Source organism: Lissotriton vulgaris, chromosome 4_1 (genome assembly GCF_964263255.1).
Source record: "Lissotriton vulgaris chromosome 4_1, aLisVul1.2, whole genome shotgun sequence".
Classification (NCBI taxonomy): domain Eukaryota; kingdom Metazoa; phylum Chordata; class Amphibia; order Caudata; family Salamandridae; genus Lissotriton; species Lissotriton vulgaris.
The window spans coordinates 500,374,819-500,518,997 of record NC_141691.1 but is presented as its reverse complement, the minus strand read 5'-3'; the positions used below and the strand labels follow the sequence as shown (position 1 = coordinate 500,518,997).

The following is a 144,179-nucleotide window of genomic DNA, read 5'->3' as shown; positions in this document are numbered from 1 at the left end:
GCAGCCCGGGGTGATGATGCAGCATCCCAAAAAACACTATATGCTGTCCCAAGGCAGGACCTGTTCACAAGGGGCTAAGCAGAGCACCCCCATTGAAAATGCAGGATGTGGAACATTCTATATCTCAGGATACACTTCGATGGCATCTCCAAGAAAGATGACTTTACAGTTTGAGGGGTCCTTCAGCATCAGTGGCCTCACAAGTTGATGGCAAAAAGTAAAAAGAAAGGGGAATTCATGTCAACATGCGTGTCAGCAAAGTCTACTTTACTATTTAACTGCAATGAATTTTTAACACTGCAGAACCAGCCAAGACTGAGGAATGTTTATTGGAATATAGAATTACACACAAAGTGATGGAAAAAACACTTGCAAATAGTCTATACCACTGGCAACCGTTCTATGTAATATTACAGCCCATTGTTTTTCTCCTACTGTCCTAATGTAGAGAGAGGCCTTTCTTGTGCAAGTCAGTACTGACCTGCTTCACGTATGTACAGTCCATCCCGAGCTGCCAGTCAGAGTACCCTCCAGACAGGCTCTTAAACAACAACAGTGTGATTTGTGCCTTGTTAAGCCTTATCAGTAAGGTATAGATTGAATCCTGTGGCACAGACAGTAAGGGGCCCATATTAGGTCATACCCCTGGCCACTTAGTGAGTTACATCAAGCATACCAAATGTGATGGAAGAAATGTTTGAAAATAATCTAAACCACTGGTAATCTCTCTTGCTAGCATTTCAGCCCATTGTTTTTGCCCTCTGAGATGTTCTAGACAAAGACCCACATAATGCTAATTAATACTGATGCTGCTTCTCATGGGAACAGCCAATCCCAAAGTGTCAGTAGAGGCCTCCCTCAAAAAGGGACTACATGCACCAGATGATCTGGTAGATTGCCTTGTTTATAGGCCAGTGCAAGTGGTGATGGTATTTGGCACACTGATATGAGACACAAGGAATCTCCTCCAATTTTTTCTCACTGATGTGCTCACTTGATCTTGCCAATTAGGACTCAAAGGTCAAACAAATTATGGTACCAGTGACAAAGGTAGTTTAGGAGGGCAGGGCGACCCTGGAAAAGTGGACTCTCTTTACAGCCCCCGGTAAAACAATTTCAGCCTTAGTAAGAACATTCTGGACACTCCTACATAGAATTGATTGCAGATGATTTTATTTGTATGCAGGTTAGAAGGAAAATTAACTCGTACATGAAAAGATCAGACTAAGAAGTAGTAGCATGATTACGAATGGAGTGAGTGTGGAAATACAATAAACAAAATGTTGCAGGAAACTTTAAATAAGTGAGAAGCAAATGTCTAAATAGAAAGAGGTGGTTGAATATCTGAGCTCAGCATGAAGACATAGCGCTTTACAGAACTCCCACATAAATAATTAAATACATATTTAGTGTGGGTGAGGCAGAGAGGAAGAAGCGGGGTGCAGGGATTTGAAGACAGCTCTTATTTCACAATGATTCTATACTTCCTCTGCATGTTCGTGCTTACATGCTGTTTGATCAAACATAGTTTGATGGAATAAAAGAGCTAATACCATCCAGGTTGCCCATTTTATCCTTGTTCTTTACTCAGAGAACAAATGTAGACTCTCGCCTAACCTTGCTATGCCCAGTACTATTCTTCTCTTGCGCTGTTCTAGGGCTGTTTAGTTTAGCAGATAAACTTATATAGTTCAACAGGGTGATGGGTGAACTCTTTTTCCTCTGGTTGTTTCCAGGTTAAACGGAAGGTTCAGGCAGGGCTGGCTTTAGCGCTGGTGGCGTGCAGTGCAACAATATTTTTGATGCCGCCACACCCCATGGCCACCTCCTCGGATTCTCTTACTACCACAGAGACAAAAGTGCCCCTCATCTCTCCAATCAGGGGTTATTGTTAAAAATAGCGCCCCTCCTGAAGTCAGCGCCCCCTCCACAGGTCAGCTCCCAGTGCAGCCACACTGGTGGCACTGCCCTAAAACCGATCCCTGGGTTCAGGCGTCTTGTATAATGTCCAATACTTTGCCCCATCTGCTCTAAAGGATGCCAGTGTTATCAGACAAGGGAGCTGAAACTGAATTTAAACAGGGCCAGGTCAACCTTTCATTCTTCCAAGGTAGGTAAACTAAGTACCATTACATGGGTAAAACTGAAATATCCATTAAAGATAGTGGTTAGAAAAATATACTACAATATTAAGTGCTACATGAAAAAAGTTATTATTCACTACCCTTGCCGAGAAAAGTTAATGTAAATTGACTGCTTAATCAATGGTGGTCTTTTTTTACTCCATTTACCTTCAAAGGAATTTGCATGTGTCAAACTCACAGGCATTTTTCGGAATTATTCTTGCATTTCCAGGAATTCATCATACATGCCCATAAGAAAAGTGTTTGTGACTCAGGCCCCGTGTCGTTTCAAGCCAATGTTATCGTAAACATTAGGCCCCTCATTGACTGACTCTTCTGTGGTAAAGCATCTCTTGAGTTTAATCCGTGAAGCAGATGGCACTGGAGTACTTGACTGGACCCGGTCGTTGTTCAGAGTCGGCTGCATCCCTTCCAGAAAAGGCAGTCGGGCTGATCAATAAAGGCTCTTTGTGGCTTGGTTTTATCTCCGTCTTGCGCCTCTCCCTCAGTCTGTGTGATGCACAAGAAATCCCTTTAGGACTTCAGAGATTCTGTGCAGCATTCCAACGAGATTACTAGTGAGTGTGAGTGTGGGGGTTGAGGGGCCTCGGAGGTAATTCTAAGTAAATACCGAAGCCAATCAACATAATCCGCGCAAATGGAGAATGATGAAATGGGTGCACGAGTCAGAGAAGAAAGTAAATATTAGCTTTCGACTCTGCCACTCTTGGTGATTGCACATCTCGTTCTACACTTGCAGTTGCCTGGCTTTTGCTTGAACCTATAAAGAAAGACATGGCGTACTTGCACTGCTGCGAGGAGATCCTTTCATGTCAGATAGCAGAATAGGTGAAAACAAGACAAAGATGCCGCTGATGTGTTTAGGAGTTTTCTCAAAAGCGATTAATACTACAGCACCTATTCATACATGGATAGAGAAAGCAAAATGAAAGGAGAGTAAGATAGAGCAGGGGAGAGAGAGAGAAAGAGAGAGAGAGAAAATGAAGTGAAGTAGGGAAAGACAAAGGAGTGAGAGAGACTTAGCAAAGGGGAATAGAGTTAGAGTGAGAGAAAGAAAGATGAATGGGCAAGAGAAAGTGAGAAAGAGGGGGTAAAAGAGAGATGTAAGAGAGCAAAAGATAGATGTGATAGAGGGACAGAAAGTGAATGAGCGAGATAGCATAATAGAACTATACCCTTTATGTATTCTCAAAGTAAATTGATACTTGTATAGCACACTACTCACCTGCAAGGGTCTCAAGGCGCTTGTACGAATACCGCTGTGGAACCCATTCCCTGTGAGGCGTCCACTCCTGGGCAACCCCAAGGTGGAGGCCAGGCATACTTAGCGTCGTGGGGGCCGTTGTGGAGATTAAGCAAGCTATTGCCCAGAGTTGCAGAGTGGGACTCCATGATTGGAATAGGCACCGAGGCGAGAATTATCAGGTCCGTGGAATTTTGAGCCCTAGACTCGCCGAGGCGGGGAATTGAACCCTGGTGCCAGGCTAGACCTCTGCATCAGGGTCTGCCGCTCTAATCATTGAGCCACACTTCTCCACTGAGAGATAGCATAATAGAACTATACCCTTTATGTTTTCTCCAAGAGAAACAGCAAGGTTTTCTTGTTCAGTTTCAGCTCAGCTCTTCCACCCTAACTATTGTAAAGTGGCACTAGAAGATGCAAACACCAGGGGGCACTGTCATGTGTGCAGCCAACGTGGATATTGGGAGATTCAGGCCCTGGCCACGTACGATACAACGTAGCAGTTTCACCGCCTTTTGCATGGTGCAGGAGGCAGACTTCTATGTTTGTTCCAGTAGAAAGCAAATGCTGTTCTATCTGCAAGGTACTCATGATACTTTTTAGGTCTCGCCTACGCAGTGAGCATGGGCTACAAAGGAAAAAGACCTGTAGCAATCGATTCGCCTTTTCAGTCAAAAACTTGCATGCTTTGCATTGCTTTCAATGCAGTGCGTGGACGTTTGGCGATTCCCTTGCGGGAGCGAGCTTTGAAACCATGTGGTTCCTGCTTGCTCCCGCAAGGGAAACAGGTGCAGGCTCCCTCCTTTCTCCCCCCCCCCCCGCTGCCACCTCCTCTCCTCGTCCTTTTTTTTTTTTTTAGTTTCAGGCATGCACGCTTGTTATAGACCTGTAAAGTTTACCACACCCTGGTCAAATTGCCCTCCCGGAGAGAGCTTTGGTCGCGAGTTTTACTCTCTGAAAGATGCTTTCCTGGACAGTAGAGACCACCGGAAGTGTTGGCCATACGTCCCTCTGAGCGCCCCTCGCAGCCACCTCGTTGCCCCCTCCCCCTTGCATCTGCCCTCAGCCCAAGGGGTTTCCTACCAGCCTTGAGTCTCTGGGAAAGTGGATTGCATGGCTATCCCTGGAGTCGGCGTTTCAGGTGACAGACCAAGCGGGGGTTCCGTGGAGTCGTGTTCGCCCCGCCCTACTTTCCAGCGAAACCTCGGCTCTTCTGTCAGATAGTTGCCGCACCAGAGGACACAGAACCGCGCTGGTCCCACACCTCGTGCCCTGGACCCCCCTGAGGTCAGAGCACCATGGTGCTCGCTGGCACACCCATGGGCTCCCTTCCCTACATTTGCCTTACCCCTGCTGGTGAAAGGACAGTAACCCTGCTGGACTCAGCCTGACCTGCTGAGGGGCTGGGGGTGCTCATGTAAAGCACCCCAATACCTTCGGGTCGAGTTTGCGTTATATAAATTATATACATCTGTAATACAAAACATACAAAACAACATGCAAGGTTGAAGTGATATTTGCTTTTAACAGAGGGTCCTTCACTCTATACCTCAACAACAACACAGTAGCTCCTTCTTACAAGCTGCAACACGCAGGCTAACATTAGTTAAGGTCTATATGTTTCTTGTGAAATGTTGCTACTCAGTTTCGGTCTAATGCCAGTCTGTGAAGGTTTATTTACTGTGGAGACTCGAGGTGCAGTCGCAGTCCAGGCAGTCACCCAAAGCTCTCTGGACTCTGGGGCCACATAAGATAGGGAACGTGTGTCTTTCTGTCTGTCTATGGGATGGAACAGGGCAAAGAGGTGTTTCCCTCTGAAATGCATATTTTTCATAGGAGACCAGTCTACTACAAACTGTCCAAAGTGAGTGGATCTTTGTCTCTGCAAGGTTTGGAAAGCCTGTTGGATCTTGTGTCAAGGAACTTTGATTTTCTCTTAAATAGATGTTCATACAATCTGTCAATAGGGATTGCCAAAGAAGAACCCTTTTATACTATGTGCATGATAATTTTGTTATCACCTCAGGCCTATTTAACCTTTAGCTCCCTCAGCAATAACCTACATCATTTTGAGCAAGTAGAGAGTGGGAAAAGTGATTTACTGCACAACAGTCAGTGAAAGGATTAAGGACTGGGAAATAGCTTTGGCACATTCGTCACAAACTATCCCATCCCCAAAAGGCAAGCAAATGACATTATCCAGTCAGAACTCCATTGAACTTTCTTCTAGTATTCTTAATCTTCACCTTTGGCTTTGATATGCAACATTTCAGCTTTACGTTCTCTTGTCCACTCTTTCACCATAGAAAACTAGGCATTGTTATCCAATCAATCCATCCATCCAAACATTTCTCTTAACAAACCTTTCACCAACATTAATTTACCCACCCATGCATCCTTGCTTTCACCCTCTCCATTCACCCATCCTGCTTTGCCTTAACCTACACAAGCATCCTTTCAACCCAGCACCCACCCATGCAGTCATCCTTCCAGTTTCACCCTTATTTAGCCTTTCAACCATTCTTCACCTAACCATGCAGATTGATTCCTATCATCATCATCATCACCTGCCTATATGCATCCTTTCACCCATGCATCCTCACACTCATATATTGCATACATTTCACCCATCCTTTCACCTTCCATCCGGTTTTGCCTTTCCCCTCAACCTGTCATTCTTAAAGTTAATTTATGAACCTTTGTCTGCTGAGTTGTAGATAGAAGAGGACATGACTACTCAACTCCCACTGTATCTGCTAAAGCGAGGTGTTCACAGGTCAGTCAACACCCTTGCAGTGAGTGTAATACTTTTTGTCTCTAAGTAAGAAATGTGACTTACCACTGCCTGCCCCTGCTGCCGCTGGTACTCCTCCCTCAGTGAAGACAGCCGTAGCCACGCCCCTTCTGCTGGCATCATCCCCATGCACTGGTGGTCTATGTGGCTAGAAAAATCATTACTCATTTATAAATTTAGATGCCAGATACGCCTCCCCCTAGTTTTTTAAGCAAAATACAACCACAAAACAAAGCATCACTACAGTTCGGTTACAGTTTTTTTATCTTCTATCAAAAATTCAAAACACCTCGTTGGGCGCTTTATTGTTTGGCAGTCATTGTACTGGAGTGGCAGAGCTATAATGAATCTGAATTATTGAAGCGCAATGAAGTGGTGCAATAATTGGTCAATGAAGAACAAATGGTCTTAGGGGCACATACATCAAGGAATTTTGTGATAGCAAACAGTGATAATTGCAAACATCAGCAGTTTGCGATTGCAAAATAGCCGTAAGCAATGCATCAGCCTAATTCACAGACTTCCCCTTGTATTCACAAAATATAGCGAATACCTATTTAGCGAATGACAACTAGCGAATCTGTATTAGCGATTCGCTATTTGGTAATCACAAACCTATGCTTGAAAAATTTGCAAATTGTGATTGACCCGGGAATCGCAATTTTGCACTCGCAAAATAGCACCAATTAAAATCAGGTGAAAACTATCTAATCATGTGGGAACCATTGGCAAAGTATTTAAACAGGCCCAGAAAGCCTCAGAGTGTTTCACAACGGCAGCACTCTATGTCATGGCGAGGAGGATGAGGCTACGAGCAGCAGCACAGAGAAGAAGCAGGATACAGAAGCACATTTTTAGAGAGCGTGTTACATTGTTGGGGCATACAGAGGAAGAGATATATGGCAAATATAGGTTCAATGCAGACATGATCTATGATCTGATAAGTGAATTAGATCCCCAACTGCAGCGTCAGATTCGCATGACACATGCCATTCCCACTCATGTGCAGGTCCTATGTTCACTGCACCTCCTACCGTCAGGTAGATTCCAGGGTGTAATAGCTGCAGCTGGAGGAGTTTCCCAAAGTGCCCTATTGCACTTTTTCAACTCATTCCTTGATACCATGTTGCAAAGGATACACTACCACATAAGGTTTCCAACAACACCACAGGAATTGCAGCAAACAAAATTTGATTTCTATCAGGTAGCCCAATTTCCCCATGTAATTGGTTGCATTAATGGGACGCATTTAGCCATAAGTCCCCCCTCAGTGAATGAGTGCATTTACAGGAACAGGAAATCATACCATTCACATGATATACAAGTCATCTGCAATTCCAATCACATTGTCACAGACTTAGTGGATAGTTTTCCTGGCAGTACACATTATTCCTACATCTTCCAACACAGTGGCATACACACTCGCCTCCTTGGGGGTGAAATTGGGGAAGGATACCTGCTTGGTAAACATATGTAAAACTGTCTTGCAGACTCTTGGTTTATGGTGATATATAGCAGTGAGTAATCTGTTGCTTTCAACCCTGTAGGTGACAGCGCATACACTGTGCGCTCCTTCATACTGATATCATACCTAAATCCAAGTACCCCAAGTGAACAGCGTTATAATGCAGTGCATATTTTGACCCGCAACGTGATTGAGCGGACATTTGGCTTACTTAAAAATAGGTTCTGCTGCCTCCACATTACTGGTGGGGCATTGCAGAACTGGCCAGATACCTGCTGCAAAATCGTGGCCACTTGTGCCAGGTTGCACAACATCGCAATTTCTAGAGGCATACCCCTGGAACTCTCTGACAGCAAGCTTGAGGAAGACAATCAGCCAGGACACCAACACCAGCAGGACAGGGGCTGAGCGCAGCAGAGGGGAGACAGAGACCTGCAGAAATTACATACCATTATTTCTAAGGTGGGTAATGATGAGGTAAGGCACTACATGCTTTAATTGTTTTGGATATTTACTTTGACAAACATGTGGTAGTGGTAATGCGCACATACCAGGTGCAAACTTGCATTGTGACAGTCAAAATTAAAAAAACATGTTCTGGAATGTCAGATGTGACAAATGGCATGATACTGGTTATCTCACCAGATTCTAGTTTGTCTCTCAATGCTACACTACTTTCTATGGCCACACACTCCTGTGGGCCATTCTACAGGGTCTGTCACATCCCTTTTAGAGCCTTCTGATGCAGAGGTGCTCCTAGTACTGCGCCTCCTGCATGTGGTCACTGGTGCCAAGAGACTACTTAGGCTGGAGGCCTCCTCACTCTCCCCTCCACCCAGTACATTGTTGCCCCCAACTGAAGCAGTCTATAATTGCTCCACTGTATTGGTGACCTGTTTGAGTCCCCTGGCCACATCCCCAGAGCAATGGGTCATTTCCACCTGCATGCCCACTGCACAATTGGACAGCTGAGCTGTGATTGTGCTCAGGCAGTTGATGGCCCTAATGTACCCATCTAAGCGCCCCATCAACTGATGATGCCTTTTGCGTAGGGACACATGGTCTTTCTGCATCACCTTGCAAAACTTATGGATGGCTTGGATAACATTTGTAAAGTTCTCATTTGTGTTCTTCTGTCCTTCCACCACTGCTGTAGTGAGCTCCTTCATGCTGTCCCTTATCTCTGCCATGTTTGTACCCAATGAACCAAGTTGTGCCTGCATTAAATACATGTGCTTGCATTGCAGTTGCTGCACCTTCAACATTTGGCTCTCCAGCCCACCCTAGACAGCAGAACCATCCTCCTCAGCAGCTCCCATATGAGCCCTTTCCCTGCGTCTCTGGTTGTGGACGTTGCTGCACCGCATTTGTACTTGAGGTCGTGGTGTGAGGGTATGCCCAGCCTGTGATGTCTGAGGGTCAGGTTGGCTCTCCTCTTCTGTTTCAAAGGCAGTTAGTGGTGCCACTTTGGTCCTGCATGTTGTGAGTGCAGGTATTGGGGTTGCTGGGGCCATTTGTGTCTCCTCTCCTGACTGGGCCTGAGTCTCCATGGTGTCATGCATTCACCTTCACCAGACTCCTGTACAGCTGCATCTGTATTGTTAAACAGTGCAAGTTTAGTATTTTTGTTGGACATATATATCACATTGCACATTGTATTGTTTAATAAAGTTATTTTGTAACACACAGTGTGTAGATTTTTCACTTGCTTATTGTACTTGAAAGCACAAATGCTGTTTTGATCCCTATTTGCCTTTCCTATTGGAGTTGCTATCTGCTAATCCCATAATGCATTTGTGTGTTTAAAGTAAAATGTGGACTAGTGTTTTGCAACGCTAAGCCTGATCTAATTTGAGGGTAATTTTTTGAGATTTAGCATTGAATGGTAATTTGCATGCATCTTGCCTTGTGAAGTACTGGCCGGTGCTGAGGTGTCTATCTGAGTGACTCCAACTACAGCTTCAGGCTGAAGTGTTGACTCCACCAGGTCTCTCAGGGGTGTATTGGCAGTTTGGGTCGATGACCCCCCCCCCCCTAGTGTTCTTGGCATCCGCAAGCCTGGCGGCAACCTTTTCCTTGGCACGGCTCCACAGGTCATACCAGCGCTTGTTCAGGTCTTCTAGGGAGCGCTGTGTGACCCCCACTGCATTGATTCTGGATTGGATTCGAAACCAGATTTTGTGTTTCTCTGACACAGGGACCTGGAGTGACTACTTCCTAAAGAGTTTGTCATGGCTCTGTACAACTTCCTAAATGAGGACTTCAAGCTGCTTCTTGCTGAACTTCAGCTTCCTCCTGCGCTGTGCTGCCTTCTTATCACTTGTTCCAGAAGGCATGCTGATGTCCTAGCACAGGTTCTGGTCTCCAAAAATGCTTCCTTCTGCTGTGCTCCTGCAGCCTGCCTCCTCTGTCTCTCTTAGTACACAGGAGACAGCATGTCCTGCATCACTTCCTGGTTGTGATGTCATCATGCTGCATCAAAAATATGGAATCGCTATTTGTAATTCAGTAGTTGCGGATTAGCTTTTTGCGATTTGGTATTTGGAAATCGCTAATAGCGACTTCTGTTTTTACCCATTCAAACATTTTGTGATTCTTTTGATGCATGGGCATTTGCGATTATCAAATAGCGATTTCTTAAAAATCGCTATTTGTTAATCGCAAAATTGGACTTTGATGCATTTACCCCTTAGTTGGCAAATGCAGTGGGGCAGTCCTCCTCATCATACTTCCAGCCATGCTGCATGGTCATTAACTGCTTGTATAATATGATAATAATACATGCACAACACTTATGGTTCCACCATGATCATGGTCACCCTCTTGTTTTAGCATGAGCAAGAAAAAGAAAACCTTCTTGTTAGAAATGGGGGTCTCTAGTTGGCAAGGGCTTGCACCTTTGTCCAAGTAGGGACCCTTCTTCCTAGTCAGGGTAAGGTAGTTTCACTCCTAAAATAACCCTTGCTCACCCCCCTTGATAGCTTGGCGCATGCAGTCAGGCTAATCTCAGAGGCGCTGTGTAAAGCATTTGCACATAACCAACAGTAATACAGTGAAAACACTACAAAAGCACACCACACCAGTTCTGGAAAATATATAACATTCTAACGTTCCAAAACAATACCAAAACTATAAGAATCCAACATACAGTACTTAACCATATATACTTTGCAGAAATATCTCAAAAATACAGTTCTTCTGAGGTGGAAGCTCCGCACGGGGCTACTACCATACTGAAACCAACAGAATCCAACTGTTCCGTCTGAGTACATAGGTCAGGGTGTTGGTAGGCTTGTAAACAGTACCTTTTGCGTTGCGGTGGACAAGTTGGTATGACCCGGTCATGGCAACTGCTGCAGTTGCGGTGTGAAGTGAAGCGGTGCAGCGCGCGGTGCCCTCAAGGTGCAGTGCAGACAGCCGCTCTGTGATGGTCTTCCAGCTGTGCCGGTGAGACCAGGGCTGGGGTGCGGAGTGAAGGTGGTGCTTGATGCGATGCTGACAGATCCCGGTGCCGGTGGCAGAGCTGGTTGCGAGAAGCTGGTGTTGGTCGATCCAGAGTACGGTGTGGGATTAGGTGGTGCATCTTGAAACTTATGAGCCGGGCCCCCAGCCACAATGCAGTCACAGGTGGCAAAGTCAGCAGGCCATTCGTGAGACCAAGGAGGCGAAGTGAAGTGAGGTGGTGCAGAACGCTGTGCCCACAGGTCACGGTGCAGGCAGGGGCTCTGTGGCTGCGGCGGTGGTCATTGTCATCAGTGAGACCAGGGTTGCGGTGTGAGATGAGGCAGTACCTTGTGTGGTGCCCTTAGGATACAAAGCCAGCGACAGAGTCGGTTGCTTTTCTTTTGTCTGTGGCAACTGAAACAACAGTTCCAGAAGCGGTACCCAGAGGTTGGTGAAGTCTTTGCAGTTGTTTTTGTTGTTCAAGATTGAGCAGAAGTGGGTCTATAAGCTGAACAGTGACAAGGACGGTCTTAATGAACCCATACCGTGGATGTCACTATAGAAAATTCTAGCCGGTATGCAATAACCACCTTTCTGCCACAATGTGTAGAGATAAAATACTTTAGCATGTCACACTGATCATATACACTGCGTAAAAACCAGTGACGAGTTGTACACTCTTTTTTATATTTATTTATGAACTGTGCGATTACTTAAAATCATTACAGTACAGTATAGAACAATACAGTTTGGTTCAATTAAATACAGTAAAAAGCAGTAAAAAGCCCCCCCCCCGGTCGGTATACACTGGTCTGGCCCATTAGTACCGATATTTGTTCTCGGTGCGGACTATGTACACTGGTGCTATACATTATTAAAGGAATTAAAAATTTAGAGTCAACGTGAGACCTCGCTTACTAGAGTCTGGAGGGAGTATATAAGTTTGACATCCTCAGTTGCACTGTGGACTACATTGGGCCCAGGGTCGGCACCGGTTGGATACCTCTGACTGATGGAACCCTTTTCTTTTCGGCGGGTCCCTGTGTTATCTATGGGTTGCCATCTTTGGGACGGCGGGTCACAGTTGTACACTCATTTTAAGTGAGAATATATATTTAATGATGCAGAACACCCCTTCACTGCTTAATAAATTTCAGATGGTTATCCGTTAACCATAATACTGCAGTTTCCATCAGACAGTGACAACAAGTCCCAATATGTTCAATTAACAACTGCATCATGGCGCAGTATTCTCTTCACATTACATGTGTGCCTAGTACAAACTATCTGTCATACACATTGGGCACAAGTTGTGTACCCTTAGCCCACTACACTTAGATGTATACTTTGTTTAATCACAGCATGTTTGCTTAGTTGGGTGCTAAATCCTTAGACATCTGCTCATTCATAGTGCCTTTAATCACATATTTTGTATTTTACAAAACCGTCACTCCACATTAAAAACAAAGTGAACGAGTGTTCACAAAGGGTGCTATTGTAATATGGTGCTTTAAATCGCCCTTCGTTTTGACATTGTTTCCGCTAGATTCGGGAAACTACTACTCCCATAAATCATTGCACTACAGGCAATCTTTGAAAGGCCCGCGTTTGCCTCCGTTCGGTGCCTCCCCAGAACAGCCCAGAGGGACGCTGGGAGACACCGACGGAGAGGTAAGCGGAGGGGAGTGAGGTGTGTGCGCTCTATCTTTCCATCTTTCTCCTGCCGGCCGCGCACAGCGTGTGTCTCACTGTTTGACAAACGGCCGGCTGCGCATTTCACTACACGCTGTGGGCGCATCAGATGTACTTTTTGACAGCGTTTTGCCGCGTTTGACGATCTATGCACAAACATGCTTGGCAATGCGGACCGGTTTTTATAAGAGTTGCGAGAGGCACCCCACGTCGAGTCCCACGCTTGGTTTCTGTCCAAACCGTTCACTTTTTTGTAACAACTTGTGGGCTCATTAATCATTCTTTACACGGCTCTCGCTGCATTCACTGATCGACTCGCTCTCTATATTATGCAATCTACCATCAACAATGCGAGTGATCTTTTCTATTATAAATGCACCGATTAACATGCCCCATGGCCAGCCTATATTAAAAACAAGTGTTTGGTGAAATAGAGGAGTCAGAAGTTACATCTGGACAGTGGGATGTGTGACTTACCTATGTAATACAATAATTGACCTACATGCATTAACTCTCAATTTCCAGGGCATATTTTTGCTCAGCCATATTTTTGCTCAGCTTTATGAATATCTGAGGTTTCACCTTTGTAATTGAACCACTTGCATTAACTCTTAATTTCCAGGGCATACTCTTGCTCAGCCTTGTAAATACACTAAGGTTTTACTTTTGTCAATGTTGCTTTGATACGAATTGGTTGAGTCCTTCTACGATTGTTTTTTGCTAAACAGAGCGGTGCTCCTTATTTACCTGAGCTGCAGCCAAGTGAGGTGAGGCGCCATCCCCACAGAAATTGGGGGAGTGTTATCATGTCATTTGAACTTTATGTACATGACCACAAGAATACCACTACTGAGAAGTGCATTCTGTGATAAATATGCCTGTTTCTCTTTTTTCTTTTCTCACTATTATGACTACTCTAGATTGTGGTGGAGAATCAACACCTGACAAACAGGTGATATTTTTCCGATTTTACTCTTTTTCACTTAATAATACAGCAGTAGCAACATCATGGTCCTGATGAAAGCATAGGAAACCTTCCACCTATATGCAGAAACATGTCGACCACTTGCTGAGTAGATATTATGTCAAATCTACTTTTTCTTTCACTATTCACTTGTTTTTAAACTTAGGGGTCTGAGAGAAATCATTAAAATATCTATTCTACTCAGTTCCACCTAATTTTACTCACTTCACTCATTCTCACTTGCACTGCTTTTCCTCAGTTGTAAACACCAACACCATACTGACACCACCCAGTAATAACCCTATGACCACCACCGCCTTACTCATATAGCCCTCACCTTATAACTAGGGTGACGGACTTCATACTAACTCCTGGGTAAGGAGTACCCAAATGATGTAATAGTGGTGGTACAGAACGATAACTGATGGGAAAAATTTCCTACCTGGGTTGTATGTCATAGGTATGAGTTATGAGATGGTGTTTACACATTTAATTGTATTTAACTCACAATTTAGTTTGCTAGTCATATAGTGGTTAGTCTAAAGTATGATAACAGGGTTGTGACTCCTGGACACCTTTTGTTGTAAGTAGTTCTATTGGGGGCACGTGTCCAGTGTAGAGTCGTTAAAATAGCCCTTGGACCCTCTTTTAGATAGTTTGTTTTTGTGAAGTCTTTGCAGTCCCTGAGGTTTTAGAGCAGGATGCAAGCTATGCTTCAAGCCCCTGGAGATGCTCAGCACAAGTAAGGAAAGTTCAGTCCTGTCCTTTGACTGCCCAAGGCAGAGGCAGCAACTGCAGGTTAACCCAACAAAGCAACAGCAAAGCAAAGGGGCAGTACTCATCTTGGCTGCTTTTCCAGCTCTCCTTCATGGCAGGTTCCTTGATTCCAGCGAGTTCTAAACTTCTGGGGTCTGGGCCCCAATATTTAAGCAAGAAAATACCCACTTTCTAAAAGGGGTATTTTCAATAACATAATATGAAAATCATCTTTACTAAAGATGCATTTTTATATTCTGAGAGGTATACTAAACTCCAACTTTCAATCTTATCCCAATGGGAAGTTATAATTATAAGATGTAATACAAAAACTCTCACTCTATCCTATGGGACCTTTCCAGGGCATGTCACACACCTCATCACATGTCCTACCTTTCACATACATGGCACCCTACCCATGGGGCTACCTTGGGCCTACTTTAAAGATGTCTCACATGTAAGAAAAGGGAAGATTAGAGCTTGGCATGTGAGTGCACTTGCCAGGGTGACATGGCAGTTACAAACTTTGTGAAGACTCTGCAGTGACAGGTCTCAGATACCTTTACAGGGCAACTTCAGTGGGTGGCACAATCAGTACTGCAGGCCCACTAGTAGCATTAGATTTAAAGGTCCTGGCACTCTCAGTGCATTGTACTAGGGACTTACTAGTAAATCAAATATGCCAATCATGGAAACACCAATCCATAACATATTTTCCAACAGGAGCACTTGCACTTTAATACTGAACAGCAGTGAGAAAGTACAGTGACATTAAACCAGCAAAAACAGAGTAACAAGCACTGGCGTTGCCAATAGGTCTCGCAGTAGGAAAGTTGGAGCTATTGGTTTTGTAAATGACATTTTATATTTATGTTTTGTGATTTACAATGCCAATACTTTTAACTTTAGCAAATGTGACACTTTTAGCATTTGTAATGCCACATGTTTTGTATTGACGTGACTTAGATGTATTTATATTACAAATAACAATGGCTTTTAATTTTTTTAAATAATTAATACTTAAATAAAAGTGATTGTAATTTATAATGGCAATGGTCCGAAGTAGATAAAATAGTGGCAAAATAGAAAAGCTGTGGCACAGAAAACAGGGCACAAATTCGAATGGAAAAGGCGAGACCTAAAAACATGTCGCCTATCTCACAGTTTTTTTCACACCCGTTTGCTCCCAGAAGCCATTCATAATTACCCACGTATGTAAAGAGTACAATGGAGGTTTGTGGGGGTAGGGCGATTGAGAGGACGGGTCTCCCCGGTGAAAACAAGTGTCAAAAGATCAAGGGAATCGCAAACACGGCGAACGAGCTTGGGCGTCGGTGGCCGCGTTTCATGTAGGGCACGGGGAATGCCCACCTTACAAACCCTCTAAAAGAAAATTTGTTCCTTGTGCAGGTTCGTGCGCGTGCGAGTTTCAGAAACGCTGTTGATACACAAGTGCGTACAAACGTGTAAGCACATCCCAGCGCACGAAAGAAGAATGCGAACACAATTAATAACATTTCCAGTTTTCACATTCGTTTTCCCGTTTACTGTCCCGAATTTACTGCTGCTTTCTCAGCGTTTCGACTGCCACAACCTATAGAAAATATGTCGTATACATTGAACACGCCCATAGCCACCATACTAAATCGTACATGGAGGACATTCGGTGACTAATGCAGGGCACACACGATAAACTGCTTGCTCTTAGGCGAGGCACAACTGATCTTGTTTTTTCCGCTTATAGATTTGGCGTTCGATTTTTGTAATGTGCGGATTTGAACAGCAATTCGTAAAAAAAGGCGATTTTTGTTTGTAATGTATAGCTTTGAACAGCAATTCGTAAAAAGGCGACGAAAAGGCTGTCAATGAATTTATTTAAGTCTTGCTTAGTGAAAAAAACTGGGTTAACCGCCTCGCATAAGTTTGGTTATTCCTTTGAACAAAAAATAGTTATTGCTATTGTTACAATTAACTGGTATGTCGTGTTTTCTTCTTTAAAAACGCGGCAGCTAAATAAATAAAATACGTTCTTTAAATTATAAAAAATGTTACAGTTATTTACAACAACTAAAAAATGCACTTGTATTCTTAATGTGTTTTACAAAAAGAGTATTCAGTGCTTAGCCTGGAGCGAAATTATATCTTCTATAACTGTTCCTAAAGATGAAAGGAAATACGTCGTTGTTTGAATGAAAGAAGGGACAGAGAGGAGGAAAGGTGGGAGGGAACACGGCCTGGGGGAAGCTGGCTGGGGAGGGGGAGGAGAAATCCAAGTAAGGCTGTGTGCGGGGAGAGAGAGGGTAGGTGCTGGAGCTGGGGAACAGATGGCCGTGAAAGTTTATGGCCCAGAAGCGCGTGCCTGTGGCCACGTGAACTCGAAGAAAACTGCACCAAAAAACCCTTGATTTGACGAGTATTTTGAGCACTTGAATTCTCTCAATTTTTCGGAATGGAAAAGGCGAGACCTAAAAACTGGGAAGTCAGAAAGCAAAAAGACAGGGGAAACACGCCAAAAGATCCAAGCTCTATCACATGTCCCCTCCAGCTGAAAGTAGGGAAAACTTCCCAACCTCCTTGGAGCTCTCTTCACTAAGGTGGGAGATTCTGGACATACCATCAGCATTGGCGTGTTCGGTGCCAAGGCGACTTTCACCGTAAAGTCCATTCCCTGTAGGGAGATGGACCACCTTAACAGTTTTGGGTTCTCTCCCCTCATTTGTATCAACCATCTGAGGGGCCTGTGGTTTGTCTGAACTCAGAAGTGAGTCCCAAACAGGTAGGGTCTTAGCCTCTTCAGTGCCCAGACCACAGCAAAAACTTCTCTTTCTATGGCACTCAGCCTCTGTTCCCTGGGGAGTAGTCTCCTGTTAAGGAAGACTATAGGCTGGTCTAGGCCCTCTTTGTTCAGTTGTGATAGCACTGCTCCCACGCCATGGTCTGAAGCTTCCGTCTGCACTATGAACTCCTTGGGGAAGTCAGATGCCTTGAGCACAGGCGCCATGTACAGGGCATCAAAAGCTTTCTGACAGGCATCAGTCCAGATCACCTTCCTTTCCTGCTTCCTGGATTTCAGCTCTGTTAAGGGGGCAAAAATGGTGCCATAAGCCTTAACAAATCTCCTGTAGTACCCGGTCAGACCTAAAAAGGCTCTCACCTCTGTCTGGATCTTGGAGGGCTCCCAAGCCAGAATGGTGTCAATCTTGGGCTGTAGGGGCACCACCTGGCTGCTTCCTACCTGGTGTCCCAAGTACACCACAGAGCCCTGCCTGAGCTGGCACCTACTGGCCTTGACCATGAAACCTGCCCTCTGCAAAGCCTTCAACACTTCCCAGAGGTGCTGCAAGTGTTCTTCTCAGCTGGAACTGAACACTGCAATGTCGTCCAGGTAGGCGGAACTGAAATCCTCCAGTCCAGCCAACACCTGGGTGACCAACCTCTGAAAGGTGGCAGGGGAATTCTTCAACCCAAAGGGCATCACCAGAAACTGGCAGTGGCTCTCTGGGGTTGAAAAAGATTACCTCTCCTTACCCCCCCCCCCCAGTTTAGGCAATCTGCCAGTACCCAGATGTCAAAACAAACGTGCTGAGGAATTTGGGAGCTCCCAACAAATCAATGAGCTCATCAGCTCTGGGGATGGGATGCACGTCAGTCTTAGTAACGGCATTGAGCCCACCGTAGTCCACACAGAGCCGCAGTTTTGGAGCAGCCTTTAGGACCAACACCACCGGGCTGGCCCAAGGACTGTTGGAGGGCTCTATCACCGCTAATACGATTATCTTAGAGACCTCCTCTTTGATGCTGACCCTGACCAGGTCAGGCAACCTGTAAATCTTGTGTTTTACAGGAGGGATGTTAACAGTGTTCATGTCATGGGTACACCAGTGAGTAGCACTGGGTGTCTGAGAGAACAGTGTGGCAAACTGTCCCAATAACTGGTGACAGTCACCCTGCTCATCTGGGGTCAGTGTACGGGAGAGAATCAAACCTTCCATTGACCCATTGTGCTCCTTGGTAGACAGGAGGTCAGGGAGAGGTTCACTCTCCTCTTTCACCCCATCATCCGTCGTCAAGAGCATGCTTACTTCGGACCTCTAAAAATTAGGCTTGAGGCGTTTCACTTGGAGGACAATCAAAGGGTTCCTGGGATTCTGCAAATTCACCAGGTAGGTGACAACACTTTTGTGCTCCACCACCTCAAAAGGCCCAGTCTACTTGTCCTGCAAGGCACAAGGTTCCACGGGCCATGACTCACACTTTCTGGCAAGGCTAAAACTCTACCAGAGTGGCATTCTGGTCGTACAAGCATTTCATCTCCTCCTGGATTGCTTCCAGTTTTGCCAGAGAGAGTTTACTGAAGCAAGCAGTTTGGTTCCTAAAGGCCAGCATGTAGCTAAATATATCCTGGTGAGTTTTCCTGGGAGCTGCCTCCCACCCTTTCTTGACCAAACTATGAGGTCCACTCTCAGGGTGCCATCAAAGAAGCTCAAAGGGACTGAACCCAGGGACTTCTGTGGTACCTCCCTGTATGCAAAGAGAAGGCATTACAAGAGGACATCCCACTTTGGGCTTATGGGTTCTGTTAGACCTTAAAGGTTTGGTTGAGTATCTCCACCAACCTTGTGGGTTACCAACGTAACCTTGTGGGTGGTAAGGAGTGGTGCACATGTAGGTTATACCACACTCCTGCCACAGGGATGTCATATACTTAAATATGAATTTGGTCTCACAGTCCAAAACCACCTCTCTGGGGAAACCCACATGGTAAAAGATCCCCATTAATGCCCAGCCCACCACTGGAGCTGTCAGTGTCCAGAGAGGGATTGCCTTCAGGTACCGGGTGGCATGGTCCACCAAGACCAGGATGTACCTGCTGCCCATGGCTGTCTTGGGATCAGGTGGACCCACAATGGCCATCTCAACCCATTCAAAAGGGGTTCCAACAACTGGAAAAAGTTGGATAGGAGCCTTACCCTTCCTCCCACTCTTACCACTTACCTGGAAAGTTTGGCAAGACTTGCAATGTCCATCTGACTGCCTTCGCATTTGGGGCCAAAAGAAGGGGGTGACAAGCCAGTTAAAGGTCTTGTACTGCTCCAAATATCCTGCCAAAGGCAAGTTGTGAACCAGACCCAGTTGGAAGGTCCTGAAGCTCTGGAGTACCACCAGCACACGGGCTAGGCTCAGCAACCTTAGGCTCGCAGTACAGGAGACCATTTTCCCGGTAGATTCAGTGTTATCGAGACTGATTACCAGCTGCCCGGTTTGCAGCGTGTTGCCCCAAACCCTCCAGAGAAGGGCACTCTTTCTGCTCCCTGCAGAATTCTTCCCTGGTAGGACAACCTTCTTGCTGCCAATGGATCAGCTCAGATAGATCTCCTAGTTCAGCTACCTGCTCTCCTGTAGGTAATGGTTCATCCCCCTCAAGGTCATCCTCCTCCCAGACCATTGGAACCCCAGAGGTGGGTTTCTCGTACCCTCTGCCCTTTCTTTTGGCAGGAACCTGGGCCACCGTTTCAGGCTCCAGGTACTTCTGATCACCCTTTACGACCGCCATCGACCGAGTGGTCATTCATATCCACTCTGGCAACCCAATCATCTCCAAGTGAGAGCTAAGCTCAACATCTTTCCACAGGACTGCTCCAGAACTTTTCCTAGCAGACAATCTACAGGCATGGTAGGGCTCACAACCACCCTTTAGGGACCTGAGACTCCCCCCATTCAAAGGGAACCTGCGCCACCACACACTGGCATTCTGAGTTGTTCACAGCAACTACTTGGTGGAATGCCCCGGGGACTACTTGCTCCACAGAGACCAGGTGACACCGGACTGAGGTCAAACTGGCTCCAGTATCTCTGAGAGCCTCTATCCTTTTCCCATTGATGGTGCCCAGGCGCTGTATTTTTCAGTGTTAGGAAGCACCCTGGTTCCTGAGACCATCTCACTTTTCGATAGTAAGATGAGGGTAATTTCTGCGGGATCCCACCCTCCTGTGTGTACCCCTCCTCCCCAAGCGCTACATTAGCCAATACTTTGGTCTGCACACCAGTGGGTGGCTGTGCCCTCTTGGGACACTTGGGGGTCCCCCTTCAAGTGACCCACCTGCTCACAGGTATAGCACTTGCGGGGGCCGATCTCTGAAGGTTTTCTTGAAAGACCACTGCTTTCTTGCCTCCTGGGGGATGGGAACCTTTACCCTGGTTATTAGTTTGGGGCACTTTAGAGAACTCCTGTGTTTTACCCTTGCCTCCCCACTCTTCTCTTAGGGACCATGCCCACCTTTGGCAGGAGTCTCCTCCAGGTGCTTTCTTGTTGACCCTGGTACTCACCCAGCAGTCCGTCTCATAGCAAGTTTCCTGGGTTCAGTCAGCTTACTATCAACCAAGTGCTGGCGCAGCTCTGCAAAACATAGTCTAGACAAGCGCTTCCATGTAAACAAGCTGTAGAGCCTCGAAAATCTGTCACATTACTGCCCTTCACCTAGCCATCCAGTGACCTGCAGAAAGAATCCACACATTCCAACCAAGCATTTGCATCAGTTTTCCTACTGGACCTAAACTGATCCCTGTACTTGTCTGGGGTGAGTCATACCTGGTGAGGAGATCATCCTTCATGTCAGTGTAGCTGAGGTTCTGCTCCTTACCCAAAGCTATCAGAGTATCCATTGCTTCCTCTGGAAAGAGAGGCCAAAACCCTGCCCCTCAATTCCTTTCATGGACAACATTCATGTGAATAGATGACTCATACCCCTGAAACCACCTTTGTATGTCATACACCTTCTTGAATTCTTTACCTACATTCTTGGGGATGTGCACAATTCTTTCTGTGTACACTGAAGAGTTACTGCCACCGTTATTGCTGGATTTGTTCTTCAACGCCGGCTTTTTGAGCCCACGCTCATGGTCTAATACCGTCCTTTGTGACTCCATCTTGAGCCTCTCAAGCTCTATCTTATGCCTCCTAGCTTGCCTTCTGTCCTCCAGCTCCTCTGGGGACAAACCACAGCTACCTGGCCAGGAAGGTCCTCCTCCATCTTCCCACTAAGACTCCTCTCCACTAAGATCTCCAGACTGCCCACTGGCATGTCTGGCTGCTTTCCAGGCCATCACACCTTTTTTAGCTCCTCCTTCCTGGTGAAGCCTCTGACTTGGACCTTTAGGTTTTTACAAATAGCCTTCAACTCCTTGACGTTGTAGGTTTCCAACCTTTTCCTCCTCAAAGGCCACCTCCAGGGATGTAGTTGATGATGCTGCTGTACCATGCAAGATGCAGTAGGAAGTTTAAGTTCCAAAACGATAGGATCACATAAATAGATCAACAAAACAGCATGTGGTACATAATGGTCTGCGATATGGTAGTAGTGCACACTAATCACTGTAAGTCAAGTGCAAACAAAAGTCCTATTCTCACTACTGACAACCAATGTTAGAAAAGGGGGTCTCTAGTTGGCAAAGGTTTGCACCTTTGTCCAAGTAGGGGCCCTTCTTCCTAATCAGGGTAAGGAAGTTACACTCCTGAAATAACCCCTACTCATCCCTTTTTTGGTAGCTTGGCACGAGCAGTCAAGCTTATCTCAGAGTCAGTGTGTAAATCATTTGCACATGATCAACAGTAATACAGAGAAAACACTACAGAAGGACACCAAACCAGTTTAGAAAAATGTGTGATATTTCTATATATCCAAAACAAGACCAAAACGATATGAATCCAACATACTTAAAAATATATACTGTGCAGAAATATCTCAAAAACACAGTTATTCCGAGTCAGTAGCTCTGTCTGGGGCTACCGCGATACTGAAAACAACATAATCCAAACATTCCGTCTATCGCATCTGTCGGGGGTGTCAGTAGGCTCGTAAACAGTACCTTTGCAATGCAGCGGACATGTTGGTGCGAGATGGTTGTGGCAACCGTTGCGGTTGTGATGAGAAGTATAGCGTTGCAGTGCAGGTGGCTGCTCAGTGACGGTAATCCAGTGGCATCGGTGAGACCAGGGCTGCAGTGTGGAGTGCAGGCAGTGCATGATGCGGTGCTGACAGATCACTGTGCAGGCGACAAAACTGGTTGTAGGAGGCTGGCGTCGGTCAGTCCAGACTGCGTTGTGGGACGAGGTGGTGCATCGTGAAACATATGAGCGGTGCACCCAGTGTCGAAGTCAGCAGGCAGTGACGGCATCAGTGAGATCAGGGCGGCGAAGTGAAGCAAGGCGGTGCGGTGCCGAAAGGTCAAGATGCAAGTAGTGGCTTGGTAAAGGTGGCGGCAGTCGTTGTTATCGGTGAGACCAGGGTTTGTGGTGCAAGAGATGGTAGTGTCCTCTGTGGTGACTTCAAGACACTGAGCCAGCGACAGAGTCTGTGACGAAGTTGGTTGCTTTTTCTTTTTCTATGGCAAATGAAACAATGGTTCCAGAAGTGGTACAGAGAGGTTGGTGAAGTCTTTGCACTCCCTGAAACTTCAGAACTGGAGGCAAGCTCTACTTCAAGTCCTTGGAGATACTCAGCACAATAAGGAAAGTTCAGTCCAGTCCTTTCACTGACCAATGCAGAAGCAGCAATTGCAGGCCAACTCAACAAAGCAACAACACAGCAAGGGGCCAGTACTCCTCCTGGCAGCTCTTCTTCTTGGCAGGTACCTTGATTCCAGCGAGTTCTAAAGTTCTGGTGTTGGGGCCCCAATATTTATACTCAAAATCCCTTTGTTCTCTTAGGCAGAGAGTGTTTGTGCTTAATCCAAACTAGTTTGGTCTTCTCTGGCCCAGCTTCCCAGCAGGAGGTGGAGACAGCATTGTCCAAGGCAGACAGGGCCTATTCAGGTACAAGGGAAATCTCCTCCCACCACTCTAAATGCAGACCAGACCTATTCAGGTGCTAGTGAAGACTCCTCCTATTACTCTAAATGCAGCCCCTGTCTATTCTACCCAGATCTGACTCATTCAGGAAAGGCAGGACACACATCAACACCCCTTCTCAGTGGCAGTCTGAGAGAATGCACATCCCCAGCACCGGTCACTCAAAAGCCAGACAATCAATCCACAAACCAGCAGAGGCACACAGAATGGCTAAGCAAGAAAATACCCACTTTCTAAAAGTGGTATTTTCAAACACACAATATAAAAATCATCTTTACTAAAAGAGTTCAGGCATACTAAACTCTAACTTTTCTATTTTGTCCCAATGGAAAGTTATATTTATAAAATGTTATACTAAACTCCCTTTCTATCCTATGGGACAGATAGCCTTCCAATAGTAAAAACCGAAATACACTGTATTTCACTATCAGTACATGTCACATATCTCAGTACATGTCCTACCTTTCACATACATGGCAGCCTGCTGTTGTATATTTATCTTTCTTCTATTTCCTTTACTCCACCATAGTTCTTACCTGTGTCACCCATTCCAGAATGTACATGGCTCTGTCTCCTTCTAGTGTTCTAGCTCGTGACAGTTTGTGCCTGGCCAGCTTGTGTTGAGGTTACTTCACTCTGTTTTCCTGCAATAAACCTCTATTGCTGTTCCTGTGGTCTTTGGTTACTTACTACAATTTTGGCGACGTTACCTGCTGGCCAGTATCACTGAAGACCTCATCTTGATGCTTGTTTTCAAGATTTTCAGCAGAAAGCAGTTTTTTAACGGAGTTTCCTCAACAAGAAACGAATCTACGGCGTGCAGATCTTGTCAATGTACTTTTGGTCCTCCTCTTCGGTTTCCAGTGAAGGCGCCCATCTGTGGTAATTTTACTATTTGACTTTTGGACTGAAAAGCGGAGCGGAGCTCGAGCTCTACCAGCGCTGACGTCATCCAAACAGCGGAGTGAACCACGCTTGAGACACTGTTTTCTGTTGCCCTGGAGACGCACCAGACTGGTGAGTCACAGCTGAGCGAGCGCAGCGCGTGTGTGAGCCACGCTCGAGACACTGTTTTCTCTTGCCCTGGAGACGCACCAGCTCTGACGTCAGAGAGTCAGCGCGTGAGTCAGCGGAGGCGAGCGCAGCGCGTTTGCCTGGTGCTAGCGGAGAGACGCTCCTTGTGCGTTCCAAGTCTCGTTCGAGGACACTTTCAAGCCTCGTTTTCGGCGGCGGCCATCTTACCTTCAGGTATTTGCCCTCCAAGCCTCATTTCAGCCGCAATCCAAGCCTCGTTTTCAGCGGCGGCCATCTTTGCCTTCAAGTGTTTACATCCCAAGTCTCGACTTCGTCTGGCAGCCGTTTTTGGTGGTTTTAAACCGGAATTTCCTCGTTTTGCCCTCAAACTTCTGCCTGGCCCTGTTGCAGTGCTATAGTATCATTTTGGACACTTCATAAATGGTAAGAGGTATGTTACTATAATCTCTAACTTCCTTTTGTTGTGCAAAACCTGTGGTTATTTTGTTTTCACTCTACAATCAGTGAACATGGCACAACAATTTGTGGTAACTTTGCCTCCTCAGTTCTTACCTGAACCTGGTGTCCCTGAAATACCTTGGGAAGACTGGTATATCATGTTTGACAATTACCTGGAAGCACTTGATGGACAGGAATTTTCACCCAAAAGGAAAAAAGCTATCCTTTTGAGCACTCTGGGCAAGGAAGGGCAGAGGGTTTTTAGATTTCTACCTATCACACTTGGAGCTGGTGGACATGACATTGATGAATTTAAGGAAGCTGTTGATCGCTTGGAGATCAGATTTGCAAAGGAGGAGAATCTGATTATGAACCGCTATAAATTCTATACTCAACGCCAAAAAGAGTCAGAAACCATAGATGATTTCGTGGCCAGACTCAGAGAGCTTTCTATAAAGTGTAAGTTCGGTTCTATGAACGACGAGCTCATAAGAGATCAATTAGTCGTCCAGTGCTCAAGTAAGAAAATCCAAGAGAGGCTATGGGCAGCCAAAAATCCTACCTTGAAAGACGCAATTGATCTGGCCAAAGTAATTGAGGAGTCTAGTAAGTGCATGAAGGTCCTTGATTCGCACAAATCTACTCCACATCAAGAGGTTTCTGTGGTTACCGACAAAGGTGGCGTTGTGGGGTGTGAGCACTGCTCTGGAGACAATGTTGCTGTAGTAAAAAACAGACCCAGACCCACTGTCAAGAAAACCTCTGTAAGCAAAGTTTGCAACAGGTGTGGCAGTAGCAGTCACTCTTCCGACGCCAGGTTTTGCTTTGCCTCAAACAAAGAGTGTTTGAAGTGTGGGAAAGTTGGACATTTTTCCAAGATGTGCAAGGCCAAAGCTAGACAGAGAGTGAATATTGTTGATGACTACTACGCTGATGATTCTGGAGTTGAACCCGATAGGCTTCTGGTCATTGACGATGTTGATGTCATCTGTGATGATCCGAGACAGACCAGACCCAAAGCCATCTTCAAGATTGACTCCCACGAGGTGTTGTTGATGGTTGACACTGGTTCTCGACATACCATTATACCCAAGTCTACTTTTGATGCCTTTTGGGAAGGGGTGAATTTACAACGTAGTGATATTTCCCCTAAGGGTTCCAATGGCCAGAAAATTGAAATCCTTGGTTTCTTTGAATCTGAGATTGCGTTTGAGAAAAGGTCTATTTTTGGGAAAATTTATGTTTCCATTGATGGTCCGCCCATTCTAGGGTGGGTACATCAATATGACCTCTACATCGTCATCAATCCTAGGGCAAAGAACCAAATAATGGTTGTTGACGATGACTCTATTGAGTTCATTTTGTCTGAATTTGGGTCTGTGTTCAGGGAGGAGTTGGGTGAACTTCGGGGGTATGCCCACCTCATTAAGTTAAAGAAGGGAAGTCTGCCAGTGCAACATCGTGTAAGGAGGATTCCCATCTCAATCCGTAGTGAGGTAAAACTCTTAATTGAAGAGATGCTCCAGTCTGGTGTAATTGAGCCTACAGAAGCATCGGCATGGGTTTCGCCTGTCGTGATTTCTAAAAAATCAGACGGAAAATTGAGATTCTGTGTGGACCTCAGGTCCCTAAACAAGTGTGTCGTTGCGGACACCTTCCCTTTACCTAACATCACAGAGATGGTTTCCACTCTTCAGGGGGCGAGATATTTCTCAAAACTCGACCTGAAGAGCGCCTACCATCAGGTTAAGCTCCATGAGTCCTCGAAGCATCTTACCGCCTTCATCACTCCAGAGGGTATTTTTCAATTTACTCGTCTTCCCTTTGGGTTGATTTCGGCGGCGAGTGTCTTCCAAAGATTGGTCAGCGAAATCTTTAAGGGACTCAAAAATGTGGTATTCTTTCAAGATGACATCTTGGTCTTTGGAGAGTCCGTGACTGATCACAACCTTGTTCTCAGGAACGTTCTACACAGAATCTGGGACACTGGCCTTACACTACGTAGGGAGAAGTGTTCTTTTCTTGTGGAGAACATTGAGTACTTGGGACATGAAATTTCAGTCAATGGCGTCAGACCCAAGAAGAACCTTCTTGATGCAATACGCTTAGCCCCTTGCCCGTCTGACAAGGACCAGTTGCGGTCATTCATGGGTTTGATCGAATACTACTCCAAATTTGTGGAGAAATTCTCAGAGAAGACCATGCCTCTGAGAACCTTGCTGAAGAAGGGTTGCAAGTTTTCATGGGGTCCTGAAATGGAAGCTTGCTTCAATGAGATTAAGGAGGCTATCTGCAGTGCTAAGGTTCTGGCACCCTTTGATACTGCCAAGTCCTCCACTTTGTTGGTGGATGCCAGTGCCTGTGGCCTCGGTGCAGTTTTACTTCAGTCCCATAAGGATGGTGACAGACCAGTTGCCTTTGCCTCACGTACCCTTTCAAAATGTGAACAGAACTATTCTGTTATCGAGAAAGAGGCTTTGGCTGCTGCGTGGGGTGCTCATCACTTTCGACCATACCTATGGGGCACCCGCTTCAACCTTAAGACTGACCATAAACCCCTCATCCGCATTCTTTCTCCTGGGGGTGGGGCATTTGGTTCTCCAAGGTTGGCCAGGTTGGCCTCTAAACTCCAGGAATACCACTTTGACATTTCTCACATCTCTGGGTGGAGGAACTTCCAGGCCGACTGTCTGTCTAGGTTGGCTGTTCCGTCTGGTTCTGATGTTGGCTTCAGTCTGGAGGGATGTGATGAGAATGTTGCTTGGATCGACGATGTGCTTCTACTTTCTGAGAGCTCCTTTTCTCGTTCTGAGTGGGTTGATGCCATGTCTAGAGATAGTGTGTTACAGGAAGTCATCCAGCTCATCAAGTTGGGTTCCCGCAGGGAGAGCTGTCTCCATGTCTCTGTCCGTCCTTTTCTAAAAGTCATTGATGATTTGTCTGTTTGCAATGACAACGTCATAATGCGTGGTGACAAATTTGTGCCTCCTGCTGACTTGAGACCAAAGCTCATCTCCTTAGCACATGAGGGTCACCTTGGCCAAACCCTGACGCAACAGCGTCTTAAGCTCAACTTCTGGTGGCCCGGTATGGACTCCATGGTCTCCTCATGGGTTGAGGACTGTTCTACCTGCAAGGTGGGTGAGAAGAGACTTAAGGTTTCAGTGGGGTCTGAGATGGGTGCGTTGCAGTTCCCCGAAATTCCGTGGCACACCATCTGCTTAGATTTTATAGGTCCCATTGCCGAACTGCCTCTTTCCCAGAGGTTTGCTGTTGTCATTGTCGACTGCCATTCTAAGTGGTTGTCTGTGGAGTTTCTCAAGGACATTACTACGGCTACTACCATTAATCATCTTAAGCCTCTGTTTTTTAGAGAAGGTTTCCCTAATGTTCTTATAACTGACAATGGCACACAGTTAGTTTCGCATGAGATGCAAGCCTTTTTGTCTGATTGCGGTATTTCCCACCATGGGACCTCCCTCTACAACCCTCAGGGTAATGGCCTCTGTGAACGCCTTAATAGGTTGGTGAAAGGCACCGTTCAAATGGCCCTCTCCAGTGGTTCTTCTGTCTCTTCCCTTGTTAGTGAAATGGTTTATGAGTATTGTACCACCCTTCATGGTTCCCACTCCAGATCCCCTTTTGAGATGATGAGGGGTAGAGTTCCCAGCACCAAACTCATTCCCTCTTGGCTCAAGGACTTGGTCTGTCAGTCCCTTTTGGGTGATGTTTCTAGAGTGGTCCCCAAGCTTTCTCGTAAGGGCCCTGTGTGTTCTCCTGGTAAGGGTGCTTCTAGTTGTAGTCCTGTAGGTCTGCTTCCTAAAGTCTCCTCTAGCAAATCTCTTGAAGGTGATGGGTTCTCTGCCAAAGTTGTTGCTGGTAAAATTGCGAAAGGTGACCTTGTCAAGGTAAAGTCTGGTCGTGTTTCTGGCGGCTTGTCCAAGTTCCGTGGCCCATTTCTCGTTAAGATGGTCTATCCTCACTATGTTGTCCTCTCCAATGGGGAAAAATGGAACTTAAGGAGGGTTGCCCTCTATCAGAAAGGTAGTGTTAGTCCCGTTGTTGGTCCTGGTCCTGCTCCCGTTCCTGCTCCTGTCCAAGACCTTCCCTCCTCAGGGTTCATGCTTGTTCCTTCTCAGGATCCGGGTCTTGTGGTTCCCGCTCCTGTTAATGTCTTGGCTAGGGGTGATGGTGGAGGGGATGCTCCTGATCCCGTTGTGTCTGTTCCCAATTCCATTGCTGATCTTGTTCCCAATTCCTTTACTGATCCTAATTCCAACCCCATTGCTACTTCAAGTTCTTCTTTGCCTGCCACCAGACCTCAAAGGTGTCACAGACCTCCTGCTTATTTGAATGATTTCTGTTGCGATTAGTTCTTTTAGAGGGGTGACGTGTGTCCCTTTCAATGCTTATTAATCATATGATGTTTTCAATGCTTATTAATTATTTGATGTTTGAATGCTTATTATTCTATGATGTCTTCCATTTTGCCTTTACTTCAGAAATTCTTCTTTAGTCTTGTGTTAAGTTTCCTTTCCTTGACATGCATATCTTTTTGTGTTAAGTTTCCTTTCACTTCTTTTTGTTTTATTCTACGAGAGGAGATGTGTTGTATATTTATCTTTCTTCTATTTCATTTACTCCACCATAGTTCTTACCTGTGTCACCCATTCCAGAATGTACATGGCTCTGTCTCCTTCTAGTGTTCTAGCTGGTGACAGTTTGTGCCTGGCCAGCTTGTGTTGAGGTTACTTCACTCTGTTTTCCTGCAATAAACCTCTATTGCTGTTCCTGTGGTCTTTGGTTACTTACTACACCTGCCCATGGGGTTACCTTAGGCCTACCTTAGGGGTGTCTTACATGTAAGAAAGGGGAAGATTAGGGCCTGGCAAGTGGGTGCACTTGCCAGGTCGACATGGCAGTTACAAACTGCACGCAGTCTCTGCAGTGGCAGGCCTGAGATATATTTACAGGGCTACTTTTGTGGGTGGCACAATCAGTGCTGCAGGCCTACCAGTTGCATTTGATTTACAGGCCATGGCATTCTCCGTGCACTGTACTAGGGACTTGCTAGTTAATCAAATATGCCAATCATTGAAACACCAATCTATAACACAATTTACAACAGGAGCACTTGCACGTTAACACTTAACAGCAGTGAGAAAGTGCGCAGAGACAGTAAATGAGGCAAAAACAGAGTCCAAACCGGGAGGACACAAAGCAAAAAGACAGGGGAAACACGCCAAAAGATGACAGGTCTAACACTTCTCAAAAAAACATCCGTAGAATACTTTAACAGGACATGCAATCTTCACAGTATAGTACCTGATCTAAAATGGGTGCTCTGTGTCTTACTGTACCACCAGTCAATAAGGGGAGAGTGAAAGCTTACTGACAAAGCAGAAAAAAAAGAAGCTACAGACTAGTACATATAGTTGTCAAGTAAGTACAGAAACTTGAAATATAGAGAAAATAAGTAATACATAGGGTAATGTAGGGATAAGAAGGATTTAGAAAACAGATCAAAGTGGAGTTGGAAAAAAATTATGAGACAGGAACAGTAAAAAGGAATACAAATAATTCTAAATGAGAAGCAGTACAAGAATCAAGGTAGGGAAATAATAATAATATTAACAGGTGAACTTACTGGGCCCAGCAGAGCCATCAACACTCGTGGAGGCACCTCAAGCCCCCTTACCCACCGGGGCCTCGGTGGTGGTATTAGCCAGATCCCTCCTGTCCCTGGATGTTGATGTAAGAAATAAACAAAATTAAATTAAAAAAATATTAGTGGTACAGTTATTCTCCCTGAAAATATTTTGACTGAGAGAGGCAAACGTAATAACATTTGATTTAACTTTTACAAATCAGATCTCCTCTTGTATTAGTATCCTGGACCTATTTCTTAATTTCCTAACCCTAAACAAAATTTCCTAAACTATATTTTGAAACTGCTAATAAATAGCAACAAATTTTCTATGCTTCCCATCTCATTCTCAATCTCTCACACTTTGACGGGTTAACTCAGTCTGCATTTTCTGTCAATGCATACATGCAGATGCATGCATAGTTACTAGTTGTTTACTACACATTACTTGGAAATCGTTTAGGGTTGGGACCGTATGAACTACAAAGAATAAAGGCACAGAGAAATGAGAGAATGTGCAAGCTCACTAATACCAATAACTACCACTATCTCAGTGACTGGACAGAGGAGTCTCTGTATGACTTCTTAAATAAGCAGTCCTAGGGAGCGCCAACGAGTAGGACTAACTAGCGACGCCGAGCACCTGTCTACTCTAGGATGATCACAAAATATTTGTAACATAAACTTAACTTACTTATTTTAAACAACATACTTCCTATATTAAAAAAAAATATTAACATAGATAGAACACAACAAATAAATAGATATTACTCACCATGCCTTGCAAACTCCACGCCAAGCAGGTCGAGCAGTCCTGGTCCCTATCCAGCATGTCCGACCACCTCCGTTGTTGGGTGCGCCACATCCCAGAGCAGCGGCGCACAGCCCGACACACTCTCTCCCACCGCTGCTTATGCTCCCGGAGGGCGTACCCGCTACCAAGCCTGATACCTACTTCCACTGTGGAAGGGACGTGGCAATGCTCAAAAAAACAGTGCAGCAACCTCCACCTCCATGAATAACGTGCAGTGCTGTACTCCTTTGCGGCGCGCCCTCCCGCAAGCCAGGTGTCTGCTGGTGCTGGTTCGGAGGGCCCTGGCAGTGCCTCTGCCCTGCTCTGCCCCGGCACCGGGTAGTAGCCGGGGAAGAGAAGAAAGTAGCAGAAACAAGAAAGAAAAAGAAGGAGGAAAGGAAAAAAGGAAGAAAGTAAAGCGAAAAATAAAAAAGTACAAATGTCAAGGAAAAACAAAAATAAATTGAAAAAAACATAAAATACAAAAACTCAAAGACACAGGGGAAGGTAAAGATGAAAAAATATGGGGTAGATAGGTTTCAGAGGGATAAGAGTAAGAAGACTGGGTGGGATTGAAAACTTGCCCAGCATCATAAACAGAGCGAAAACCAAGATGGCCACACCCATGAGAACCGCGTGGTGCCGTTCAGGTGTGTTTTTCGGCAGGAAAACCTACTTCTCATTATTTACAATGGAAAACACCATGCGAACAGGTGCAGCAAGCAACTCCGCCCTCTCACAGAACTCTGCGTAGCACCGCAGTTTTTTTACCACTTTTCAGTGTTCAACTTAGCACAACTATGTGAACTCCACAGGGGCCTATTTTGAATGCTTTTAGCAATATAAAAACTTCAGAAAGCTTGAGATTGTGGGATGCCAATATTCTTTCTTTCAATTTTTTTTTAGATTCACAGTTAAACACAAATTGATCTCTAATGCAAGTATCTACATTAGGACCAAACTCTCAATTTGCTGCAAGCACCCTTAATGCTGCTACATACTCCTCCATCAATTCCCCCACATATTGCTTCCTTTTAAAGAAACCATTTCTCTTTATCATGACATTAGGCTCTTCAAGAAATTGTTTCTCAAGTCTTGCAATGGACTCTAAAAACACATTCCAAGGCACACCTTCATCTCCAAGAGTCGCAATAGGTTGAAGCTTAAAAAGAAATTCTATCTCTTCAGTACTTACAAAACTGAACAATGAAGCTAGTTTTCATTCTGGCTAAAATGCTAAGTAGTTTACCAGGGACTTGCAAAAATAGGGACATCTGATTAAACATTTCTAGATCAGCCATGAACACGTGCATACCAAGACAAAAAATATTTAGAAAGTTTATAGAGAACAACTCCATGAAAAATGATAAAAGAAGACAAAAATAATAATCCACTGTCACAGTGTGCGCATCACTGACCTGATAAGGCATTTGCACACCATTTATTTATTTAGAAGTTTTCATATAGCGCTGGCTGGACCCAGAGGTATCAGAGCGCTTTACAGGGGTAGGAGAGAGGTCATATTATGGCACAATAAATAAACATTTGTCATTCCGAGTGGGATGGGTATGCTCAGACGTGAGTCCCATGCTCTCCACACCACTGGAGTTAAGCTATCCTGGCTGGAGACGCCTGATAGCCAGAAACTGGTCCTAGGATGCTTTACTCCTGTCCAGGAAAGACATGGCTTGGCAGTTCGGGCTGGACTGTTCCCATGAGGCACAGGGTCAAGGCTTATTTGCATATGGCCATGTCTGAACTGGGGTGGTGTGGAGTGCAAGAAAACAATGGATTTAGGCCCAGATCTCTGTACTCGGGTGAATGTATGACATTGTTCTGCATTCTGTCCATCAACTGTTGTTTTTGCATTTGTCACTCCGAGTGGGATGGGTATGCTCAGACGTGAGTCCCATGCTCTCCACACCACTGGAGTCAAGCTATCCTGGCTGAAGATGGCTGATTGCCAGAAACCGGTCCTAGGATGCTTGATTCCGGTCCAGGAAAGACATGGCTTGGCAGTTCGGGCTGGACTGTTCCCATGAGGCACAGGGTCAAGGCTGATTTGCATATGGCCATGTCTGAACTGGGGTGGTGTGGAGTGCAAAAAACCGATGGATTTAGGCCAAGATCTCTGTACCGGGGTGAATGTATGACATTGTTCTGCATTCTGTCCATCAACTGTTGTTTTTCCAATAAATAAACTGTAAAACCGTACAACAAGTAATTAAAGTCAAAATTACAGAACACCAAAAGAGAGAGCTAGGGCAATATACATCATGGATATCAAGATGTAGGTGATCATGTTTAGAATGGAGCCGTGAAACAGGGGGGAAGGTAGGTGAACAGTTGGGGGTGATAGGATTAGACGATTAGACAGGAGGGGGAGAGGCAAAAAGGGAAGCTTAGGAAGGAAGGAAGGGATAAGAGAGAAAGAGAACTGAAAGAGATAGAGGAGAAGGGTAGGAGGGAAATCAGCGACAGAATGCTGCGGGGCAAGGGGATGGGAGGGGGGAAATTGGATCAAGTCGCAGGTTAGTTACCCCAATATTTATAGAGGAGGTGTAATTTGAGATCTTTTTTTAAACTGGAGTAAGATTGGTTGCAACGTAGGTCTTTTGGGAGGGAATTCCAGATGATTGGGGCGTTTCCTGCAAAGGAGCGAGACTGAGTGGATTTGTTTTTGTAAAGGAGGGACTAGGCAGAGAGCGTTAGAGCTTCTTAGGGGTCTTGTGTTGCCTGCTTTGTGGATTTTGTTGGTGAGGTATGTCGTGAATTTTGGTTGAGGACTTTATGTGTGATGCAAGCAGTTTTGAAGGCGGACCTGCCTTCGATGGGGAGCCGTTTAAGGGTTTTGAGGGCAGGGGAAATATGGTCAAAGCGTTTGCAGTTGGTAACGAGCCTTGCAGCCAGGTTGAGCACAGATTTAAGTGGTGCAAGGTGGATTTGGGGGATTCCGGTGAGGATGGCATTGCCGTAATCAATGCGCGATAGAACAAGAGATTGGACAACTAGTTTAAAATCTTCAGTGGGGATGAAGGGTTAATCTTTTTTAGATGACGGAGGGTAAGGAGGGCTCCTTTAGCAGAGGTTTTGATGTGAACACTGAGGTTAAGTTTAGTGTCAAGGGAGATACCCAATGATTTTACTGAGTTGGCAAGGGATAGGGAGCAGTTGAGGGCATTGAGGTCGGAGATCCAGGATTGAATGGGGAGGAGGTTGTTTTTGGGCTAGAAGAGAATGATTTCAGTTTTTTGGGGGTTAGGCTTGAGATGATTAAGTTGGAACCAGGATTGAATCTTGGTGAGGGTGTTGTTGATGTGTAGTATATCTGCATGGGTTTTGATCTTGTGGTAGATTTGAGTATAATCTGCATAGAGGTGGAAGTTGATCCCAGCTTGTTCAAGTATGAGTGTGAGGGGTTCCATAAACAGGTTAAAGAGCGAGGGAGAGAAGATAGATCCTTGGGGAACTCCAATGGGGGATTGGAGTGGGGTTAGATAGGCAGTTGTGTATTTTAATTTGCTGTGATCGGTGTTGGAGGTAGGAGACGAACCATTTATGAGCCATGCCATTAAGGCCGAAGCGATCTCTGAGAACATTAAGTAGAGCCGCATGGTTGACTGTGTCGAATGTAGCTGAGAGATCAAGGCGAATTAGTAGGCAGTTCTTGCCTTTGTCAAGGGAGTGGTGTATGTCGTTGACTATGTTGAGCATAGCGCTTTCAGTGCTGCAGCCTTTCCTAACGCCAGATTGTAGGGGGTCCAGTAAGTTGAATTTATCAATGTGCTTATCTAATTGGAGTAGGACACATTTTTCAAGTGCTTTGGAAAGCAAGGGGAGGTTAGAGATGGGGCGGAGATTGTTAAGGTCATTGAGGGCAGCCATAGGGTTTTTAAGAATGGGGGAGATTTGTCCAAGTTGAAGGGAGGTGGGGACACAACCTGATGCCAAGGAGGTATTAATGATTGAGGTCCAGGATGGGGTAATGATGTGTTTTAGGTCTTGGACTAGGTTAAAGGGAAGTGGGTCTTTGGTGTGGGAAGAAGGTTTAAGTTTAGAAATGATGTTTAAGACATCATGTTCAGAAACTAGGTGAAAATGATGCCAGGAGGCATTGTTTTTGAGTTGCGAGTTATTCAGATTGGTTTCAGGAGGAATGGAAATGGGTGAATGTGTGGGGAGATTATGGGCAAGTATTATGGAAGAGGTGTGTAAGGGAAGATGACAGAGGGAAGAAGAAGTAAGCTGGGAAGAGATGTGAGTATTATGGTCTGGAGTTTGTGGGGAATGGGGAGAGGGTAATAGAGGGGATGTCTGGAGAAATTGGGGTGATTGAAGTGATCAGAGTGGGGAGGAAGGAGTGCTCAATCTTTGCAATTTTTAACTAAAAAGAAATTAGCAATTTATTTACATCTGGCGGTCTTAGCCAATGGTATAGGTGGTGTGGAAGAAGTTTGGTTACGAACAATATTGAACAGTTCTCTGGGTCGGTTATTTGTCCAACTGAGTTGGGATCGGAAGAATTGATTTATTTATTTAGTATTTTGTAGAGCGCACAGCTACCTCCGACGGAGGTGTCCCGGCGCTGAAGACATTATCTCAGAAGGGTCGGGGGGAAGGAAGGAGGGGGTTTAGAACTGGGAGAAGAACCAGGTCTTTAATTTTTTTCGGAAGAGGGCTTCTGAAGTGGTGAATCTTAACTCTGTGGGCACCTGGTTCCAGAGTTTGGAAGTGACAACGGCAAGGGCCCTTCCTCCCGTATGTGCAAGACGAAACCGGGGGGATATTATTAGGCGTAGATGATTGGATCTGAGGTTACGTTGTGACTGTGAGAACCTCATTCTGCGCCGTAGGTATGCAGGGCCTCGGTCATTGAGGGCTCTGAAAGCCAAAGTCAAGGCTTTAAATTGGATCCGCATTTTTATAGGGAGCCAGTGGAGTTTGATAAGGTGGGGTGAGATGGATTGACGAAAAGGGATATTGTTGATTAACCTGGCCACTGCGTTCTGAACTCTCTGTAGCTGGTTAATGAGGTAGGATGGAGCACGTACATACAGGCTATTCGCGTAGTCTAGATGGGAGGTTATTAGGGCATGGACTACTGTTTTTCGAGAGTCTAGCGGTAAGTAGGGAATGATTTTTTTTAACATACGTAACTTCCCGAAGCAGGCAGAGGTAACTTTGCTAATTTGGGTTTTACAGGAGAGGGAAGTGTCAAATTGAAATCCTAGGTTTCGGGCAGTTAGGACAGGGACAGGGGGAGGGTAAAGTTCGGTCGGCCACCAGATATTAGGGGGTAAAGGTGATTTTTGATTAAAAAATAAGACTTCAGTCTTATCAGTGTTTAGTTTTAAATTGTTCTCAGACATCCATGAGGCGATCTTTAGCATGCAGTGGCGGAAGTTGTCAAAGGATTTTTCAGCCTGGTCTTTGAAGGAGAACACCAGTTGGGTGTCGTCGGCGTAGAAGGTCACTTTGACACCACACGATTCGACAATCTTGGCCAGTGGTTTAAGGTACACGCTGAAGAGGAGCGGGCTTAGTGCGGAGCCCTGTGGGACTCCCCAAGTCAGTGGTTTTTTGGCAGAGAGAAAGGATCCCAGCATCACTTGTTGGGTTCTGTTTTTTAGAAATGATTTTACCCACAGAAGGGGAGGGCCGCCGATCCCTATCTCTTGTAAGCGAGTCATTAGTTTGTCGTGCGAGATGGTGTCGAATGCAGCGGACAGGTCGAGGAGGACCAACATGGCCTCCTCTCCCCTGTCCATGCATTCCCTTATTGACTCGGAGACTTCAAGTAGTGCTGACTCGGTACTAAAGTCCGGTCTGAAGCCAGACTGGGTGTCATGAAACAAGGAGTTAGATTCCAGGTAGTCTGATAGTTGTAGTTGAACAGCCTTCTCATATACTTTGGCGGGTTTGGGCAGAAGGATGATTTTTCATTAAAAATATGTTTCTCGTAGGATGATCTGGCTAGTCTGAGTAGGGCCAGATGTGTGGGAGAAGGATGTTGTCTCCAGGTTCTTTCGGTCAGTCTAAGGGCACGTCTTTCTTTGTTAAGCTCAGTGTTAAACCATGATTTGGATGGGATGGTTCTTTGATTTCTTAGTTTCATCGTGGCCAGTTGGTCACGGGTGTCTGTGACTGTTTTATTAAAGTGCTCAGTAAGCTCATTTGCGTTTTGTGAGTGGGGGATAAGTAGAAGTTGATCATAGAGTTTGGACTCTAGTACTTTAGGGGGAATGAGGTTAACATTTCTGATCAATTTCCTAGGTTTTATGGTTTTGGTTGGGAGGGGAGGTGCCATAGCAGCTATGGTGAACAGGACAAGATGATGGTACGACCAGTCTATGGGTACAGTATTAGATAAAAAGGCCAGGTCCGTGTTAGTGATGATAGCGTCAAGGGTGACTCCTTTGGAGTGAGTCGGGGATTTACATAGTTGTACGAGGTCATTGATCTCGAGGAGATTGTTGTTGAGGGTGATAGAGGGATCGTCGGAATCATTCCAGTGGAGGTTAAGATCTCCAAGGTAGAGATTATTAGAGTTAGAAATGGAGGATTGTGTTAGAAGGTTAGATAGCTCATCGTCAAAGGGAAGAGGGACCCCAGGAGGGGGGTAGATATTATGAAGGCGAATTGGGAGGGAGCCTTGGACTTTAAGTTCAGCTTCAAGATATTCAAATGTGGGGTGTTCAGAGTTGTTGACAAGAGAGATCAGAATATCATTTTTGAATATGATAGCTAGACCACCACCCATTTTGTCAGTTCTATCTTTCCTGATAATAGAATATCCTGGAGGGGAGAGTAAGTCCAGGATGCTCGTAGAATGATCATTAAGCCAGGTTTCCGTTAGGAACGCAATGTCGATGGATTCACTAAGAATAGTTTTAGAAATTTCGGTGGCGTGACGGACAGCGGAACGACAATTAACAAGCATGCATTTGAGGGGATTGGGGTTACATTTGGCAGGGGGACAGGAGTGGATTGTAGTTAGTTGAGGTGGTGGTCTAGGGGAGCCGGGAGAGAGGGGAATTCTGTTGGGGGTGAAAGTTTAATGATTGGAGAGTTGGGGGGTAGGAGTTGCATAGGTCGTTGAGGTCGGCCAGAGAGAGATGGCAGGAGGTGCGGAGAGGTCTATGCAAACGGCAGTGGAGAGGAGTTGTTTTTCCCGGTTTGTTGTTAGGGGAATTTTTTTGGCCCGTCCTGAGGGCGTGGCCCTGATAAGGGAGGGTTTTGGTCCTAAGGGCATTAAAATCTAGTCTAAGACGAGAGAGATCGTTAGAGAGAGTGGAGATAACACGTTCTATATTGTGTATCGGTTGGGATATAAGAGTGAGGTGGGACATAATCTGAAGGGAGGGGGATGATGGGGTGAGTTCCGAGTTTGCTTTGGGAGTGGATACCAGCTTCTTATAAATTGCTTAAGCTAATGCGGAAGAGAAAGCTGATGCTTGCCCCCGTGAATCAGAGATCTTAAACAGTATGTGTGTGTCACCGTGAAAAATACGCAGAAACGTTCAATAATCTTAGAGTCAATATAATTGTGTGTGTCACTAACATCACACACACTGCATTATGCTAAACTGAAATGTGTGTACATCACAGATCAGATAGATGTGCTTCAAAGTGTGGTAAATTTAAATTACCTATGCGGAATTTATGCGGTAAGATTTAATAAGAATAGCTCAGTCAAAAATAAGAGTCAGAATCCGTGGTATTTGAGGTTTTAAAAAGGAGTTTTATTCCTTAAAAATGAATTGGTTTAAACCAGGCAATCATGTTCCATCACCACGAAGGTTCAGGAAGGGATAGACAATACTTTATTGACAGGTTATCATATATATAGTCAATGCATTACAGTAAGACATATGCAGAAGGCGTAACAGCTGAGAGAAACGAGATAAAGACATATGTACGTAACAGAAGGCGTGCATGAAGGCGTGTGCTAGACAACGTCACATGAAACGTATTACAAGTGGGTGGATCCATAAGTGAATCCGGCAGTGTCAGCAGAAAATATGTGGCAGAGATGCGCGCGCAGCAGCATGACGTGGGATCGACGTGGAACTGGAGGGTGAAGGGGACTTGACATTTAGCCCTACATGAGGAGACAGAAGTCTGGGATGTCAGAACAACCTAATCCCAAATCATATCTAGTATCTTGTGTTTGAGGAACTGTATTATCTGGAAGGAAAGGTCTCTCGGGCAGAGGCTATTCTATACTGACTGCTAGTGCGTGCATATGCGACTACGTGTCTACATGAGATGTGAGGGACCATGGGCCTACCATGGTAACGGAAGCTATGAATTACTTGCATGGAGACAGTGAGGCCGGGCCCTTTGCTCTGCAGCTGGGAAGGATGTTTTCGTAAACTACTAGACAGGAATGTATTTTCGAGGAGCGGAGCAGATAACTTGAAGGTTGAATACAGTCTTGGCAGGCAAGGCAGGCCGAGCCTGGCACAGCTCGCCGCGCAGGGAGTAAGTCAAGGGTCAGGAAGCAGCAAACTGCGGCTTTCAGAGACAGAAAGCAGAAAGAGGCTCGATGGCAGAAATCAGGGCCTAACTTGCCAGAGCTAGAAATCATGAAAGTGCACCACATATAGACGTTGGCAAGGTACACTTAGGAACGGAGTATCTGACCCACTCATGGTGGATCTGAAAGAGGACACGTTAACGTTGGACGCAAATGTATTTGCGTCTTCATAGCTGAAAGAGGAGGGAACATACATGTACTTAAAGCACGTGCATGGAGCCGGCGGGGTCTACGATAGGGGACACAACTGACCATAAAATTCATATTACCTCAAAAGACAAAAAGAAGTGTACTTGTCACTGACACGCTGTTCTGGGTATATTTCCTGATCCGGGATGGCTAATTCCTGATGCACAATGACGTTGTTTCCTGAACAATACTCTTCACATGCCTATGGAGAACAATGCTCTTCATGCGGACTTCATCAGCGCTTTGCAATGAAACATGCATGCAATCCTCAGCCAGATACTAACAAATAATGGCAGGCACACAGGTAACATAAATTGTATTGTACCTATATCGTGAAATCTCTGATATGCACAGAAATGTACCTGTGAGAACTTCTTACAATTTCAAAGTCGTTCCAATTTGTTCAGTCCTACCAAATGCCACACATCAGGTGTTAGACTAATGCATTTCAGTGCGGTGCTCCGCATCACCACACTGAATTGCATTGTTGTGCATAATGCATAGTCTCAGCTGTCACAGAATCGCGCTGCAAACAAGTGCGTGTGGCAGCTGGCAGTGCACTCCTATGGTCTGTGTAGGCTACTCCTGCAGGCTTAGGGTGCTCCCAGGAGCTGAGCAGACTCCCATTGCTGCTCCAATGTATCTTTGCATTGTGATTCCCGCATTGCTGTTGAGTCACTACAGCCTGAAGTCACGGCTGGGCCGGGGGTATTTATTTATTTAAAAGATTTATAAAGCGCACAGCTACCCAACAGGGTTTCCTGGCACTGAGAACGGGACAAGCAAGGTAGAGGTAAGTTAGAATTAGGACTGACTAAAAAGAAAGCTCCTTAGCTTTTTTCGGAAGGCAAGGAGAGATTGACAGGTCATGAGTTCCAACGGAAGGGAATTCCACAATTTAGTGCCCAATAGCTACTACTGACAACGGGAGGGGCCTGTCCCAGTTAGGTTGATTTTTACTGACAATGGCCCCGCAGGGGGGCTGTTGCCTGCTAGAGCTCTTAGCAGGGAGTATATGAAAGCAATGACTGGCCGGCTGCACTGATTAGCAGATAGCATGGGGGCCGAGCCCACAGCAATCATGGTACTTGGCTGGAAGGCTCACAGCATTGCAGTGCTGCTCGCACCTGGCCAGCCGGCCAGCCCCCCCCCCCCGACGCCGGGGGCTAAATTATTAATATATCTTTGGCTGACATAAAAGATAAGGGTGTATATAAACCCCTTCCAAGATGGCGTGGATAGAATCCAACAGGATACCAGCTCCAATAAGGAAAGAGCATGAGACAAGAAAGGATGTAGACAATCATTCCCATAGTGACGTAGCAGTCGAGTGACGGGACGCAATCCGGAGACTGTTTCCCTTTAATACCGATTGCCAGAACACCAAAATATACCGTCGGAGGGTGAAGAGAGGACCAAATGGGCGACCTTGGAGTAGTAAGTACTCAGATTTAGGGGACCTGGATTTCGAGCCAAGTGTGTTTTTGGAAAGGAGAATCCAAACATAGCTGGACTGGCATATGGAAGATCGGCCGTAGACGAGTATTACACTCAGACGATTGTCCTTAAAAATGTGCATATTTCGAAATACTTAAAGGGTAATGCAAACAAGAAATTATGGGCCTTATATACGAACACATGTTCCCCTAGACAGAGGATGAGTAAAACGCTTTGATACATCTGGCCCTATGTCTCCTTTTTAGAGTGTGACTACAGGACGACATCCCTCTCTCACCCTGAGTTTGTAAATGGTTGCATGAAACTCGGGTAAGAGATGAATAGCTTCTCTATATGTGGGATTTTTCTAAAAATCATGCAATTTAATTGTAAATAGCCCTTTTTATAGTAAGGAGGTGTTGCACTGTTCCTGCATGGGGTTTGGTGGAATGAGTGAGATGAGTAAGAGTACAAACACGTATCTATGGATATGAGTGTGAGTTAAAGCTGAGTGAGAAATATAATAGCAGTCTTAGAATGAAGCAATTCCCAGGGGCAAGATAAGCCTACGTATAAAAGCTTATGATTTAAAATGATTGGTCTGATTTTATATTGAATAATACGGGAATTATTGTTTTGCAGGAATTCCCTGGAGTGTTACTACAATGAGCAAGTATAGTAAATACAAAAAAAAATAGAATATTTTTGGGAGGTTAGAAAACGGGATCTATATCCTGAAGAATGCCAACGATCCCTAGGAGGGCAGATTGATTTGGCACAAACATGTTAAAACAAAGAGGGATGTTATTTCCTAAGTACACCCAAAACAGATTTTTCAACCCTATCAGGAAGGACCCCGGAATAACAGAATAAAAAGGGTACCCTCCTAGATAGTTTTATCTTATTACTGCCTCTGCAAAGTGGATCCCTAGTGTTTTTTTTTAAATATAATTGTTGCGCTCCACCTTGTATGTTGGCCTGCAAGGGTGTAGAAGAGGCCCAATGATGAATCATGCCACTAACTAGTGGGTGAGGGTAGTGTTAATAAACCCTTAGGGTTTCCCATACTCAGATAGCGATAAACTGAAAAATATGGAAGCTTTTCCTTTTATGTGTGATTAGATGGATGACATAGGAAGGACTATGAAAAGCTTTATCCTCTCATCCCTTCATTCTAAAAGTGTGATGTGATTCTGGTCACTGCCGGCTCCTGAACCCACTTGTGCAGGCCGGGCTCCCTGGTTGGCCTCCACCCCTGCTGATCCCAGCTGACCCTTTTGCTCTGTCAGCCCCTCTGTCGGGCTGTGCCTGACATGGAGCCAGGGAAAGGGTAGGGTGTTTAAATATCGATTACACTAATATCGATGTAAAAAATATAGTTGTATAAATATCGTTTACATAAATATCGACACCCTATACCTAAACAGGTAAGTACATAAATATCGACTCAAAAATATCGATGTAATAAATATAGATGTTAAAAATATCGACTTTATAAATTAATTATAATTACATTAAATAATTATTAAATATAACTACTATTAACAAAACACTTTACATTACTTTAATATTTTAACTATTTTTCACTAATTAACTACACTTTTTCATTATAAACTTAATAATTGTGTACATATACATATATTTAACACATAAAATTATATAACAAAAATAATATATACATTTATTTAAAATATTATAAATATTATTAGTTAAAACATTTCATAACGAAGGGGTAAAAAATACTACTCCCACTCCAAAAGATGCAACAGTAGGGAAAGCGTGTGATAGCGTAGGGGTAAAAATTACTATTCCCACTCCAGAGGGTGCAACAGTAGGGAAAGCGCTGGATAGCGTAAGGGTAAAAATTACTATTCCCACTCCAAAGGGTGCAACAGTAGGGAAAGCATTGGATAGCGTAGGGGTAAAAATTACTATTCCCACTCCAAAGGGTGCAACAGTAGGGAAAGCGCTGGATAGCGTAGGGGTAAAAATTACTATTCCCACTCCAGAGGGTGCAACAGTACGGAAAGCGTTGGATAGCGTAGGGGTAAAAATTACTATTCCCACTCCAAAGGGTGCAACAGTAGGGAAAGGGCTGGATAGCGTAGGGGTAAAAATTACTATTCCCACTCGAGAGGGTGCAACAGTAGGGGAAAGCGTTGGATAGCGTAGGGGTAATAATTACTATTCCCACTCCAGAGGGTGCAACAGTAGGGAAAGCGCTGGATAGCGTAGGGGTAAAACTTACTATTCCCACTCCAGAGGGTGCAACAGTAGGGAAAGCGTTGGATAGCGTAAGGGTAAAAATTACTATTCCCACTCCAAAGGGTGCAACAGTAGGGAAAGCGCTGGATAGCGTAGGGGTAAAAATGACTATTCCCACTCCAGAGGGTGCAACAGTAGGGAAAGCGTTGGATAGCGTAGGGGTAATAATTACTATTCCCACTCCAGAGGGTGCAACAGTAGGGAAAGCGCTGGATAGCGTAGGGGTAAAACTTACTATTCCCACTCCAGAGGGTGCAACAGTAGGGAAAGCGTTGGATGGCGTAGGGGTAAAAATTACTATACCCACTCCAAAGGGTGCAACAGTAGGGAAAGCGTTGGATAGCGTAGGGGTAAAAATTACTATTCCCACTCCAGAGGGTGCAACAGTAGGGAAAGTGCTGGATAGCGTAGGGGTAATCATTACTATTCCCACTCCAGAGGGTGCAACAGTAGGGAAAACGTAAGAACTCAAATACACCATCTGTCAAATTTAGTATTACATTTAATTTAGTTTATAAACCTATTTCATATATACATTTAAATATATTATTATTAACAAACACCTACACACCTAAAAATAATTAATCATTTAATTTAAATATTTTCTAATTAATTATTGATTAGTATTGTATTTTCAAATTATTTACAAAAATAATTATTTTTCAGCTTTCACACCATATACACTTATAAACACCAATACACAAACTACAAATTATTTATTGGTTTAAAAATAAAAATGTATTTAATTATAATTAAATAATCATTAATTAATTAAATATTCAATTAAAATGTAATTACTTCACTACGTTTTCTATTAAATATTGAAGTACACACACCTAAAAATAATTAAATAATTAACATAATTAATTAACATAATTAATTATCAATTAACCAATTAAAATGAATTAACTATTAATTATTACAATATTTATATTAATTTAAAATGTTAATTAATCAATTATTTATTTATATTTAAATTACTTCCCACCCTATTCCCCTATAAACCCACAACCCGCTACAGAACTTTTAACACTAAATTCAACATAAAATACATTATTCACTAATAAAATGCTACTACATATACTATTTTAATTAACAAAACTCATTAAAAACACTAAATCACTTATAATTATTTAATTAACGATATTTTTGTAAACTATGTTTTTGTAAACGATATTTATTACTTCTATGTTATTGTTATCGATATTTCTTACCTGTCTGTCGATATTCTTGTCAAACTATATTTTTGACATCGATATTTCTTCATGTCGATATTTCTGCGGCGATATTTATGTAAGGCGATATTTTCCCGCCGATATTCCTTCTCTGCACCCAGGGAAAGACCAGGACAACTGAGGCCTCCGTCACCACCTTGCTCCGCAGGCCCTCACTTGACTTTCTGACACTTGACACACAGAGAGCAGCTGTCAGGCAGGGTGAAAGGCAGTGGTGGCTCACATAGTGCGTGCTGCGGGCGGTAGGGCGAGGCAGGGGAGGGGCAGGTAGGGAGGGGTAGTAAACTCAGACATATGACGGAACGGAGGAAAGTGATAATTACTTCCTCCGTTCCATTGTATGTCTGAGTTTACTGCCACCCACCATGCCCTTCCCCCGCCCGCCCACCACTCCGCTGCACGCCCTATGCGAGCCACCACTGATGAAAGGCAACTTTGGGGCTTGGGCAGCAAACGCTGGAGGTGTGAGAGGCGGCCTGCTCACCCATCATTTTAGGGGGCAGCCGTTTAGTGATCACCTAGCCCTTTCTAACGTTCCTGACCACCACTAGCCAGCAAGCACCGTCTCCCACTCGCCTCATCTATGTCTGTAGTATCGGCACTATCCACCACTATCACCCCTGTACTCCTCCACCTCAGACTGATGGATGGCTGGTACAGGGCTTTAAGTGGGAAAAAAACTGGGGGTGCTCTAAAGGGGTGTGTCAAATTTCCTAAAGGGGCATGGAATATCTGTGTAAGGGTGTGGTCTAAATCAAGATAACTAGTATTGTGTGCTTAAGAAAATCACGAAGTCGCATCCAGCAAAGGATAATAAAATAGGCAAAAAAGTATATTTATTAAGTATAAGCCATAAAATACCAAACACTTTAAAAAACATGTACAAATTATTTACATTACTTAGAAATCTATTGCAGGCTTTCCCAAAACCCTTGAAGATATTCACCGTGTCTATTTTGCTGGGGTTTCTCACAACAATTTTCTTCACCAGACCTTCTACCTTTTGCCAGCCAACTCTTTACATACAGCTTTGCGTCAAATGTTTCAAATGGAGGACCATTGAGTTTTACCCATAAGCATGAAGAAATGGTCTCTACAAGAAGAGAGGCCCTTGTTGGACAAGCAATTAAGGTTATTGCGCTGAAACCTCTCTCGCAATCCGCATTACTTGCTGGCAGGGTTTCCATGCAAACTACTAACTTTTTTAATGCTTCAGGGGTTTCTTTCCACCCAAATCTTTCAAAAGTCTAAAAGCTTGGATAGTATCTCTTGCTGACAGCTGAAACTCTGAACACAGTTTCTGGACATCTGTTTAACCATAAAGAATGCATTCATCACCAGAAGGCAACTGCTATAATGACGCACGGCTTAAGCAGTGCGCAGGCATGCTCACCCGAAACACCAACAAAAAACAGGATGTCTGGCCACCCTACCTTTGACCTTTGAGGCCAGAAATTGAGCCCCCTAATGACCCCTTTTGTGGCACCCCAAAAAAACTGGGGGTGCTCAGACACCCACAGGCCCCCCCCTTTTAAAGCCCTGGACTGGTATCCCCTTGTAACGATGGTGCTGCAGGCTCCTTGCAACCTCTACCCCATAAATAGCTATCCCGAACATCGTCTCCTTCTGTAATATGGTGAATACATAGGGTCATAGGTGCATGAGTTGTCCAGTGAAGCAGTGATGAGCCCAAACACGAAAAAAACACTTTTTATTGGTAGACAAAGTCCAGTGGCGTCACTGGGGTTGGTGTCACCCGGTGCGGGTAACTCATGGTGTCACCCCCTCACGACTTACCGCATGGACCACCTCTGTCGGAAATGTACGGCGCTAGGTACTGTCTAGCTCCCTCTCTCTGTCTAGCTCCCTCTAGCTGCTTCTCTCTGTCTTACTCCCTCTAGCTCCCTCTGTCTCCCTCTCGCTCTGTCTTACTCCCTCTAGCTCCCTCTCTCTCTCTGTCTTACTCCCTCTAGCTCCCTCTCCCTCTGTCTTACTCCCTCTAGCTCCCTCTCTCTGTCTTACTCCCTCTAGCTCCCTCTCCCTCTGTCTTACTCCCTCTAGCTCCCTCTCTCTGTCTAGCTCCCTCTAGCTCCCTCTCTCTCTGTCTTACTCCCTATAGCTCCCTCTCTCTCTGTCTAGCTCCCTCTCTCCCTCGGTCTTACTCCCTCTAGCTCCCTCTCTCTCTGTCTTACTCCCTCTAGCTCCCTCTCTCTCGGTCTTACTCCCTCTAGCTCCCTCTCTCTCTGTCTTACTCCCTCTAGCTCCTCTCTCTCTGTCTTGCTCCCTCTAGCTCCCTCTCTCTCTTATTCCCTCTAGCTCCCTCTCTCTCTTATTCCCTCTAGCTCCCTCTCTCTCTGTCTTGCTCCCTCTAGCTCCCCCTCTCTCTATCTTACTCCCTCTAGCTCCCTCTCTCTGTCTTGCTCCCTCTAGCTCCCTCTCTTACTCCTTCTAGCTACCTCTCTATCTGTCTTACTCCCTCTAGCTCCCTCTCTCTGTCTAGCTCCCCCTAACTCCCTCTCTCTCTGTGTTACTCCCTCTAGCTCCCTCTCTCTGTCTAGGTCCCTCTAGCTCCCTCTCTCTCTGTCTTACTCCCTCTAGCTCCCTCTCTATCTGTCTAGCTCCCCCTCTCTCTCTGTCTTACTCCCTCTAGCTCCCTCTGTCTCCCTCTCTCTGTCTTACTCCCTCTAGCTCCCTCTCTCTCTGTCTTACTCCCTCTAGCTCCCTCTCTCTCTATCTAGCTTCTCTCTCTCTGTCTTACTCCCTCTAGCTCCCTCTCTCTGTCTAGCTCCCTCTAGCTCCCTCTCTCTCTGTCTTACTCCCTCTAGCTCCCTCTCTCTCTGTCTAGCTCCCTCTCTCTCTGTCTTACTCCCTCTAGCTCCCTCTGTCTCCCTCTCTCGGTCTTACTCCCTCTAGCTCCCTCTCTCTGTCTTACTCCCTCTAGCTCCCTCTCTCTCTGTCTAGCTCCCTCTCTCTCTCTGTCTTACTCCCTCTAGCTCCCTCTGTCTCCCTCTCTCGGTCTTACTCCCTCTAGCTCCCTCTCTATCTGTCTTACTCCCTCTAGCTCCCTCTCTCTGTCTAGCTCCCTCTAGCTCCCTCTCTCTCTGTGTTACTCCCTCTAGCGCCCTCTCTCTGTCTAGGTCCCTCTAGCTCCCTCCCTCTCTGTCTTACTCCCTCTAGCTCCCTCTCTCTGTCTTGCTCCCTCTAGCTCCCTCTCTTACTCCTTCTAGCTCCCTCTCTCTCTGTCTAGCTCCCTCTAGCTCCCTCTCTCTCTGTCTTACTCCCTCTAGCTCCCTCTCTCTGTCTAGCTCCCTCTAGCTCCCTCTCTCTCTGTCTTACTCCCTCTAGCTCCCTCTCTCTCTGTCTAGCTCCCTCTCTCTCTCGGTCTTACTCCCTCTAGCTCCCTCTCTCTCTGTCTTACTCCCTCTAGCTCCATCTCTCTCGGTCTTACTCCCTCTAGCTCCCTCTCTCTCTGTCTTACTCCCTCTAGCTCCTCTCTCTCTGTCTTGCTCCCTCTAGCTCCCTCTCTCTCTTATTCCCTCTAGCTCCCTCTCTCTCTTATTCTCTCTAGCTCCCTCTCTCTCTTTCTTGCTCCCTCTAGCTCCCCCTCTCTCTATCTTACTCCGTCTAGCTCCCTCTCTCTGTCTTGCTCCCTCTAGCTCCCTCTCTTACTCCTTCTAGCTCCCTCTCTATCTGTCTTACTCCCTCTAGCTCCCTCTCTCTGTCTAGCTCCCTCTCTCTCTGTGTTACTCCCTCTAGCTCCCTCTCTCTGTCTAGGTCCCTCTAGCTCCATCTCTCTCTGTCTTACTCCCTCTAGCTCCCTCTCTATCTGTCTAGCTCCCTCTCTCTCTGTCTTACTCCCTCTAGCTCCCTCTGTCTCCCTCTCTCTGTCTTACTCCCTCTAGCTCCCCCTCTCTCTGTCTTACTCCCTCTAGCTCCCTCTCTCCCTGTCTAGCTCCCTCTCTCTCTCTGTCTTACTCCCTCTAGCTCCCTCTCTCTGTCTAGCTCCCTCTAGCTCCCTCTCTCTCTGTCTTACTCCCTCTAGCTCCCTCTCTCTCTGTCTTGCTCCCTCTCTCTCTCTGTCTTACTCCCTCTAGCTCCCTCTGTCTCCCTCTCTCGGTCTTACTCCCTCTAGCTCCCTCTCTATCTGTCTTACTCCCTCTAGCTCCCTCTCTCTGTGTGTTACTCCCTCTAGCTCCCTCTCTCTGTCTAGGTCCCTCTAGCTCCCTCTCTCTCTGTCTTACTCCCTCTAGCTCCCTCTCCATCTGTCTAGCTCCCTCTCTCTCTCTGCCTTACTCCCTCTAGCTCCCTCTGTCTCCCTCTCTCTGTCTTACTCCCTCTCCCTCTCTCTCTGTCTTTCTCACTCTAGCTCCCTCTCCCTCTGTCTTACTCCCTCTAGCTCCCTCTCTCTCTATTACTCCCTTTATCTCCCTATCTCTCTCTCTTACTCTCTCTAGCTCCCTCTCTCTCTTTGTTACTCCCTCTTGCTCCCTCTCTATCTGTCTTGCTCTCTCTAGCTCCCTCTCTCTGTCCTACTCCCTCTAGCGCTTCTTGCACTAAAGCAGGACGCAGGTAGACTCGTCAGTGTAGATTGGTGTCACCCCCCAGATGGGGTGACACCCGGTGCGGTCCGCACCCCCCGCACCCCCCTAGTGACGCCACTGACAAAGTCTTTCTTCCTGTTGGTGAGGTTACCCTAAGTCCTTTGTGGTTGGTGCGAGAAGTTAGCACCATTACATTGCATGTTTTTTTGCTCACCAGAAACTGTCACTCATAGTTGTTGAAATGTCACTCATAATTACACTGAAATTATGAAAATGTCACACATAGTAATCTGTATAGCAGCTATGCTATGTTCCAAGTAAATAAATAACATAACTCTTCACAAAGTAATTCTACAGGTTTCCCAATAGTCATCACGGCGGGCAGCCATTTGAACAATCACTCGTCACCATTGTAGTAATGTGGTTCAAGAAATGCTCGAAGTCAAGGCGTAGTGCGAAGACGGGTTTAATTTATTCAAGTATCATTCAAAAGCCCACTGATAGAGAGCAGAGAAACACCGCCTCTCATCAACTGCTCCTCTTCCAGCCTGCTGCCTGTACATTCCTTTTATTTATTTTTTTAAAGTTAATAAGTCTTCAATTTCTTTATTCCTGACATCACTAGCACAATTTACAGGGCAATATACCTGATGTAATGAAAAAATAAACGAGACAAACTACAAGAGATAAAAAAATAGGACCTCAGGAATGTCCATCTAAATCAACACTACATTGTATTCAACAGCTGCACTTTTGTTTTAGCGAACTACGGAGATGAGTCCTGAACAAGAAGGTTCTCCTGTTTATGCTGCAGTAACTTTTCTGCCTAGGATCATCGCTCCTCCTGTGGTACATTACAGTTCCTCCTAATGCACATGGACGACTGTCTCATAGTAACCTGCAGCTTTCCTGACAACTCCTCGCTCTCCTGCTAAGAACTGTAGTCTTATAGAAAATTCTTATTAAAACCTTCTGCCACCATACCCGTGCTTCCACCGCCAGTTCCACCACCAGCTCCGTAGCCACCACCTCCACCACCATCACCATAGGGACTGTTGACAGAACTTCATCCACCTCCAAATCCGCTTCCACCCTTCATCGGCCCATAGTTGGATTGCTATTGGCCACCATAATTTCCGAAATCGTTGTAGCCACCACTGCCACCATAGCCACCGCCTCCACCGCCACCTAAGTTTCCTCCTTCATTGCAGTCATCGTAGCCTCTGCTACCACCACCATATCCTCCACCAGCTTGACTCCCATAACCACCAGGACTACCACCATAACCGCCACTTCTTCCACCACCATAGCCAGAGCCGCCTCCATAGTTTCCACTGTCCCCGCCATAGCCGTTGTATCCATCCATGTCCGCCACCGTACCCACGACTTACACCTTCACTACCGAAGCCTCCTGGGCCCCCACTGCTGAAGTTTCCTCCTCCACGACTTCCGAAGTTGCCGCCGCCACCAGCATTGCCGAAGCTGATTTCTCGGCCACCACCACGACCTCTTTGCGAGCCAGACGTCTGCATTTCTTGTTTGGAAAGTGCCTTCTTAACTTCACAGTTATGACCATTGTTTGTATGGTATTTCTGAACAACAATTTTGTCAACTGTGTCATGGTCATTGAATGTTACAAATGCAAAGCCTCTTTTCTTCCCGCTCTGGCGATCTTCCATTACTTCAATTGTTTCGATCTTTCCGTACTCTTCGAAGTAGTCTCTTAAATGGTATTCTTCTGTATCTTCTTTAATCCCGCCAACAAAGATTTTTTTGACTGTCAAGTGTGCACCAGGCCTTGGAGAGTCTTCGCGTGACACTGCTCTCTTTGGTTCTACGATATGTCCATCAACCTTGTGTAGCCGAGCTATTTTAGAATTGCAAAAAGGGATGTATGTAAAAAATCACATTTTTTTTGCGATTTCTTAGTATTCATTAATTGCGATTAGCAAATTGCGAAATCGCAATTAAGGAATACTTTCCCATTCATTTCTATGGGCCAGGAGGCCCATAGGAATGAATGGGAAGTCATTCTCAATTTGCGATTCGCAATTTGAGAATCGCAAATTGAGAATAATTTCAAGGGTGCAAGGGTGTCATAAGGACACCCTGATGCACCCCTGAAATGAACATGTGTGCGCATATGGCGTACATACATGCCCTGGCATGTATGTGCGCCACATGGCACCTTCACAAATGCCAAAAAGTGCTTTTGCGAAAGAAATCACAACTTACAACCAACTTGAAGTTGGTGGTAATTTGCGATTTCTTAAGGAGAAATCACAAAACTTGAGTGCTTCTTGCATAGCACTAAAGGAATCGCATTTTGCGATTCCTTAAATGCTTACGCAAAGTTACGGAATAGCAAATTTTGCAAATCCTTAATTTTGCGATGCGATTTTCCTCATACATCCCATTTTCCGAATTTTTAATCGCAAACACTGCTTTTTTGGGATTCGCAGCGTTGCGACTGAAATTTCAGTTCATACATATGCCCGTAAGTCACAAATCCAAACCCTCTGGAACGTTTTGTTTGTGGGTTCCTTATTACCACGCAATCAGTGAGTTTGGCGACCTGTACATTCCAACCTCCCCACAACCAGGGCTTTAAGTGGGCCGGGTCTCAAGGGGTCTGAGCACCGGCAGTTTTTTTGAAGGGGGGCTCGAGACGGGTCTCTATCGGGCTCTGTTTTGAGCCCTGGCACAGGTGGTCTGTTTTTTCCCTCGAGTCAATGCAGTCCGGAAAAAAGCGGCTGGGCACAAAACAGAGCCGATAGAGACCTACTTCGAGATAGTGTGCACATCAATGTGCACTGCTCACACAGCTCACTTCTCACTAGAAGAATTTACGGCATGACATCATGGCAGCTGAGGGTTGTGGGGGAAGGGAAATCCTTTAAAGAGTGATTTTCTATCTGGATTTCCCTTCTCTTTCTGAAACGCAAGAGCAGCAACATTGTGGTAGGGTTACCAGGACTTTAATTGGAAGCTTTTTCAATATTATATGTAACGAGGCAAGCATTAGTTGCAGCTTATTTATCTTATGCAAGTAATAACCATTGACAATGCCAATAGTCCCTACTTGTAGGTATGATGTTACTTGTTGTATCACATATCTGGATGCAATGACAGAAACAGCAAAATGCAAGTCGGGCTGCACACTATGCTAAACACAGATTTTTAGAGTAAGGTTTGTAAAGCCACGCCCCTAATTACACTGGCCACGCCCCTTTGAGAGACCCCCCAGTTTTTTCATCCCACTTAAAGCCCTGCCCACAACCCCACAACCCCGCCCCCGCCCCACGTCATTCAGAATGCCATGACCTCACCTAAGCCATTCTGAATACAAATACTAGTTACACAACACTCTGCTGGTCAGAGACATGCGTTTCAGTCTTAACAGGTCCGATGATGAAACGTACCTGTGGGCAGACCGTTGCAATTTTGCAATGATTTTTCTATCACGCTGTTGCCGAAAAAGTTGATGTAAACTTGCTCTACGAAACAGGGACCTTTTTTAAGCGCCGTGTGTACATTCGTTGGGCAGATACATGTGCAGACAAGCAGTTTACTCTGCTTCCATTCTGAAGGGCTAGGAAAGAACATTGTTCTGGCCTTTCGGCCCCAGTCAAGACGATACACAAACACAACCACCTAGTTGCCAAAAGTCACAGACAAGTATTAAACGAGAACCTTTGGTTTCTCACCGAAAAGGATACGTGATTTTCACCGGGTTCACAGAGACGCCACATGGTTTCATTTTGCGGAAACATTTCCTTCTTAAATATAGTGTACTTTTCAGCCATAGTTTGTATCAAAGTTTTGCCTCTTATTCACTTGTGCATGAAGCTAATATTCTAAAACGTTTTGGCAGAAACGCCAATAAATGAATTTGCTGGAAGTGGGAAATAACAAAATGCGTGAGTATATTAAAATGCAGCACCTTAGTTTTGCAATTTTTTTATTCCAGGCTTTTTGATTTCTTTCACATGTGCGGCAACCTATTTGCAGGCAGATCCAAGGCAGATACATCTAAGTAAACCCCAGTTCAAATCTCTTACTGTGTGCTATTACGTAGGGTGGTGAATGAGCCACCGCCGCCTTTTCTAAACATATGTGTTTGACTAGACAGCGTTTATTTAGTGACTGTGATGCAAGGATTTTCCAATCTATTTGAGGAGACCTCAACCACTGCACCAGCTGGGCTTGGTGTTCAGTCACTCTTCTCACTTGTGATCCAAGGTAGCTAAGGAGTACGCTTTTGCCCACCTGTGATTAGTAGCTGTGCATGTTTCTTTGCCCAAGAGCTTCGCTAGTATGTTCTTTGGAATTCCACCCACCACCACTCATTTCCTGCAGACTAATGACGTCCACGCCTGTGAGTGTAAATGTGACTACTACAATAAATGCATCAAGATACCAAGAATATCCATCCAAAATATCTGATATGCATGCTTGACAGAGAAATAGACAATTTAATTTTAGAGCAAAACTCTCCTCAGTAATAGACTCGAGTACCCCATTGGGCCCAAATTGCCTACCCCCAGCAGAGTTCAATGCCTGCTATCATTCCTGTCAGTGGATGTAAAAAGTTTGTATTTATTATAGACATACAACATAAGAAAACACTTCAGAAATGAACACACATGGGCGTCCCTGGCTAATACCAACTATTCTAGAATATAAATATATATAGCTATATATAACTTGCTGACTACTACCACCACCTCACTTGTATTGCAAGGGTGCCAGGGACCTAAAAGAAGCATGGGACAGACCCATACTAATTTTTTAAAATAAATAATTGAGGCGCCCATTATTTTATTGGGGACACTTCACCGGAGATGTCAAATGTCAGAATACCAAAGCTGCCTGACATTGATTCCACGTTGTGTATCTTTCTTCTACCACTCTGCACCTCTTGTTTGTCTAGCTCATTCTTGCAGCTTCTTTTTCATCTCAACTTTCACCCCGTGTCACCTGTGTTATAATATTTCTATTCCTCTTTCTTTCTCTCTTATCTGTCTATATCTCTCTCAAAATTTGTGGTAATGAGAAATATATTTCAGTTCACAAAAAATAATGTCAGCAACCACCACCTCCACTACCAGCACAAATTAAGCGTAGAAAATGCCCCTTGCCCCTGGGTAAGTAGGACAACGCAGCCATTATTGGTGTTCAGTACCCCCCTGCCTTCTCTGGCCCTAGTGATGCTACATAAGCTTCACAATCTCATCATGTTCCGGAAACCCTTCAGCAGCTCCCAACACATAAAGATATGAAATATAACTTTAAAACCTTAGAAAGGGACGCTATGTCATGTGTTTTCTGCATGGCCCAGTGTAATTTTCCATGTGTTGGCCTAGTTGTGCAAGTTGTAGGCCTCATTTTCCTTTGCACACGTCAGAGTGCTTTAAGTCACACACTCACTGTATAGAGACAATAAATCATACAGGTGTATAAATCAATGTACAGGAAATGTTACATTCAACAATAAGGTGAAGGAGTCTCTTACCGCCACATGCATCAAAGTCCCGTTTTACGATTCCTAAATTGCGATTTTTAGGGAATCGCAAATAAGGAATCGCAAAACGGGATGCATGATTGAAAGTGCATAAAATTTGCGATTCGGTAACAATCGCATTTTTTACCGAATCGCAAATATGAAGCGAATTCCAATTTGCGATTTCGCAATTCCCATTGATTCCTATGGGCCAAAAGGCCCTTAGGAATCATAGGGAATTGCGAATTCGCAAATTGGAATTCGCAAAATGTTAATGCATTCCATGGGTGCAGGGGGGGTTCCAAAGGACCCCCCCTGCACCCCTGAAATGTATTTTTAAATGGATGTTTCACACACACATGTCCTAAGGACATGTGTGTCTGTAACATGACAGTGTTTAAAATGCTAATTTGAGCATTTTAAACCTTTTTCGCAAATTACCACGAGGTTCACCCTCGTGGTAATTTGCCCCCCCTAATTGCGAATTCGCAATTTTCAAAACAATCATTCATTGCTTTTAAGGAATCGCAAATTTGCGATTCCTTAGAAGCAATCGCATTTTTGGAAATCGCTAAAAATAGCGATTTTTCTAAAAATGATTGATGCATGCTAAAAAGGTATTGAGGAATCGCAAACGGCCGATTTTACCGAATCGCACCGTTTGCGATTCCTAAAAACCTTGATGCATGTGGCCGTTAATGCCTGTACTGGTAGGCATTATATGTTAAGAGTACATGGTCAAGAGAAGCACAAAGTCTGGATTTAAAATGTGAAATTGTGGTTGGTGTTGTCAGTGCTAACAAGACTTTATTATAACCAATGGAATTATTCTAGCAAAATTAGAATAATGACAGATTGAGAAAAAAATAATAAGGTTCTAAACTCACATCTTGTAGTTTGCGCACAGGTCCCTGATGCAGGTTGATAACTCAATGTGCTATATTAGAAAGATTGCAAATTATGAACTGCAAGTAACAGAAGCAGTAACCCACTTACCAATCAACATACAATTCTAATCTTTGTTCTGCATGTTACACAATGTGCTTTCCAGCAGGCACATTAAATCTCTGTGATACTTTAGGAGTCTAAACTGTGACTAGACAAAACATGAATCTCTCCGGAAACTGCTTTAACTAACAGAGTTTTGTGACATTAATATAAACCCCTCAAAATTGCTGAGAACTACGTATATTTATCCTTGTTCCCAATTCCTTGTTGCCAGGATGTTCTGCTGCAGAGGGTTTAAAAATAAACAATTCATATATATATATATATACATCCCCAAGGTTTTGTTTTAAATAATGGAGGGTAGCCGCGCAGACCCCCTTCTTGGGCATCTAGAAGCCCCAGGACACTACCTCCTGGGCAATTAAAACAATTGGCAGGAATTGCACAGCCATCCGTGCACCAGGGACCACCACGTCCCTGGGGCTTCCGTTTCCTTTTTTAAGATGGAGGGGGCAAGATGGCCCCCTTACTGGGGGCAACCACCTTACTGGGGCTACCCGTGCAAAGAGAAGGAGGGGGCAGTGCGCCCCCCCTCTCCTGGAGCCATATATGCCCAGGGGACCGCCATCCCCACACGGCCAGCTCCTGCTGAGTCCCAGGCTGCTAAACCCCGGGACGCAGCGAAACAAAAGGGGGTGGCGATGGACGGAGCATCTGAACCAATGAAACACTCACACCCAGTCAACAGATCTGGGTTTAATCCATCACCGTTCTTTAGCCCACTCTGCCACCCGAGTTCAGACATGGCCATATGCAAATCAGTCTGACCCTGTGCCTCATGGGAACAGTCCAGCCCGAACTGCCATGCCATGCCTTCCCATGACCGGTAACAAGCTTCCTAGGACCGGTTTCTGGCATTACAGCCGTCTTCAGCCAGGCTTGCTTTAATCCAGTGGCAAAGTGAGCAAGGGACTCATGTCTGAGCATACCATGCCAACTTATGGCGAACAAAGCGGTACAAAAGGGGGTGGTGATGGACAGAGCATCTGAACCAATCAAACACTCACACCCAGTCAACATATCTGGGTTTAATCCATCACCGTTCTTTAGCTCACTCTGCCACCCCAGTTCAGACATGGCCAAATGCAAATCAGTCTGACCCTGTGCCTCATGGGAACAGTCCAGCCCGAACTGCCAAGCCATGCCTTCCCTGGACCAGAAACAAGCTTCCTAGGACCGGTTTCTGGCATTACAGCCGCATTCAGCCAGGCTTGCTTGAATCCAGTGGCAAAGTGAGCAAGAGACTCACATCGAAGCATACCCTGCCAACGTATGGCGAACAAAGCGGTACAAAAGGGGTGATGATGGACGTAGCATCTGAACCAATCAAACACTCACACCCAGTCAACAGATCTGGGTTTAATCCATCACCGTTCTTTAGCCCACTCCGCCACCCCAGTTCAGACATGGCCATATGCAAATCAGTCTGAACCTGTGCCTCATGTGAACAGTCCAGCCCGAACTGCCAAGCCATGCCTTCCCTGGACCGGTAAAAAGATTCATAGGACCGGTTTCTGGCATTACAGCCGTCTTCAGCCAGGCTTGCTTGAATCCAGTGGCAAAGTGAGCAAGGGACTCACGTCTGAGCATACCCTGCCAACTTATGGAAAAATAAGCGTTACAAAAGGGGGTGGTGATGGACAGAGCATCTGAACCAATCAAACACTCACACCCAGTCAACATATCTGGGTTTAATCCATCACCGTTCATTAGCCCACTCTGCCACCCCAGTTCAGACATGGCCATTTGCAAATCAGTCTGACCCTGTGCCTCATGGGAACAGTCCAGCCCGAACTGCCAAGCCATGCCTTCCCTGGACCGGTAACAAGCTTCCTAGGACCCGTTTCTGGTATTGCAGCCGTCTTCAGCCAGGTTGCTTGAATCCAGTGGCAAAGTGAGCAAGGGACTCACGTCTGAGCATACCCTGCTAACTTATGATGAACTTAGCGGTGCAAAAGGGGGTGGTGATGGACAGAGCATCTAAACCAATCAAACACTCACACCCAGTAAACAGATCTGGGTTTAATCCATCACCGGTCCTTAGCCCACTCTGCCACCCCAGTTCAGTCATGGCCATATGCAAATCAGTCTGACCCTGTGCCTCATAGGAACAGTCCAGCCCGAACTGCAAAGCCATGCCTTCCCTGTACAGGAAACAAGCTTCCTAGGACCGGTTTCTGGCATTGCAGCCGTCTTCAGCCAGGCTTGCTTGAATCCAGTGGCAAAGTGAGCAACAGACTCACGTCTGAGCATACCCTGCCATCTTATGGCGAACTGAGCGGTACAAAAGGGGGTGGTGATGGACAGAGCATCTGAACCAATCAAACACTCACACCCAGTCAACAGATCTGGGTTTAATCCATCACCATCTTTAGCCCCGTCTGCCACCCCAGTTCAGACATGGCCATATGCAAATCAGTCTGACCCTGTGCCTCATGGGAACAGTCCAGCCCGAACTGCCAAGCCATGTCTTCCCTGGACCGGAAACAAGCTTCCTAGGACCGGTTTATGGCATTACAGCCGTCTTCAGCCAGGCTTGCTTGAATCCATGGCAAAGTGAGCATCGGACTCACGTCTGAGCATACCCTGCCAACTTATGTCGAGCAAAGCGGCACAAAAGGGGGTGGTGATGGACGGGGCATCTGAACCAATCAAACACTCACACCCAGTCAACAGATCTGGGTTTAATCCATCACCGTTCTTTAGCCCACTCCGCCACCCCAGTTCAGACATGGCCATATGCAAATCAGTCTGAACCTGTGCCTCATGTGAACAGTCCAGCCCGAACTGCCAAGCCATGCCTTCCCTGGACCGGTAAAAAGATTCATAGGACCGGTTTCTGGCATTACAGCCGTCTTCAGCCAGGCTTGCTTGAATCCAGTGGCAAAGTGAGCAAGGGACTCACGTCTGAGCATACCCTGCCAACTTATGGAAAAATAAGCGTTACAAAAGGGGGTGGTGATGGACAGAGCATCTGAACCAATCAAACACTCACACCCAGTCAACATATCTGGGTTTAATCCATCACCGTTCATTAGCCCACTCTGCCACCCCAGTTCAGACATGGCCATTTGCAAATCAGTCTGACCCTGTGCCTCATGGGAACAGTCCAGCCCGAACTGCCAAGCCATGCCTTCCCTGGACCGGTAACAAGCTTCCTAGGACCCGTTTCTGGTATTGCAGCCGTCTTCAGCCAGGTTGCTTGAATCCAGTGGCAAAGTGAGCAAGGGACTCACGTCTGAGCATACCCTGCTAACTTATGATGAACTTAGCGGTGCAAAAGGGGGTGGTGATGGACAGAGCATCTAAACCAATCAAACACTCACACCCAGTAAACAGATCTGGGTTTAATCCATCACCGGTCCTTAGCCCACTCTGCCACCCCAGTTCAGTCATGGCCATATGCAAATCAGTCTGACCCTGTGCCTCATAGGAACAGTCCAGCCCGAACTGCAAAGCCATGCCTTCCCTGTACAGGAAACAAGCTTCCTAGGACCGGTTTCTGGCATTGCAGCCGTCTTCAGCCAGGCTTGCTTGAATCCAGTGGCAAAGTGAGCAACAGACTCACGTCTGAGCATACCCTGCCATCTTATGGCGAACTGAGCGGTACAAAAGGGGGTGGTGATGGACAGAGCATCTGAACCAATCAAACACTCACACCCAGTCAACAGATCTGGGTTTAATCCATCACCATCTTTAGCCCCGTCTGCCACCCCAGTTCAGACATGGCCATATGCAAATCAGTCTGACCCTGTGCCTCATGGGAACAGTCCAGCCCGAACTGCCAAGCCATGTCTTTCCTGGACCGGAAACAAGCTTCCTAGGACCGGTTTATGGCATTACAGCCGTCTTCAGCCAGGCTTGCTTGAATCCATGGCAAAGTGAGCAACGGACTCACGTCTGAGCATACCCTGCCAACTTATGTCGAGCAAAGCGGCACAAAAGGGGGTGGTGATGGACGGGGCATCTGAACCAATCAAACACTCACACCCAGTCAACAGATCTGGGTTTAATCCATCACCGTTCTTTAGCCCACTCTGCCACCCAAGTTCAGACATGGCCATATGCAAATCAGTCTGCCCCTGTGCCTCGTGAGAATAGTTCAGCCCGAACTGCCAAGCCATGCCTTCTCTGGACTAGAAACAAGTTTCCTAGGACCGGGTTCTGGCATTACAGCCGTCTTCAGCCAGGCTTGCTTAAATCCAGTGGCAAAGTGAGCAAGGGACTCACATCTGAGCATACCCTGCCAACTTATGGCAAACAAAGCGGTACAAAAGAGGGTGGTGATGGACGGAGCATCTGAACTAATCAAACACTCACACCCAGTCAACAGATCTGGGTTTAATCCATCACCGTTCTTTAGCCCACTCTGCCACCCCAGTTCAGACATGGCCATATGCAAATCAGTCTGACCCTGTGCCTCATGGGAACAGTCCAGCCCGAACTGCCAAGCCATGCCTTCCCTGGACCGGTAACAAGCTTCCTAGGACCGGTTTCTGGCTTTACAGCCGTCTTCAGCCAGGCTTGCTTGAATCCAGTGGCTAAGTGAGCAAGGTACTCATGTCTGAGCATACCCTGCCAACTTATGGCGAACAAAGCGGTACAAAAGGGAGCGTGATGGAAGGAGCATCTGAACCAATCAAACACTCACACCCAGTCAACAGATCTGGGTTTAATCTATCACCGTTCTTTAGCCCACTCTGCCACCCCAGTTCAGACATGGCCAAATGCAAATCAGTCTGACCCTGTGCCTCATGGGAACAGTCCAGCCTGAACTGCCAAGCCATGCCTTCCCTGGACCGGAAACAAGCTTTCTAGGACCGATTTCTGGCATTACAGCCGTCTTCAGCCAGGCTTGCTTGAATCCATTGGTAAAGTGAGCAAGGGACTCACGTCTGAGCTTACCCTGCCAACTTATGGCGAACAAAGCGGTACAAAAGGGGGTGGTGATGGACGGAGCATCTGAACCAATCAAACACTCACACCCAGTCAACAGATCTGGGTTTAATCCATCACCATTCTTCAGCCCACTCTGCCACCCCAGTTCAGACATGGCCATATGCAAATCAGTCTGACCCTGTGCCTCATGGGAACAGTCCAGCCCAAACTGCCAAGCCATGCCTTCCCTGGCCCGGAAACAAGCTTCCTAGGACCGGTTTCTGGCATTACAGCCGTCTTCAGCCAGGCTTGCTTGAATTCAGTGGCAAAGTGAGCAAGAGACTCATGTCTGAGCATACCCTGACAACTTATGGCGAACAAAGCGGTACAAAAGGGGGTGGTGATGGTCGGAGCATAAGAACCAATCAAACACTCACACCCAGTCAACAGATATGGGTTTAATCCATCACCGTTCTTCAGCCCACTCTGCCACCCCAGTTCAGACATGGCCATATGCAAATCAGTCTGACCCTGTGCCTCATGGGAACAGTCCAGCCCGAACTGCCAAGCCATGCCTTCCCTGGACCGGAAACAAGCTTTCTAGGACCGGTTTCTGGCATTACAGCCGTCTTCAGCCAGGCTTGCTTGAATCGATTGGCAAAGTGAGCAAGGGACTTACGTCTGAGCATACCTCTTGTTTGTCTAGCTCATTCTTGCAGCTTCTTTTTCATCTCTACTTTCACCCCGTGTCACCTGTGTTATAATATTTCTATTCCTCTTTCTTTCTCTCTTATCTGCCTATAGCTCTCTCAAAATTTGTGGTAATAAGAAATATATTTCAGTTCACAAAAAATAATGTCAGCAACCACCACCTCCACTACCAGCACAAATTAAGCGTAGAAAATGCCCCTTGCCCCTGGGTAAGTAGGACAAGGCAGCCATTATTGGTGTTCAGTACCCCCCTGCCTTCTCTGGCCCTAGTGATGCTACATAAGCTTCACAATCTCATCATGTTCCGGAAACCCTTCAGCAGCTCCCAACACATAAAGATATGAAATATAACTTAAAAACCTTAGAAAGGGACGCTATGTCATGTGTTTTCTGCATGGCCCAGTGTAATTTTCCATGTGTTGGCCTAGTTGTGCAAGTTGTAGGCCTCATTTTCCTTTGCACACGTCAGAGTGCTTTAAGTCACACACTCACTGTATAGAGACAATAAATCATATAGGTGTATAAATCAATGTACAGGAAATGTTACATTCAACAATAAGGTGAAGGAGTCTCTTACCGCCACATGCATCAAAGTCCCGTTTTACGATTCCTAAATTGCGATTGTTAGGGAATCGCAAATAAGGAATCGCAAAACGGGATGCATGATTGAAAGTGCATAAAATTTGCGATTCGGTAACAATCGCATTTTTTACCGAATCGCAAATATTAAGCGAATTCCAATTTGCGATTTCGCAATTCCCATTGATTCCAATGGGCCAAAAGGCCCATAGGAATCAATGGGAAATGCGAATTCGCAAATTGGAATTCGCAAAATGTTAATGCATTCCATGGGTGCAGGGGGGGTTCCAAAGGACCCCCCCTGCACCCCTGAAATGTATTTTTAAATGGATGTTTCACACACACATGTCCTAAGGACATGTGTGTCTGTAACATGACAGTGTTTAAAATGCTAATTTGAGCATTTTAAACCTTTTTCGCAAATTACCACGAGGTTCACCCTCGTGGTAATTTGCCCCCCCCTAATTGCGAATTCGCAATTTTCAAAACAATCATTCATTGCTTTTAAGGAATCGCAAATTTGCGATTCCTTAGAAGCAATCACATTTTTGGAAATCGCTAAAAATAGCGATTTTTCCAAAAATGATTGATGCATGCTAAAAAGGTATTTAGGAATCGCAAACAGCCGATTTTACCGAATCGCAACATTTGCGATTCCTAAAAACCTTGATGCATGTGGCCGTTAATGCCTGTACTGGTAGGCATTATATGTTAAGAGTACATGGTCAAGAGAAGCACAAAGTCTGGATTTAAAATGTGAAATTGTGGTTGGTGTTGTCAGTGCTAACAAGACTTTATTATAACCAATGGAATTATTCTAGCAAAATTAGAATAATGACAGATTGAGAAAAAAATAATAAGGTTCTAAACTCACATCTTGTAGTTTGTGCACAGGTCCCTGATTCAGGTTGATAACTCAATGTGCTATATTAGAAAGATTGCAAATTATGAACTGCAAGTAACAGAAGCAGTAACCCACTTACCAATCAACATACAATTCTAATCTTTGTTCTGCATGTTACACAATGTGCTTTTCAACAGGCACATTAAATCTCTGTGATACTTTAGGAGTCTAAACTGTGACTAGACAAAACATGAATCTCTCCGGAAACTGCTTTAACTAACAGGGTTTTGTGACATTAATATAAACCCCTCAAAATTGCTGAGAACTACGTATCTTTATCCTTGTTCCCAATTCCTTGTTGCCAGGATGTTCTGCTGCAGAGGGTTTAAAAATAAACAATTCATATATATATATATATATACATCCCCAAGGTTTTGTTTTAAATAATGGAGGGTAGCCACGCAGACCCCCTTCTTGGGCATCTAGAAGCCCCAGGACACTACCTCCTGGGCAATTAAAACAATTGGCAGGAATTGCACAGCCATCCGTGCACCAGGGACCACCACGTCCCTGGGGCTTCCGTTTCCTTTTTTAAGATGGAGGGGGCAAGACGGCCCCCTTACTGGGGGCAACCACCTTACTGGGGCTACCCGTGCAAAGAGAAGGAGGGGGCAGTGCGCCCCCCCTCTCCTGGAGCCATATATGCCCAGGGGACCGCCATCCCCACACGGCCAGCTCCTGCTGAGTCCCAGGCTGCTAAACCCCGGGACACAGCGGAACAAAAGGGGGTGGTGATGGACGGAGCATCTGAACCAATAAAAGACTCACACCCAGTCAACAGATCTGGGTTTAATCCATCACCGTTCTTTAGCCCACTCTGCCACCCGAGTTCAGACATGGCCATATGCAAATCAGTCTGACCCTGTGCCTCATGGGAACAGTCCAGCCCGAACTGCCATGCCATGCCTTCCCTGGACTGGTAACAAGCTTCCTAGGACCGGTTTCTGGCATTACAACCGTCTTCAGCCAGGCTTGCTTTAATCCAGTGGCAAAGTGAGCAAGGGACTCATGTCTGAGCATACCATGCCAACTTATGGCGAACAAAGCGGTACAAAAGGGGGTGGTGATGGACAGAGCATTTGAACTAATCAAACACTCACACCCAGTCAACATATCTGGGTTTAATCCATCACCGTTCTTTAGCTCACTCTGCCACCCCAGTTCAGACATGGCTAAATGCAAATCAGTCTGACCCTGTGCCTCATGGGAACAGTCCAGCCCGAACTGCCAAGCCATGCCTTCCCTGGACCAGAAACAAGCTTCCTAGGACCGGTTTCTGGCATTACAGCCGCATTCAGCCAGGCTTGCTTGAATGCAGTGGCAAAGTGAGCAAGAGACTCACGTCTGAGCATACCCTGCCAACGTATGGCGAACAAAGCGGTACAAAAGGGGTGATGATGGACGTAGCATCTGAACCAATCAAACACTCACACCCAGTCAACAGATCTGGGTTTAATCCATCACCGTTCTTTAGCCCACTCCGCCACCCCAGTTCAGACATGGCCATATGCAAATCAGTCTGAACCTGTGCCTCATGTGAACAGTCCAGCCCGAACTGCCAAGCCATGCCTTCCCTGGACCGGTAAAAAGATTCATAGGACCGGTTTCTGGCATTACAGCCGTCTTCAGCCAGGCTTGCTTGAATCCAGTGGCAAAGTGAGCAAGGGACTCACGTCTGAGCATACCCTGCCAACTTATGGAAAAATAAGCGTTAAAAAAGGGGGTGGTGATGGACAGAGCATCTGAACCAATCAAACACTCACACCCAGTCAACAGATCTGGGTTTAATCCATCACTGTTCATTAGCCCACTCTGCCACCCCAGTTCAGACATGGCCATTTGCAAATCAGTCTGACCCTGTGCCTCATGGGAACAGTCCAGCCCGAACTGCCAAGCCATGCCTTCCCTGGACCGGTAACAAGCTTCCTAGGACCCGTTTCTGGCATTGCAGCGGTCTTCAGCCAGGTTGCTTGAATCCAGTGGCAAAGTGAGCAAGGGACTCACGTCTGAGCATACCCTGCTAACTTATGATGAACTTAGCGGTGCAAAAGGGGGTGGTGATGGACAGAGCATCTAAACCAATCAAACACTCACACCCAGTCAACAGATCTGGGTTTAATCCATCACCGGTCCTTAGCCCACTCTGCCACCCCAGTTCAGTCATGGCCATATGCAAATCAGTCTGACCCTGTGCCTCATAGGAACAGTCCAGCCCGAACTGCAAAGCCATGCCTTCCCTGTACAGGAAACAAGCTTCCTAGGACCGGTTTCTGGCATTGCAGCCGTCTTCAGCCAGGCTTGCTTGAATCCAGTGGCAAAGTGAGCAACGGACTCACGTCTGAGCATACCCTGCCAACTTATGGCGAAGTAAGCGGTACAAAAGGGGGTGGTGATGGACAGAGCATCTGAACCAATCAAACACTCACACCCAGTCAACAGATCTGGGTTTAATCCATCACCATCTTTAGCCCCGTCTGCCACCCCAGTTCAGACATGGCCATATGCAAATCAGTTTGACCCTGTGCCTCATGGGAACAGTCCAGCCCGAACTGCCAAGCCATGTCTTCCCTGGACCGGAAACAAGCTTCCTAGGACCGGTTTATGGCATTACAGCCGTCTTCAGCCAGGCTTGCTTGAATCCATGGCAAAGTGAAGAAGGGACTCACGTCTGAGCATACCCTGCCAACTTATGTCGAGCAAAGCGGCACAAAAGGGGGTGGTGATGGACGGGGCATCTGAACCAATCAAACACTCACACCCAGTCAACAGATCTGGGTTTAATCCATCACCGTTCTTTAGCCCACTCTGCCACCCAAGTTCAGACATGGCCATATGCAAATCAGTCTGCCCCTGTGCCTCGTGAGAACAGTTCAGCCCGAACTGCCAAGCCATGCCTTCTCTGGACTGGAAACAAGCTTCCTAGGACCGGGTTCTGGCATTACAGCCGTCTTCAGCCAGGCTTGCTTAAATCCAGTGGCAAAGTGAGCAAGGGACTCACATATGAGCATACCCTGCCAACTTATGGCAAACAAAGCGGTACAAAAGAGGGTGGTGATGGACGGAGCATCTGAACTAATCAAACACTCACACCCAGTCAACAGATCTGGGTTTAATCCATCACCGTTCTTTAGCCCACTCTGCCACCCCAGTTCAGACATGGCCATATGCAAATCAGTCCGACCCTGTGCCTCATGGGAACAGTCCAGCCCGAACTGCCAAGCCATGCCTTCCCTGGACCGGTAACAAGCTTCCTAGGACCGGTTTCTGGCCTTACAGCCGTCTTTAGCCAGGCTTGCTTGATTCCAGTGGCAAAGTGAGCAAGGGACTCATGTCTGAGCATACCCTGCCAACTTATGGCGAACAAAGCGGTACAAAAGGGAGCGTGATGGAAGGAGCATCTGAACCAATCAAACACTCACACCCAGTCAACAGATCTGGGTTTAATCCATCACCGTTCTTTAGCCCACTCTGCCACCCCAGTTCAGACATGGCCAAATGCAAATCAGTCTGACCCTGTGCCTCATGGGAACAGTCCAGCCTGAACTGCCAAGCCATGCCTTCCCTGGACCGGAAACAAGCTTTCTAGGACCGATTTCTGGCATTACAGCCGTCTTCAGCCAGGCTTGCTTGAATCCATTGGTAAAGTGAGCAAGGGACTCACGTCTGAGCATACCCTGCCAACTTATGGCGAACAAAGCGGTACAAAAGGGGGTGGTGATGGACGGAGCATCTGAACCAATCAAACACTCACACCCAGTCAACAGATCTGGGTTTCATCCATCACCGTTCTTCAGCCCACTCTGCCACCCCAGTTCAGACATGGCCATATGCAAATCAGTCTGACCCTGTGCCTCATTGGAACAGTCCAGCCCAAACTGCCAAGCCATGCCTTCCCTGGCCCGGAAACAAGCTTCCTAGGACCGGTTTCTGGCATTACAGCCGTCTTCAGCCAGGCTTGCTTGAATTCAGTGGCAAAGTGAGCAAGAGACTCACGTCTGAGCATACCCTGCCAACTTATGGGCCCAAATTGCCTACCCCCAGCAGAGTTCAATGCCTGCTATCATTCCTGTCAGTGGATGTAAAAAGTTTGTATTTATTATAGACATACAACATAAGAAAACACTTCAGAAATGAACACACATGGGCGTCCCTGGCTAATACCAACTATTCTAGAATATAAATATATATAGCTATATATAACTTGCTGACTACTACCACCACCTCACTTGTATTGCAAGGGTGCCAGGGACCTAAAAGAAGCATGGGACAGACCCATACTAATTTTTTAAAATAAATAATTGAGGCGCCCATTATTTTATTGGGGACACTTCACCGGAGATGTCAAATGTCAGAATACCAAAGCTGCCTGACATTGATTCCACGTTGTGTATCTTTCTTCTACCACTCTGCACCTCTTGTTTGTCTAGCTCATTCTTGCAGCTTCTTTTTCATCTCAACTTTCACCCCGTGTCACCTGTGTTATAATATTTCTATTCCTCTTTCTTTCTCTCTTATCTGCCTATATCTCTCTCAAAATTTGTGGTAATGAGAAATATATTTCAGTTCACAAAAAATAATGTCAGCAACCACCACCTCCACTACCAGCACAAATTAAGCGTAGAAAATGCCCCTTGCCCCTGGGTAAGTAGGACAACGCAGCCATTATTGGTGTTCAGTACCCCCCTGCCTTCTCTGGCCCTAGTGATGCTACATAAGCTTCACAATCTCATCATGTTCCGGAAACCCTTCAGCAGCTCCCAACACATAAAGATATGAAATATAACTTAAAAACCTTAGAAAGGGACGCTATGTCATGTGTTTTCTGCATGGCCCAGTGTAATTTTCCATGTGTTGGCCTAGTTGTGCAAGTTGTAGGCCTCATTTTCCTTTGCACACGTCAGAGTGCTTTAAGTCACACACTCACTGTATAGAGACAATAAATCATACAGGTGTATAAATCAATGTACAGGAAATGTTACATTCAACAATAAGGTGAAGGAGTCTCTTACCGCCACATGCATCAAAGTCCCGTTTTACGATTCCTAAATTGCGATTTTTAGGGAATCGCAAATAAGGAATCGCAAAACGGGATGCATGATTGAAAGTGCATAAAATTTGCGATTCGGTAACAATCGCATTTTTTACCGAATCGCAAATATGAAGCGAATTCCAATTTGCGATTTCGCAATTCCCATTGATTCCTATGGGCCAAAAGGCCCTTAGGAATCATAGGGAATTGCGAATTCGCAAATTGGAATTCGCAAAATGTTAATGCATTCCATGGGTGCAGGGGGGGTTCCAAAGGACCCCCCCTGCACCCCTGAAATGTATTTTTAAATGGATGTTTCACACACACATGTCCTAAGGACATGTGTGTCTGTAACATGACAGTGTTTAAAATGCTAATTTGAGCATTTTAAACCTTTTTCGCAAATTACCACGAGGTTCACCCTCGTGGTAATTTGCCCCCCCTAATTGCGAATTCGCAATTTTCAAAACAATCATTCATTGCTTTTAAGGAATCGCAAATTTGCGATTCCTTAGAAGCAATCGCATTTTTGGAAATCGCTAAAAATAGCGATTTTTCTAAAAATGATTGATGCATGCTAAAAAGGTATTTAGGAATCGCAAACGGCCGATTTTACCGAATCGCACCGTTTGCGATTCCTAAAAACCTTGATGCATGTGGCCGTTAATGCCTGTACTGGTAGGCATTATATGTTAAGAGTACATGGTCAAGAGAAGCACAAAGTCTGGATTTAAAATGTGAAATTGTGGTTGGTGTTGTCAGTGCTAACAAGACTTTATTATAACCAATGGAATTATTCTAGCAAAATTAGAATAATGACAGATTGAGAAAAAAATAATAAGGTTCTAAACTCACATCTTGTAGTTTGCGCACAGGTCCCTGATGCAGGTTGATAACTCAATGTGCTATATTAGAAAGATTGCAAATTATGAACTGCAAGTAACAGAAGCAGTAACCCACTTACCAATCAACATACAATTCTAATCTTTGTTCTGCATGTTACACAATGTGCTTTCCAGCAGGCACATTAAATCTCTGTGATACTTTAGGAGTCTAAACTGTGACTAGACAAAACATGAATCTCTCCGGAAACTGCTTTAACTAACAGAGTTTTGTGACATTAATATAAACCCCTCAAAATTGCTGAGAACTACGTATATTTATCCTTGTTCCCAATTCCTTGTTGCCAGGATGTTCTGCTGCAGAGGGTTTAAAAATAAACAATTCATATATATATATATATACATCCCCAAGGTTTTGTTTTAAATAATGGAGGGTAGCCGCGCAGACCCCCTTCTTGGGCATCTAGAAGCCCCAGGACACTACCTCCTGGGCAATTAAAACAATTGGCAGGAATTGCACAGCCATCCGTGCACCAGGGACCACCACGTCCCTGGGGCTTCCGTTTCCTTTTTTAAGATGGAGGGGGCAAGATGGCCCCCTCACTGGGGGCAACCACCTTACTGGGGCTACCCGTGCAAAGAGAAGGAGGGGGCAGTGCGCCCCCCCTCTCCTGGAGCCATATATGCCCAGGGGACCGCCATCCCCACACGGCCAGCTCCTGCTGAGTCCCAGGCTGCTAAACCCCGGGACACAGCGAAACAAAAGGGGGTGGCGATGGACGGAGCATCTGAACCAATGAAACACTCACACCCAGTCAACAGATCTGGGTTTAATCCATCACCGTTCTTTAGCCCACTCTGCCACCCGAGTTCAGACATGGCCATATGCAAATCAGTCTGACCCTGTGCCTCATGGGAACAGTCCAGCCCGAACTGCCATGCCATGCCTTCCCATGACCGGTAACAAGCTTCCTAGGACCGGTTTCTGGCATTAAGCCGTCTTCAGCCAGGCTTGCTTTAATCCAGTGGCAAAGTGAGCAAGGGACTCATGTCTGAGCATACCATGCCAACTTATGGCGAACAAAGCGGTACAAAAGGGGGTGGTGATGGACAGAGCATCTGAACCAATCAAACACTCACACCCAGTCAACATATCTGGGTTTAATCCATCACCGTTCTTTAGCTCACTCTGCCACCCCAGTTCAGACATGGCCAAATGCAAATCAGTCTGACCCTGTGCCTCATGGGAACAGTCCAGCCCGAACTGCCAAGCCATGCCTTCCCTGGACCAGAAACAAGCTTCCTAGGACCGGTTTCTGGCATTAAGCCGTCTTCAGCCAGGCTTGCTTTAATCCAGTGGCAAAGTGAGCAAGGGACTCATGTCTGAGCATACCATGCCAACTTATGGCGAACAAAGCGGTACAAAAGGGGGTGGTGATGGACAGAGCATCTGAACCAATCAAACACTCACACCCAGTCAACATATCTGGGTTTAATCCATCACCGTTCTTTAGCTCACTCTGCCACCCCAGTTCAGACATGGCCAAATGCAAATCAGTCTGACCCTGTGCCTCATGGGAACAGTCCAGCCCGAACTGCCAAGCCATGCCTTCCCTGGACCAGAAACAAGCTTCCTAGGACCGGTTTCTGGCATTACAGCCGCATTCAGCCAGGCTTGCTTGAATCCAGTGGCAAAGTGAGCAAGAGACTCACATCGAAGCATACCCTGCCAACGTATGGCGAACAAAGCGGTACAAAAGGGGTGATGATGGACGTAGCATCTGAACCAATCAAACACTCACACCCAGTCAACAGATCTGGGTTTAATCCATCACCGTTCTTTAGCCCACTCCGCCACCCCAGTTCAGACATGGCCATATGCAAATCAGTCTGAACCTGTGCCTCATGTGAACAGTCCAGCCCGAACTGCCAAGCCATGCCTTCCCTGGACCGGTAAAAAGATTCATAGGACCGGTTTCTGGCATTACAGCCGTCTTCAGCCAGGCTTGCTTGAATCCAGTGGCAAAGTGAGCAAGGGACTCACGTCTGAGCATACCCTGCCAACTTATGGAAAAATAAGCGTTGCAAAAGGGGGTGGTGATGGACAGAGCATCTGAACCAATCAAACACTCACACCCAGTCAACATATCTGGGTTTAATCCATCACCGTTCATTAGCCCACTCTGCCACCCCAGTTCAGACATGGCCATTTGCAAATCAGTCTGACCCTGTGCCTCATGGGAACAGTCCAGCCCGAACTGCCAAGCCATGCCTTCCCTGGACCGGTAACAAGCTTCCTAGGACCCGTTTCTGGTATTGCAGCCGTCTTCAGCCAGGTTGCTTGAATCCAGTGGCAAAGTGAGCAAGGGACTCACGTCTGAGCATACCCTGCTAACTTATGATGAACTTAGCGGTGCAAAAGGGGGTGGTGATGGACAGAGCATCTAAACCAATCAAACACTCACACCCAGTAAACAGATCTGGGTTTAATCCATCACCGGTCCTTAGCCCACTCTGCCACCCCAGTTCAGTCATGGCCATATGCAAATCAGTCTGACCCTGTGCCTCATAGGAACAGTCCAGCCCGAACTGCAAAGCCATGCCTTCCCTGTACAGGAAACAAGCTTCCTAGGACCGGTTTCTGGCATTGCAGCCGTCTTCAGCCAGGCTTGCTTGAATCCAGTGGCAAAGTGAGCAACAGACTCACGTCTGAGCATACCCTGCCATCTTATGGCGAACTGAGCGGTACAAAAGGGGGTGGTGATGGACAGAGCATCTGAACCAATCAAACACTCACACCGAGTCAACAGATCTGGGTTTAATCCATCACCATCTTTAGCCCCGTCTGCCACCCCAGTTCAGACATGGCCATATGCAAATCAGTCTGACCCTGTGCCTCATGGGAACAGTCCAGCCCGAACTGCCAAGCCATGTCTTCCCTGGACCGGAAACAAGCTTCCTAGGACCGGTTTATGGCATTACAGCCGTCTTCAGCCAGGCTTGCTTGAATCCATGGCAAAGTGAGCATCGGACTCACGTCTGAGCATACCCTGCCAACTTATGTCGAGCAAAGCGGCACAAAAGGGGGTGGTGATGGACGGGGCATCTGAACCAATCAAACACTCACACCCAGTCAACAGATCTGGGTTTAATCCATCACCGTTCTTTAGCCCACTCCGCCACCCCAGTTCAGACATGGCCATATGCAAATCAGTCTGAACCTGTGCCTCATGTGAACAGTCCAGCCCGAACTGCCAAGCCATGCCTTCCCTGGACCGGTAAAAAGATTCATAGGACCGGTTTCTGGCATTACAGCCGTCTTCAGCCAGGCTTGCTTGAATCCAGTGGCAAAGTGAGCAAGGGACTCACGTCTGAGCATACCCTGCCAACTTATGGAAAAATAAGCGTTACAAAAGGGGGTGGTGATGGACGGAGCATCTGAACCAATCAAACACTCACACCCAGTCAACATATCTGGGTTTAATCCATCACCGTTCATTAGCCCACTCTGCCACCCCAGTTCAGACATGGCCATTTGCAAATCAGTCTGACCCTGTGCCTCATGGGAACAGTCCAGCCCGAACTGCCAAGCCATGCCTTCCCTGGACCGGTAACAAGCTTCCTAGGACCCGTTTCTGGTATTGCAGCCGTCTTCAGCCAGGTTGCTTGAATCCAGTGGCAAAGTGAGCAAGGGACTCACGTCTGAGCATACCCTGCTAACTTATGATGAACTTAGCGGTGCAAAAGGGGGTGGTGATGGACAGAGCATCTAAACCAATCAAACACTCACACCCAGTAAACAGATCTGGGTTTAATCCATCACCGGTCCTTAGCCCACTCTGCCACCCCAGTTCAGTCATGGCCATATGCAAATCAGTCTGACCCTGTGCCTCATAGGAACAGTCCAGCCCGAACTGCAAAGCCATGCCTTCCCTGTACAGGAAACAAGCTTCCTAGGACCGGTTTCTGGCATTGCAGCCGTCTTCAGCCAGGCTTGCTTGAATCCAGTGGCAAAGTGAGCAACAGACTCACGTCTGAGCATACCCTGCCATCTTATGGCGAACTGAGCGGTACAAAAGGGGGTGGTGATGGACAGAGCATCTGAACCAATCAAACACTCACACCCAGTCAACAGATCTGGGTTTAATCCATCACCATCTTTAGCCCCGTCTGCCACCCCAGTTCAGACATGGCCATATGCAAATCAGTCTGACCCTGTGCCTCATGGGAACAGTCCAGCCCGAACTGCCAAGCCATGTCTTTCCTGGACCGGAAACAAGCTTCCTAGGACCGGTTTATGGCATTACAGCCGTCTTCAGCCAGGCTTGCTTGAATCCATGGCAAAGTGAGCAACGGACTCACGTCTGAGCATACCCTGCCAACTTATGTCGAGCAAAGCGGCACAAAAGGGGGTGGTGATGGACGGGGCATCTGAACCAATCAAAGACTCACACCCAGTCAACAGATCTGGGTTTAATCCATCACCGTTCTTTAGCCCACTCTGCCACCCAAGTTCAGACATGGCCATATGCAAATCAGTCTGCCCCTGTGCCTCGTGAGAACAGTTCAGCCCGAACTGCCAAGCCATGCCTTCTCTGGACTAGAAACAAGTTTCCTAGGACCGGGTTCTGGCATTACAGCCGTCTTCAGCCAGGCTTGCTTAAATCCAGTGGCAAAGTGAGCAAGGGACTCACATCTGAGCATACCCTGCCAACTTATGGCAAACAAAGCGGTACAAAAGAGGGTGGTGATGGACGGAGCATCTGAACTAATCAAACACTCACACCCAGTCAACAGATCTGGGTTTAATCCATCACCGTTCTTTAGCCCACTCTGCCACCCCAGTTCAGACATGGCCATATGCAAATCAGTCTGACCCTGTGCCTCATGGGAACAGTCCAGCCCGAACTGCCAAGCCATGCCTTCCCTGGACCGGTAACAAGCTTCCTAGGACCGGTTTCTGGCCTTACAGCCGTCTTCAGCCAGGCTTGCTTGAATCCAGTGGCAAAGTGAGCAAGGTACTCATGTCTGAGCATACCCTGCCAACTTATGGCGAACAAAGCGGTACAAAAGGGAGCGTGATGGAAGGAGCATCTGAACCAATCAAACACTCACACCCAGTCAACAGATCTGGGTTTAATCTATCACCGTTCTTTAGCCCACTCTGCCACCCCAGTTCAGACATGGCCAAATGCAAATCAGTCTGACCCTGTGCCTCATGGGAACAGTCCAGCCTGAACTGCCAAGCCATGCCTTCCCTGGACCGGAAACAAGCTTTCTAGGACCGATTTCTGGCATTACAACCGTCTTCAGCCAGGCTTGCTTGAATCCATTGGTAAAGTGAGCAAGGGACTCACGTCTGAGCTTACCCTGCCAACTTATGGCGAACAAAGCGGTACAAAAGGGGGTGGTGATGGACGGAGCATCTGAACCAATCAAACACTCACACCCAGTCAACAGATCTGGGTTTAATCCATCACCGTTCTTCAGCCCACTCTGCCACCCCAGTTCAGACATGGCCATATGCAAATCAGTCTGACCCTGTGCCTCATGGGAACAGTCCAGCCCAAACTGCCAAGCCATGCCTTCCCTGGCCCGGAAACAAGCTTCCTAGGACCGGTTTCTGGCATTACAGCCGTCTTCAGCCAGGCTTGCTTGAATTCAGTGGCAAAGTGAGCAAGAGACTCATGTCTGAGCATACCCTGCCAACTTATGGCGAACAAAGCGGTACAAAAGGGGGTGGTGATGGTCGGAGCATAAGAACCAATCAAACACTCACACCCAGTCAACAGATATGGGTTTAATCCATCACCGTTCTTCAGCCCACTCTGCCACCCCAGTTCAGACATGGCCATATGCAAATCAGTCTGACCCTGTGCCTCATGGGAACAGTCCAGCCCGAACTGCCAAGCCATGCCTTCCCTGGACCGGAAACAAGCTTTCTAGGACCGGTTTCTGGCATTACAGCCGTCTTCAGCCAGGCTTGCTTGAATCGATTGGCAAAGTGAGCAAGGGACTCACGTCTGAGCATACCTCTTGTTTGTCTAGCTCATTCTTGCAGCTTCTTTTTCATCTCTACTTTCACCCCGTGTCACCTGTGTTATAATATTTCTATTCCTCTTTCTTTCTCTCTTATCTGCCTATAGCTCTCTCAAAATTTGTGGTAATAAGAAATATATTTCAGTTCACAAAAAATAATGTCAGCAACCACCACCTCCACTACCAGCACAAATTAAGCGTAGAAAATGCCCCTTGCCCCTGGGTAAGTAGGACAAGGCAGCCATTATTGGTGTTCAGTACCCCCCTGCCTTCTCTGGCCCTAGTGATGCTACATAAGCTTCACAATCTCATCATGTTCCGGAAACCCTTCAGCAGCTCCCAACACATAAAGATATGAAATATAACTTAAAAACCTTAGAAAGGGACGCTATGTCATGTGTTTTCTGCATGGCCCAGTGTAATTTTCCATGTGTTGGCCTAGTTGTGCAAGTTGTAGGCCTCATTTTCCTTTGCACACGTCAGAGTGCTTTAAGTCACACACTCACTGTATAGAGACAATAAATCATATAGGTGTATAAATCAATGTACAGGAAATGTTACATTCAACAATAAGGTGAAGGAGTCTCTTACCGCCACATGCATCAAAGTCCCGTTTTACGATTCCTAAATTGCGATTGTTAGGGAATCGCAAATAAGGAATCGCAAAACGGGATGCATGATTGAAAGTGCATAAAATATGCGATTCGGTAACAATCGCATTTTTTACCGAATCGCAAATATTAAGCGAATTCCAATTTGCGATTTCGCAATTCCCATTGATTCCAATGGGCCAAAAGGCCCATAGGAATCAATGGGAAATGCGAATTCGCAAATTGGAATTCGCAAAATGTTAATGCATTCCATGGGTGCAGGGGGGGTTCCAAAGGACCCCCCCTGCACCCCTGAAATGTATTTTTAAATGGATGTTTCACACACACATGTCCTAAGGACATGTGTGTCTGTAACATGACAGTGTTTAAAATGCTAATTTGAGCATTTTAAACCTTTTTCGCAAATTACCACGAGGTTCACCCTCGTGGTAATTTGCCCCCCCCTAATTGCGAATTCGCAATTTTCAAAACAATCATTCATTGCTTTTAAGGAATCGCAAATTTGCGATTCCTTAGAAGCAATCACATTTTTGGAAATCGCTAAAAATAGCGATTTTTCCAAAAATGATTGATGCATGCTAAAAAGGTATTTAGGAATCGCAAACGGCCGATTTTACCGAATCGCAACGTTTGCGATTCCTAAAAACCTTGATGCATGTGGCCGTTAATGCCTGTACTGGTAGGCATTATATGTTAAGAGTACATGGTCAAGAGAAGCACAAAGTCTGGATTTAAAATGTGAAATTGTGGTTGGTGTTGTCAGTGCTAACAAGACTTTATTATAACCAATGGAATTATTCTAGCAAAATTAGAATAATGACAGATTGAGAAAAAAATAATAAGGTTCTAAACTCACATCTTGTAGTTTGTGCACAGGTCCCTGATTCAGGTTGATAACTCAATGTGCTATATTAGAAAGATTGCAAATTATGAACTGCAAGTAACAGAAGCAGTAACCCACTTACCAATCAACATACAATTCTAATCTTTGTTCTGCATGTTACACAATGTGCTTTTCAACAGGCACATTAAATCTCTGTGATACTTTAGGAGTCTAAACTGTGACTAGACAAAACATGAATCTCTCCGAAACTGCTTTAACTAACAGGGTTTTGTGACATTAATATAAACCCCTCAAAATTGCTGAGAACTACGTATCTTTATCCTTGTTCCCAATTCCTTGTTGCCAGGATGTTCTGCTGCAGAGGGTTTAAAAATAAACAATTCATATATATATATATATACATCCCCAAGGTTTTGTTTTAAATAATGGAGGGTAGCCGCGCAGACCCCCTTCTTGGGCATCTAGAAGCCCCAGGACACTACCTCCTGGGCAATTAAAACAATTGGCAGGAATTGCACAGCCATCCGTGCACCAGGGACCACCACGTCCCTGGGGCTTCCGTTTCCTTTTTTAAGATGGAGGGGGCAAGACGGCCCCCTTACTGGGGGCAACCACCTTACTGGGGCTACCCGTGCAAAGAGAAGGAGGGGGCAGTGCGCCCCCCCTCTCCTGGAGCCATATATGCCCAGGGGACCGCCATTCCCACACGGCCAGCTCCTGCTGAGTCCCAGGCTGCTAAACCCCGGGACACAGCGGAACAAAAGGGGGTGGTGATGGACGGAGCATCTGAACCAATAAAAGACTCACACCCAGTCAACAGATCTGGGTTTAATCCATCACCGTTCTTTAGCCCACTCTGCCACCCGAGTTCAGACATGGCCATATGCAAATCAGTCTGACCCTGTGCCTCATGGGAACAGTCCAGCCCGAACTGCCATGCCTTCCCTGGACTAGTAACAAGCTTCCTAGGACCGGTTTCTGGCATTACAACCGTCTTCAGCCAGGCTTGCTTTAATCCAGTGGCAAAGTGAGCAAGGGACTCATGTCTGAGCATACCATGCCAACTTATGGCGAACAAAGCGGTACAAAAGGGGGTGGTGATGGACAGAGCATCTGAACCAATCAAACACTCACACCCAGTCAACATATCTGGGTTTAATCCATCACCGTTCTTTAGCTCACTCTGCCACCCCAGTTCAGACATGGCTAAATGCAAATCAGTCTGACCCTGTGCCTCATGGGAACAGTCCAGCCCGAACTGCCAAGCCATGCCTTCCCTGGACCAGAAACAAGCTTCCTAGGACCGGTTTCTGGCATTACAGCCGCATTCAGCCAGGCTTGCTTGAATCCAGTGGCAAAGTGAGCAAGAGACTCACGTCTGAGCATACCCTGCCAACGTATGGCGAACAAAGCGGTACAAAAGGGGTGATGATGGACGTAGCATCTGAACCAATCAAACACTCACACCCAGTCAACAGATCTGGGTTTAATCCATCACCGTTCTTTAGCCCACTCCGCCACCCCAGTTCAGACATGGCCATATGCAAATCAGTCTGAACCTGTGCCTCATGTGAACAGTCCAGCCCGAACTGCCAAGCCATGCCTTCCCTGGACCGGTAAAAAGATTCATAGGACCGGTTTCTGGCATTACAGCCGTCTTCAGCCAGGCTTGCTTGAATCCAGTGGCAAAGTGAGCAAGGGACTCACGTCTGAGCATACCCTGCCAACTTATGGAAAAATAAGCGTTACAAAAGGGGGTGGTGATGGACAGAGCATCTGAACCAATCAAACACTCACACCCAGTCAACAGATCTGGGTTTAATCCATCACTGTTCATTAGCCCACTCTGCCACCCCAGTTCAGACATGGCCATTTGCAAATCAGTCTGACCCTGTGCCTCATGGGAACAGTCCAGCCCGAACTGCCAAGCCATGCCTTCCCTGGACCGGTAACAAGCTTCCTAGGACCGGTTTCTGGCATTGCAGCCGTCTTCAGCCAGGCTTGCTTGAATCCAGTGGCAAAGTGAGCAACGGACTCACGTCTGAGCATACCCTGCCAACTTATGGCGAACTAAGCGGTACAAAAGGGGGTGGTGATGGACAGAGCATCTGAACCAATCAAACACTCACACCCAGTCAACAGATCTGGGTTTAATCCATCACCATCTTTAGCCCCGTCTGCCACCCCAGTTCAGACATGGCCATATGCAAATCAGTTTGACCCTGTGCCTCATGGGAACAGTCCAGCCCGAACTGCCAAGCCATGTCTTCCCTGGACCAGAAACAAGCTTCCTAGGACCGGTTTATGGCATTACAGCCGTCTTCAGCCAGGCTTGCTTGAATCCATGGCAAAGTGAGCAAGGGACTCACGTCTGAGCATACCCTGCCAACTTATGTCGAGCAAAGCGGCACAAAAGGGGGTGGTGATGGACGGGGCATCTGAACCAATCAAACACTCACACCCAGTCAACAGATCTGGGTTTAATCCATCACCGTTCTTTAGCCCACTCTGCCACCCAAGTTCAGACATGGCCATATGCAAATCAGTCTGCCCCTGTGCCTCGTGAGAATAGTTCAGCCCGAACTGCCAAGCCATGCCTTCTCTGGACTGGAAACAAGCTTCCTAGGACCGGGTTCTGGCATTACAGCCGTCTTCAGCCAGGCTTGCTTAAATCCAGTGGCAAAGTGAGCAAGGGACTCACATATGAGCATACCCTGCCAACTTATGGCAAACAAAGCGGTACAAAAGAGGGTGGTGATGGACGGAGCATCTGAACTAATCAAACACTCACACCCAGTCAACAGATCTGGGTTTAATCCATCACCGTTCTTTAGCCCACTCTGCCACCCCAGTTCAGACATGGCCATATGCAAATCAGTCCGACCCTGTGCCTCATGGGAACAGTCCAGCCCGAACTGCCAAGCCATGCCTTCCCTGGACCGGTAACAAGCTTCCTAGGACCGGTTTCTGGCCTTACAGCCGTCTTTAGCCAGGCTTGCTGGATTCCAGTGGCAAAGTGAGCAAGGGACTCATGTCTGAGCATACCCTGCCAACTTATGGCGAACAAAGCGGTACAAAAGGTAGCGTGATGGAAGGAGCATCTGAACCAATCAAACACTCACACCCAGTCAACAGATCTGGGTTTAATCCATCACCGTTCTTTAGCCCACTCTGCCACCCCAGTTCAGACATGGCCAAATGCAAATCAGTCTGACCCTGTGCCTCATGGGAACAGTCCAGCCTGAACTGCCAAGCCATGCCTTCCCTGGACCGGAAACAAGCTTTCTAGGACCGATTTCTGGCATTACAGCCGTCTTCAGCCAGGCTTGCTTGAATCCATTGGTAAAGTGAGCAAGGGACTCACGTCTGAGCATACCCTGCCAACTTATGGCGAACAAAGCGGTACAAAAGGGGGTGGTGATGGACGGAGCATCTGAACCAATCAAACACTCACACCCAGTCAACAGATCTGGGTTTAATCCATCACCGTTCTTCAGCCCACTCTGCCACCCCAGTTCAGACATGGCCATATGCAAATCAGTCTGACCCTGTGCCTCATTGGAACAGTCCAGCCCAAACTGCCAAGCCATGCCTTCCCTGGACCGGAAACAAGCTTTCTAGTACCAGTTTCTGGCATTACAGCCGTCTTCAGCCAGGCTTGCTTGAATCCATTGGTAAAGTGAGCAAGGGACTCACGTCTGAGCATACCCTGCCAACTTATGGCGAACAAAGCGGTACAAAAGGGAGCGTGATGGAAGGAGCATCTGAACCAATCAAACACTCACACCCAGTCAACAGATCTGGGTTTAATCTATCACCGTTCTTTAGCCCACTCTGCCACCCCAGTTCAGACATGGCCAAATGCAAATCAGTCTGACCCTGTGCCTCATGGGAACAGTCCAGCCTGAACTGCCAAGCCATGCCTTCCCTGGACCGGAAACAAGCTTTCTAGGACCGATTTCTGGCATTACAACCGTCTTCAGCCAGGCTTGCTTGAATCCATTGGTAAAGTGAGCAAGGGACTCACGTCTGAGCTTACCCTGCCAACTTATGGCGAACAAAGCGGTACAAAAGGGGGTGGTGATGGACGGAGCATCTGAACCAATCAAACACTCACACCCAGTCAACAGATCTGGGTTTAATCCATCACCGTTCTTTAGCCCACTCTGCCACCCCAGTTCAGACATGGCCATATGCAAATCAGTCTGACCCTGTGCCTCATGGGAACAGTCCAGCCCGAACTGCCAAGCCATGCCTTCCCTGGACCGGAAACAAGCTTTCTAGTACCAGTTTCTGGCATTACAGCCGTCTTCAGCCAGGCTTGCTTGAATCGATTGGCAAAGTGAGCAAGGGACTCACGTCTGAGCATACCCTGCCAACTTATGGCGAACAAAGCTGTACAAAAGGGGGTGGTGATGGACGGAGCATCTGAACCAATCAAACACTCACACCCAGTCAACAGATCTGGGTTTAATCCATCACCGTTCTTCAGCCCACTCTGCCACCCCAGTTCAGACATGGCCATATGCAAATCAGTCTGACCCTGTGCCTCATGGGAACAGTCCAGCCCAAACTGCCAAGCCATGCCTTCCCTGGCCCGGAAACAAGCTTCCTAGGACCGGTTTCTGGCATTACAGCCGTCTTCAGCCAGGCTTGCTTGAATTCAGTGGCAAAGTGAGCAAGAGACTCACTTCTGAGCATACCCTGCCAACTTATGGCGAACAAAGCGGTACAAAAGAGGTGGTGATGGACGGAGCATCTGAACCAATCAAACACTCACACCCAGTCAACAGATCTGGGTTTAATCGATCACCGTTCTTTAGCCCACTCTGCCACCCCAGTTCAGACATGGCCATTTGCAAATCAGTCTGACCCTGTGCCTCATGGGAACAGTCCAGCCCGAACTGCCAAGCCATGCCTTCCCTGGACCGGTAACAAGCTTCCTAGGACCGGTTTCTGGCATTACAGCGTCTTCAGCCAGGCTGCCTTGAATACAGTGGCAAAGTGAGCAAGGGACTCACGTCTGAGCTTACCCTGCCAACTTATGGCGAACAAAGCGGTACAAAAGGGGGTGGTGATGGACGGAGCATCTGAACCAATCAAACACTCACACCCAGTCAACAGATCTGGGTTTAATCCATCACCGTTCTTCAGCCCACTCTGCCACCCCAGTTCAGACATGGCCATATGCAAATCAGTCTGACCCTGTGCCTCATGGGAACAGTCCAGCCCAAACTGCCAAGCCATGCCTTCCCTGGCCCGGAAACAAGCTTCCTAGGACCGGTTTCTGGCATTACAGCCGTCTTCAGCCAGGCTTGCTTGAATTCAGTGGCAAAGTGAGCAAGAGACTCATGTCTGAGCATACCCTGCCAACTTATGGCGAACAAAGCGGTACAAAAGGGGGTGGTGATGGTCGGAGCATAAGAACCAATCAAACACTCACACCCAGTCAACAGATATGGGTTTAATCCATCACCGTTCTTCAGCCCACTCTGCCACCCCAGTTCAGACATGGCCATATGCAAATCAGTCTGACCCTGTGCCTCATGGGAACAGTCCAGCCCGAACTGCCAAGCCATGCCTTCCCTGGACCGGAAACAAGCTTTCTAGGACCGGTTTCTGGCATTACAGCCGTCTTCAGCCAGGCTTGCTTGAATCGATTGGCAAAGTGAGCAAGGGACTCACGTCTGAGCATACCTCTTGTTTGTCTAGCTCATTCTTGCAGCTTCTTTTTCATCTCTACTTTCACCCCGTGTCACCTGTGTTATAATATTTCTATTCCTCTTTCTTTCTCTCTTATCTGCCTATAGCTCTCTCAAAATTTGTGGTAATAAGAAATATATTTCAGTTCACAAAAAATAATGTCAGCAACCACCACCTCCACTACCAGCACAAATTAAGCGTAGAAAATGTCCCTTGCCCCTGGGTAAGTAGGACAAGGCAGCCATTATTGGTGTTCAGTACCCCCCTGCCTTCTCTGGCCCTAGTGATGCTACATAAGCTTCACAATCTCATCATGTTCCGGAAACCCTTCAGCAGCTCCCAACACATAAAGATATGAAATATAACTTAAAAACCTTAGAAAGGGACGCTATGTCATGTGTTTTCTGCATGGCCCAGTGTAATTTTCCATGTGTTGGCCTAGTTGTGCAAGTTGTAGGCCTCATTTTCCTTTGCACACGTCAGAGTGCTTTAAGTCACACACTCACTGTATAGAGACAATAAATCATATAGGTGTATAAATCAATGTACAGGAAATGTTACATTCAACAATAAGGTGAAGGAGTCTCTTACCGCCACATGCATCAAAGTCCCGTTTTACGATTCCTAAATTGCGATTGTTAGGGAATCGCAAATAAGGAATCGCAAAACGGGATGCATGATTGAAAGTGCATAAAATATGCGATTCGGTAACAATCGCATTTTTTACCGAATCGCAAATATTAAGCGAATTCCAATTTGCGATTTCGCAATTCCCATTGATTCCAATGGGCCAAAAGGCCCATAGGAATCAATGGGTAATGCGAATTCGCAAATTGGAATTCGCAAAATGTTAATGCATTCCATGGGTGCAGGGGGGGTTCCAAAGGACCCCCCCTGCACCCCTGAAATGTATTTTTAAATGGATGTTTCACACACACATGTCCTAAGGACATGTGTGTCTGTAACATGACAGTGTTTAAAATGCTAATTTGAGCATTTTAAACCTTTTTCGCAAATTACCACGAGGTTCACCCTCGTGGTAATTTGCCCCCCCCCTAATTGCGAATTCGCAATTTTCAAAACAATCATTCATTGCTTTTAAGGAATCGCAAATTTGCGATTCCTTAGAAGCAATCACATTTTTGGAAATCGCTAAAAATAGCGATTTTTCCAAAAATGATTGATGCATGCTAAAAAGGTATTTAGGAATCGCAAACGGCCGATTTTACCGAATCGCAACGTTTGCGATTCCTAAAAACCTTGATGCATGTGGCCGTTAATGCCTGTACTGGTAGGCATTATATGTTAAGAGTACATGGTCAAGAGAAGCACAAAGTCTGGATTTAAAATGTGAAATTGTGGTTGGTGTTGTCAGTGCTAACAAGACTTTATTATAACCAATGGAATTATTCTAGCAAAATTAGAATAATGACAGATTGAGAAAAAAATAATAAGGTTCTAAACTCACATCTTGTAGTTTGTGCACAGGTCCCTGATTCAGGTTGATAACTCAATGTGCTATATTAGAAAGATTGCAAATTATGAACTGCAAGTAACAGAAGCAGTAACCCACTTACCAATCAACATACAATTCTAATCTTTGTTCTGCATGTTACACAATGTGCTTTTCAACAGGCACATTAAATCTCTGTGATACTTTAGGAGTCTAAACTGTGACTAGACAAAACATGAATCTCTCCGAAACTGCTTTAACTAACAGGGTTTTGTGACATTAATATAAACCCCTCAAAATTGCTGAGAACTACGTATCTTTATCCTTGTTCCCAATTCCTTGTTGCCAGGATGTTCTGCTGCAGAGGGTTTAAAAATAAACAATTCATATATATATATATATACATCCCCAAGGTTTTGTTTTAAATAATGGAGGGTAGCCGCGCAGACCCCCTTCTTGGGCATCTAGAAGCCCCAGGACACTACCTCCTGGGCAATTAAAACAATTGGCAGGAATTGCACAGCCATCCGTGCACCAGGGACCACCACGTCCCTGGGGCTTCCGTTTCCTTTTTTAAGATGGAGGGGGCAAGACGGCCCCCTTACTGGGGGCAACCACCTTACTGGGGCTACCCGTGCAAAGAGAAGGAGGGGGCAGTGCGCCCCCCCTCTCCTGGAGCCATATATGCCCAGGGGACCGCCATTCCCACACGGCCAGCTCCTGCTGAGTCCCAGGCTGCTAAACCCCGGGACACAGCGGAACAAAAGGGGGTGGTGATGGACGGAGCATCTGAACCAATAAAAGACTCACACCCAGTCAACAGATCTGGGTTTAATCCATCACCGTTCTTTAGCCCACTCTGCCACCCGAGTTCAGACATGGCCATATGCAAATCAGTCTGACCCTGTGCCTCATGGGAACAGTCCAGCCCGAACTGCCATGCCATGCCTTCCCTGGACTAGTAACAAGCTTCCTAGGACCGGTTTCTGGCATTACAACCGTCTTCAGCCAGGCTTGCTTTAATCCAGTGGCAAAGTGAGCAAGGGACTCATGTCTGAGCATACCATGCCAACTTATGGCGAACAAAGCGGTACAAAAGGGGGTGGTGATGGACAGAGCATCTGAACCAATCAAACACTCACACCCAGTCAACATATCTGGGTTTAATCCATCACCGTTCTTTAGCTCACTCTGCCACCCCAGTTCAGACATGGCTAAATGCAAATCAGTCTGACCCTGTGCCTCATGGGAACAGTCCAGCCCGAACTGCCAAGCCATGCCTTCCCTGGACCAGAAACAAGCTTCCTAGGACCGGTTTCTGGCATTACAGCCGCATTCAGCCAGGCTTGCTTGAATCCAGTGGCAAAGTGAGCAAGAGACTCACGTCTGAGCATACCCTGCCAACGTATGGCGAACAAAGCGGTACAAAAGGGGTGATGATGGACGTAGCATCTGAACCAATCAAACACTCACACCCAGTCAACAGATCTGGGTTTAATCCATCACCGTTCTTTAGCCCACTCCGCCACCCCAGTTCAGACATGGCCATATGCAAATCAGTCTGAACCTGTGCCTCATGTGAACAGTCCAGCCCGAACTGCCAAGCCATGCCTTCCCTGGACCGGTAAAAAGATTCATAGGACCGGTTTCTGGCATTACAGCCGTCTTCAGCCAGGCTTGCTTGAATCCAGTGGCAAAGTGAGCAAGGGACTCACGTCTGAGCATACCCTGCCAACTTATGGAAAAATAAGCGTTACAAAAGGGGGTGGTGATGGACAGAGCATCTGAACCAATCAAACACTCACACCCAGTCAACAGATCTGGGTTTAATCCATCACTGTTCATTAGCCCACTCTGCCACCCCAGTTCAGACATGGCCATTTGCAAATCAGTCTGACCCTGTGCCTCATGGGAACAGTCCAGCCCGAACTGCCAAGCCATGCCTTCCCTGGACCGGTAACAAGCTTCCTAGGACCGGTTTCTGGCATTGCAGCCGTCTTCAGCCAGGCTTGCTTGAATCCAGTGGCAAAGTGAGCAACGGACTCACGTCTGAGCATACCCTGCCAACTTATGGCGAACTAAGCGGTACAAAAGGGGGTGGTGATGGACAGAGCATCTGAACCAATCAAACACTCACACCCAGTCAACAGATCTGGGTTTAATCCATCACCATCTTTAGCCCGGTCTGCCACCCCAGTTCAGACATGGCCATATGCAAATCAGTTTGACCCTGTGCCTCATGGGAACAGTCCAGCCCGAACTGCCAAGCCATGTCTTCCCTGGACCGGAAACAAGCTTCCTAGGACCGGTTTATGGCATTACAGCCGTCTTCAGCCAGGCTTGCTTGAATCCATGGCAAAGTGAGCAAGGGACTCACGTCTGAGCATACCCTGCCAACTTATGTCGAGCAAAGCGGCACAAAAGGGGGTGGTGATGGACGGGGCATCTGAACCAATCAAACACTCACACCCAGTCAACAGATCTGGGTTTAATCCATCACCGTTCTTTAGCCCACTCTGCCACCCAAGTTCAGACATGGCCATATGCAAATCAGTCTGCCCCTGTGCCTCGTGAGAATAGTTCAGCCCGAACTGCCAAGCCATGCCTTCTCTGGACTGGAAACAAGCTTCCTAGGACCGGGTTCTGGCATTACAGCCGTCTTCAGCCAGGCTTGCTTAAATCCAGTGGCAAAGTGAGCAAGGGACTCACATATGAGCATACCCTGCCAACTTATGGCAAACAAAGCGGTACAAAAGAGGGTGGTGATGGACGGAGCATCTGAACTAATCAAACACTCACACCCAGTCAACAGATCTGGGTTTAATCCATCACCGTTCTTTAGCCCACTCTGCCACCCCAGTTCAGACATGGCCATATGCAAATCAGTCCGACCCTGTGCCTCATGGGAACAGTCCAGCCCGAACTGCCAAGCCATGCCTTCCCTGGACCGGTAACAAGCTTCCTAGGACCGGTTTCTGGCCTTACAGCCGTCTTTAGCCAGGCTTGCTGGATTCCAGTGGCAAAGTGAGCAAGGGACTCATGTCTGAGCATACCCTGCCAACTTATGGCGAACAAAGCGGTACAAAAGGGAGCGTGATGGAAGGAGCATCTGAACCAATCAAACACTCACACCCAGTCAACAGATCTGGGTTTAATCCATCACCGTTCTTTAGCCCACTCTGCCACCCCAGTTCAGACATGGCCAAATGCAAATCAGTCTGACCCTGTGCCTCATGGGAACAGTCCAGCCTGAACTGCCAAGCCATGCCTTCCCTGGACCGGAAACAAGCTTTCTAGGACCGATTTCTGGCATTACAGCCGTCTTCAGCCAGGCTTGCTTGAATCCATTGGTAAAGTGAGCAAGGGACTCACGTCTGAGCATACCCTGCCAACTTATGGCGAACAAAGCGGTACAAAAGGGGGTGGTGATGGACGGAGCATCTGAACCAATCAAACACTCACACCCAGTCAACAGATCTGGGTTTAATCCATCACCGTTCTTCAGCCCACTCTGCCACCCCAGTTCAGACATGGCCATATGCAAATCAGTCTGACCCTGTGCCTCATTGGAACAGTCCAGCCCAAACTGCCAAGCCATGCCTTCCCTGGCCCGGAAACAAGCTTCCTAGGACCGGTTTCTGGCATTACAGCCGTCTTCAGCCAGGCTTGCTTGAATTCAGTGGCAAAGTGAGCAAGAGACTCACGTCTGAGCATACCCTGCCAACTTATGGCGAACAAAGCGGTACAAAAGGGGGTGGTGATGGACGGAGCATAAGAACCAATCAAACACTCACACCCAGTCAACAGATCTGGGTTTAATCCATCACCGTTCTTTAGCCCACTCTGCCACCCCAGTTCAGACATGGCCATATGCAAATCAGTCTGACCCTGTGCCTCATGGGAACAGTCCAGCCCGAACTGCCAAGCCATGCCTTCCCTGGACCGGAAACAAGCTTTCTAGTACCAGTTTCTGGCATTACAGCCGTCTTCAGCCAGGCTTGCTTGAATCGATTGGCAAAGTGAGCAAGGGACTCACGTCTGAGCATACCCTGCCAACTTATGGCGAACAAAGCTGTACAAAAGGGGGTGGTGATGGACGGAGCATCTGAACCAATCAAACACTCACACCCAGTCAACAGATCTGGGTTTAATCCATCACCGTTCTTCAGCCCACTCTGCCACCCCAGTTCAGACATGGCCATATGCAAATCAGTCTGACCCTGTGCCTCATGGGAACAGTCCAGCCCAAACTGCCAAGCCATGCCTTCCCTGGCCCGGAAACAAGCTTCCTAGGACCGGTTTCTGGCATTACAGCCGTCTTCAGCCAGGCTTGCTTGAATTCAGTGGCAAAGTGAGCAAGAGACTCACTTCTGAGCATACCCTGCCAACTTATGGCGAACAAAGCGGTACAAAAGAGGTGGTGATGGACGGAGCATCTGAACCAATCAAACACTCACACCCAGTCAACAGATCTGGGTTTAATCGATCACCGTTCTTTAGCCCACTCTGCCACCCCAGTTCAGACATGGCCATTTGCAAATCAGTCTGACCCTGTGCCTCATGGGAACAGTCCAGCCCGAACTGCCAAGCCATGCCTTCCCTGGACCGGTAACAAGCTTCCTAGGACCGGTTTCTGGCATTACAGCGTCTTCAGCCAGGCTGCCTTGAATACAGTGGCAAAGTGAGCAAGGGACTCACGTCTGAGCATACCCTGCCAACTTATGGAAAACTAAGCGGTACAAAAGGGGGTGGTGATGGACGAAGCATCTGAACCAATCAAAAATCACATCCAGTCAACAGATCTGGGTTTAATCCATCACCGTTCTTTAGCCCACTCTGCCACCCCAGTTCAGACATGGCCAAATGCAAATCAGTCTGACCCTGTGCCTCATGGGAACAGTCCAGCCTGAACTGCCAAGCCATGCCTTCCCTGGACCGGAAACAAGCTTTCTAGGACCGATTTCTGGCATTACAGCCGTCTTCAGCCAGGCTTGCTTGAATCCATTGGTAAAGTGAGCAAGGGACTCACGTCTGAGCATACCCTGCCAACTTATGGCGAACAAAGCTGTACAAAAGGGGGTGGTGATGGACGGAGCATCTGAACCAATCAAACACTCACACCCAGTCAACAGATCTGGGTTTAATCCATCACCGTTCTTCAGCCCACTCTGCCACCCCAGTTCAGACATGGCCATATGCAAATCAGTCTGACCCTGTGCCTCATGGAAACAGTCCAGCCCAAACTGCCAAGCCATGCCTTCCCTGGACCGGAAACAAGCTTCCTAGGACCGGTTTCTGGCATTACAGCCGTCTTCAGCCAGGCTTGCTTGAATTCAGTGGCAAAGTGAGCAAGAGACTCACGTCTGAGCATACCCTGCCAACTTATGGCGAACAAAGCGGTACAAAAGGGGGTGGTGATGGACGGAGCATAAGAACCAATCAAACACTCACACCCAGTCAACAGATCTGGGTTTAATCCATCACCGTTCTTTAGCCCACTCTGCCACCCCAGTTCAGACATGGCCATATGCAAATCAGTCTGACCCTGTGCCTCATGGGAACAGTCCAGCCCGAACTGCCAAGCCGATGCTTCCCTGGACCGGAAACAAGCTTTCTAGGACCGGTTTCTGGCATTACAGCCGTCTTCAGCCAGGCTTGCTTGAATCGATTGGCAAAGTGAGCAAGGGACTCACGTCTGAGCATACCCTGCCAACTTATGGCGAACAAAGCTGTACAAAAGGGGGTGGTGATGGACGGAGCATCTGAACCAATCAAACACTCACACCCAGTCAACAGATCTGGGTTTAATCCATCACCGTTCTTCAGCCCACTCTGCCACCCCAGTTCAGACATGGCCATATGCAAATCAGTCTGACCCTGTGCCTCATGGGAACAGTCCAGCCCAAACTGCCAAGCCATGCCTTCCCTGGCCCCGAAACAAGCTTCCTAGGACCGGTTTCTGGCATTACAGCCGTCTTCAGCCAGGCTTGCTTGAATTCAGTGGCAAAGTGAGCAAGAGACTCACTTCTGAGCATACCCTGCCAACTTATGGCGAACAAAGCGGTACAAAAGAGGTGGTGATGGACGGAGCATCTGAACCAATCAAACACTCACACCCAGTCAACAGATCTGGGTTTAATCCATCACCGTTCTTTAGCCCACTCTGCCACCCCAGTTCAGACATGGCCATTTGCAAATCAGTCTGACCCTGTGCCTCATGGGAACAGTCCAGCCCGAACTGCCAAGCCATGCCTTCCCTGGACCGGTAACAAGCTTCCTAGGACCGGTTTCTGGCATTACAGCCGTCTTCAGCCAGGCTTGCTTGAATACAGTGGCAAAGTGAGCAAGGGACTCACGTCTGAGCATACCCTGCCAACTTATGGAAAACTAAGCGGTACAAAAGGGGGTGGTGATGGACAGAGCATCTGAACCAATCAAACACTCACACCCAGTCAACAGATCTGGGTTTAATCCATCACCGTTGATTAGCCCACTCTGCCACCCCAGTTCAGACATGGCCATATGCAAATCAGTCTGACCCTGTGCCTCATGGGAACAGTCCGGCTCGAACTGCCAAGCCATGCCTTCCCTGGACCGGTAACAAGCTTCCTAGGACAGGTTTCTGGCATTACAGCCGTCTTCAGCCAGGTTGCTTGAATCCAGTGGCAAAGTGAGCAAGGGACTCACGTCTGAGCATACCCTGCTAACTTATGGTGAACTAAGCGGTGCAAAAAGGGAGTGGTGATGGACGGAGCATCTGAACTAATCAAACACTCACACCTAGTCAACAGATCTGGGTTTAATTCATCACAGTTGATTAGCCCACTCTGCCACCCTAGTTCAGACATGGCCATATGCAAATCAGTCTGACCCTGTGCCTCATGGGAACACTCCAGCTCGAACTGCCGAGCCATGCCTTCCCTGGACCGGTAACAAGCTTCCTAGGACAGGTTTCTGGCATTACAGCCGTCTTCAGCCAGGTTGCTTGAATCCAGTGGCAAAGTGAGCAAGGGACTCACGTCTGAGCATACCCTGCTAACTTATGGTGAACTAAGCGGTGCAAAAGGGGGTGGTGATGGACAGAGCATCTAAACCAATCAAACACTCACACCCAGTCAACAGATCTGGGTTTAATCCATCACCGGTCTTTAGCCCACTCTGCCACCCCAGTTCAGACATGGCCATATTCAAATCAGTCTGACCCTGTGCCTCATGGGAACAGTCCAGCCCGAACTGCCAAGCCATGCCTTCCCTTGACCAGAAACAAGCTTTCTAGGACCGGTTTCTGGCATTAAAGCCGTCCTCAGCCAGGCTTGCTTGAATCCAGTGGCAAAGTGAGCAACGGACTCACGTCTGAGCATACCCTGCCAACTTATGGCCAACTAAGCGGTACATAAAGGGGTGGTGATGGACAGAGCATCTGGCCCAATCAAACACTCACACCCAGTCAACAGATCTGGGTTTAATCCATCACCGTTCTTTAGCCCACTCTGCCACCCCAGTTCAGACATGGCCATATGCAAATCAGTCTGACCCTGTGCCTCAAGGGAACAGTTCAGCCCGAACTGCCAAGCCATGCCTTCCCTGGACCGCAAACAAGCTTCCTAGGACCGGTTTCTGGCATTACAGCCGTCTTCAGCCAGGCTTGCTTGAACCCATTGGCAAATGAGCAAGGGATTCACGTCTGAGCATACCCTGCCAACTTATGGCTAACAAAGCGGTACAAAAGGGGGTGGTGATGGACGAAGCATCTGAACCAATCAAAAATCACATCCAGTCAACAGATCTGGGTTTAATCCATCACCGTTCTTTAGCCCACTCTGCCACCCCAGTTCAGACAATGCCATTTGCAAATCTGTCTGACCCTGTGCCTCGTGGGAACAGTCCAGCCCGCACTGCCAAGCCATGCCTTCCCTGGACGGGAAACAAGCTTACTAGGACTGGTTTCTGGCATTACAGCCGTCTTCAGCCAGGCTTGCTTGAATCCAGTGGCAAAGTGAGCAAAGGACTCACATCTGAGCATACCCTGCCAACTTATGGCGAAGAAAGCGGTACAAAAGGGGGTGGTGATGGACGGAGCATATGAACTAATCAAAAACTCACATCCAGTCAACAGATCTGGGTTTAATCCATCACCGTTCTTTAGCCTACTCTGCCACCCCAGTTCAGACATGGCCATATGCATATCAGTCTGACCCTGTGCCTCATGGGAACAGTCCAGCCTGAACTGCCAAGCAATGCCTTCCCTGGACCGGAAACAAGATTCCTAGGACCGGTTTCTGAAATTACAGCCGTCTTCAGCCAGGCTTGCTTGAATCCAGTGGCAAAGTGAGCAAGGGACTCACGTCTGAGCATACCCTGCCAACTTATGGCGAACAAAGCTGTACAAAAGGGGGTGGTGATGGAAGGAGCATCTGAACCAATCAAACACTCACACCCAGCCAACAGATCTGGGTTTAATCGATCACGTTCTTTAGCCCACTCTGCCACCCCAGTTCAGACATGGCAATATGCAAATCAGTCTGACCCTGTGCCTCATGGGAACAGTCCAGCCCGAACTGCCAAGCCATGCCCTCCCTGGACCAGAAACAAGCTTCCTAGGACCGGTTTCTAGCATTAAAGCTGTCTTCAGACAGGCTTGCTTGAATCCAGTGGCAATGTGAGCAAGGGACTCACGTCTGAGCATACGCTGCCAACTTATGGTGAACAAAGCAGTACAAAAGGGGGTGATGATGGACGGAGCATCTGAACCAATCCAACACTCACACCCAGTCAACAGATCTGGGTTTAATCCATCACCGTTCTTTAGCCCACTCTGCCACCCAGTTCAGAAATGGCCATATGCAAATCAGTCTGACCCTGTGCCTCATGGGAACAGTCCAGCCCGAACTGCCAAGCCATGCCTTCCCTGGACCGGAAACAAGCTTCCTCTGACCGGTTTCTGGCATTACAGCCGTCTTCAGGAAGGCTTGCTTGAATCCAGTGCCAAAGTGAGCAAGGGACTCACGTCTGAGCATACCCCGCCAACTTATGGCGAAAAAGCGGTACAAAAGGGGGTGGTGATGGACGGAGCATCTGGACCAATCAAACACTCACACCCAGTCAACAGCTCTGGGTTTAATCCATCATGTTCTTTAGCTCAATCTGCCACCCCAGTTCAGACATGGCCATATGCAAATCAGTCTGACCCTGTGCCTCATGGGAACAGTCCAGCCCGAACTGCCAAGCCATGCCTTCCCTGGACCGGAAACAAGCTTCCTGGCACCGGTTTCTGGCATTACAGCCGTCTTCAGCCAGGCTTGCTTGAATCCAGTGGCAAAGTGAGCAAGGGACTCACGTCTGAGCATACCCTGCTAACTTATGGCGAACAAAGCGGTACAAAAGGGGGTGGTGATGGACGGAGCATCTGAACCAATCAAACACTCACACCCAGTCAACAGATCTGGGTTTAATCCATCACCGTTCTTTAGCCCACTCTGCCACGCCAGTTCAGACATGGCGCACGCTGCATCGCATTTTGAGATGCAGGGCACGCTATGAAATTCGTTTTATTAATTAAATTGTTTACTTACCTCCAATTATCCATATGCCGGTTTTTAGCACCCCCCACCCTGCCCTTCCCTCTCCCCGCCTCTCTGCCCCACCGCCACTCCATCCACGGGCCACGGCTGCTGGTTATACCCAGTATCTCGATTTAAATGCGCTCAACTGTGTTCAGACGCATGTCTTATATCATGTTTTAGTCGTCCTATATAGAAACTTTACTCAGTTTATTTATGTACATTGTTAGCTGGTCCACCCAGTATTGGCTTGCAAGCTCAAGCTCAAGCTCAACAGCCTGCTGGGAACACGATCAGTCATGTGTTTGTCAATGCAGTTACAGGCAAACAGCCCACAAATCGCGAAGAAATCCAATTGTGTATTGGCCAGAAATAGACCAAGTTGAAACTGTGTTACCCCCTAGGGGGCCCCAAGACAAGTACAGGATTCTTACTGTATGCTTATGCAATGGTCTGGTTCCCACTATTGCTGACTGCAATACCTGGGGGACTATTTTTGCCATGGTTTACACTCTTTGTAATGGACTCCCTCGATGGTGGTTCTACCAAATGTCCTCAAACAAATACAGAATGAGCATGGGGCAGGTCCTGTCCTCGATTTTGGGATAAAACTAGTTAAAAATGTTCCTGACGTCCCTGAAATTGTACTTTCAAATGTTAAAGAAGGAGCAGCATCCGTGGTCATACGCCGACAACTTGAGTTGGTTCTCATCATTGCGGATGTATATAATTCTTTGAGACGCAATACCTTGGGAACCAGGCCAACAGTCCCAACACTTAGTAAACCTGGTCCCGAAAAAGATACCAGGCCAGACTGTGAGTTTCCGAAAAAGCAATGTGACACAACTAAATAATAAAAACTTAGAGAGGGCGAAGGTATTCTGGCCCCTGAATATTCTGAAAGGTGATAGGATTTTTGTGATCTCACTAAAATTAAAACTCCTGATAGGTATCAAATCCCTGACACCCATTCTATGTGTTCCTTTTTAGGAATCATCTGAACATTAGTACAATCGAGGAGGGCGATCTGATCACAAACCACCATAGTATGTGCCACCAAAAGGGAGCCACAACTCTCGCCTGACGTGAAGATAAAGAAAGAGGATAGCCTTCACCAGTGTATGTGTATTTGAATGTGTGTATGCATGACACTCCTTTAGTCCACACACACTGCACCCTCACACTACTTTAGGACACACACACTGTCCCATCACACTACTTTAGGCCACACACACTGCGCCCTCACACTACATTAGGCCACTCACACTGCCTCCTCACACTCTGCACCCTCAAACACTCTGCACCCTCACACTCTGCACCTTCACACACTCTGCACCCTCACACACTCTTCACCCTCACACAATGCACCCTCACACACTGCACCCTCACAAACATTGCACCCTCACACACTCTGCACCCTCACACACTCCACCCTCACACACTGCACCCTCACACACTGCACCCTCACACACTGCACCCTCACACACTCTGCACCCTCACACACAAATACACTCTACTGAATACAACATACACTCCACACAATACCACTCAGTGCCACATAATTATATGCTACATAATACAAATGCAACATAAACTCCAAACAATACCACTCAGTGCCACATATTTATACTCCAGATAATTACACTGCACTCAATGCAACATACACTCCAAATACCACTCATTGCCACATAATTACACTCCAGATAATTACACTGCACTCAATGCAACATACACTCCAAATACCACTCAGTGCCAAATAGTTACACTGCAATCAATGCAACATACACTCTAAATACCACTCAGTGCCACATAGTTACACGCCACATAAGGTGCACTCAATTCAACATACACTCAAAATACAACTCAGTGCCACATAATTACACGCCACATAATTACACTACTCTCAATGCAACATACACTCCAAATACCACTTAGTGCCACATAATTACATACCACATAATTACACTCTACTGAATGCAAAACATACTCCACAAAATACCACTCAGTGCCACATAATTACATGCTACAAAATTACATTGCACTCAAAGCAACATACACTCCAAACAATACCACTCAGTGCCACATAATTACACGCCACATAATTACACTCTACTGAATAAAACATAGACTTCAGACAATACCACTCAGTTACATAATAATGATATGCTACATTTTTGCACTGCGCTCATCGCAACATACACTCCGAATACAACTCAGTGCCACATAATTACACGCCACATAATCACACTGCACTCAAGGCAACATAAACTCCAAATACCACTCAGTGCCACATAATTAAACGCCACATAATAAAACTGCACTCAATGCAATATACACTCCAAATACCACTCAGTGCCGCATAGTTTCATGCCACATAATTACACTGCACTCAATGTAACATACACTCCAAAAACCACTCAGTGCCACATAGTTACACGCCACATAATTACACTGCACTCAATGTAACATACACTCCAAAAACCACTCAGTGCCACGTAATTACACACCACATAAATACACTCTACTGAATGCAATACACACTCCACACAATTCCACTCAGTGCCACATAAGTATCTGCTACATAATTGCAATGCACTCAATGCAACATATACTCCAAACAATACCACTCAGTGCCACATTATTACACTCTACTGAATACAACATACACTCCAGACAATACCACTCAGTTCCATATAAATATATGCTACATATTTACACTGCGCTCAATGCAACATACACTCCAAATACCACTCAGTGCCACATGATTACACGCCACATAATTACACTGCACTCAATGCGACATACACTCCAAATACCACTCAGTGCCACATAATTACACTGCACTCAATGCGACATGCACTCCAAATACCACTCAGTGCCACATAATTACACGTCACATAATTACACTGCACTCAATGTGACATACACTCCAAATACCACTCAGTGCCACATAATTACACGCCACATAATTACACAGCACTCAATGCATCGTACACTCCAAATACCACTCAGTGCCACATAATTATACTGCACTCAATGCAAAATATACTCCAAATACCACTCAGCGCCACATAATTACACGCCACATAATTACACTGCACTCAATGCAACATACACTCCAAATACCACTCAGTGCCGCATAATTAAATGCCACATAATTACACTGCACTCAATGCAACATACACTCCAAATACCACTCAGTGCCACTATACACCACATAATTACACTGCACTCAATGCAACATATACTCCAAATACCACTCAGTGCCACATGATTACACACCATATAATTACACTGGACTCAATGCAATATACACTCCAAATACCACTCAGTGCCACATAATTACCCACCACATAATTACACTACACTGAATGCAAAATACACTCCAAATACCACTCATTGCCACATAATTACACTCCACATAATTACACTGCACTCAATGCAACATACACTCCAAGTACCACTCAGTGCCACATAATTATACGCCACATAATTACACTGCACTCAATGTAACATACACTCAAAATACAAGTCAGTGCCACATAATTACACGCCACATAATTACACTACTCTCAATGCAACATACACTCCAAATACCACTTAGTGCCACATAATTACATACCACATAATTACACTCTACTGAATGCAAAACATACTCCACAAAATACCACTCAGTGCCACATAATTACATGCTACAAAATTACATTGCACTCAAAGCAACATACACTCCAAACAATACCACTCAGTGCCACATAATTACACGCCACATAATTACACTCTACTGAATAAAACATAGACTTCAGACAATACCACTCAGTTCCACATAATGATATGCTACATTTTTGCACTGCGCTCATCGCAACATACACTCCGAATACAACTCAGTGCCACATAATTACACGCCACATAATCACACTGCACTCAAGGCAACATAAACTCCAAATACCACTCAGTGCCACATAATTAAACGCCACATAATAAAACTGCACTCAATGCAATATACACTCCAAATACCACTCAGTGCCGCATAGTTTCATGCCACATAATTACACTGCACTCAATGTAACATACACTCCAAAAACCACTCAGTGCCACATAGTTACACGCCACATAATTACACTGCACTCAATGTAACATACACTCCAAAAACCACTCAGTGCCACGTAATTACACACCACATAAATACACTCTACTGAATGCAATACACACTCCACACAATTCCACTCAGTGCCACATAATTATCTGCTACATAATTGCAATGCACTCAATGCAACATATACTCCAAACAATACCACTCAGTGCCACATTATTACACTCTACTGAATACAACATACACTCCAGACAATACCGCTCAGTATCATATAAATATATGCTACATATTTACACTGCGCTCAATGCAACATACACTCCAAATACCACTCAGTGCCACATAATTACACGCCACATAATTACACTGCACTCAATGCGACATACACTCTAAATACCACTCAGGGCCACATAATTACACTGCACTCAATGCGACATGCACTACAAATACCACTCAGTGCCACATAATTACACGTCACATAATTACACTGCACTCAATGTGACATACACTCCAAATACCACTCAGTGCCACATAATTACACGCCACATAATTACACAGCACTCAATGCGTCGTACACTCCAAATACCACTCAGTGCCACATAATTATACTGCACTCAATGCAAAATATACTCCAAATACCACTCAGCGCCGCATAATTACACGCCACATAATTACACTGCACTCAATGCAACATACACTCCAAATACCACTCAGTGCCACTACACACCAAATAATTACACTGCACTTAATGCAACATACACTCCAAATACCACTCAGTGCCACATGATTACACACCATATAATTACACTGGACTCAATGCGATATACACTCCAAATACCAATCAGTGCCACATAATTACCCGCCACATAATTACACTACACTGAATGCAAAATACACTCCAAATACCACTCATTGCCACATAATTACACTCCACATAATTACACTGCACTCAATGCAACATACACTCCAAGTACCACTCAGTACAACATAATTATACACCACATAATTACACTGCACTCAATGCTACATACACTCCAAATACAACTCAGTGCCACATAATTACCCGCCACGTAATTACACTGCACTCAATGCAACATACACTCCAAATACCACTCAGCGCCACATAATTACACACCACATATTTATACTACTCTCAATGCAACATACAATCCAACTACCACTCATTGCCACATAATTATATGCTACATAATTACACTGTACTCAATACAACATACACTCCAAACAATACCACTTAGTGCCACATAATTACACGCCACATAATTACACTGCACTCAATGCAACGTACACTCCAAATAGCACTTGGAGCAACATAAATACATGCCAGAAAATTACACTGCACTCAATAAAACATACACTCCAAATACCACTCAGTGCCACATAATTAAACGCCACATAATTACACTGCACTCAATGTAACATACACTCCAAATACCACTCAGTGCCACTGCCCGCCACATAATTACACTGCACTCAATGTAACATACACTCCAAATATCACTCAGTGCCACACAATTACATGCCACATAATTACACTGTACTCAATGCAACATACACTCCAAATACCACTCAGTGCCACATAATTAAACGCCACATAATTACAATGCACTCAATGCAACATACACTCCAAATACCACTCAGTGCCACATAATTATACACCACATTATTACACTGCACTCAATGCAACATACACTCCAAAGACAACTCAGTGCAACATAATTACACAGCACATAATTAGACAGCACTAAATGCAACATACACTCCAAATACCACTCAGTGCCACATAATTAAACGCCACATAATTACACTGCACTCAATGAAACATACACTCCAAATACCACTCAGTGCCACATAATTACACGCAACATATTTACACTGCACTCAATGCTACACACACTCCAATTACCATTCAGTGTCACATAATTACCCGCCACATAATTACACTGCACTCAATGCAACATACACTCCAAATACCACTCAGTGCCACATAATTACACGCCACATAATTACACTGCACTCAATGCAACATACACTACAAATACCACTCAGTGCCACATAATTACACACCACATATTTACACTGCTCTCAATGCAACATACACTCCAAATACCACTCATTGCCACATAATTTCACTCCACATAATTACACTGCGCTCAATACAACATACACTCCAAATACCTCTCAGTGCCACATAATTACACACCACATAATTACACTGCGCTCAATGCAACATACACTTCCAATACCACCCAGTGCCACATAATTACACTCCACATAAATATCTGCACTCAATGCAACAAACACTCCAAATACCACTCAGTGCCACATAATTAGACGCCACACATTTACACTCTACTGAATAAAACATACACTCCACACAATACCACTCAGTGTCACATAGATATATGCTACATAATTGCACTGTGCTCAACGCAATATACACTCCAAATACCACTCAGTGCCAAATAATTACACACCACATAATTACACTCTACTGAATGCAAGACACACTCCACACAATACCACTCAGTGCCACATAATGATATGCTACATAATTACAATGTAACATACACTCCAAACAATACGACTCAGTGTCACATAATTACATGCCACACAATTACACTCTACTGAATACAACATACACTCCTCATAACACTCAGTGCCACATAATGATATGCTACAAAATTACACTGTGCTCATTACAGCATACACTCCAAATACCACTCAGTGCCACTACACACCACCTAATTACACTGCACACAATGCAACATACACTCCAAATACCTCTCAGTGCCACATAGTTATATGCTACATATTTACACTGCACTCAACGCAACATACACTCCAAATACCACTCAGTGCCACATACTTACACGCCACATAATTACACTGCACTCAATGCAACATACATTCCAAATAGCACTTGGTGCAACATAAATACATGCCACAAAATTACACTGCACTTAATGAAACATACTCTCCAAATACCACTCAGTGCCACATAATTAGACGCCACATAATTACACTGCGCTCAACGCAACATGCACTCCAAATACCACTCAGTGCCACATAATTACATGCCACATAATTACACTGCACTCAATGCAACATACACTCCAAATACCATTCAGTGCCACATAGTTACACACCACATAATTACACTGCGCTCAATGCAACATAAACTCCAAATACCACTCAGTGCCACATAATTACACTGCACTCAATGCGACATACACTCCAAATACCACTCAGTGCCATATAGTTTCATGCCACATAATTACACTGCACTCAATGTAACATACACTCCAAAAACCTCTCAGTGCCACATAATTACACAACACATAATTACACTCTGCTGAATGCAATACACCCTCCACTCAATTCCACTCAGTGCCACATAATTATATGCTACATAATTGCAATGCACTCAATGCAACATATACTCCAAACAATACCACTCAGTACCACATAATTACATGCCACATAATTACACTCTACTGAATACAACATACACTCCAGACAATACCACTCAGTTCCATATAAATATATGCTACATATTTACACTGCGCTCAACGCAACATACACTCCAAATACCACTCAGTGCCACATAATTACACGCCACATAATTACACTGCACTCAATGCGACATACACTCCAAATACCACTCAGTGCCACATAATTACACTGCACTCAATGCGACATACACTCCAAATACCACTCAGTGCCGCATAATTACATGCCACATAATTACACTGCACTCAATGCGACATACACTCCAAATACCACTCAGTGCCACATAATTACATGCCACATAATTACACAGCACTCAATGCGTCGAACACTCCAAATACCACTCAGTGCCACATAATTATACTGCACTCAATGCAAAATACACTCCAAATACCACTCAGCGCCACATAATTACACATCACATAATTACACTGCACTCAATGCAACATACACTCCAAATACCACTGTGTGCCACATAATTAAATGCCACTTAATTACACTGCACTCCATGCAACATACACTCCAAATACCACTCAGTGCCACTACACACCACATAATTGCACTGCACTCAATGCAATACACACTCCAAATACCACTCAGTGCCACATAATTACCCACCACATAATTACACTACACTGAATGCAACATAGACGCCAAATACCACTCATTGCCACATAATTACACCCCACATAATTACTCAGCACTCAATGCAACATACACTCCAAATACCACTCAGTGCCACATAATTATACGCCACATAATTACACTGCACTCAATGCTACATACACACCAAATACCTCTCAGTGCCACATAATTACCCGCCACGTAATTACACTGCACTCAATGCAACATACACTCCAAAAACCACTCAGTGCCACATAATTACACGCCACATAATTACACTGCACTCAATGCAACATACACTCCAAATACCACTCAGTGCCACATAATTATACACCACATTATTACACTGCACTCAATGCAACATACACTCCAAAGACAACTCAGTGCCACATAATTACACAGCACATAATTAGCAGCACTAAATGCAACATACACTCCAAATACCACTCAGTGCCACATAATTAAACGCCACATAATTACACTGCACTCAATGAAACATACACTCCAAATACCACTCAGTGCTACATAATTACACGCAACATATTTACACTGCACTCAATGCTACATACACTCCAATTACCATTTAGTGTCACATAATTACCCGCCACATAATTACACTGCACTCAATGCAACATACACTCCAAATACCACTCAGTGCCACATAATTACAGCCCACATAATTACACTGCACTCAATGCAACATACACTACAAATACCACTCAGTGCCACGTAATTACACACCACATATTTACACTGCTCTCAATGCAACATACACTCCAAATACCACTCATTGCCACATAATTTCACTCCACATAATTACACTGCGCTCAATACAACATACACTCCAAATACCACTCAGTGCCACATAATTACACACCACATAATTACACTGCGCTCAATGCAACATACACTTCAAATACCACCCAGTGCCACATAATTACACTCCACATAAATATCTGCCCTCAATGCAACAAACACTCCAAATACCACTCAATGCCACATAATTATATGCTACATAATGACACTGTAATCAATGCAACATACACTCCAAACAATACCACTCAGTGCCACATAATTACATGCCACACATTTACACTCTACTGAATAAAACATACACTCCACACAATACCACTCAGTGCCACATAGATATATGCTACATAATTACACTGTGCTCAACGCAATATACACTCCAAATACCACTCAGTGCCAAATAATTACACACCACATAATTACACTCTACTGAATGCAAGACACAATCCACACAATACCACTCAGTGCCACATAATGATATGCTACATAATTACAATGTAACATACACTCAAAACAATACGACTCAGTGTCACATAATTACATGCCACACAATTACACTCTACTGAATACAACATACACTCCTCATAACACTCAGTGCCACATAATGATATGCTACAAAATTACACTGCGCTCATTGCAGCATACACTCCAAATACCACTCAGTGCCACTACACACCACCTAATTACACTGCACACAATGCAACATACACTCCAAATACCTCTCAGTGCCACATAGTTATATGCTACATATTTACACTGCACTCAATGCAACATACACTCCAAATACCACTCAGTGCCACATACTTACATGCCACATAATTACACTGCACTCAATGCAACATACACTCCAAATAGCACTTGGTGCAACATAAATACATGCCACAAAATTACACTGCACTTAATGAAACATACTCTCCAAATACCACTCAGTGCCACATAATTAGACGCCACATAATTACACTGCGCTCAACGCAACATGCACTCCAAATACCACTCAGTGCCACATAATTACATGCCACATAATTACACTGCACTCAATGCAACATACACTCCAAATACCATTCAGTGCCACATAGTTACACACCACATAATTACACTGCACTCAATGCAACATAAACTCCAAATACCACTCAGTGCCACATAATTAAACGCCACATAATAAAACTGCACTCAATGCAATATACACTCCAAATACCACTCAGTGCCATATAGTTTCATGCCACATAATTACACTGCACTCAATGTAACATACACTCCAAAAACCACTCAGTGCCACATAATTACAAAACACATAATTACACTCTGCTGAATGCAATACACACTCCACTCAATTCCACTCAGTGCCACATAATTATATGCTACATAATTGCAAGGCACTCAATGCAACATATACTCCAAACAATACCACTCAGTACCACATAATTACATGCCACATAATTACACTCTACTGAATACAACATACACTCCAGACAATACCACTCAGTTCCATATAAATATATGCTACATATTTACACTGCGCTCAACGCAACATACACTCCAAATACCACTCAGTGCCACATAATTACACGCCACATAATTACACTGCACTCAATGCGACATACACTCCAAATACCACTCAGTGCCACATAATTACACTGCACTCAATGCGACATACACTCCAAATACCACTCAGTGCCGCATAATTACATGCCACATAATTACACTGCACTCAATGTGACATACACTCCAAATACCACTCAGTGCCACATAATTACACGCCACATAATTACACAGCACTCAATGCGTCGAACACTCCAAATACCACTCAGTGCCACATAATTATACTGCACTCAATGCAAAATACACTCCAAATACCACTCAGCGCCACATAATTACACATCACATAATTACACTGCACTCAGTGCAACATACACTCCAAATACCACTGTGTGCCACATAATTAAATGCCACCTAATTACACTGCACTCCATGCAACATACACTCCAAATACCACTCAGTGCCACTACACACCACATAATTGCATTGCACTCAATGCAACATACACTCCAAATACCACTCAGTGCCACACAATTACCCACCACATAATCACACTACACTGAATGCAACATAGACTCCAAATACCACTCATTGCCACATAATTTCACTCCACATAATTACACTGCGCTCAATACAACATACACTCCAAATACCACTCAGTGCCACATAATTACACACCACATAATTACACTGCGCTCAATGCAACATACACTTCAAATACCACCCAGTGCCACATAATTACACTCCACATAAATATCTGCACTCAATGCAACAAACACTCCAAATACCACTCAATGCCACATAATTATATGCTACATAATGACACTGTAATCAATGCAACATACACTCCAAACAATACCACTCAGTGCCACATAATTACATGCCACACATTTACACTCTACTGAATAAAACATACACTCCACACAATACCACTCAGTGCCACATAGATATATGCTACATAATTACACTGTGCTCAACGCAATATACACTCCAAATACCACTCAGTGCCAAATAATTACACACCACATAATTACACTCTACTGAATGCAAGACACAATCCACACAATACCACTCAGTGCCACATAATGATATGCTACATAATTACAATGTAACATACACTCAAAACAATACGACTCAGTGTCACATAATTACATGCCACACAATTACACTCTACTGAATACAACATACACTCCTCATAACACTCAGTGCCACATAATGATATGCTACAAAATTACACTGCGCTCATTGCAGCATACACTCCAAATACCACTCAGTGCCACTACACACCACCTAATTACACTGCACACAATGCAACATACACTCCAAATACCTCTCAGTGCCACATAGTTATATGCTACATATTTACACTGCACTCAATGCAACATACACTCCAAATACCACTCAGTGCCACATACTTACATGCCACATAATTACACTGCACTCAATGCAACATACACTCCAAATAGCACTTGGTGCAACATAAATACATGCCACAAAATTACACTGCACTTAATGAAACATACTCTCCAAATACCACTCAGTGCCACATAATTATATGCTACATAATGACACTGTAATCAATGCAACATACACTCCAAACAATACCACTCAGTGCCACATAATTACATGCCACACATTTACACTCTACTGAATAAAACATACACTCCACACAATACCACTCAGTGCCACATAGATATATGCTACATAATTACACTGTGCTCAACGCAATATACACTCCAAATACCACTCAGTGCCAAATAATTACACACCACATAATTACACTCTACTGAATGCAAGACACAATCCACACAATACCACTCAGTGCCACATAATGATATGCTACATAATTACAATGTAACATACACTCAAAACAATACGACTCAGTGTCACATAATTACATGCCACACAATTACACTCTACTGAATACAACATACACTCCTCATAACACTCAGTGCCACATAATGATATGCTACAAAATTACACTGCGCTCATTGCAGCATACACTCCAAATACCACTCAGTGCCACTACACACCACCTAATTACACTGCACACAATGCAACATACACTCCAAATACCTCTCAGTGCCACATAGTTATATGCTACATATTTACACTGCACTCAATGCAACATACACTCCAAATACCACTCAGTGCCACATACTTACATGCCACATAATTACACTGCACTCAATGCAACATACACTCCAAATAGCACTTGGTGCAACATAAATACATGCCACAAAATTACACTGCACTTAATGAAACATACTCTCCAAATACCACTCAGTGCCACATAATTAGACGCCACATAATTACACTGCGCTCAACGCAACATGCACTCCAAATACCACTCAGTGCCACATAATTACATGCCACATAATTACACTGCACTCAATGCAACATACACTCCAAATACCATTCAGTGCCACATAGTTACACACCACATAATTACACTGCACTCAATGCAACATAAACTCCAAATACCACTCAGTGCCACATAATTAAACGCCACATAATAAAACTGCACTCAATGCAATATACACTCCAAATACCACTCAGTGCCATATAGTTTCATGCCACATAATTACACTGCACTCAATGTAACATACACTCCAAAAACCACTCAGTGCCACATAATTACAAAACACATAATTACACTCTGCTGAATGCAATACACACTCCACTCAATTCCACTCAGTGCCACATAATTATATGCTACATAATTGCAAGGCACTCAATGCAACATATACTCCAAACAATACCACTCAGTACCACATAATTACATGCCACATAATTACACTCTACTGAATACAACATACACTCCAGACAATACCACTCAGTTCCATATAAATATATGCTACATATTTACACTGCGCTCAACGCAACATACACTCCAAATACCACTCAGTGCCACATAATTACACGCCACATAATTACACTGCACTCAATGCGACATACACTCCAAATACCACTCAGTGCCACATAATTACACTGCACTCAATGCGACATACACTCCAAATACCACTCAGTGCCGCATAATTACATGCCACATAATTACACTGCACTCAATGTGACATACACTCCAAATACCACTCAGTGCCACATAATTACACGCCACATAATTACACAGCACTCAATGCGTCGAACACTCCAAATACCACTCAGTGCCACATAATTATACTGCACTCAATGCAAAATACACTCCAAATACCACTCAGCGCCACATAATTACACATCACATAATTACACTGCACTCAATGCAACATACACTCCAAATACCACTGTGTGCCACATAATTAAATGCCACCTAATTACACTGCACTCCATGCAACATACACTCCAAATACCACTCAGTGCCACTACACACCACATAATTGCATTGCACTCAATGCAACATACACTCCAAATACCACTCAGTGCCACACAATTACCCACCACATAATTACACTACACTGAATGCAACATAGACTCCAAATACCACTCATTGCCACATAATTACACCCCACATAATTACTCTGCACTCAATGCAACACACACTCCAAATACCACTCAGTGCCACATAATTATACGCCACATAATTACACTGCACTCAATGCTACATACACACCAAATACCACTCAGTGCCACATAATTACCCGCCACGTAATTACACTGCACTCAATGCAACATACACTCCAAAAACTACTCAGTGCCACATAATTACACGCCACATAATTACACTGCACTCAATGCAACATACTCTCCAAATACCACTCAGTGCCACATAATTACACACCACATATTTACACTACTCTCAAGTCAACATACACTCCAAATACCACTTATTGCCACAGTTACACGCCACATAATTACACTGCACTCAATGCAACATACACTTCAAATAGCACTTGGTGCAACATAAATACATGCACAAAACTACACTTCACTCAATAAAACATACACTCCAAATACCACTCAGTGCCACATAATTACACGCCACATAATTACACTGCGCTCAATGCAACATGCACTCCAAATACCACTCAGTGCCACATAATTATATGCCACACAATTACACTGCACTCAATGCAACATAAACTCCAAATACCATTCAGTGCCACATAGTTACACTCCACATAATTACACTTCACTCTATGCAACGTACACTCCAAATACCGCTCAGTGCCATATAATTACATGCCACATAGTTACAATGCTCTCAATGCAACATGCACTCCAAATACCACTCAGTGCCACATAGTTACATGCCACATAATTACACTGCACTCAATGCAACACACACTCCACACAATTCCACTGAGTGCCACATAATTATATGCTACATAATTACAATGCACTCTTTGCAACATACGCTCCAAACAATACCACTCAGTGCCACATAATTACACACCACATAATTACACTCTACTGAATACAACATACACTCCACACAATACCACTCAGTGCCATATAATTATATGCTACATAATTACACTGCGCTCAATGCAACATACACTCCAAATACCACTTACTGCCACATAAGTATATGCTACATATTTACACTGCGCTCAACGCAACATACTCTCCAAATACCACTCAGTGCCACATAATTACACGCCACATAATTACACTGCACTCAATGCAACATACGCTCCAAATACCACTTAGTGCCACATAGTTACACACCACATAATTAAACTCTATCTATCTATTGCATCACCACAGCATCACTCAGCACCACCACAGCATCACTCAGGGGCACCACAACATCACTATGCACTAGTACAGCATCACTGAACGCCATAGCATCACTCATCACAACCACAACATCACTCAGTGCCACCACAGCATCAATCTCTGCAACCATTCAACAACTGGTTCAAATATGTTCTCTCAATGTTTCAAGCTTTATTACAAATGTCACAAAAAGATGTTAATATTTCACTTCTGTTTTTGGATTTTCGTCACAATAAAATACACTGAACATAATCTTCACTAAAGTTATTTACAAAAGTTTAAGCTATTGCCATTATAAATTACAATAACTTTTATTTAGGTATTAATTATTAAAAAAAATTAAAAGCAATTGTTAATTGTAATATCAATACATCTAAGTCACGTAAATACAACACATATTGCATTACAAATGCTATAGGTGTCACATTTGCGAAAGTTAAATGTATTGGTATTGTAAATGACAAAGCTATTAATTTCTCTATTTTCAAAAACCAAGACATAAATACAAAATTTGTCATTTACAATACCAATAGCTCAAACGTTCCTAATGCGCAACCTATTGCATTGCAAATGCATGTTACTGCATGTCAGTCACCCCTAAGGTATGCCCTAGCTAGCCCTATGGGCAGGGTGTATAGTAGGTAAAATATAGGACATGTACCATAAGTGTGTGACATGTCCTGGTAGTGACAAACAGCCATTTTGGTATCTCACTACTATGGGGCTGCTCTCCCATAGGCATATATTGGAGATTCCTAATCAGTATTTCAGAGGTAGTTCCCAATGTGAGAGGTGTAGCGTGGTCAAGTTTGGTTTGTTTGAAATAGTAATAATAAATGATTCGCAATGGTATGTGCAGATTTATTATAACTATTTTAGAAATGCCTTTTTTAGAAGTTGGCATTTCTGTATGCTATGTGTCTACCTGCCTGATGTGAATTGCATGTCTAGTTTTTGAGTGACAGGGGCTGGGGATGAATGTGGCTCCACGAGGGGCAGGGTGAGTCAGTGCTTGGCTGATTTGGATATCTGCATTTGGAGTGGTGGGAGGAGAAGTCCCTTTTCCCTGAATAGGATTGTGCCTGAACTAGTGAATGCTGGCTCCGCCCCCCTGTGGTGTGTCTGATGGCTGAGCCCTCATCTCCCAAAGAAGGGTGTGAGCACTGTAAGTAGAGTGCTCTAGAACCAGTTCTATCTGGTCCCCCAAGCCTCTGTGCCAGCGCAAACAAAGGAGGAATATGCATATAAATGTGGGGCTGGACCCCATGTGGTAGGCTGTTCCTGGATCTGTGGGGGCTTGCTGCTCCTGGAGCCCAGAACGAACCGCCATGGGGGCTTGCTTCCCTGCTGGAGGGCCGTGTGTGCAGGCCTCCCTGGGCCCAGCTATGCCCTTGAACCTTAATTTAAGGACTTTAGGTTGCCCTAGCACCCTGTGAGCGCTATATTCAAATTCTGCCAAGAAGGAAGAAGAGTATGGGCTGCGCAGCGCTGAGCTGCAGCCCCTTTTAGAGGGAATCCCAATGTAGGGATTCACCCGTGAAGCCTCATGGAGTGGGTGCCCACCGCACATTCTTTTCATGCCAGGCAGGAGCCCACCCCGTTTTAAAGGTGTTTGAAATGGCGGGTGCCACCCCGCATCGAGCACCTTTTGATTCAGCGGGTGCCCACCCCGCCATTATCTTTGTTTGGATTGTGGCGGGTGCCCACCCCACCATTATCTTTGTTTAAAATAGGAGCCCACCCCATAATTGCGGAGAATCACTACAGTGGCCCGATTGGATGAGGAAGTCAGGCAAAGCTGCCTGGCGTTGGGCGGAGCAGGGAGAGAAAGTCCTGCCCCGCCTCTGGGAAAGCCGTCTGGGGCCTCGTGGGCTCTCCTGCAAAGTCCCGGATCCCCGTAGAGGGACAGTGTGAAGGTGAAGTGCAGGGGGTGCCTCATGGGCTCCTCAGGAGTACGAGAGCTGGTCCTGAGTCCCCGTGGGATGGGGGCTCGCCTGAGACGTTGCCAGGAGCCTGCCTTGCAGAGAGGAGACCGGAGGATTCCAGCCCCTCAGAGGCCCATTCAAAATTTATTAGACCTCACATGCCAGGTATTTTTTAACATTTACACATTTATTCACTTTTGACCCCACCACTCACTTACCACTCAATACCTTCACTCACCACACATAGATAAAAAATCAGTGCTCCCACGTATCGTTGGTCAGCAGCACGCTGCGTTCCGTAGAGGGATGCGAAGACCCCAATGATGAAGCATGACACCAAGAGACCTTTTGGTGTGTGAGGGGCATTTAAAGAACACTGTGTGCTCCCCACCATTATAGGGACCACACTATAGCATACTTTTGTGGATTCCTTTTGCTGAACAACCTGAATTGCCAAGTAATATCAGCTGTATGCAAAAAGTGCAATAAGAAAGGCCACTTAGCTAGGGTTTGTCACAGTAATAAACAACATAGGACAGAAGTTTGGTTGGATGGCAAGAAAATTAATATGTTCACAGATTCATGTTCCCCCTTCACCTTTGTGAACATTTTAGACATAAAAACATGAACATTTGCAAAGAAAGTGAATTAATAAAAGCTGACATTTCCCCTAGTAGCTGCACTAGAGAATCTATCCCTTGGAAGGGCATGGTTAGAACTCACATTACATTCAAAGACTGTGTTACCCTAGGGAAAGTCTACATAGTGGAAGTGGGGTGCAATCTTCTGGGGTGGCAACACCAAAAAGAACTAGGCATAAAACTAAACCCTAACTACCCGGAACAGGTGCTCACTATTGACTTGTCCATCCCGAGTAAAACCTTCATCAAAGAATTCCCCGAGGTGTTCACTTCGGAACTAGGACTCCTTAAGAATTTCAAATACAAAATAAAATTGAAACCCAATGCTAAACTGATTACACACAAAACTAGGCCTATACCTCACCTTATGTGGAAACCCCTTAAACTTGAATTAGCCAGATAACAGACTCTAGGTATAATACAACCCGTGGATTGCATCGCATGGGTGGCCCTGGTAGTCATTGCTAAGAAAGCCCAAGGGAATGACATTAGATTATGCATCGACCTCAGGGACCTTAATGATAACATCATCATAGAAAGACCCCCCCAGCCACGTATCCACAAAGTTTTAAGTCCCATGTGGTAAGCTGCGTGCTTTAGCGTGCTGGATCTGTCTAATGCCTACCATCAGGTAGAGTTATACCCAGAATCCATAGAATTAACTGTCTTTATCACTCCACTGGGGTCATTCATGGTCCTCAGGATGCCGTTTGGACTTGCTTCTGCGGTATTCCAAAAGATAATGCAACACATATTGCAAGGGGGACCCAAAACCATGTGCTTCCAAGACGATGTCTTGATTTATAGAGCAACAGCTGAAGAACACGACTCGTCTCTCAGAACCATTCTTGATAGATTCAAAGAAGCGGGTCTCACCCTTAAAGTAGAGAAATGCCAAATCAGGGTGGGAGCTGTAGATTACCTTGGGCACTCTATATCAAGGGGCGGATTTAAACCCAAATTGAGCCTCCTTGATGCAATTGAAAACGCTCTGGCACCCACCACCAAACAAGAACTTTTATCCTTTCTTGGCCTTGCCAAATACAAGGCCAAATATGTCAGGAACTTTGACAACCTCTAAAATGATCTCAGGGAACTCACAAAAACTCATACGCCTTACAAATGGCAAGAGAAGCAACAAGTAGCCTTTGACAACATAAAAAAGACCATTTTAAGAGCCCCCCACTTATGCAATTTTGACCCTTCCAGGAAGACCATTAGAACCACTGACGTCAGTAATAAGGGTCTAGGCACAACTCTCTTCCAATTCATAGGTGGGAAAGAACGCATAGTTGCTTTCCCTTCTCCTACTCTAAACGACTCAGAAAATAACTACTCTATAGTAGAAAGAGCAGCCCTAGCCTGTTTCTTTGCAATAAAACACTTCAAGTTCTACTTATGGTGGATAAAATTCACTGTCCGTAACGATCACAAGCCTCTCAACTACATGTTGAGTTCCAAAGGTACCGCTAACAGCACACCCAGAGTAGCTAGATGGGTGCAGGGCCTTGAATGTTTCGTTTTCAGACTTGAATATGTCACGGGCGAAGTCAACACAGCTGCAGTTTTTCTTTCAGGAGCACCTTTAGATCTGGTGGAAATTTTTGAAACACCTGAATTTCCCATTTTACAGGTTCACTTGTCTACCGTAAATAAGAATGGAGAACATGACCCAGGATGCTACGTTAACCTGTCTTAAAGAATACACTCTTCATGGATGGCCATTTACATGCAAGAGCATAAGTCAAGAACTAGCCAAATTTTGGGAAATCAGACACATAATCAACTTAAATAATGATCATAGCTGGAGAAACAACAAGATCATACCTCCCGAAGGGTTGAAAGAAAAAATATTAGACCTGGTGCACAAGGGTCAATTAGGGGGAAGCCTTACCAAAACTAGACTTAGAGAATATTATTGGTTTCCTAACATGGACTCTATGGTTGAAACCAAAGTCAAGAACTGCTTAATTTGTGCAAATAGTGACAAAATAAAACACACACAGAAGGCATCTCTATCCCTGGTTTCCATTCCAGACAACCCATGGGGAAAACCTTCACTGGACATCATCGGTCTGATCAATAAAAGAAGTGTCATCAAAAGATTTGCATTTGTTCTGACGGACTATCACTCACACTAGGTCATCATCAAAATGGTAAACCAAATCACAACAGAATCACTTACAATTTCCTGCGAGACACTTTATCAACAGAAGGCAGTCCATCCAAACTAGTCGCGGACAATGGAGTTCAATTCACCTCGGTAGCCATGACCATCTTCTTGACTGCCTTAGCCATTACCCACCCGAAAACTGCCCTGTATTGCCCTCGAGCCAATGGCCTAGTTGAAAGAGTAACCAGAATGGTAAAAGAAAATATACAAATAGCTGACATCAACCACCTACCTGTAGAACGTGCTCTACAATATATGCTCTGGGTATATCACATGACTCCGAACCTGATAACGGGTATCGCTCTCTTCTCATCACTCAGAAGAACAAAACGCAGTACTAAATTCTTCCCCAACTGGATCGGGGGGAGAGGTGATGGTACACTCTCATGACAATGTCAAATGCAGAATAGCTTCTCATCAAGTCAAGTACAAAGATCAATATGATCACAAGCATGGAACCAAACTCTAGAGGTGGGCTGCAGGAGACTGGGTAGCTGTGAAAAAGAACACACCCACGGGGGATCACGAAACCAAGTTCTATAAACCCAAAGGAATAGTTGAGATAAAAAACAACAATATATTCCTTGAGAATGGGCAGAACTGGAGCATGGAACGCCTAGCGAAGAGCACAAACCCAGAGGTCACACCTCACGCTAGCTCCCAGACTTCTGTTGTCCCCGGAGACTTGACGACTCACCAAAGCAGCTGCATCAGAAGACCACTGTTCCAACTGAATGGCATAAGTACTTTGTGATGCAGTAACTTTATCTTTTATTTTCTCCCTTGCTTTTTAGGGGGGAAGATGTGTTATAATCCCTTTTCCCTTTCTAGGTCTTTATTGTGTGACTCTTTAGAAACCTTGTTTTTGGTTTTCGCCTGTTCCCCGCCCCCCCCCCCCCCCCTCCTCTCCTTACCTTACCTTATTGGTACATTCCTTCTGTTGAGCCAGAGGCTACCTTTGAATGTTGACAAGTGTAGCCTGACTGGCAGAGTTCTAGTGTGCTGTGCCCTGCACTCAACGTTCTTGTGGTGGCTGAGTGGAGACCGTAATAAAGGAGTTCTTCATTTACCTGTTTCCAGTCCACTTTGTAACACAACTTAGGTCAAATTTGTCGTTAAGACCCAAAGGCATCATTGTATTAAACTTCTTGATCCAATAGACTTCTTTTTGAGACAACATTTTGTTGGAGTCTACACCCTCTTTATGTTACACTTCTTCCAAGATCAGAAAACGAACTTGAGCTACATTTCTCCAACCTGTGGACTACCAGATTGGAATTAGTGTTCTTGGTTCGAATCATGCTTTTGTGTTCTCCAATCCTTAATCAAAATTTTCGTTCAGTTTTCCCGATATAAAGAAACCCGCAAGGGCATTTTATGCAATGAATAACGTCGGTAGTGTTACAATTTAGTGGAGAGATGTGGTGATGCGGCCATGGCAGCTGACTTCGGAGCACAGGGTTCACTGTTTGATCAGCAGCTCAGCTCAGCACCATGTGACTCTGGGCCATAGCTCACTTCATTTCCATGACAGCCCCCAGCGCCTTGAGACCCGTAAGGGTGAGTAGTGCGCGCTTTACAAATACGGCTTTACAATCGGATGAATGTTTTAAAATGATTTTTTTCTCCAGTTCTGGGATGTGTGATGAAGGTCTGCTGCATCACGTTGTTACAATGGATGCAGTTGCTGCATTTTTTCATGCCTGCATGGTTGATGCTGCATTTGTTCCTTTTCACTGCTAATAGCTCCTTGAGATTTTGGCTTTGAGTGTTGGCAAATAATGGTGGTCCTAGAAATGAATTTCCAAAGTCGGGTTCCTGTTGTAATAGTTCCTGCATCTTGTTGACCATCTTTTTGAGTCTTCTAAATCTGGTGGAAAATTTAGATACAAAAACCATCTGGTAAGTGGTCGGTTTTTGTTGGTGACCAATAACTCGTTCCGGTCGATGTTTTCAATACATCTTTCCACTTTCTGGCGATTTCCGGAGGATACCCTTGTAGTAGAAATTTCTGTTTGATGCGGGTAATATCCTGAACGTATTTCTCTCTGGTGGAAGCAATCCTTTTTATACGCTACATCTTGTAGTGCGGTAGATTCTGAATCAAATACGGAGAGTGAAAACTATGATATAATAGTGTATTGTTGCGATCAGTAGGTTTGACAAATGCACTGGTGTTGATTTCTAGTTCATTTTTCTCAACCAGAACATGCAGGAATGGTAGTTGTGTGTTGCTGGTGGTGTATGTAAATTGAATTCTGTTATTTTTGCTGTTTAACAGCAGGATGTTGTTCATCAAAGATTCTTCTGTATGAGACCAGATCAGGAAAAAATTGTCGATGTATCGACAGTATATCAGTAGGTGTTCGCTCAATGTGGGATCTTCGTAGATATGTTCTTGTTCAAAAGCCAACATAAATGTGTTGGCATAAGTGGGAGCCCCCCCAAAACCCATGGAGGTCCCACTAATTTGTAGGAAGAACTCTTCTCCCCAGCAAAAGTAGCTGTATGCAAACAGAATTGAAGTAGTTCTAAGAAGAAAACTTTGTGAACGCAAATTTGAGGCTGTTGCAGCAGTGCCCATTCAATGGCATCTACCCCTTCTTGGAGAGGAATGGAGGTATAGAGTGAGGTAACATCTAACGTACATAAAAACATTCTTTGATGTTGGTGGTATCCAGGTTTTGTGGATGCGACAAGAAATCAGTTGTATCTTGTATGTACGCTTTCCAAGAGCAAACGATTGGCTGTAAAAATTGGTTGATGTATTTTCCCAAGGGTTCAAAGAGCCACAATGGGTCTGATAGGTGGGTCAATGGGATCTCTGTGTATCTTAGGTAGCATATACATATGCGGTCTCTTGGGAAATTGTTTGATCAAAAAGCTTCGAGTTTTTGAAGTGATCCAATCCATGTCTGGAGCATTGTCGAGAATTTTGATCAAAATTTCTCTGGTCTCGATGGTAGGGCCGTGATCCAATCTGAGATATGTGGTTTCATCAGCCAAGTGTTTTAATAGCTTGTTTTCATAGTAAATGTTGTCCATAACTACAAGAGCACCTCCTTTGTCCACTTGCTGAAAATGAGATTTTCATTTTCAGATAGTTGCATCAAAATAGATTTCTCTGATTTGGGCAAATTCCATCCTTTGGTGGTTTGATTTCTAGTTTGTTGATTTCTTGTTTAACCATAAGGCATTAGACTACATTGGTCAGTGAGAATATTATTAAAAAAATGACATAATCTTACAGACCGCATAGACCTATACAATTTGATCTCTGTCTTGTGCATGTTGGTGTTGTATGTAGGAACGAATTTTGTACCTTTATTGAGAATTTGCAAATGTTTAGGTGAAAGTGACTGTGATGAGATGTTAATTACGATATTTTCTGACTCCGTAAATTCTGCCTGCTCTTTTGTTTTGTTTTTTCTTATTTCTCTGTGGATTTTGAAGCACCTCTGGTTGATCTTCCCGGTATTGGGTCTGGCGGTTGTGTTGGATGTTGACCCTTGGATAAAAAAGACTCCGTTTGGCTTATAACACGTATATCTGCTCTGTCTGAGCCTGTTTGACTGCTGGAAGTTTACCAAGAGCAAATGAATCATACTTTTGGAATGCATCTACTACTGAAACTGGATCTTGATTGGTCTTTGACATTCCTGTCTACCCATTTTACCTGCGTGCAACCCATGCCCCACTATATCTGGTGTTCCTTTGAATGGGCACTGGATATATGCATGGCTTTGCAGGCACCCGCTGCCTTGGACTTTGGACTGCTAATGGGTCCCTTAGTGACCCATTTTCAGAACTGTCCTTTAGGCTTGCAACTTCTTCACAATGCAAGGTTTCAGCTTTTAACCTACGAGGAAATATGTGCATCGGCACATGGATCACAACAAACAGACTCTATTTACATGGATGCAGGCTGCCTGGTAACCGTCTCGGCATCAGCTGAGTCCGGAGAGCATGTTTGTTCCTTGGAGCTTGTGACTTGGGCTGTTGACCAATCATTATGCGCGGAGTCGGATTCCTTCATGGAGTCTTTGGCATTGGGTGTCCTCACTTCTTGAATACATTATTCACATTCATCCGCCTTTTTCTTTCTTAGTGCTATTGACCTGTTCAAGGGGAGGATATTGTATGTTTTCTGCATGGCCTAGTATAATTTGCCCTGTGTTGGCCTAGCTGTACACATTGAAGGCCTCATTTTCCTTTGCACACATAACTATATAAAGACACTCGCTTTTGTGACACATAGTACTTTCACACAGAACCTGCTAATGTTTTTGCATTCTGTTCTTTTCCTGGGATTTAGTCTGAGCACCACAGACAAGGTCAATCAGCAATGTCCCTTGTTATTCTTTCTGGCAAGGCACTAGCACCTAGACATAACACAAGAATGCAGCTGTCATTTATGTGCATATAGATGAGCACATGAGCAGAGAGGACACACATGGATGATAATTCTGAGACAAGAGCACTGAGTCTGCAGAGATGTAGAGCTTTCATCTGTGTATGCTAAGATACTGGGTGTGTTGATAATCCCAAAGATCTTTCATGTAATCATTTAGCTATATTCGGAGGGAGGGGGAATTAGGTTACTCTTTCTTACAAAATAACAGCACTTTTCATGGCATATGGATTATTGACCATGCTAATAGTACTTTTATTATGCATTTGTTTTCTAATTGTGGCAGATTTACTGCATTTCAGAAACAATAGTTTAATAAATATTCTAAACTTCCTTTTTGTCCCTTGTTTATCTTATTTGGATAAGTACAAGTGAGAGAGCAAAAAGGTGTGAACTTTTACCGCAATCCCTGAGTGGGTCGAGAGTGCCGTGTTCTGGGGTGCCAATTCACTTGTTTTTCTGGTATGGTTACGAGGGCATATGAGGCACTATAGCTAGTCGGACACTGGCTCGAAGATACTGAGATGGTAGGATGACTCAGTCCCTACATGCTGGTGTTCCATGGTCCCAATCATAATTCTGTTCCAGAGGAGAATACATGAAGCAGTTATAGTCAGGCTCAGATTTCACTCGTACAAAGGTTAGAGGGATGTTATAGGTAGACTCAGATTTCACTCATACAAAACCAGTGAAATTCAGCTTGTTGTAGTTACCTGAGCTAACTATAAGTTATCACCCTACAATGCACTGCTTATGACCTCATACATTACATCACTCATGATATGGTCAGTGACATCACTCATGACATCTGAAATTACATCACTGATGACATCATCCAGTGAGTGGAAGTATTTTGTATGAGTTTATGATTGTTAAACATATATACTAAGGTACTACAAAAGTTCCTTTGTTTTGTTCAGTGAAAGGGTATTGTTTTGACTTATGTTGTGTGCTCCATTGTGTCTGGGCAAAGCTACACCTCTCTGAAAAGCTCTAATGAGAGCAACATGTGTGTCAGTGGTTGCTTTTATGCATTTCAGGTTGACTTGAATGGTACTTTACCAATCCAAAGCTGTAATGCTCTGCCTGGAGTGGTAAAAGGCATTTGTCATTTAAAGCTCGGCATTGATAGCACTTTGGAAATCCCATGCTTAAGGATTTTGCTGTATAGATGGCTTTCTAGCTCAACGTGGATGGCACTGTGCTACTCCTATTCTTAAAAGCTTTGTTAGAAAAAAAGACATTTGAGGTGAGCAGATTCAGAGTATTGCTGGTGTTGCAGGGTGCTTTTTATAAGAGATGCTCTCCACCTAAATTTGGGAACTACCCAGAGTTCTCTTCTTCCTTTTTTGCATAATTTCTTCAGCACTCTAGGCCTGACAGGGTATTGTTCTGACATATACTGGGTGCTCTTGTTGGTCTAGACAAGCTATAACGCTCTGAAGAGCTCTAATGAGAGTGAAATACGTGTCAGGTGTTGCTTTAATTCATTCCAGATTGGCTTGGATGGTATTTTACCAACCCAAGCTGTAATGCTGCACCTGAAGTGGTAAGAGGCTTTTGTAATATTACAGCTCGGCATGGATAGCACTTTGCTAATCCTATGCTTAAAGATTTTGCTGTAGGTTTTGATTTTTCTGACCTGGATTAGTCCACGAACCATGAATACGTGTACTGTCATTCTTGTTTTTTATTTCTCGCCTCACTTGTTTTATCTTTATCCTTGTTTAGAGGATACATATTTAAAAAATCCTTTTTAACTGTTTCTATATTTTAGATATGATGTACATGAGATGTATATGTGATATAATATGCCTTTTTAACATTTTGATACAATAAATGTGTTCTTTGCATTTTCCTCTGTATCAATCAACAACATATTTATGCAAAATGTGTTTTTTTAAAACCAGTATTTATCAGATTTAATATTCACTCTGCTCAGGACGCACGTTCTTTGGTCATGTCCCCTCCGAATGAAATGTTTTTTTTTTAAGATATACTAATTTTTTAGAACATTTTTGCCTATTTATTAGAACATTGTCCAACTGTAGGACTCTGGTTTCGATTTAATACCAATTGGTTGGCTATCTGATTTTTTCATGTATTTATAGCACTATTTGCACATTTCTTAGTATGTTTGATATAAGAATTTTTATCGGTCGGTTATATGATTGTTTTATGTATTACAGCATTATTTGCAAATTTTTCAGTATGTCTGATATCATTTTATAGCATTGTAAAAGTAAGGAATTTTGTATTGTATGTAATGTTTGTCCTTTTAATTGTTGGCGTGTTTTTGTGGACCTCCGTAGGAGTTTAAAAACAAAATAAATAAATAAAAATTGAAAGTTAATAATGAAATATGTTTTTTAATGTGCTGACTTGTGTATTGTACACAATTAATACATTTTAATGGTTTGAATGTTTGTAATAAAATATAGGTGACATTCTAATAACATTTAGTGGGTGTTTTGTGGCAATGCAAATATAGATTTAGTGGTTCTTCAGGGAATTGAGATGATTGGTTTGTGATATAACTGAGATGAATGGTCGATAAATTAATTTTTTTTTAGTTACCAAAGGGGGTTTATATTCTTGTTTGACACTAATACACCCTGTGCCTTTGGCACATGGGAGCTCTCTCTTTCTATTTGGCTCTTTCAAACATACTACGCTTTGTGGATCATTTTTCACTTACGTTACATATTCGCGATGTTTTGGCATTACTTTTGTCGCCCCACTGATGCTTGTATTTCATTGATTTATGGCTGCTGATTTTTGCTTTGCATCACTGCCAAAATCATGAGGAGTATCAATTCCGCCTTCAGCTATAACACCGCATCTGGCCTTCTGTGCAGGTCCAGTCATTGGGACTCCTTTTGGGCCCATAAAAAAGTATTTTGGAGGTGACTGTAGATGTGCGCCTCAGGCGCTGCGTTTAATTGGCTCATGCATGCCTTGCAGAGGCATGTCGTTTAATTGGCTGATGCGCACCTTGCCGAGCCCCTTGCTGAGCATGCCTTTCAATTGTCTCACAAGCGTCTTGCCAAGCCTTGCATCCAACTTTTCCCCCTACGTCAGCTCACGGCCATCTTAAATTTGGCATTCTACACCATCCAGTATGAGACCGAAATCATTTTCTGGTACCGTGCGAGATAAAGCACCAGCTTGGAAATACTGTCTGCCAGGGATTTGTTCAGCAGTTTCCTGCACGTGACCAACTAATGATGCCGGAACCTCACTAACCACTGCATTGTTGATAGAACCCAGGACAAAGTATAAACCCATTTTAGCAATGTCCTGCCACCCTATAATATTTCTAACCTTAACTGCAAAATAAACTTTGGTGTACGCTGCTCTGCCTCGAAAAATAACTTTAAAATTGAAATAGCCTAGCATTTCAATGTCCTTCTCCCCAAGCGCCTTGTGATTAGCATCAGTGGGAAACAAAGTTCAATTAGTGCCCCAAAACTCATAAAATGTGGTATCTCTCAAAATAGTTTTCTGTGAACCGGAGTCCGCCTTAACCAATAGTGACACTTTATCGATGAGAGCCTCAACTGTAGGGTATTTAACAGGCATGGTTTTCCCAGGGCACTCTAAGGTGAGGACAACATTGTCCAAAGATTCAGCACACAAAACCATATCCACATCTAAATATCCAACATTCACTGGGTGATTAACATCTACATTTCCAACATTCACTGGGTGCTTATCACTCCTGCACACAGTCTGAAAGTGTCAGAATTTTTTGCACAAGAGAAATCTTTTTCCAACAGCCGGACAGCCGACAAAATAGTTGAAGTGGCCTTTAGAGTCACATCTGTAAGAAAATTTCTTTTCCGTGTTAATGAATACCTTCCCTTTAGTGTTAACATAGGATAATAATTCCAAGAAATCCTCATTGGGCACCAGCACATTAAAACCAGGTTCAGGATGAAGCATTTTGGAGTAAATCAGCAACCTCTTGATGCTCTTGGCTAAGTCAACAACTTCAAAGGTTGGATTCATGCAACTCAAAAGTCTCTATACTCACACAAAATGAGGGGCAAGAGCATGAGCATTCCCTAGCTCCCCAAACTCAGATTGTAGACCTCACACAAAGTTCCCTAGCTCTCCAAACTCAGACTGTAGACCTCACACAAAGAGAAGGACAGAGAACAGCTGCCTGTGAAGAACAGCTAGCAAACGGATATTATCCAGATAGGTAGAAAACATGTGCACAAGAAGGAGGTAACAAAAAAGGAAAGTAAACTCTTAAAGCACCAAAAACCTTAAGAAAAAGCATAAAGGGTTTCTTAAGACTGCCCTCACCCACAATACCCTGGCATGCTTCCTCATAGGGCTGCTAACAGCACCCAAGTGCAGACCAACACTCAGGGTGGAGCGCTGTATTTTTTTGGAAACAAAAGAAGAGAAAAAAGGAGAAAGTGCTCCAAAGGAGGGATCCCTAATGCAGAAAAGTTCTAATATAAAACTGCCTAAGTGGGTACCTATATACTTATTTATTAATTGTCCCACCTGATAGGGTTAAAAGCTAGTATTGGCTATATAGGAGGAGTTACAGCTCCCTAAGCCCATCTGCTGGTACCAACATGTTTCAGCGGCAAGTCGTAACAAGCTCAACGTGATAGATTCGAAGGCAGGCTCACACGCTAGCACGGAAGTTCCTAAGGAAAATTTCTCTGTTCCTGCCCCCGAGCGGAATGGGTCCCCTCATGCTGAGCAGGCCGGGGGTGGTGTATTGGTCCAGGTGTCGATCCGCCCAAGTAGTAATGTGTTACCTGATGGAGACAGTGGAGACATTCCCGAGACAGCTTCCAAAGAGAAAAATGAATTCCATACCACAGCACCTCTCCTGACCAATGGAATTATGGGAGATGTAGTTCACAATTTTTTCTGCAGTGCCCATGGGGGACCAGTTAAGTCAACAGAATCTGGAAGCGCTCAGTAAGGACATTGGTATGGCAAGCGCAGAAGATCAAGAATGTAGTTTACAGGCCCTTGCTGACGGCAGTGGATGGAGTAAAGAGACTGAAGGGGCAGATAAATTCTATTCTATGTCCGATCATACAGGGTCCTCGGAGGATGAAGATCCCGATAAAGAATGGACGAATGACGATAGCAATCTAACCGACTGACAGTTCGGGGAAGCACAAAAGGCCGAACTTTTATCCCGAGGGGAGGGAACTGTTTGAAATCTACAAGACCTAAACCAATTGATTAAGGGGCGCTTGTATCAAATAAGGTATCTGGACTAACGGGGTCAGCAGGATCAATGGTATGGGATTATTCTTTCTCTACCCAGCCTGGTTCTACCACTGATGTCTCTAAAGCTATTGATGCTGCTCAGGGACCACCTGTAGAAATAACGCTGTCAACCATATACCAGACCATCATGGCCTATCGGGAAGAGACGCGTCAGGAGAGTTCTTGGACACAGGGGGCGTGTCACAAGATGCAGAACTCAATCCAGAGAGTGGCAAAAAACATGCTCGGATATAACCTCTACAATTGTAGAGGCAGAGGAAAGGATTTCTGCCTTGGAGGACAACATGGCAATACAGAAGGGTCTTACGGATATGGTCAAGGCACAAAGGGATAACATGATCTGGAAGTTAATGGACCTGGAAAACAGAGCCAGGAGGAACAATTTAAGAATCTTAGGAATTCCGGAAGGCAGAGAGGGGTCTGATGTTTGACAGTTTGTTGTGGAACTTTTCTAGGAAGCATTTCCTGACTTAAAACAGTGGGACTGGCAGTGGGAGGTCCAACGAGCACATCGCTTTCCTTTCAAGCTGAAGCAGAAGTCTGGTTCAACCATGGACAAGCCCCGGGCTATATTGATCTGCCTAAATAACTTTCTAGCTAGGGAGGGAGTTTACGACCTAGCAAGACCAGATAGGAAGAGAGTAGGGAAAGATTGTGAGTTTTTCGTCAGACCAGACTTCTGTCAGGCAACAGTTGAGCGGAGGTGGCAGCTTCGCCAGCTGATAGCGGCATTTCAAGCGAAAGGGGCACAAGCTTTTTTGTTTTTTCCATCACAGTTGAAAATATTAAATCAGGGTCAGACAAGATTTTTTCTATATGAAATCCAGGCAAAGGAATTCTTGAACTCTATCTAGGTTCATTTAGTCTTTTTGTGGCTCGTCATCACAGGGATCAATATTTTTTTCAGGTATAGATGTGGGGGGTGTTTTTCTTTTTTGGTGATATTTCTTTAGGTTGCATTATGTTGATCCTCCCCCCTTTAGTTTTCTTTGGCTAAGATGGGAGGAAGGATCCAGGGGAGAGCGGTGGGTAGCCAGCTCTTCTAACCATCACAAGGACCTAGGTCCTGATGTCTCGTAAGGGGGGTGGGGTTGGGGGGTACCTGGCGAGGGGTAGGTCTGGTGTCAAGGTAGGGAGCGAAGGGGGGTGTTGGTGTGTTTGTTTTGGTTTTCAATTGTAGTCATGACAATCAAAATATTAGTGATGGGGATGTTATAGAGTGTATGAATAAAAATGGTGGTTCTTTCATAGCAGTATTTAGTGTTGAGTCGAGACTAGGACTTACTTTGTGTTTAAATGGTGCAAGGGAGGCTGCGTATAGTTACATGGAATATCTGTGGCCTGAGTGATGGCAAGAAGTGGGCGCTCTTATTTAAACCTGATATTTTATGTCTTCAAGAGATACATGTGCCATGGGGGAGCGGGAGTGTCTGAAATTCTTAGGGTTTGATCTAGTAGCTTGCACAAAACAGTCTTCAATGATCAGAGGCGTGGTCATACTGGTAAGGCACGGGGTTGGGGTTTGCAAAAGAGCAAAAGTGGATTGAGCTGGAAGATGGGCGGTAGTCGAAATTCTTATTAATAATAGACCTATGTCGATTTGCTCCATCTACGGATCAAATTTAGATGGCCTGGAAATTCTGAAATGTTTAAATGTCGAACTGGCATTGTGGCCGCACCCAATGATAGTTTGTGGGGACATGAATATTCATTTGCCAGGCAACTTTAATCTTTTAGGCAATCAAAAGTATCATGGGAGGAAGCCAAGGGTCTTTCAGGCCCTTCAGACTTTAGTCTCTGAGCACGGACTCGTTGATGTCTGGCATAGCCACAAAAAAGCTGAGGATGGTTTTACTTATTACTCCGCCTCTCACATTAAAATGGTGCGGCCGGATTATCTTTTTATGTCTGATCAGCTGGTAGGAGAGGCTTCGGTCGAAGTTACCCCGAGAACTTTATCAGACAATAACGCGGTGATTGTGGAGTATCCGCGGGGGAGGTTGGTTAGAGCCTCTAGACTGTGGACTTTCGAAAGAAAACTTCTTTTGGATCAGTCTTATCGGGATCATATGACCAAATGGATAGTGGAATTTTTCAGTTTTAATCGAAAGACTGAGTCGGATAGTTTATTGTGGGATACATTTAAAGCTGCGGTGCACGGAGAGACCAAGAGCTTTGCAGCCTATTGGTGGAAGACCATTCAGGAGCAGATTAAGGGCCATGTAGAGCAGTTACGGGTCTCAGAGATGGAGCGGATGCAGAACATCAAGGACGGTCTTAATACTGATCAAAGTCAACAGACGGTGGCTATGGTCAAATATAAGCTATTAGAACTCCTTGGGAAAGACTTAGCTGCAAAATATACTCAATATCGTGCGATGATGTACGAATTTGGTGAAAACTGTGGCAGAGTTCTTGCGAAACGGCTCCAGCAGAGGAGTATGGCTAACAGAATTACTAGTATTTTGGATCAGCATGGCCAGGTTCAGGACACTCAGGAGGGGGTTATGGATGTTTTTGGAAAGTTTTATACTCGGCTCTATAAGAAAGGGAGGGCTATGATGTCTATTGAGTCTCTGGTCGAAGCATTCTTGCAGGGTATAGATACCTTCAAAGTTACAATAGACCAGAATGAAGTTCTCTCGGCCCCAATTGTATGGGAAGAGGTTGAATTGGCCATAAAATCTTTGGCTAATGGGAAGGCCGCTGGTCCATATGCTATTCCGCTAGAATTTTATAGGGCCTTTGCCCAAGAAATGCAACAGGATGTCCTATTAGTTTTTAGGGACTCCCAGAGGGGCCTTATACCAGAATTGTGGAGGCAGACAACCATTGTTCTCTTTAAAAAGCAAGATAAGCCTGAGCTAAATCCGTCATCTTATCGGTCTATCTCACTAATTAATACAGATAGTAAAATATATTCGAAAGTCTTAGCCTCTAGGCTTGCCAAAGTTATTACCTCATTAGTGTCTACACAGCAACACGGTTTTGTCCCCGGAAGGGACACGGCCGATCATGTAAGGTGGGTCATCGCCCTGCTGGATTGGGCGCAGGCCACGGAGTCTGCCCTTGGGGTGATCCTATTGGACGCCATGAAGGCGCTCAATGGGGGTTTCTGTGGGCAGTGCTTCGCTGGAAGGGATTTAGCACAAAATTTATACAGGCCCTGCAAGCATTGTATATCTCTCCAGTGGCAACAATTTGTATTTCAGGGCAGGAAACTGGGCTATTCAACATTGGTAGGGGCACTAGGCAAGGCTGTCCATGTTCGGCATTGCTCTTTGCTCTGTACATTGACCTGTTCCTCAGTAAAATTGAAGAGGATCCACACATTTTATTTTTATTTATTTATTTAAGAAGTTTGCTATAGCGCTGTCAAGACCCAAAGGTAGCAGCGTGCTTTACAGTATGAGAATAGCATATAAACAACAGAAGCATGACATGTGAAGGTATTAGCGGTCAACGAATGTCAGAGTAAGAGCTGCATAATTTTACTGCAGAACTTCTTTGGTTTCAATGCAGGCGCATAGTTCTCGGGTTGCTGTCTGTTCCGTGTTATCCACAACCAAGGGAACTGATGAGGAACAGAGATTTGAGTTGACTTTTGAATTCCACAAAGGACGGTAATATTCTGATGTGCGGGGGGATGGAATTCCAAATTTTGGGGGCGTTTCCCGTGAAGGAGCAGTCCGCTGTTCTTTTCTTTCTAGTGTTTGGTAGGATGAGCAGGAGGGAGTTAGAGCTTCTCAAATTCCTGGCTTGGCCTGCTTTTTTGAGTTTTTTTGCCAAGTAATCGAGTTTACCAGTATGAAGGGCTTTGTGGGTTAAGCAGGCCGTTCTGAAGTTACTTCGCATTTCTACTGGGAGCCACTTGATTTCTTTGAGTTCTGGGGAGATGTGATCAGATTTTTTGATGCCGGTGATCATTCTGGCTGCCGCATGTAATGTTGTTTTGATCGGTGCCAAGTGCGATTTAGGAATACCTGTTAGGATTGCGTTCCCATAGTCCAGTCTTGACAATACCAGAGATTGATTGGCCGGTTTGAGATCCTTGTTAGGAATGTAGGATTCGATTTTTTTCAGAAGTCTGAGGTTGAAGAATGCACTTTTGGCCGAGTTCTTAATGTGTTTCCTCATGTTTAGTTTAGGGTCTAAGGTGATGCCAAGAGATTTAACAGAGTCTGCTAGAGTAAGATTCCCTTTGAACGCATTGATTGCCTTTAGCCAATCAGTGATTAGAAGGTTGTCCTCCTTGTTCGAGATAAGGAGTGTCCCGGTCTTGTCTGGATTTAGTTTCAGGTGATTGTTTGTCAGCCATTCTTGAACATCTTTCAGGACATCATTTAGTCTATGGATGTCATTGAGAGAGGAAGTTTCCAGATAGATCTGTGTATCATCCGCGTAGAGGTGGAAGCAGATGTTGGCTTTTCTGAGTAGCTTAGAGAGCGGTTCCATATAGATGTTAAAAAGCTGTAGAGAGAGCACCGATCCTTGGGGGACGCCTTTGTTGACTTGCTGGGTTTCGGAGGTGAAGTTCTTGATTTTCATTTTTTGCGTGAGATTGTGTATAAAGGAGGAGAACCACTTGAGAACCACCTCCCCGAGACCAGCTCTTTCTTGATGAGGAGTTTGTGGTCCACCGTATCAAATGCTGCCGAGAGGTCAAGGAGAATGAGGAAGCAGCATTTGTCTGCGTCTAGTGATCCATGGATATCATCTATGACAGTGGTTCCCAAACTTTTGACTCCTGAGGACCCCCATTGAGTCACCAATGGAAGCCGGGGACCCCCAAGCAATTTGTATGATTTAAATTTCAAACATTAAAACAGTAAATCGAAAACAATAAAAACACATGTACACACAAAACAAATACTCAAATTACTAAGGATTTTAGTATTTTATATTGAAAGAATTTGCAAAAAAACAGGAAGGTTAGTGCTTCATCTCCCTGACTAAACTTTTAAATGGTTGGTTTTATTTCGCAGTACAAGGCTCCTGCCCGGGCCAGCCTGGAAACCCAAAGCAGCCCTGGCAAATGTTTTCAGGCCAGTCCCCATACAGTGCACACCAAGTGCAGTGAGTGAGCCTGACCACTATAAAGGGGGCTTTTTGGAGGCTCCCCCCCCCCAAGAAAATTTAGGAAACAATGGTGCATTCTACAACAACTTTATCATTATATATTGAACTGTATCAGCTTTTAACACCTTGGGTCCTAAGGGGAATTCCCGCTGGGTGCTGAACGCTTCACATTTCCATTGTTCATGACAAGGTCAACTCGCCAAACGCACAGCGCAGGTAAAACCCATGACGAGTTGACCTTGTCATGAGCATGGAAGGGGTTAAAGAATAGTAAATGATGACTTTACTATGCACCATGATACAACAATCTTTGTTAGAGTTCTTCAATGTTATCAACCTCCAACAGTGACTCATCTCTCCATAGCTCCTCTGACATGTATTTCATTTGTTTTATAGCATCTCTCATACCATTGAAGGATGTCAGAGCCCTTTACATCACTCACATATAGGGGTAGATTTACAAGCCCCTTGGGCCTCGGTACGTCACAAAAAGTGACGCACTGGTCGCGCAGTTTAGAACCCCATATTTCCAAGGCAGGAAAAGCGACCCTGCGTGACTTTTCCTGGTCTTGTAAATATGGCCCATATGCACACAGCACTTTGCGTGAAAGGGGCGCTCCATGGGTGTTGCTGTGGGTGTTCCCACGCAACACCCATGAAACCAGACACATTTCCAGATTTACTTTCATTCGTAAATCTGGAAATGTGTCTGAATGCTATGCCTCCCAGGGGAGGCGCAGGGAGGCGCAACGAGGAGAAATGTATTCTCGTTTTTTCCTCTTTCTATGCGTGTTGCATTCTTCAGCATGCATAGAAAGAGAATATCACCTCTGGTGATTGTTTATGTACAGGAAGGTGTCCCTTCCACACATAAACAATAGTAAAACAATGACATTTTGCAAGTTCTATGTGGGCTAATGCAGCTCACTTATAAGTTGAAAAAGGCCATTTCTGATTGTTTATGTGCAGGAGGGGAACCCTTCCTGCATATTAACAATCTCCTCACAACGAAGGCATCCTTACACCATGGTGTAAATGTGCCTGTGCAGGCCCATGGGAACAGTTTGTGCGCCAGCGCAGGGGGAAGCACAGAGATGCAACATATTCCTGTAAATATGTTGCATCCCTGTGCTTTGAAAGTGACTCAGTGCGGCGTAGCCAAATGGCTTGCGACATACACTGAGTCACTTTCCTTGTAAATCTGCACCCTAGAGACAATGATTCATATGTGTAAATTAGTGTATAGCAAATGCTACATAAGGCAAATGCGACTACAAGGTGTAGCCTTCACATGTCATTCATACTGGTAGGCATTTTTAAAGAGTGCTTGGTCTGGAGAAGCACAAACTCAGGATTCAGAACATAACACAGTGGTTAGCATCGACTTGAACAATAAAAATGTATTTCCACCTAAATAAATCTTTTTAGCAGCAATAGGATAATGAAAGACTTGGAAAAAAACATGTTTCTGACTTGTACCATGCAGTTTGCAAGCAGCTCTTTGATTACAGTTTATAGGTCACTGTGCTAAATTACGATGATCACTTATGAACTGCACAGTAACAAAAGAATCTCAGTGACAAAATCAGTAATCCACTAACCCATGCACACAAAAACTGTTTTTTTAAATGCAAGGTACATGTTCTTTTCAGCAGGCCTATTAACCTTCTTTGCTACATTCAAAGCTGCCAGTTAACAAAACTCATCTCGCTCTCCAGCAGGTACATTAATCACTGACGTTATCTTGACACTTTTATTGTTGCTGGAAAACTGCTAATTCTACAAGGAACTTTGTAGTGCTTTTAAAATGACTGCCCGAGGACCCCTAGGGAATGTGTCACGGACCCCTGGGGGTCCACGGACCACAGTTTGGGAAACACTGATCTATGATGTTCAGCATCGCGGTTTCTGTGCTGCAGCCTTTTCTAAAGCCAGACTGGTGGGGATCCAGGAGGTTCATATTGTCCAGGTGCAGTGTCAGTTGATGAAGTACGCAGCTTTCAAGTGTTTTAGAGAACAAGGGGAGCTTAGAAATAGGTCTGAAATTGTTCAGATCTGTCAAGTCTAGACCGGGTTTTTTCAGCAGGGGGGTGACTTGCCCCATTTTAAGACAGTTAGGGACCACTCCATTTTTAAGGAGCTATTTATGATTTTGCTCCATGTAGGTGCAAAAGCGTGTTTCATTTTCTTGATTAGTAGGGGAAGAATGGGGTCTGAGATATGGGCTGATGGTTTGGAGGTCGAGATCAACAAGATTATCTCCATTTCTTGAACGCAGCAAAAGCTAAGCCAGGGGGTGAGAGAAGAGCCAGGAGAGAGAGCATGAGGTACAGCAGTGCTGCTCTTCTCTGGGTTTGATTTGTTGCTGTCTAATGATTGTTCGATTCTTGCGATCTTGTCGTTGAAGAAGTGGGCGAAGTTGTAGCATAGTTCTTTGGACGCCTGTACAGATGAGGACAGTGGCTTGGAGGTTTGTTGTCTGATGATGCTGTAGAGCTCCTTCGGTCTGTTTTTGGCCTTGTCCAGTGCCTCACGGAAGAAGCTGGATTTCTTGTTTTTGATGTGGTTGTTGTATTCCTATGGGCTGCTTTCAGTTGGTCATGAAGGATGGCAGTCGGGTTGTTTCTCCACTTTCTTTCTTTGGCTCCTAAGTTTCTCCTTTCTGCGTTAAGGTCAGCGTTGAACCATGTTCTGGATGGAATGGCTCTGCTTCTTTTGAGCTTTAGTGGAGCTAGTTTGTCGAGTATGGACACAAGCTCGGAATTGTACTGGTCAGTGAGGTCATTGGTGGAGAGGTGGGCTTTGTTGTCCGGGAGAAGTGAGCTTATCTGAGCTTCCAGGATATCCAGGGGTACTTGGGAGAGGTTTCTCATCCATTTGGGGGGGTCTTGAAGAGGTTGATTGGGGATAGTGGGGTGATTGATATGAAATAGGATCATGTGGTGGTCTGACCAGTCGACGGGAAGTATGTGGTTGACCGTGATTGACTTCTTTTGCAAAATGATGGCGTCCAATGTGGCTCCTTTGTAATGAGTCTCCTCAGTACAGAATTGTTTAAGGTTGTTATCATAGAGGAGGCTGGATAACAATTGGATTAGAGGATTGTGTGTTTCATTCCATCGTAGATTCAGATCACCAAGAATTAGGTTATTGGAATCACCAAGTGTGCCTTGTGCTATCAGGTCGGCCAGTTGTTCTCCAAATGTGTTGTTTCTGCCGGGGGGGATAAAGCAGGTGACACAGTAGGGAATCCTTGTCTTTGGAATTGATGATGACGGATAGATATTCAAATGACTCGTAATCAAAAGAGGTGGTTTCCGAGATCTCCAAACTGTCCTTGTGGATGATAGCAACCCCTCCTCCTCGCTGATCTATCCTGTCTTTGGTGATGAGAGAGAAGCCAGGTGGTACCAGCATGTCTAGGCAGGGAGGAGATAACTTATTTAGCCAGGTCTCTGTGAGGAACGCAATGTCAATGTCATGAGTGAGGATAGCTTCAGCTAGTTCCGTTGCGTGTAGTGAGGCTGATCTGCAGTTGATTAGTAAGCAATTGGTGAAAAGCTCCTGATTACTGGCAGTTCTATCTTTGGTCGCCCTAGGTATGGCGGTGAGGACAGGATGTCTCAGTGTTTTGGTGCAGGGAAGGACTTTCCGGTGACCTGTGATCACTTGGATTTTGGATTTAAGAGAGTCTAAGGCGAGAGTGTCATATGTGGCGGCTAGTAAGGTTGCTTCACTGTCTGACATAGGTGCTTCTGTTCTGAAGGAACAAAACCCTGCCCATATCATCAATAGTGGTCCTAAGATGGATCCTATGGTTCAACAACGGGTGACAAAGAGTGGTATCAGAGTCAAAAACACATATAACCTTTGCTTCGTTTCTTCTTCATTTATTTATTAGCCATTTTATCAAAGGTTTGTTTGAATATCAAAATCAGTCATTTAGGATGAATGACATTACACACGTTAAAAATATATACAAATAGCAGTCCAACTCACACCTCAGGCATCAAAGTTCTACTCACAATCATTAGATACCACTCATACCTTCTATCAGACATTCATACATCACAATCACAATGGTACATCAAAGCCTTTAAATGCAGTCAGAATGAACAATACTGCATTCATCTAAAACAGGAGATGTCCTGCCACCAACAGGCACCACGCCAATAGGCCTATTATCTATGAAATAGACCTGGGTGATGCGGCTAAGGGCATTTTAGTGAAGATACTTGAACCATTTATTTTTAAAAGACACAGTTTAAAGTAATCCAGGCTGTGTTTGCGATTTGGCGGAAGATTTGCAGCAGGTGCGAAATTCGAAATATTGATATATACACTCCCTTTTCTGCTGCTGGAAGGTTGCCACTGATCTTCCAGGATCGGGTTATGTTTAGATGGCAGTCATTGGGCTTGCAGGTCATTGGTGATTTTTGCTCGGGGCAAATGGCTTCCTTTTCTTTTCTTAGGGAGAAGTTTAATTTACATACCCATGATTTCTTCAAATATCTACAGATCAGAAGCTTTCTTGACAAACCCCGAAATGAGATGGCTATAAAGTTCGGAAAGGTAACTATAATCGAATTGGCTCGAAGGAAAGTAAGAATAGGTACGGTGTATCAGAATCTTCTATCCTGTTTACCGGATGATATGGATGTGCAGGATATTAAGTGGGGGGGGGGATTTGATAAGACGGGGTTGATATTAGGTTCGCTGTAGAACTAGCAAGTCAGAACTTAGTTTCTGGTAGTTTACAGACGCAATGCTATATGGCGATGTTTGATCTGTATTACACACCTGCAAAGATTGCAAAGTGGGGGGGACAGAAGGGGGATAGGTGTGCCAGGTGTGGGCTTCAAGCTGCCGATGCAGTGCATATGTTTTATTTGTGTCCTAGGCTGGGGAAATTCATGCATGAAGTTGAGTATTTCATTAATGCAGTGCTAAAGATTCTGGTTAAAATCTTCCCGGAATTTGTGATAATGGGTTGTGACTGCACCGGGTTGGCTGGTGGATCCAGACACACTGCCGCCTTTCTTTTTATAACAATGGCAATGATTCAGCTTTGTATTACATCTCAATGGTTTAGTCAGGAAGCTCCAACATTCTTTAATTGGAGAGCCAGGATGCTTTCAATTGTATAACTTGGAGACATCTGTTTATTTTTTAAGGGGGAAAAAGAGGCGGGAGTTGGGAACTAGAATATGGGCCCCCATTAAGGAGTGGTCTAATGGTTGATGGGTATACTTGAGTTGGACTAATTATTGGCTGTATTGCTGTACAGATATGTCCTATGTTGTGTTTATGTCTGCCTTCTTCATCTTGCTTACTTAGCTTCCTAATTATTGTATAAGTCTTAGTTTGCCAACCCTTGAAAGTCTCCTGGCTTTATTGTTCTTTTGGGTATTCCAATTTTTTTTCATGTTTTTCACTGGCTGTTCTTTTTTTTCTTGTATATTATGCTTGTCATGACTTGTGTTAATTACAAAAAAAAAGAGTAAAAACAAAAAAAAAATACATACACACTCACTTTGCCCCACTACGCAATGCGACAAATACCAGCCCGGTCCGTATTGGCACTTTCACACACATACATATCCGACACACTAATGTGGTGCCACTGTTAACAAGCAGGTCAATAGTAGCACTCCGCAAACCACGTAAACTTCCTGCTGCCCTCCAGTTCACCCCCACTGACCCAGATGCCCCGGATGGAAGTTCACCAGCCCCTCCCTCTGAACACAAGGCCACTCATGGAGAGGTCCCACCGCATCTTGGTCCATGGAAAGCAGGTGGGGATAGACAGTAAGCATAACAAGAGGCAGACATAAAGAAAAGGGGTCTTGGCGCCACTTATGAAGTTCACCAACAAGTTGCAAAGCAGAAACAGGCTAAGAGTAACAATTTGTGACAAACAGGGGTCTACCAGGGCCTTTTGGCACCAGCCCAGTTCTGCGAAGCACAGGTGGGAGTCACACAGTCTCTTGACCTGCTTCTGAACCTTCTTAGAAGCATCCCTCCGGCCTAGTCAATTCCTCTCACACCTACCTGGTGCTATGAAGTCTTTGTAAGGTCCATATAGGAAGATGGTCAACTGTGATGGGATGAGTGAGTGAACAAACAGTGAATGGGGAACAACAGCCAGAGGAGCCTCTCGGCTCAAGGAGGCACCCTGTCAGTTACACGTTGATCCGGGTTGGTGCCCCGACAATCTGGGCACAGGTTCTGGTGCACAACGAGATGACTCTCACCAGACACTTCAGGTTACACAAAGTAGAGTTGCAATTCCGTACCTCCCTAGAGATGAGGCATTAGGTCCGGCACACCTTGATTTCGGTTAGACCAAATGTTTGCTGTCACACACACAAGTGCAAGTTCAGCAATTACTCGCGAGGTAGAATGAGACTCTGAAATGGTTGTATACCCCACCATAGAGGGTTGCAACCTGTGAATTGGACACTGCACGCAAAGAGCATGCAGTCGGCATGGCGCACAAGAGAAATACAACTCAGTCGATGAAGCGGGCTGTGTTGGATACCCCAAACACAACTAACAAGACACTTATGAATGCTGAGGTTCCTGCAGTACAGGAACCACTTTGCCGTAGATGTGGGCAACTTCTTGAGCTCTACACTAGGCACTCCACTCTACAGGCAAGATTTTTTAGTTCCAAGCTCACATCATGCTGGCCAATTTTCAGCAGGCTATGTGGGCCCTTATAGGGTGACCAGATTTCACAGGTAAATGGTGTGGGCCCCTCATAGGAGATCTTTGATACCCCTGAGACCTTCAAAAGAACAGGAGACGAGGAGTGCAGTCAACTGGTCCTTTAGAGTCCACCTTAGGGTGCCACACATTAGCAGGTCTTTGGCTGGGGCAAGCCACTATTCAGGAAGGCATGTGGTCCTTTCCATGGGCAGCTATCCTCCTTGTGCACAAAAGTGTCCTCTGGCAATGTGCACCACGCAGACCAGGTTCTCCGGTCTGACGTCCTCGCAAGCGGATCTCTCCTCTTGGTGGGGTGGCCCTACGTAGTTATACCACATTGGACATTTGAAGTTGGGGGAAGGTTCAAAGGATATTCCTTTGAACCACGGATGTGTCCCCTAAATGTCCATTCTGTCTGCCATGAGGCCACAGAATGCAGATCTCTATCTTTATGAGGGCCACACTCTAGCCCTAGAGGCCAGGTGTCACAATCTCTTCCCCCATATATTCCGCCCAGTCCATAAATGACAGAGGTCGACTTTCAATTGCACTAATTATGGCTGTTGTTGGGGAATGCCCAGATGTGCTCCCCTGGCCTCCGGTGTTGATTGACACAAAGTCTGATGCATAGAGATGTCCACTTTCCATAAATGGCAGTTCCAACCAAAACACGCCAAGTCCACTATTACCATTGGAATGGGTTTGGCCTAGCGAATGCATTGATAGGAAACATCGTGATGCTGCGCCACTGTAATCCATTATTTCAGCTTGAAATACCAGGGAGCCCTTTCCCTTTGCTAACTTAAGGAAAGAGCAATCCTCCTCAGTAGGAAAATCCTGCGGATCTTCCTTCCTTCCTGGGCAGCTAACACCAGCCCTTCACCTTCCATCCTAGTGGAGGCGAAAGACCTCCTCTGGATAGACCGTATTTGTTAGCTGTTAGCTGGAGTATGTGCACAAGGGCGCTCTCACAGACCTGCTGCAGCAGGTCAGACACATGTCTAAACATGCAGTGCGTGCGAGTGCTCACATTGGCCTGTAAAAGCTGATCAGGCACGTAGGGAAACCATACCTCTAGTGTATGTGCAAACCTAGGCCGCAATGAGAGGCCTGACCTATGTTTACAAACATCAAGTCTGCCACATTTCTTAACATGTGTCGGAAGGGTGTATGCACTTTCACACTGCAGTAGAGTGGGAAAGGGCTAAGAGCTTTAGGCTCCAAATGAAAACCAGCAAAACGTAAGAGGAAAAAGCAGAAAGTTTAGGGAAATGCTACCTGACAAGTATCAGGTCCACCAACACCAGACACCTGTCTCTGGGAGTGCATGGGCAAAAGTAAGGTTGCATTTTTCAGGACCTTACTCCACCTTACCAATCAATATGAAATACTCTGTGCTTCCCTTTCATTTGGTATTGAAGTGGTTGTGTCATTCATTTATAGAATCGATTGAAACTGAGAGAGTTATCAAATTCTTGAAATGTATTTTTGATCCGGAAGGAATACCCCAATGTGTGGTTACTTTGTGTCTGACCGCATAAGGAGTTTTTTGTCCAGTATGGACATTAATCAACTGAAATTAGCTCAGTGTTTGACTTTCTCTGATTGGTTGATTGAGCATTGTAACAGAATCATTGAGGAAGGCGTGCGGACTGCCTTGACATCAGAATTAGACGTGGGCACGGTTGTTACTGACAATGTTAGGAATTATAGTATGTCCCCACATTCCACTTTTTCATTACTCAAAGGTATAGAGGTGCATGCTTCATTATTTCCCTCATGGTTGACTGGACGAATTCACAAAAGTGAGAGTGTTGACCTGTCCAGAGGTTGCATAACCTCAAAAATGATGCTGCAACAGTCTTATAGGAAGAAGATTTCTCATAAGGAACCATGAGGTTGGATTAGATCTGGTGGTAGGTGACTGCATGGGAAATTCTTAAATATTCCAACAGAGCTAGGGAAGGGGAGTCCAAGTTCACTGCGCCGGTGCGTGTGGACAAAGTCAACAACGGTGCTGCACGATTTATACGAAAAGGTCGGTGGAACAAGTAGAAGTTGGTGAAGATTCAGCCAGAGCAGGTAGCGTCATGAGCAAGAGGAAAGGTTCTGTTCACTCCCTTGAAGCCGATAACCAGGTGCAGGTTGGTGGAGACTTTTCTGAGAGAGGTACATTTTCCATGGAACTTGTGGGTATGAGGTCTGTTGATGATTTGAACTCTCGTAATTGTTACGTAAAGTGCAATTATTCTGGAGTTATTATGCTGTGTTTATGCTGATTGGTTTTATCGTGATGCACTCTGTAAAACATTCTTCAGAGTTCTAATTTCGTAAGTTTTGTTTTATCCCCATTGTTCATTTTATTTTTATTTAATGGGGGAGGTGCTGTGATAAAGTGCATTGTTAGTGTGTTGTGCATGTTTTCAGGGCATTCTGTGCACGTGTGGGTAGGCTATGGGTTCATTGTTGTCATTTAAGAGAGCACACACACTGCACGGAGGGACAGTGGAGATTCCAGACCGCAGTTATCGAGCAGTCGGTGTCCGTACTGGCTGGAAGTATCTCGTCGTGGGGTTTCATCTTGAGGAATAAAGTCCTCTTTTAAACATACTACGCTTTGTGGATCATCTTTAACTTACGTTACAATAATAACCCGCCATTTGCTGGAAGTGTGGACATTTGCTGGGAGTTGGACTCCATTTGCTAAAGCTGCCGGGTGCATGGGTTCCCCTGGCATCTGTGATTCCATTAACGACACACGTGTTCTTCCGTGAAGGAGGCCTGCATCACCGCACTGCCATCATGTGCATCAGTGCCTGGTCCAGTGCCCGGCGTCTGCCCTGCTGCAGCTGCCCCGCTCCCATCACTGCGAGCAAACGCGGCCTAATGCCCATCATTAATTGTCATTAGCAGGGACCCCCTGCCTATCCTCGTGCCCCCATCCCACTCCTCGGGACTTTTCTCACGCATGGTGTCTCGCTTCTCCCCTCCTGTGTTTTCTTTTTCACTTGGAGCTGCAGAAATCTCACCCCCCTGCCGGGACGCTGTTTGCTCAACTGGGACACCCATTTTGCATCCTGGGACTGAAAACATTCCCTCCCCCTTTGGCCCTCCCGCTCTCCGCAGGGGATAATTTATGGTCCTCGCTCCCAGATGGTTATAAAAGGCGTGCAAGGAGAGGCCGAGAGTTTCAGAGAGAGGGACAGAGCTTTAGCGGCAGAGTATTGCACCGTCCTGGTTCCGCATCCCTGCCCGCCAAACTCTTCCTACGCCAAAGATGGAGCTTGTCTGCGCCAAGCCACCAGTGGGGGCACCCGGGCAGCGATGCCCCGTGTACAGCCGCCAAGGCCAGGAGCACCGAGTAAGGTAAATATAAGCTTACGGCCCACTGGAGTACTTTCTTGTTCTGGGTGTGTTGCCTATGACAACGGCTTTTCTCATCACTATCGTGTTTGAGAAGCTCGACCTTTTTTTTTCATTTCCCTTCGAGCGCTTTAATTCCTGTATGTATTGTGTCACAACTATAAGTACCAGAATGCCACTCGCATGGTTAGCTCACTCATACCTCGCACGAGGCAGGTCGAGAGATCGCGTGTTCTTAAAGGTGTTTTTTTCGGATCAGGAATGTCTGCATTACATCAGTTCAAACTTGTGATCCAATCGGAGAGTTCGGGGGTAGAGGGGGTGCAGTTATCTTCTCAAAACTGCCCAGGCGGCAGAGGTAAGGCTGTAAATTTGCTTGAAATATTGGACCTACTTACCGGCCTGGCCGACAGCTAGGAGCCAGGTGTGAGATGGTGGCAAAAGTTATGAAAAGTGTAAGTGGTTTAAAAGGTGTCATTGTTTTGGACTCATTTTAAAATGAGGTTGTCTCGTGTTCCTGCGCTCCAAGAAAGCGCCCTGAAGCCGGACCTCTCAAAGCTGATCTGTCATGGAAGTAATTTGGCTGAGCGGGTGTTCTATACAACCCCACTACTCCTTTTATCTGTGGGGTCGTGCCTGGCAACTTGCTTTTCGACTGTTGTCAAGCATTGTTGCATTTGTCCAAAGTTACCCTCTCCGAGGAAGCCGCCAACTGCCACCAACCCCCAGAAAATATTGAATGTTTACCTCTTGCGTGGTTGAAGTGGGAGGAAAGGAAGTGGTTAAACAGCCAGAGCTGCAGACTATGGGACTGGGGAGTCTAGGCCTCTGCTAAGGCTCAATATTCTGGGATTTCATGTTGTGAATTGAACAAATTATTTCATCTCCCTGTGATGTGAATGCATGTGACCTTGTGTAATGTAACTGGTGCTCATATAAAGTGTTCCAATACCTCTGGGTCGAGTTCGCGCAATAGAAGTTGAAAAAAACAGCAATCGAGATGCTCCGTGTTAAATATGGTTCTCTAACACCAAATTGTGCTTCTTTCCAGCTCTGCCCTCTTCTGGAGACCCTGGCTCATCACAGCTTCCGACAGCCCCAGCCAGAGGAGGAAAAAGCAATTATGCGTAAGTGTCCACATCCCGCACAGCCTCGTTGTTCATTCTTTGCATTCCGTGGGCTTCCCCACACACACACGTTTAGTAAAATTCTTATAAACACCGTCATTCCACCACAGCTAGTGGTAACAGCACTGCACTAGCTGGGTAGGTGTGAAACACAGAAAAAGGAAATATCCTAGACCTCAATCTATGCTGCAATTTTTAGACTCTCCTGCAAGTCACTATTAGGCGAAAACACAGCATGTTAGGAACGAGTAGAAAGTAATCTGATTGACAATTGTTCTGCCAGTTTACAAGGGTAAAGGTCCACTACGATGCAAAGCGCAGAGGTCTGCAGTGGTCTCGACAGTGATGTTCTCTGTCTGAGGCAGCAGTTTCTCGGCCTAGGTGGCTTAAGGCAGATATATATACACATATATTTGTGTGTGTGTATATATATATATATATGTATATATATATATATATATATATATATATATATATATATATATATATATATATATATATATATATATATATATATATATTATATATATATATATATATGTGTGTGTTTGTGTATATACATATGTATATGTATACACACACACATATAATATATATATACTACGCCAGAAACTGGTCACTGTGTTCTGGGAGTGAGGGCTTGCATTCTGATGTTTGATGGTATATTCCACATGCCGTACATATCCTTCATTTTCTCATATGGGTAATTTATTTTCGCGAGTTGTAACTGGCCTTCTAGACCCCATAAACGATGGAATTATCTCTAGGCGCTTGGTGTTGGGTGGGCATCCTAGTTTCTCCTTAGTCAAAGCACCATTCGACCTCATTATGCCTACCAAGGGAAAGACGCCCGGGGAACATTGGGGGGGAAATAAAGGGGGGGGGGGCATTTGTTTCCGTTCTACCGTAAATATACACGGAGAGGACCTTTAATTCCAAATATCCTCTGCCAATGACAATCCTTATATCTGACGCTGGAGCAGCTTATTCCGACGTCGGCCAGGCGCCAGGCCTTCCAACGCTTTAGTGACGTGGGCCTGAGGCCTCTGAAGATAGACTGTCTCCAGGGAAGGGTCTCGGCTTCCCGGGCAACAACCGGCTGCTTTGCGGGGCAGCTCTATTAACCCAAGCCCGTTAGTTTGATGTCCTGTAGAATAGCTCCTTTCAGCATGTTTTAGTTGCGCCCAGACACAATCTAAGTATGGGTCGGGAATGCACCCATTGTGTACATTCATTATGCGGCAGTGCAGGAAGGGCGTTGTTATGAACGTTTGAGGTGCTTTCTGCAGAGTTCAATGTGTGCAATTAGCAGGTGCGTGCTTACAGTAAACACAGCCATTGTGCCGCAGCCCCCTGAGCCCCCACAGTCTCCCGGGCCTCTTTTGTCCTGCAGTGTAAAGAGATCCTATTGAAATGCTGGTAATACGACTGTCTCTTTTCGAATTGATATGCGAATGGGGCTCTGTTTTACGTATTCAGAATGGGGAGGGGGCGGTGTGTTCATCCAGCACCGCGCAAGTAAGTAGCACGGCTTACCTAAAACGAACTGGAAGATAGGGGATTTGCCCAGGATCACACCATTTGGCCATGTAGTGAAGACACGTTTAAAACTCGAATGCATGGCCATTTGCAGCCTGAACAATCTAGTACCCGGGCCTGCAGCTGCAGTATCCATAGAACAGTGTAACAACACATTGGCATTTATTTAGCATTTCATACAACGCAGTTCTATCCGTTTCTAAGCACTTTAAATAGCGAGCGTTGCTTTTATCCATTACGTTGACACTTAGTTGGATGTTGGCAGGAGTCCATCTAGGTGGATATAGTCATAAAAGCCATAATTCTAACTGGCCTTGTTCTCTTCGTGTGGATGTTCAGCCTTCGACATAGTACGCTGACCTTTTTTGTCGGAAAGCGTCCACTTAACGAGCATGCCCCCTTCATTTAAACCTGTTTTTAGTTCCCTTTAAAAGGATAACAGGGCTTTCTAGTGACTGCAATATGTGGGGTCTGCCCGCTAGTATAGATGCATGGCATTAGGATGTTTCAAAAGGCGGTCCATTTTACGAAAAGGCTTTCTAGAGAAATGAAACACGCTGAACCGTTCATGAATGGGTTTCCTAAACCACATATAGATATAGGCCGCTCACTTCTGAGATAACAGTGGGTGCTAAGAGCCAACATTCAAACTATCGCAAACAGATGGTTGAGTTCACACTTGTAGGCCCAGCAGAGGCGGCAGAAGTGACCCTCTCGTTGGTGTTCAGAGTGACACCAGCGGAGGTGACGTTGTGAAGTGAGAAGTGACACCAGCTTATCTCCCGAACGCCACAGCAGAGGGCGGCCGAGCACGAGATGGTTCCCATCACTGGCCGAAGAGGCAGAATCACACCCACGCTCCAGTCCCCTGCCTGGATGGGCGCCAGGCCCAGACCGGCTCCTCTCACTCTAGGTGGAGCAGACTGAGGGCGAGTGTGAATGTCAATGTGGCGAGCAGGGTCGGGCCGAGGGCGAGTGTGATTGTCATCTGTGGCGAGTGAGGTCAGGCAGGGCTAGGCTGAGGGCGAGTGTAAAAATGTCACCTGTGGCGAGCGGCGTCAGGCAGGACCGGGCTGAGGCCGAGGGCGAGTGTGATTGTCATCTGTGGCGAGTGAGGTCATGCAGGGCTGGGCTGAGGGCGAGTGTGAATGTCACCTGTGGCGAGCGGCGTCAGGCAGGACCGGGCTGAGGCCGAGGGCGAGTGTGATTGTCATCTGTGGCGAGTGAGGCCAGGCAGGGCTGAGGGCGAGTGTGAATGTCACCTGTGGCGAGCGGCGTCAGGCAGGACCGGGCTGAGGCCGAGGGCGAGTGTGATTGTCATCTGTGGCGAGTGAGGCCAGGCAGGGCTGGGCTGAGGGCGAGTGTGAATATCACCTGTGGCGAGCGGCGTCAGGCAGGACCGGGCTGAGGCCGAGGGCGAGTGTGATTGTCACCTGTGGCGAGCGGCGTCATGCAGGGCCGGGCTGAGGCCGAGGGCGAGTGTGATTGTCACCTGTGGCGAGCGGCGTCATGCAGGGCCGGGCTGAGGCCGAGGGCGAGTGTGATTGTCATCTGTGGCGAGTTAGGTCAGGCAGGGCTGGGCTGAGGGCGAGTGTGAATGTCACCTGTGGCGAGCAGCGTCAGGCAGGACCGGGCTGAGGCCGAGGGCGAGTGTGATTGTCATCTGTGGCGAGTGAGGCCAGGCAGGGCTGGGCTGAGGGCGAGTGTGAATGTCACCTGTGGCGAGCGGCGTCAGGCAGGACCGGGCTGAGGCCGAGGGCGAGTGTGATTGTCATCTGTGGCGAGTGAGGCCAGGCAGGGCTGAGGGCGAGTGTGAATGTCACCTGTGGCGAGCGGCGTCAGGCAGGACCGGGCTGAGGCTGAGGGCGAGTGTGATTGTCACCTGTGGCGAGCGGCGTCATGCAGGGCCGGGCTGAGGCCGAGGGCGAGTGTGATTGTCATCTGTGGCGAGTGAGGTCAGGCAGGGCTGGGCTGAGGGCGAGTGTGAATGTCACCTGTGGCGAGTGTGAATGTCACCTGTGGCGAGCGGCGTCAGGCAGGGATGGGCTGAGGGCGAGTGTGAATGTCACCTGTGGCGAGCGGCGTCAGGCAGGACCGGGCTGCCTGCTCATCTCCCTGACTTTAGTCCACGCACAGCACGTGCGGCAATTAAAACTCTTGATGGGGAGACTGGAACACTCCCAGCACAACCCCCACTGGTCTGTGGGACTCATCTGTCATATCCTGTACGTATTCCATGCACGCCGGTGGCAGAGTGCTCGAGGGATTCCCGCCTGTGACTGTGCCCCAGAATGCAGACCTTACCATCGGGCTGGTGCCGGCAGGTCCCCCAGAGAACTGCTCCCCTCTTTCTAATTCAAGGATGCACAGAATTGCCTGAAATAGCTCATTGTGATATTTAGCAAAGCCCTTCCCCGCACAGGATCATGGGGTACCAGGAATGGCAGTCTGGGGAGTATCCTCTAACCAGGACTGCTGTGTGTTAGAATGTTTTGTCAAATAATGAAGAGTGCATTGCGGAATGGAAAGAATGGCGTTCCCTTCTCCTATAGCTAATAGGCCGCTTCTCTTTGTTTTGCAGCCCTACAGCAGACCCTCAGACAACGACTGTGCACAAGAGAACAAGGAGCTTCCGCTCTTCAACCACCCTGTCAGGTATGTATCCAGTGTCTGTGCGCCTATATCCCGGGTGAAGTATGATCTCGCTCTGCTTTCATCTATGGTCCTGTCACACAGTCCCACGTCAGACATGTACAGGCGCACCCATGAAAAGTACGCCTTATTTATGAAGGCCTTGCGCCACCGGTGCGTCACTTTTTCCCATGTTAAAAGTGACGCACCGGCGGCGCAAGGCCTTCATAAATAAGGCCCACACACTTTCACGCTTATACAGCTGAATAGGCGGATATTTCGAGCACAGGCCTCTTTCATGTGTAATGGGCTGCCGCTACATCACCCCAGCCATAACCCATTGCGCTGTGGAAACGTACACGTGCTCCATGTCTACGCCAAGGACAGTGCGAGGGCCCCTACATCAGCTGCTTTATAGTGTTAGCCTCCCCTGGAGCAGAGATGTACCTGATATTATGAGACCAGTACATCATGGTCTATAATAACTATGTCAGCTACACAGCAAAACATAATTGTCTTACGATGCTCGAAAAAAACACATCTTAATGACGTTTTTATTGACCCTGGAAGACTGAAATGATGAGCAGTCCCTTCTAGAGTTCGACCTGTCACCTGGTTGTTTTCTTGAGGGTGCATTGCTGCACACCTTATTAACCTGTATGCTTCCATGATGATTTGTAGTGCATACAAACAATGTAATAATAAGAATCCACACTTGTAAAGCGCGAACAATCACCCGTAATAAGGGTCTCCAGGCGCTGGGGGCCGTCGGGAAGATTAGGCAAGCTATTGCCCAGAGTCACATGGTGCTGGGCTAACATGCCGCCGGCGCCAGGGATCGAACCGTGATCCCCAGATCCCAGCGTCAGTCGCT

The 144,179-nt window shown here is 45.5% G+C and overlaps 1 protein-coding gene and 1 pseudogene across 1 annotated transcript in view; one reads left to right on the top strand and one right to left on the bottom strand.

Annotated features, from left to right (window-relative positions):
• Positions 1–50,415: 50,415 nt before the first annotated feature.
• On the bottom strand, positions 50,416–121,595 carry LOC147718899 (uncharacterized; annotated as a pseudogene).
• Positions 121,596–137,874: 16,279 nt separating this feature from the next.
• The window catches only part of RIPPLY1 (ripply transcriptional repressor 1), a 7,038-nt gene continuing 733 nt past the window's right edge, over positions 137,875–144,179 (top strand). The window contains exons 1-3 of the mRNA XM_086966800.1: positions 137,875–138,011; positions 139,060–139,135; positions 143,256–143,329. Coding sequence (XP_086822926.1) covers positions 137,923–138,011; positions 139,060–139,135; positions 143,256–143,329 — 239 coding nt within the window. The 5' untranslated portion in view covers positions 137,875–137,922. The remainder of the gene's footprint in view (positions 138,012–139,059; positions 139,136–143,255; positions 143,330–144,179) is intronic.